General features: G+C 45.0%; 3 protein-coding genes across 9 annotated transcripts; 1 reads left to right on the top strand and 2 right to left on the bottom strand.

The window, feature by feature from the left end:
- Window positions 1–3681: 3681 nt before the first annotated feature.
- On the bottom strand, window positions 3682–8905 carry KBTBD7 (kelch repeat and BTB domain containing 7). Its single transcript, XM_044286457.1, has one exon. The coding sequence runs from the start codon at window positions 8849–8851 to the stop codon at window positions 6926–6928; it is 1926 nt and encodes a 641-aa protein (XP_044142392.1). The 5' UTR covers window positions 8852–8905; the 3' UTR covers window positions 3682–6925.
- Window positions 8906–30701: 21796 nt separating this feature from the next.
- On the bottom strand, window positions 30702–49292 carry MTRF1 (mitochondrial translation release factor 1). Of its 7 annotated transcripts, none has more exons than XM_044284868.1 (10): window positions 49197–49292; window positions 45466–45898; window positions 43392–43474; window positions 41047–41128; window positions 38806–38913; window positions 36394–36566; window positions 36188–36305; window positions 34281–34417; window positions 32618–32716; window positions 30702–31346 (listed from the first exon to the last, which is right to left on the bottom strand). In XM_044284868.1, the coding sequence occupies exons 2-10, from the start codon at window positions 45875–45877 to the stop codon at window positions 31236–31238; spliced, it is 1323 nt and encodes a 440-aa protein (XP_044140803.1). In that variant the 5' UTR covers window positions 45878–45898; window positions 49197–49292; the 3' UTR covers window positions 30702–31235. The 7 variants fall into 7 exon arrangements, with proteins under 7 accessions (XP_044140803.1, XP_044140804.1, XP_044140805.1 ...); XM_044284869.1 differs by having other exon boundaries at window positions 49201–49266; XM_044284870.1 differs by lacking the exon at window positions 49197–49292 and adding an exon at window positions 48991–49049.
- On the top strand, window positions 49286–107267 carry NAA16 (N-alpha-acetyltransferase 16, NatA auxiliary subunit). Its single transcript, XM_044284866.1, is given in 21 exon segments — window positions 49286–49470; window positions 53281–53365; window positions 54842–54946; window positions 57175–57317; window positions 57319–57333; window positions 69076–69210; window positions 84742–84895; window positions 86500–86619; window positions 86832–86927; window positions 91114–91220; window positions 91414–91486; window positions 92961–93130; window positions 95771–95923; window positions 96026–96154; window positions 98058–98271; window positions 99300–99493; window positions 99677–99785; window positions 100720–100818; window positions 100919–101062; window positions 103810–103907; window positions 105764–107267. Coding segments are annotated over 21 exon segments (2598 nt in total). The 5' UTR covers window positions 49286–49416; the 3' UTR covers window positions 105965–107267.
- The last annotated feature ends 36912 nt before the right edge of the window (window positions 107268–144179 follow it).

Below are 144179 nucleotides of genomic sequence, written 5' to 3'. Positions count from 1 at the left end.
AACTGTTTTGCTATATATGTACAGCTAAATTCGATTCAGCAAACATCTGACAGACCAGATTACTACTCTGGCATTTTAAATGGCCACCTTAAAACACTACAGATGTGGAACTGCTCGGGCCGATAATTCTGGAATAAAGAAATGTTACTCCTAACATTTAGCTCACCGTGACTGTTGTGGGGACGTTTTGTACTATGCCAATGGACGTTGTGACCAGTCTTCCTTCTCATCTGGCTGTGTTCACGTTACACTTTTTTTGCATGCATTAGCATACCTCTTGTTAAGGCCTCATGCACACGGCCGTGGCCATATCGCAGCCCACAATATGCGGGCATTGGCCGTGTGCTCCCCGCATCACAGATGCAGACCCATTCACTTGAACGGGTCCGCAATCTGGAGCTGCGGTGCGGACGGATCACAGATCCATTCAAGTTGAATGGGTCTCGTCCTGGCCACGCCAGTGCATTTGGGACCGCAAATTGCGGGCCCCCAATGCACGGAACGGCCGCGTGCATGAGGCCTAACTGTATAGAAAAGTGCAGCAGACGGCCCAGGCAGCACAGATTGGGGACTACCCAGTATGTATATGTCAGATGGAAGTCTCAGATGCAGTGGGAACAGTGTAAGGAGAAATGATCCAAGTGTGAGCTTTCCAACACAATGGTTACCCTCACCGCTGAGGACAACCGATTCCTGCTGCAAGCATAAGCCGCCTTTCATATGTCCTTGTCTGTGATGAGATCCGTGACAAGTTGGTCGGTTGTTCATCCGGGAAGATGTCCGTGTGTTTTTTCCCTCCATCTGTATTCCACGGACAACGCCAAGCTGAAAACTAGTTTTCAAGGGCATCAGAAAGAAGACATGTGAAAGATGCCTAACTGTGGTTGACCTAAACAATATACCGTGTGTTATTAGGGTGTAAATATCCCGTGCGGCTTACATATTGTATGTTTGTGACTGCAGGTATGAGAAGGCATGGAACGATTTAAACAAGACCAAGATTCTGCAGAATGCCCTGGAACGTGCAGGCCGGAAGGACCTGGCCGACAAGCTTCGCTGCCTGCACTGGGGCCACCAGAAGCTAAGCAGTAGAGTGGAGCTGCCGTCTGCCTTCCCCTTCCTCATCACTGTACATAAAACCATAAATAACAGAGAAGGTCTAAAGAAAATCAACCAGCTCAGCCGTAAATATTTCTGAGGTGCACCCCCATCCCTTAGGTCGGCCATATACATAAGATAGCTGTCACTCCCGATCCTCTCATACACATATGTGCTCAGCCACATGTTCTCAGTATGAAGAGGAGGAGGTCACCCCCTCCAGACTCCTCTGGCAGCACACTTCTTCACCCACCCCATCATCTACTGCGGACCGCACATTGCAGGCATTCTCATAGAAAATGCCTTTTCTTGGCCGCAATTGAGGACAAAAATAGGACATGTTCTACTTTTTGGGGGATCGGAATTGCGGATCCGCAATTCCGAATCCAGGCATCACATCGTGCTGCCCCATAGAAATGAATGGGTCTGCAATTCCGTTCCTCAAAATGCTGAACGAAATTGCGGACGTGTAAGTTGTACAGTTAATTTTAATTGTACTTGTCCCATTTTGCCACATTTCTATTTTAATATTTTCATATTTTGGAATTAAGCTCTGAATAAATGTTTTTATGATCAGGGTGTTCACGTTACGTGTACAGGGGGCATATCACATTCTCCTTATTAGCGCGGTAGGCATGGGCAGGGTGGGCTCTCTTCAATGATCAGATTTAGCAAGTTAAACATTTCCAAACTCCAGGTCTCAACCCATTTTGGCCAGATGCAATACAAATAGTAGTAGGGATTAAAGAAAACCTTCAGTCCTCGTATAAATGGACGGTGATGACACCATTTTTTATTTATTTTGGGCTTGCGGTGCATTGATAAAAACCACCTCTACATCCTTGTGTATAGCAGATCGCCACCAAATACAGCTCCTATAAAAATGTATGTGGAACTACAGTAATCAGTCATTTCTCCTCTAGGGACCTTAACACGGTAGTTTATTCCACCTGTGGCACAGACTCAGTCCCAAAATTCTGGCAGTGGCCGCTGTTCCCCTGGGAGGCAGCGCTGCAGATTGCATGGCTGGTGCTAATTCTTCCTGCACATGCTGCTTATTTGTATGCAGAAAGTCCACATGAAAACTGCACACAAATTTGCACCATTTATCGCATTTTTGGTGTTCCTGGTGACGTCACCAGGCTCACTGCTAATCAGAAGCCTCCAAACAGTTCCCGGTACGTCACTAGATTAAAAAAAAATAAAATAAAAAAATAAAAAAAGCCTTTGCCCTGTTAGATTCAGCACAGGAGAAAGGAGAGCGTCGGAGCATGAAATGCTCATATCAGGGGGGCTGCCAGGGTGAAGATGGGGACATGTCTGGGTTCAGCTCTCAGCCCAGACAACCACTACACAAAAGGTGCAGAATCCCACAAACAACTGACATGCGGCAGATTTTAAAATTCGCACAGCAGGTCAGTTTCCTCGCATACAATATACGCAATGTGTACGTGAGATTTGGCAAATCTCATTCACTTTGCTGATACTGTATTACACTGCATCGAAAACCTCACATAGGCTGTAACGCGTGCCTTTACCCTAAAGCTGCGCCAAGACTGTCTCTTCCTGGTGCAGTGCACGGCCAGGCGCTGACCGCATAGCCAAAGTGAACAACTGCAGAAAACTTTTGGCAGTTTCTGCCGTGGTTCACGTGACAGATTATGTCAGCGTCAGCCTATGTGACATTACATGACATTAGCAGCTAGACTTTAGTGCCTTGAGGACCTATTGTGTTCTTACAGCCCTGCTTGTGATAGTCGTCACCGTGCTGTGACGACTATCACACCCACTACTGCAAGAAATCTCTAACCACTTATCTAGTTAACGGGGTAATCCCACAAAAAGAATAGGCGATAGGCTGGTGCTTGCAGCGTTTTGGTGTCCGCCTGACGAGGCGGAGCCAAACGGATCCGTCCTGACTTACAATGTAAATCAATGGGGACGGATCAGTTTTCACTCACACAATACGGTGCAACTGAAAATAGATCCGTCCCCCATTGACTTTCAATGTAAGTCAGGACGGATCCGTTTTGACAGATTTTTTTTTAGGAATAATGCAAACGGATCTGGTGTGAACAGATACAAGCGTTTGCATTATCGTTGCGGATCCGTCTGTGCAGATACAAGATGGGTCCGCACCGGACGCAGGTGTGAAAGTAGCCTTATTCTGCCAAAAGCAGAATTACACCACAAAGCACCCATGTGGCCCGCAGCGATCGTCCATTTCTCTCTTATTCCTCGCATGTCAATTGTGGAACGACCCTTCTAAAGAAAACCTGCAGATGGGGGATTATTAAAATCCACTTTTTTTCCCCAACATACAGGGATCAGGACCTGCCAGCCACGCGCCCATGCTTCTGCCAGCAAAGGAGTAGTAAACTGGTATAAACTCCAGTGAAAATGGAATTATCACATTCTGACTACAAATGTCCTTTAATAAAAGGGATTGCAATGTAACATTAAAGGAAAAAATATACAAAAGAAAAAGATCACTTTGTATGGACATTGTACAAACTTCTAATGATCTATAAAACTGGAGAATCCGGTCAGGAGGATTCCTAAAACAAGGAGTAACTTCTCACATCTAGTAAAATTCCTTTAATCAATAACTTTCAAAAGTGGAATCCATCATGGAAGACATACACCCAATGACAATAAGCTGACAGCCTGAGAAATGGTACTCTACAAATGATGAGGGTTATATGAGGCGACTGCTCTGAAGTGGCTTCTAATCTCCATCCATTCTCTCTCCAGGTTATCAGGGCGTTCAGTGCCACAACCGATAGTCAGGATTAAAGGGAATTTACATGTGCTAGATAGCAAAACAAGGTAACTACTTAAAGGGCGTGTGCCAAGCATGCCGCTCCATTCATTCTCCATGGGACTGCCAGAGATGGCGAGGTACATTGCAATGCTCAGCATATCTGGCAATCTCGTGGAGATGAATGGATCACTGGTACACATGCTCGCAGGATCCCCGTTCTCATGATCAGTTGTCAATGGTCCCACCCTATCAGGCGCTTAAAGGGGTTGCCTCATCTCGCCTTTACTAAGCAGAGATGGGACTACGCCCTGACCAGCAGGTGGCCGGGAAACAGCAGAGTGGGCCGGCGTTTCGCCATTTCGGTAGCTCCCATCGAAAAATGCTTGGGAACAGCCCACTTTGCTATTTCCCAGACACCTGGTGGTCGGGGCTTAGTCCCAGCTCACCCGAGGGTAGGTTCACACCTTCGTTAGACTGGCAGAGAACAGCCTGCCGGAGTTTATCAGATCTGACCTAGCCAGATACTGCCATTCACTGCCGGACTCCATTGACGGGACCTGGTGGGGATCCAGTCGCTTTCTGGCGAAATGCCGGCTTTCAGCCAGACAAACTGTTGTATGCAGCGATTTTTGTCCAGCCACAAATCGGCACTTATGCTGGAAAGTGCCCAGCGTGGTCTGGTGGCGAGTGGCAGTATCAGGCTAGGCCGGATCTGGTGAGCTTAAGCAACCAAATGGAGGTGTGAACCTACCCTTAGTAAAGGCAAGAGGACACAACCCCTTTCATTTTAACCTTGGGGCTAACCCATTAACCAGAGCCGACACTTAGTCATTTCTACTAGTAACATGACTTGGTGGAACGTGTCACCCCACCTGATGTGCCCGCCTTACCAAAATTCTCCTGAATATTTATGGATGATTGACAACTGGGTGTTCTCATTCCACCTGGCAAAGGAGTGTGTCCCCATAGACTCTGAAATGGTCAGATAATTTCAGAGTATAGGTGTGGTGTAGAGGAATACTAGAGGAATGGCACAATGAACAGTTCTAAAAAAAATGCTCCAGAATTGTTATTCCATCAGGTATACAAGCACATACATCAGGAGAGGCGACAGATGCTCCTTGATAGTGTTGAGCGATGCTTAATCCGAAGACGCTTAGTTTAAAATTTCTGAATACTGTCCGGAGATCTGTCTCCATACTGGATTAAAATGTATGGGCTCCGATGAGCCGAAGTAAGTTATTCACAAAGTCACGAGTGACTTTGTTGAATAAATTCATTAGTTGATTTTTAAAGTGGAAAACCACCTTAAAACTGAACTCTGTTTCGGGTCCGAGGTACTAGTCAGAACCAAAGCAGAGTTCGGTTTCAAGTTTTAAATTGGGTTTCCACTTTAAAAATCAATTACCGAAGTTATTCAACAAAGTCAGGCGCGAGTTTGTGAATAACTTACTTTGGCTCATTGGCGCCCATACATTCCAACACTGTACGGAGAAGGATCTCCGGACAGTACTATTCTGAAGTTATGAACGAAGCGACTTAGGATGAAGCATCTGAAGCTCGCTTCGCTCAACAATACTCCTCAACGCTGGAGTAACACAGGCTTTGTAACACCACAGATACAGGAATAAACTGTGGACACTTAACACTTTCATGACCAATCAAAAAAATAAAATAAAGTTGCATGCAAAGTGCACAACACATGCTATTTGCCTGTAGCACTTCCTTGGCAGTTACAAAGGTTTTGGTGTTAGATGGTCTGTGTGTAGCCCAGTCTAAAGAGAACATACCTGTCAGCTTAAAGGGACTCTCCACACAGCTGCCTGGGTGCACCATGGGGCCACACAACAGCTGTACGGAGAGGTACACAGCAAGTCCATACAGTCTGTCAGAGACCAACTTTTCACAGAATGTAAATTATAACTTTTCAAAACTTTTAATATTGAATCAGACCCCTTTAAATACATTGTAAAAAAAATGCTTTCCAGTGAGGTCTACAAAGTATCCCTAAGAAAAGAAACTGAAGTTACTCCTCCTTATAAGTCAAGAGAAATACTTCTCTCTCAAAATACTAAATTTTGGGTCAGATTTACTAATACCGTTTTTTGTACCACCATGTACACTGAAGACTAAAGTGGCTGTGGCATCTGCAGAATGTAGTCTACACCATTAGCTGGCTTATTTTATGGCAAAATCATGGGCCAAAATTTTGGCACACTTTCTAACTAAGCCATACCCCCTGCTGACTGACCCCCAAAAAAGTGCTTTTAAATAAAATGTGGTACAAAGCAAGTACGCCTGTTTTTTTGGCACAAATTACACCAGAATTCTAGGGCATTTCAATTAGTAAATCTCCTCCAATGTTTTCAAGTGCAGGGGGAAAAAAATGGTCCCTTGCCTGACCGTGCCAATGGTCGCAATACTCCATCCTACCCTAAAAAGAAACACTATGGCAGTACACTTTTACAGAACAAAAGTGAAAACTTTACATAAGGAAACAACAGGTCTCTGCTCTGTGAACATTGTGAATAAACTTAAAGGGGCATTTCAGTTGTTTAAAGCTGCCCGCAGGATACAGGATAACTATTATACTAGTCCTACCGCTGGGACCCCCCTCAGCTCACGAGTGTGGGGGCCCTGTACCTCCTGCAGCCCACCTGAAATGAACGGAGTGGCTGGTCGGGCATGCGATCTCCGGAATTCCTATAGGAATGGAGCGACGTAATGTACAGCATTCAGCTATCTCCAGAACGCCCATAGAAATGAGCAGAGCAGCCACGCACATGTGCGCCATTCATTTCAAGGGGGGGCTGCAGGAGGCCCCCATTCTTGTGATCGGTGGGATTCCCATCGGTAGGACCCCCACTAATCTTGAAGTTAACCTCTATCCTGTGGAAAGGGGATAACTTCAAATAACCAGAATACCCCTTGGCTGAAGAGGCGATCCTCGCTGACGGGACAAGGTTTCAAGTAGTGCAGCAGATCACTTTCAGAGGCAGATGGTTTGGCTCAAGAACCTTGAGGGACATCTCAAAAGGTAATACAAATAAGGTTTTCCATGGGTTAAAAAGAGCCTTCTAGATATATCCGTGGCCTTGCCAGAGATACTCTTGGCCATTCATCCTCGGAAAAAGAGCTTAGACTGTCTGATTCGGAGTCCAGCTCACTAAAGCCATCCATCCAGTCCGTACTGGACTCACTACGGACATCATCCTCCTCTGTGATATAGCTCTGCCCCGACTCCAAGCAAGATGGATACACGCGAGCCGACAGGCACATGAAGCCGCAGTCATAATGCAGAAGGCCCAACATGGTGCCGATATTAAGCCAGCGGTCATCAGTCACGTCGTACTCGTGGACAGTCACGCGGTTCTTCTTCCACTGTACAATAGTGCAGGAGATGAGGAGCAGTTTGGACCCATACTGCACAATCTGGTAGTTGTTCGTATTGACCTCGGTGGGTATTGGACTAATCCGCCTCCATTCTCCCCTGGCGGGATTGTAGACCTTCACTACGGGGATGTCACATATACAGTAAATTTCGTCATTGTACACACAGGCTTCATGGAAGTCACAGCGTTTCATGGAGGCACAGTTCAGCCACTGGTTGCAGGCCGGGTCATAGCAGAGCATCCTCTTATTACTGATGGCGTACAGGCGATCGTTCACCGTAACCAACTCAAACGAGTAAAAGGAGTGCGGCAACGGAGCCACCAGCGTCCACTGATTCCTCTGCACGCTATAGCACTCCACATCCTTGATCTTAGCACCAGAAGACGGGTCATGGCCGCCCACTATGTACACGTAACCGTTCAGGTATGCCACATCCATGCCCTCTCTGCACAGCAAGCGTTCTGCCAGGAGCTGCCACGTGTTGTGAACCGGGCTATACACCCACAGCTGTTTCATGGGCTGAGTGGCCAAGTACAAGTCATTGTCCGGGGAGACGCACACGGCCGAGGAGGTCACCGCCTTGCCGTGGGTTAGGTTACTAAGAGGAGAAGGCATGGTGTAGATGTCCCCAGAGTAAGGGTCATAGCACAAGAAAGGCTCCTTGCGGTGGCCGAAGAAGATGACCATTTCCTTGGCGAGCATGCCGATCCTGCGCACGGGGCTGCTCTCTTGCACGGCGACGCTGGGTTTACCGTCCTTGTCCTGCAGCACGGCGTCAAGGTACGGCAGGCAATACTTGCGCACCCAAGGCCTGGACCTAAGGCCCTCCAGGTAGGCCTGGTCCTTGTCTGTGAAGTGCTGCCAGCGCACACAGCTCAGCACCTCCTGGCACACCTCTGCCCGCTCCTTGGGGTAGGCCTCCAGCCAGCGCAGCGCGGCACCGCACACCATCCGCTCGCTGCCCACGTCCAGGTTGTCCATGCTCAGCACCATCTTCAGCTGGGCCAGGCTCATCTCACAGAACTCTTCACTGGTTACAAACTGGTCAAAATGGCGGGCCATGAAGGCCAGAGCGCGGCTCCGCAGCTCACAGTGGTCGAAGGTGTCGGCGAAGCGCAGGATGGCGGCGCAGTTGTGCAGGTCCAGCCGCCGGGCCAGGTAGCCGGCACACGCCTGCCGCACGTACTCCAGCTGCAGCATGTCGGCGGCCGCATACAGGCGCTGCACGTTGGCCTCGGTCACCATCACCCTGCCCGTGTAGCAGTACTCTATGATGAGCGCCATGGACTCCGGGCTCATGTCGTGCAGCGTCACCTGCTGCTGCTTGCTCTCGTACAGGCCGCCGGTGAACATGCTCCGGAAGTAGGGGCAGGCGGCGGACAGCACGTTGCGGTTGCAGTGGAAGCTCCTGCTGTTCTCCGGGTCCTCCGAGCCGCCGGGCTCCTCAGGGCTCCCGCCCAGGACGCGGATGGTGACATCGCACAGGAGACTGGAGTCGTAGAAGGACTTGAGCTGCGCCAGCAGGGACGAGGCGTGAGCCGGATCCTCCAGCAGCTCCGGCCCTGAGAAAAAGCTGGACACCCCGTAACCAGACATGACGGGAGGCGGGACTACAGTTATGGGGCTCGCCGAGAAGACAGGTTCCGCTTCCCGGAAGTCAAAGCCGGCCTGAGAGCGCCACTTCCGACCTTCTGGGGCGGCGCCGGGTGACGTCACACAGTCTGCCGCCCGCTGGTTTGTCCTCAGTCAGGTGACGGCCGGGTCACGTGACCTTGAGTGAGTGACAGCTGCTGCGGGTTTTCCGCATGAGCAGTGTCAGCCGTACATACGGGCAGATCGCCCACGCGTTTTCCCCACCACTTGTCATTCAGTGTGTACTGCCCCATAGCTGACTGATGCTTGAGCCGATTAGTGACTTCTTGAGGAAATGCACAGCTGTCGGGGGCAGATCTGATAGGAGCCCACATAAAGCGCCTCTGCCCTGCTCCATACCCAGCGCAGTGTGGCAAAGGTGCTTGGTCCCCAGATGTGGGACATATTTCCGTTTTATTAAGTAGAAGACATTTTCAAACCAGTTGTCCAGGTTTTGATGATGGCCTATCTTCTGGAACCTGTCACCATGAAAAGGCAGCACAGTCTGCAGGCAGCCTGTTATAGAGCAGGAGGAGCTGAGCAGAGTGATGTATAGTTTTATGGGAAAAGATTCAGTAAACTTGTATTTCATTCATTTCTATTGCTGCTCATTCTGGGCCCTTACAGGGTATCTGTCACCCCCAATTTTCGCTATTAAACAGGCTGACATTATAGATGTGAAAATGTCACCTGAATTTAACCCTGCATTTCTTTTATTTAAGTATGCCCCCGTTTTCGTGTAATTGTAACTTTTATTATATGCAAATGAGCCTCCAGTAGCAGGGAGGGCATTGCACCTGCTCCTAGAGCAGGCATCCTCAAACTGCGGCCCTCCAGCTGTTGCAAAACTACAACTCCCAGCATGCCCGAACAGCCTACAGGTATCAGCCTACAGCAGGGCATTGTGGGAGTTGTAGTTTTACAACAGCTGGAGGGCCGCAGTTTGAGGATGCCTGTCCTAGAGGCTCCATTCGCCCACCTCATTTCCACACCCTTCTGTCTTGATTGACAGGGCCAGGCAAGCGTTGGTTTTCCTGCCGGTGTTCCATGAAATTTCCCTACCCTCATCACTTCCTGTTGTGACGCGGCCTCACCGGACATGACATTCCCCGGTTTGGAAGGAGGTGTGCCACGCTAGTTACGATCCAGTGCGCAAGCGCGGCTAACTACTCCCGTCGGGATACACCGCGCGTGCGCACCAGCTGACAGGGAGATCTCTTATACCGAACATCCATCCGATCACAGCGCCTGCACAGTGTTGGGGTAGGGAGATCTGATGGCCATTTGTTCTGGTAAATCTCCCTACCACTCTGCGCACGCGCGGTGTCTGATCATCTGGAGCCAGCTGAGAGGTAAGGCGTAAGCGCATTAGGTGGCCCCTTCTCCCCAACTCTGGTGTGAAATTTCCCTACCCCATCGTTGTGAGTCGGCGCTGCGCGGCAAACCTCCTTCCAAAGCTGGGAACGTCATGTCTGGTGCGGCAGCGTCACAACAGGAAGTGACGAGGGTAGGGAAATTTCATGGAACACTGGCTTTCTCACTGCGCCGAATACTGCGCGAGATTTACACTGCAGACGGGGCCAGCAGGAGAACCAACGCTGGCCTGGCTCTGTCAATCAAGACAGAAGGGCGTGAAAATGGGGTGGGCGAACGGAGCCTCTAGGAGCAGGTGCCATGCCCTCCCTGCTACCGGGGGCTCATTTGCATATAATAAAAGTTAAAATTACACGAAAACGGGGGCATACTTAAATAAAAGAAATGCAGGGTTCAATTCAGGTGACATTTTCACATCTATAATGTCAGCCTGTTTAATTGCAAAAATTGGGGGTGACAGAAACCCTTTAAGTGAAGGATTTGGACCAATCAGTGATTGACAACCTTTCCTCTATGACTCTGTAATACAGAGAGTTGTCAATCACTGATGGGACCGCCTCCCAGAATTCTTCTTTTTCCTGGACAACCTATCCCCAAATCATGGACAGCCAACATTTTTTACGGACAAATTGGAAAACCACAATGAATGATAATGATAAAAAGTAATCCATGTCTATAGCTCAATATACTACCAGCCTTTACTGTGAGCTGTAAAGTGATGATAATTACCACCAAAATAACCTAGCCAAGTACCGCCAGCCTCAACAAAATCACGGATACAGCCGTATATTTTTTTTTTCTGGATGGTTGGCAACCCTGCTGCCTCCATTCAAAGCTAAGAATAAGCAGAAATGTAAATGTAGAAATTACAAGTTATACTGAATCTTTTCTAATAAAACTATACATCAATCTGCTCAGCTCCTCCGGCTCTATAACAGGCTGCCTGCTGCTAAAACACCATGTCCAATGTTAATATCTGACTTGGTCTAACTCCCAATACCCCAGCCAAGCAGCTGTTTGAAGAGACTGCAGTGCCCTGGCCAGTGCTGCAGTTTCCTCACTGCTCACCAAGCACAGCGCCACACATTTTATAGTGGCTGTGCTTGGTATTGCAGCTTAGGCCGATTCACTTGAATGGAACTTAACTCCTTAGCCATGTGATGAATGAACGTGATATTGCTATCCTAAGAGACCGTTGTGCAGCAGCCTCTTCTATCAGGTGATCGGTGGGGTTGCCAGTAGTGTTGAGCGAAGCGAGCTTCGAATGCTTTATCCTAAGTCGCTTTGTTTAAAACTTTGGACTAATACTGTACGGAGATCCGTCTCCGTACAGTATTAGAATATATGGGCTCCGATGAGCCGAAGTGAGTTATTCGTTTCAAGTTTTAAAGTGGTTTTCTCACTGTGATTTCGTAGTAAAGAGGTCACAGAGAGGCACGGAGCATCATCAGTCATGTTAATGCTCCGTGCCTCTGCTGTCCGCATCAGGTCTTGGCTGTCATTCACGGAGCGGATGTCACGCACGGCATCCGCTCGTGTGGAACAGCCCTTACAGAGTTCTCTGAACAGTCAAATAAATTAGATTATCTGTTAGACTGGCCATTACCAACCACAACCCAAGGAACCTTAAAAACTGAACAATAGTTAAAAAAAAATATAGACATTTTCGGCATATTTCCAGGCATGGACCATGCTTCTTAAGTTATGATTTGTGAGGAATGTAGGGAATAAATAAATTTGTTCTTTTGTGATAAAGGAGTAGTAGTCTACATTGCTATTCCACCTGGAAAGAAGTAATGCTTCTCATTGATGGATATCAAACTAGATGTATGTAATACGTGTGAAGGTATAAATACAAATTAGAGGGAACAAAACAATTTAAATGCATTACCAATGATTTTCCAATCCCGAAAAGTACAGTTTTAAAGTTTAATGTTTTACAAAAACAGTCGGATGGTTTTCTGGGCATCATTTTTGAAGTCACTCCATGTATTCTATTCCTGTCCTGGCTCTTTAACTTCCTCCTTTTTTGGACTTTTAGCACTGCAAACAGCCTCGCTTGATGTTCTCAAATCATTTACTGCCACCAGAGAGGGAAGGGGGATAAGAGACTCAATTAGGGCATCACACATTACACCCTGGACATCTTTATCTAGACCTATCAAGAAAGCAATAAAGCTCCCATACTGTTATCCAGATTCTACACCTACTATTATAATGATTACCCTTTAGATAACATCTTCCCTCTCAGCAACAGTAAACTGACAATGGATCACCTATGTATTTTTTTTTATACTGTAGATTTTTATTAGCACATGGCGTGCAGATTTTCAATAATACAGAAAGGGAAAAGGGCAAAAACATGAAATGGTACGACATAGCTCATACAGAGTCATTTGGCAAACCATTAAAATGGGAACATGCACAAAAAACATTGCGTACAGTAGTACAGGTCCCATAATTATATCCAAAGATGTAGCACATAAAACTCAGGACTAGGGATAAAACAATTGACAAGACACAAAAGGAAAGGAACAGGTAAGGGCAGGCATGGTAGGGTAGGAGGGGAGACCATTAGGGGAATTTTAGGTATGTATCCCAGGGTAGCCATATTGTTTGGAATTGTTCCACAGTGTTATTAAGGGACGCCGTGAGACATTGCATGGACCTGAAGTCACAGACCCTGGCTATAAGCATGGACTTAGTGGGAGGGGTAGTATGCTTCCAGGATTTAGCAATCAAGGATTTGGCTGCATTACATAGTGAGAGGAACAGCCTGGATGAGCGCTTGTTCGACCCTGGAGGTGGTAGGTCAAGTAAGTAGACCTTTGGGTCTAGCAGTACAGGGGATCCAAAAAGGGAATGAGCCACATCCCTCACCTCCCGCCAAAATGGGGTGATACTGGGACACGTCCAGAAAATATGGTACAAAGAACCCACATCGTTCAAGCACCACCAGCAGACAGACAGAACAATGGGGTTTATGGAATGTAGGAGTGCAGGGGTATAGTACCAGTGCATTAGCAGTTTATACTGCGTCTCCTTATACGTGGTGCAGATAGATGACTGGGCTGCCCTATTCCATACAGTCTGCCAGGCACTGCGAGAAAGAGGCGATCCGAGGGCAGTAGCCCATTTATCCATATATGCATGATGTGGGATCTCGCCCTCCGAGGATGTGGCCAAAAGGCGGTAGATGAGAGAGGTGAGACCTCTCGTCCCTGTGCCCAGTCGGCACAAACGCTCAAATGGCGTAGGGAGTGACACCTTAAGCGAACCAAAAGTGGTGCTCACATAGTGAAGAACCTGGAGGTAGTGGAGTCCTTCCATCGCCGGTAATTTCGATTGGTCCTGAAGCTGCGCAAAGGATCTCACATTTTTAGAGTAGAGGCGTCCACAATGTCCGCCAGGTGGAAGAGACCCAACGATGACCAGACCATAGGGGCGGTTAAGCTAGAGGGAATAGCTGGGTTGTAAAGAAAGGAGATCATAGAGGAGTGCTGAGAAGCGAAGGAAAATCGTCTGTGGCAGGTGTCCCATATGTGTTTGGTAAAGGCCATAGGCCCCAGGAGGGGAGTGTGGAGGGCTATGGGAGGCCGCTGCCATAGCAGGATGTTCGGATGAAACGGGGCAATCCAGAGTTCTTCGATTTCTACCCATTTGGTGTATGCCTGTTGGGACGCCCAAAAAGAAAGACACACAGATGAGAAGCCCAGTAATAGTGTATGATATTAGGGACCGATAGGCCACCTCTATCTGTGGCCGCGAACATGACCTTGCGGGGATGCGGTGACATTTACCATGCCATATGAAGTCGAGAATGGCCTGTTGTTGTAATAAAGCAATTTTGGAAGGAGGGACATCTTCACCGCTGCCATGCAGTCTAGCAATGATATGTATAGGGGTTTCCATTTTTTGAGGAGGGACTTAAGTTCACGAAAGAGGGGAGGAAAGTTACTGGAGTACAGTGAGGCATACGTAGGGGTAATATAAAACCCTAGGTACTTCAGCGTGGTATCCGACCATCGATAAGGGAAATTGCTCTGGAGCAATGTTAGATCACGAGCGGGTATAAGGACAGGTAGGGCCTCTGTCCTAGAAGCATTGACCTTGTATCCCGAAAGGTCACTGTAGTAAGATAAGGCATTTTGTAGGTTTGGTAGTATAATGTGGGAATTGGTCAGGGTGAGGAGGACATCGTCCACGTAAAGGGAGATCTTAAATTCCTTGTCCATTACTTTGAGTCCCTAAATGTCAGGGTTCAGTCGTATGTGTGCTGCAAGGGGTTCTATACACCACGCAAAAATAAGCGGCGAGAGCAGGGAGCCTTGACACGTACCATTAGAGCTATTGAACGGAGTTGAGGAGCTGAAGGGCAACTTGATAAGAGCCGAAGGGGCAGAGTAGAGGCTGAGGATGGCTTGTAGAAAGGGTCCTGTGATACCGAAGGTTCGGAGGGTTTCGAATAAGAAAGACCAGACGAGCTGGTCAAAGGCCTTTTCTGCTTCAAGGCTCAAAATAACTGTGGGGGTCGAGGTACGTGTTGCCACATCAATCAGGTTAACAACCCAGCGAGTGTTATCTCCGCCTTGTCGATAGGGGATAAACCCCACCTAGTCCTTATGGACCAGGCTGGGGAGCCACACATTCAGGCGAGCGGCGAGAATACGGGTGGAAATTTTAAGGTCTGCGTTAAGAAGGGCGATCAGTCTATAGTTAGCACAGTCCTGAGGGTCTTTACCCGTCTTGTGGATGACTACAATATGGGATGACAGCGTAGACGGCGGGATTGGAGAACCCAGTAGAAAAAGTTGAGTAAGGCCCGGAGGTGGGGGGGGGGAAGAGTTCTGATTGAAACGTTTTGTAGTACATGTCTGTGAACCCTAGGGGGAGAGCTTTAATCACGTCCCTTAGGCTACTTTCACACTTGCGGCAGAGTGATCCGGCAAGCAGTTCCGTCGCCGGAACTGCCTGCTGGATCCGGCAAAACGTATGCCAACTGATCACATTTGTAAGACTGATGAGGATCCTGATCAGTCTTAAAAATGCCTGATCAGTCAGAAAAAATGCATTGAAATGCCGGATCCGTCTTTCTGGTGTCATCCAGAAAAATGGATCCGGCATTTATTTTTTTCACCTGTTTTTCGGTCTGCGCATGCGCAGGACTCCTCTCAGGTTAATTTGCATATGTATAAAAATAATAATTATTTTTTTTACACAATAAAAGCACACAGAGCTATGGGGACTGGGTATTGCGGATGTGCTAGCGGCCACCTAGCAACCCATGTCCTCAGCTCGATACCCAAAATCCAGGTGACAGGTTCCCTTTAGGCGCCAATGACAAGTGCGTTGTGGTACAGGTTGAGAAGAAAGGGTGAGGGTGACGGGGGCCTGATCTGACCAGGAGATAAGTCCAATGGAAACATCACACATCATCTTCAGAGTCAGAGCATTGCCAAAAAGGTAATCTATCCGGGTGTGCAGTTTATGGGGGGGGAATAGAAGGTAAACATTCTACCCGAGGGGTTGTCCACCCTCCACAGGTCGTAAAGGGCAAAACGCCTGATCACGCTACGAAAGTTCCTAGCCAGGCAGCACTGGGACAAGGGTGGGTGGAGAGAAGGGACAACCGATCCGCATTCTCGGAGAAAAGCATATTAAAATCCCCACCCAGGATCCACCCAGCGGAGGCAGACCTTGGAGTTTGCTTAGGACCCGACGCACAAATGGGAGATGGGAGGTGTTGGGGGTATACACATTACAGAGTACGATGTGGCGACCCTGGTAAAATGTGGGGGACACAGCACCATGGGTATAGCTTGCTGCTGCCACTAGGATGCGACACTAGGCTGAAAACGGTTAGCTCCTCCCCTGCAAGCTATACCCCCTCCAGCCTGGAGAGAGCATATCAGTTTGTGCTCCAGCAGTAGGAGAAGCAGAAATTAAACTGAAAACCAAACAAGAACTGCACACTGCCATGAGACCCAAATCAAAAACAAGGTCCCAACTGGCAACCCATGGACCCCACATGCCGCACTAAGAACATTGGGTGGGTGCTGTGTCCCGCAGTGAATAAAGCGAAAAAGAGATTTTACAGGTTAGTTCACAAAAATCTTGTTTTCTCGCTCATATCATTGGGGGACACTGGACCGTGGGACGTCCTAAAGCAGTCCCCAGGGAGGGCAGACAAAACCCCCAAGAAAGCAACTCCCTCATGGAAGTCACTACACTGCGGCCTGCAAGACCCTGCGGCCGAGAGCAGCATCCACCGAGGCCAAAGAATGCACCCGGTAAAATTTTGTGAAGGTGTGTAAGGAGGACCAGGTCACCGCCTTACACAATTGGGACACAGAAACGTGTTGTAGGTGAGCCCAAGAAGCCCCGACCGCTCTGGTAGAGTGAGCCGTGATCCCAGGAGGCGCCTTGTCCCTGGAGCGATAAGCCTCAGCAATTGCCGATCGAATCCACGGGCAATTGGAGGCTGCCAAACTCTTACAAGGACCCTCTGGGATGACAAACAAAGCGTCTGTGCGGCGAAAGGGGGCCACGACTGACCGGTAAGTCTTCAAAGCCCGCACCACATCCAGACAATGGAGCAAGACCTCCCTCGGTTGAGAAGGCTGCGGACAAAATGAGGGCAGAACAATACCCTCGTTAACGTGAAAAGCTGATACTACCTTAGGTAGAAAAGACAGCACTGGGCGAAGCACCACTTTATCCTGATGAAACACCAAGAAGGGACAATAAGGGGGCACTGTGTGAGCCCCCCCCCACTGCATAAACATCTTGATCGGGCCTAACCTGGCCAGGGGTCTCTAGAAAAAAATGGACAGGGCAGAGACCTGTCCTTTCAATGAACTAAGCGCCAGACCCAGCTCCAATCCGGACTGCAGAAATGCCAGTATATTAGGAAGGAAAAACCGTCTGGGAGGAAGATCACACTCCTCACAGAAGCGCAGGAAGGACATCTTGGATGAGGAGGGTTTCCTGGCTCTAATCATAGTCCGAATGACCGCTTTAGAGAAACCCTTATGTCTCAAAATGAAGGGTTAAACGTAGTGTATCCAAATTCTGGTGGAAGACTAGACCTTGTGAAAGAAGGTCGGCCCTGAGAGGAAGGGGCCACAGCGCGTCCCCTAGAAAAAGAATGAGCTCTGAATACCAGGCTCGGCGAGGCCAGTCTGTGGCAATCAGGATCGCCTGGATGTTCTCCATCCTGATTCTGCGCAGAATCCGGGGCAGGAGAGGTAAGGGTGGGAAGACGTCCCATGGCGCCACGAGAGCATCCATGCCGTGTGCCTCGGGATCCCTTGCGCGAGAGAAGAAGCACAGGAGCTTGCGATTGAGGCTGGACGCCATCAAGTCCACGTCCAGATGTCTCCACCGGAGACAGAGAGCCTCAAACACCTACTGATGGAGAGACCACTCCCCCGGGTCCACCGTCGTCCGGCTGAGAAAATCCGCCGTCCAATTGTCCATTCCTGGAATGTAGTCCACAGATATCACCAGAACGTGGTCTTCCGCCCACTGCAGAATCTTTGCGGATTCCTTCATCACTGCCAGGCTACGGGTCCCCCCTTGGTGGTTGATATAAGCCACCGCTGTGGCATTATCCGATTACACTCTGATCGGATGGCGGGGAGTGGGAGTACAATGGCAAAGGGATAGATAAATGGCCCGGAGCTCCAAGATATTGATGGGCAGTTTGGACTCCGATTGAGACCAAACGCCCTGGACCGTCCGGGTGGCGAAGACTCCGCCCCAACCATGAAGACTGGCATGGGTTGTAATAACCGTCCATGTGACTGGGAGGAAGGATTTCCCCATATCCAGATGCGATCCATTAACTGAGTGCCGACCGTACCTGCCGAAACAGGTGAATCTCCCAATCCAGCGAATCCGGAAATCTGTCCCAAGAGGACAAAAAGGCACGCTGAAAGGACCTGGTGTGGAACTGAGCGAATGGGACTGCCTCAAAGCAGGCCACCATCACCCCCAGTATTCACATACAATTGCGGATTGACATACTGCGGCGCCGGAGTAGCAGACGCACCGACCGCTGGATGTCCAGTCTTGTCCTGTGGTAGGCATATCAATGCCGCGCCCGAATCCAGCGTCATGCCGAGGAATCTGATCTGGGTGGAAGGATTGAGGGAGGATTTCCGCAGATTCACTAACCAGCCAAAGTGGGAGAGAGTGTCCAGGGTTATCCGAAGACTTTCCTCGCACTGAGTGACTGTAAGAGCCTTGATCAGAATGTCGACCAGATAAGGGAGAAGAGTAATGCCCCTGGACCGCAGAAGGCCTAGGAGGGGAGCGAGTACCTTCGTGAATACCTGCGGAGTATTGCCGAATGGCAAATTGGTATTTGCACGACTGAACAGCGAAACAAAGAAAACGTTGGTGAATGGCTGCGATGGGGACATGCAAGTAGGCGTCCTGAATGTCTATGGACGCCATGAATTCCCCTTGGACCAATCAAGCAACCACGGAGCGAAGGGACTCCATCCTGAACCGTTGAATCCGGAGGAAGCGGTTTACCACCTTGAGGTCCAGCACCGGACGGACCTCGCCCTCTTTTTTGGGAACTATAAACAGGTTTCAATAAAAACCTGTAAACCTTTCCTCTAGGGGCTACGGAGTTATCACCCCCGTGTGAGAAGGGATTGGACTGCATGAAAGAATGCCGCAGGCCGAACTGGATCCCTGGGGCGTTGTGAGAGGAAAAAAAACTGTTGGGAGGGATAGACTTTAGTTCTATTTTGTAACCCGAGGTGACGACCTTGAGTGTCCATGCGTCCGAGATGTGAGCTCTCCAGATCTCCTGAAAGAGGAGGAGACGACCGCCGACCCGCGAGGGGGGGGGGGGGGTGCACAGCTTCACAGAAGACTGTTTTCCGGAAGAGGAACGTGGTGGCTGAGCCCACGGACGCTAGGCCAGCTGGGGCTTAAAGGATAGCTTTTTACGCTAGTCCTGTGTGGGCGGCCTGGCTGCCGAGGTAGCTGCCGGACGGGTGCCAGAGAACCGCCGAAAGGACTGAATAACGGGAGGACGAAGCTCTAGGACGAACCGAACATTTCGCCTTCGGTTGTGGAAGACGTGTGCTCTTCCCACCCGTCGCTTCCGATATAATCTCGTCGAGTTGGGAACCAAAGAGTCGAGACCCGGTAAAAGGGAGGCTCGAAAGCAAGCGCTTAGAGGAGGAATCTGCTGCCCAAACTTTAATCTAGAGCTCCCGGCGAATAGAGACTGAGAGCCGAAGAGCGCACAACCATAGTACCAGCGTCCAAAGCCGCCTCACAGAGGTACTTCCCTGCCTGAGAGATTTGGACCGCCAAGGATTAGAGCTTTGCCGTTGTGAGATCTGCTGCCAGGTCTTGGTGTAAATGTTTGAAATCTCTTTTTATTGATCAGCAAGCAAAGATCGTCGCATAGTGCAAGCATATTTTAACGTGTATCACATCACGTTCACATTTTGAAAGCATCAAAGGCAATGCCTAACAATACAAGCTAGGATGTGACCCCCGCTAGTCTAGGGCTAAATGGCCCTTAAAGCGATCGGTCTTACAGTGCAAATATACACAATATAACAGCAGTTACATGTCAATAATGGGAGGGGGAAAAACAAGGCCCAAACATTGTGTCACTCCTAAGTATCAAGTGTATACCGCTCATTTCAGTAATGGATGCCAGACTGTTCTTATTATCTAAAACAATGATATTATGGTATAAACATATATATTGGGTATGTGTCAACACCAATCTCATTCTGATTCCCATTGCTGGGTATTGAGGAGGTCTGATCTATATTTCAACCAAGGTTGCCATAGCTGCAAGAATCTATCTCTGCTGTGATATGTCCAACCTATCAATTCCTCCATTTGGCACATCTGGTGGACCCTTCCACGCCACATCCCCAGTGATGGTGGGTCGGTTGATCTCCATTTCACTGGAATCAAAAGTTTTGCGGCCATGAGCAACTGTGTGGCTAAGTTGTTTTTCCCCGGGCGAAAGCCTGTAGTAGGTAACCACAGCAATATCAGCTGGGCTGAGAGTTTCAGGGTTATTGTGCAGATTTCATTAATAGCAGCCTCAATACCTTCCCAGTAGGGTCTGATGGCCGGGCAGGACCACCAGATGTGCGATAGGGAACCGGTCGCAGCAGAACATCTCCAGCAAAGATCCGAGGAAAGTATCCTGATTTTAAAGAGGTATTCAGGCGTCCTATACCACCGCAGTGCAGTTTTAACTGAGTTCTCCTGAATTTTTATGCACTTGGAGAATCCATGCGAGGATCTTTGGATCCACTTAATGTCATCTTCATCAAACTTAAGTTGGAGCTCTCTTTCCCATTCCGCTACCCAAGGTGGGACATTGGAGTCTCTTGAGCTTAGAATCTGTCTGTATATAAGCGTGACACACTTATGGGGTAGGCTAGGTAACAAAACATAGTTCTCCAGCCACGTTGGTTCAGGGGTTGGGATGAACTTAGAGGTCAGAAACTGTCTACTAATACTCTCAAAATCATTTCTCTGAATGAAGTCCCTGTCTGGGGCTGGGTCACCTGAGAGGGCAGTGTACAAGTTAGGTGAGGTTTGGAGCTTTTTCATGTCTCCTATTCTATGGTGTGAAAGCGCTAGCCAAATCTCTGATGGGGACTTAATTTGTGGGAATATAAGTGTAGGGATAACTGAGATGGGAGCTAGTGGGGATATCTTACCCTGAGCCGAAGCTAAAGCCATATTCTTATGACATATACTGAGCATACCCTTGGTTAGTTCACTCTCCACCTTGGGTTCCTCTCCTGTCCTCCCAGGTGTCCATAGTCTATGAAAAGATTCCTTACCCAGTAGGGCCAGCTCTAAATCAATATACAGGTCCTTCTCAAAAAATTAGCATATTGTGATAAAGTTCATTATTTTCTGTAATGTACTGATAAACATTAGACTTTCATATATTTTAGATTCATTACACACCAACTGAAGTAGTTCTAGCCTTTTATTGTTTTAATATTGATGATTTTGCCATACAGCTCATGAAAACCCAAATTTCCTATCTCAAAAAATTAGCATATTTCATTCGACCAATAAAAGAAAAGTGTTTTTAATACAAAAAAAGTCAACCTTCAAATAATTATGTTCAGTTATGCACTCAATACTTGGTCGGGAATCCTTTTGCAGAAATGACTGCTTCAATGCGGCGTGGCATGGAGGCAATCAGCCTGTGGCACTGCTGAGGTGTTATGGAGGCCCAGGATGCTTCGATAGCGGCCTTAAGCTCATCCAGAGTGTTGGGTCTTGCGTCTCTCAACTTTCTCTTCCCAATATCCCACAGATTCTCTATGGGGTTCAGGTCAGGAGAGTTGGCAGGCCAATTGAGCCCAGTAATACCATGGTCAGTAAACCATTTACCAGTGGGTTTGGCACTGTGAGCAGGTGCCAGGTCGTGCTGAAAAATGAAATCTTCATCTCCATAAAGCTTTTCAGCAGATGGAAGCATGAAGTGCTCCAAAATCTCCTGATAGCTAGCTGCATTGACCCTGCCCTTGATAAAACACAGTGGACCAACACCAGCAGCTGACATGGCACCCAAGACCATCACTGACTGTGGGTACTTGACACTGGACTTCAGGCATTTTGGCATTTACCTCTCCCCAGTCTTCCTCCAGACTCTGGCACCTTGATTTCCGAATGACATGCAAAATTTGCTTTCATCCCGAAAAAGTACTTTGGACCACTGAGCAACAGTCCAGTGCTGCTTCTCTGTAGCCCAGGTCAGGCGCTTCTGCCACAGTTTCTGGTTCAAAAGTGGCTTGACCCGGGGAATGCGGCACCTGTAGCCCATTTCCTGCACACGCCTGTACACGGTGGCTCTGGATGTTTGTACTCCAGACTCAGTCCACTGCTTCCGCAGGTCCCCCAAGGTCTGGAATCGGTCCTTCTCCACAATCTTCCTCAGGGTCCGGTCACCTCTTCTTGTTGTGCAGCGTTTTCTGCCACACTTTTTCCTTCCCACAGACTTCCCACTGAGGGGCCTTGATACAGCACTCTGGGAACAGCCTATTCGTTCAGAAATGTCTTTCTGTGTCTTACCCTCTTGCTTGAGGGTGTCAATGATGGCCTTCTGGACAGCAGTCAGGTCGGCAGTCTTACCCATGATTGCCGTTTGGAGTAATGAACCAGGCTGGGAGTTTTTAAAAGCCTCAGGAATCTTTTGCAGGTGTTTAGAGTTGATTAGTTGATTCAGATGATTAGGTTAATAGCTCGTTTAGAGAACCTTTTCATGATATGCTAATTTTTTGAGATAGGAATTTGGGGTTTTCATGAGCTGTATGCCAAAATCATCAATATTAAAACAATAAAAGGCTTGAACTACTTCAGTTGGTGTGTAATGAATCTAAAATATTTGAAAGTCTAATGTTTATCAGTACATTACAGAAAATAATGAACTTTATCACAATATGCTAATTTTTTGAGAAGGACCTGTACATGCAGTTCGTCTCTTTTCTGGTCAGTTTAAGCCACCTCTCTAGACTGATAGCCTGTATATAAGTCGGTAGATCAGGCAACGAGATTCCCCCATTTTTCTTTCTACGAGAAAGAAGGCGAAAGGACATTCTGGGGTGGGCCTTGTCCCATAAGTATTTGCTCATGGTAGATTGCAATTTATTAATGAAGCTAGCTGGTATTGAGATAGGAAGGGCTCTTAAGGTGTACATAATCAAAGGCAAAATATAAGTGGTGAGGACATTTTTCCTTCCTAGCCAGGTCAGGAACGGAGAGCTGCTTTTAGCGAGGCCAGCGGTGACCTTGGCAAGCAGTGGGGGAAAATTAAGTCTGAACAACAGCTTGGGATCCATTGGGATCAGTACACCTAAATATTTTATTGCTTGAGTAGGCCATTTGAATGGTGTGAGAGCTTTAACTTTATTACGCAAAGTGGTCGAGAGGGAAATACCCAGGGCCTCCGACTTATCAAAGTTAATCTTGAAATTTGATATAACCCCGAAGGAATCAAAAATCTGCATAACCTCCGGGAGAGCCTCTTCAGGATTAGTCATCAGGAGAAGCAAATCATCCGCGAAGGCGGCCATCTTATGGGTGTAATTGCTTATTTTCACTCCTTTAATCAGGGGGGACTGTCGGAACTTAAGAAGAAGTGTCTCAAGGGTGAGAACAAATAGAGTTGGGGACAGAGGGCATCCCTGGCGCGTGCCATTTCTAATTTGGAAGGCGTTCGATAGGGTGCCATTAACCAGTACTCTCGCAGAGGGTGCAGAGTATAACGTATAGATAGCTCCAATGAAGCTGTCCGGAAAGCCAAAAGCATTTAATACCTTATTCATATAGGCCCAGCTGACCCTATCGAACGCCTTCTCTGCATCCGTGCCCAATAGAACAAGAGGGGATTTAAACTTGATGGAGTGAGTGATCGCATGTATGACTCTACTGACATTATGTCTACCCTCTCTACCTGCCACGAATCCCACCTGTTCTTCTCCCACAAGCCCAGAGAGCAGTTCAGCCATCCTACTATTAAGCAATTTGGCCCACCACTTCAAATCTGTATTTAATAATGAAATCGGCCTATAACTGCCGCATATTTCCTTATCCTTGCCTTCTTTATGGATGATTGTTATGTGTGCTTCCTGGGCTTGCGGGGTCAAGGAACCACCCGTGAGAAGGAGATTACACATATCAACAAAGTGCGGGATTAAAATATCCTTATACTTTTTATAGTAAGAGATTGGGAACCCATCAGGTCCGGGGCTCTTGCCTGTAGGAATAGTCATTAAAACCTTATCTACTTCTTCTTTTGTAAATGGCTGCAGCAGCCGATGCTTATCTTCTATGGAAAGTCTCGGTATGTCGATGGATTTGAGAAAATCTGACATGCGTTCCTCAATTTGCTGAGCGTTAAGAGGTCCCGGGAGGTTATACAAATTCGAATAAAAGGAGCAAAACTCCTGGGCAATTGCTGGGGTATTGATAAGTCGGAGGCCCGAGGTTGATTTAATAGCCTGAATAAAAGATCTGTTCCTCTGACCCTTAATTAGGCTGGATACCAACTTGGAGCCTCTATTACCATGGAGATATTGTTTAAAGCGCAACGTCTTCAAGGCTCCTGCCGCTCTAATGTTCAAAAGATCAGTGACCTTATGTCTTAAGCACTTAAGTGATAGTAAAACTTCATCTGTCCTGGTATTTTTGTGGAGGGTTTCAAGTACAGAGATTTGCTGTAATAGGGAATCTAGTTGTTTTTGCCTGCGCTTTTTGGCACTGGATCCCAAGCTGATAAGCTCCCCTCTGACCACAACTTTATGGGCTTCCCAAAGTGACGTCCCTTTAGCGAGGTTCCCAGTGTTTTCTTGAAAATAATTTTTGAGGCATATCTCAATTGCCTTTCTACTTGACTCTTCTTCCAAGAGCGTCTCATTTAGTCTCCAAACCCAGGATCTCGGAGGCAAGGCGCTGATTCTCACCCCCACACTCACAGGCGCATGGTCAGATATGACCATGTTCCCTATCTTTGCCTCAAAAACCGAGGACAGCAAATGATTAGCAATAAAAATATAATCCAGGCGTTGGTATGAATCATGCGCCTGTGAGTGGAAGGTGTAATCTTTCTCCTCAGGATGGATTAGACGCCAAACGTCCGAGACCCCCAGGTCCCTGAGAGCAATAAGCAGTCTCCTCAGTTGCCTTCTTGAGGTAGGACGACCTGTGGAGGTCGAGTCCATCAGGGGATCTAGCGTGAGGTTAAGGTCTCCCCCTAAAATAATGTGTCCTTCTCTAAACGCTTTAAGACTCTCTAGGGTGCGTAGCAGCCAGGCGACTTGTCCACTATTTGGAGCGTACAGATTCACCAGAGTGTATTTAGTGTTAGCTATTTTACCTTTTAAAAATAAAAAGCGTCCATCAGGGTCAGCTAGCTTGGCTTCTAACGAGAAAGGGACCTTCTGACCTAAGGCAATAGAGACACCTCTAGCAGCTGAGGAGTAGGATGCATGGTGCCACACTGCAAAATGTTTATTAACTGTTTTGGGGATATGTAAGTGCCTAAAATGGGTTTCTTGCAGAAAGACTAAGTCTGCACCTTCCCTCCGGAGCATATGGTAGATCTGACTCCTTTTCTGTGGGGTGTTCATACCATTTACATTGAGGGACAATATCTTTAAATCAGCCATTAAGAACAAATGTTAATCTGAGCAAAAGATCTAAGTGACCAGGAGAGGGCGACACAGGGCAACTCATAAAACAAATAATACATAAACCAAACATCTGATGAAGTGGGTAACTGGGCAGTTACTAGGCAAGTAATAACTACCTAAGGGGTTAAGAACCCCAACTAGGGGGAGATTAGTGTGTAGACACCCTGGAGCCAGGCCTCACACACTAAGCCCAATAGAGAGAACAGAACAGTATGCATATACAGACATTGTACCATATAAGGACACAGTGTTTATGCCTGTCTCACTAAGCTGCTGTATAATTACAGCGTCATAGGAACAAATACAGACAGGGCAGCAAAGCTCTCCGGTCATTCAGCCAAGAACAGCCAGACATTAAACCCTACACAACCTATGACAGCTTGTTACTGGGGTACAAAATGAGACAGGAGAAGAGGTATAGAGGGGAAAGGGTAAGAAAGGGTAAGATTGAGTAATCACAATATAAGGTAAGTGGGCTGGAAAGGCAAATCGTAGGGACACTGAAGGATCAACTAGGCATTGAGTATATAACCTGAATCCTTTATGCTGAAACATAATGATCGCTTGAGTCCCTTTTATGGCAAGTACTGGAACCACAGTTCAGGTACTTCTCTAGGAGTTAAGGGATTCTTTTCTTTGGAGATTTCTTTTTTTGCGCCAGGCGCCAATCTTCTACCTGCGGTAGGTTCGGAAGATCCAATGTCGGGTTGCACGGGAGCCATGATGGAATGTCCAGTGCCTCTGAACCCAGTGCCTCCCATATAGGCAGTAAATCCTCCGGAAGTCTTACTGTGAATTGCTTCCCTCCTATGGCGGTGCTGAGGCCAAAAGGGAACAGCCATCTTACTGGCAGTTTCTTTTCTCTTAAGAGCGCGGTCAGAGGGCGCAAGTTCCTGCGCTTGGCTAGTGTGCTCGCCGCCAGATCTTGGTATAATTGCACTTTATGGCCGTCCAAAGAGGGGTCTCCTTTCTCCCTTGCCGCTTTCAAGAGGGCTGTAGTATCTAAAAAGTTCAGTAGAGCACATACAACGTCTCTGGGCGGTTCACCCACCGCTGGCTTGGGCCTAAGAGCCCTGTGCGCTCTTTCTATAACGATGGCGGCCGCCTGTTCTTCACCCACGAGGGCGGCAAACAGGGAGCGGACTGCGTTAATCAGTTCCTCAGCCTGAACCGCTTCAGGTATTCCTCTCAAACGCACATTTTTCCTCCGCCCTCTGTTCTCCTGGTCCTCCAGGTTTAGGAAAGCAGTGTTGATCATCTTAGACATAGTCGTCAAATGATTGTGGATTCCCGCTTCTCGCTGGACCAACAGGTCCTGGTTTTCTTCCAGGCTTTCTACCCTGTGCCCGAGCTGTTGGAATTCGGCCTTAATGTCCGATAGCTCTTTCATGACCGGGCTAAGGGCCTGCGTCAGCGACTGCTGAAGGAAGCTTCTGGTTAGGGGCAGGGAGTCCGGCTCACCTCTGCTGTAAACTTCAGCGTCTGAGCTGTCAGCCTCCGAGTCGGCTCCCTCCCTCTCGGAGAAGTTTCGCGCCTCTCGCGCCATCTTGCCTCCATCAGGGTGCGATGTGGATCGCCTGTTGAGGAACTTGTTCAGGTCTCCCTGAGTCTTCTTTGCCTTTGTAGTGGCCCCTGAGGCTCCCTCTTTGTCTCTGAGGGTTTTCCCCATCTTTAGTATCCGTGTCCGCTGATTAAAGCAAATAAAGCTGGGCTAGCTGTGTGGAGCTCTGGTGAAGTCGACCTACACCATGGCTTGCCGGCTCCGCCCCCCACCGTCTTGGTGTAAATGGAGGGCCCACTCAGAGACCGCCTTCGCCACCCACGCAGAGGCGAAAATGGGTCGCAGGGCCGATCCACTGGCCGCAAACACAGACTTGGAGAGTGATTCAATGCGACGGTCCAGCAGGTCTTGGAGAGAGGAGCCATCTGCCACTGGAATAGCCGTGTTCTTCGCTAGCCGAGCGACCGGTGGGTTCACTTTCGGAGGAGAGGTACATTTTGCCACGCATTCAGCTGGAAAAGGATAGAGAAGGTCCAGCCGCTTCAGAACCAGGAAGCGCAGACCTGGCTGGTCCCAAGCTTTTGTCACAACCACAGAAAAGTCGTTGTGCAATCAGAAAGATTTAGGGGCCTGCTTCGCACGCAAAAATTACACCCCCTGGTGGCTGGTGGAGGCAAGGTCCTCCTGTACCTGGAAAGGGTCACGGATAGCAGATACTAGACTATCCACCATGGATGCAATCTAGGAAGATTGCTCCGGATTCATCTCCGCATCCGAATCTACAATCTCCCCCTCCGACAGCGCGTCACCCAAGAGGTAGGACGCCTGTGATTTGGAATCAGGAGGAGGGGGGATGTTGAGGCGTCAGGAGGAATGGTGACCTGCTCTGGGACACTTGCTAGGAAGTCTGCTCCTGGATTGTACGCCCTGAGACGATGTAGAGTTAGACTGTATCGGTGGCGATTTCTCAACCAAACGACCCATTAGAGAAAGGGTGGGGTGGGAGATTTTAGAAAAGTCTTCCACAGCCAGAATGGTCCTGTACTTCTGTGGGCTGTAGAGGGGGGGTGGCTCTGTGCGGGCGCATCGCATGCAGAACAGAGATTTTGCCTATCCACGAGGGAATTTTACCCTGCATGAAGTGCAGGAATAGTAGGTGGTCCTGCAGGGGGCCTGACGGGAGGTATTGGCCAGTTCAGACATGTGTGCCACAGTTACTCTACGCTGGAGGGGGTAGCGATTGTCCTACCAGAAATGGCGGTAACCCAGGTCCTGTATCTCACCACGCTGAGGAGAGCCGAAGAGGGGAGGAACACTGTCGCAGCGGGAAAGATGGCTCCTCCCCCTCCGGAGGCTGAAGAGCATGACTGGAGTGAGTTACCTCAAGCCACGCCCCCTGAATGTCCGCTCTGTTGCGCATGGAAGCTCCCATGCGCCTGTAGAAAATAAAAAGGAGTGCTGCCATGCCTGCAGGAGGAACGCAGAAGGGGACGCCTGTGTCCGAGAGTACCCCAGTGGGGCGCTGCAAACGTGCGGCGGCATTAACCCCCGCATGCCGAGGCCGAAAATTGACGATGTGAGAGCGCCGCCTGCGCGCAGCGGCAGTTAACCCCCGCATGTCCAGCAAAATGTGGCAAGGAACGCTACCCCTTTCCAGGTCTGTTCTGGGACTTGCGAGGAGTAGAAAGGGATAAAGGGCTGCCGGTGGTAACATACTCTCCTGCCTTCATCTGTGATCTTCACCCTTCCTTGTCAGACCAGCAGTGCCACCTCTATGGCCGCTGGCACCGAAGTGGCAGGGGACCGGGCAGTAAAGCGTTTGCAGCAGGTAGCCCTCTTGCTGGCGGGAAGCAGGGGAGCTAGGCTGCCCTGGTCCACTTGTCTTCTTGGGGGAGGCAAGGCGGTGGGACAACCGACACTGGCCAGCCTCCCAGGGAGATAGAAGCCCTGAGACTCTGTGTCCCCTCCAGAAACCTGTGAGAAAACAGATAAAAATAAAATAAATCACAAGAGCCACTCTGCTAGACACTAAGCTAAAAACTGATAGGCTCTCTCCAGGCTGGAGGGGGTATAGCTGGCAGGGGAGGAGCTAACAGTTTTCAGCCTAGTGTCGCCTCCTAGTGGCAGCAGCAAGCTATACCCACGGTCCTGTGTCCCCCAATGAATAAAGCGAGAAATCCCTTCCAGAATGACATAGCGACCAGTGGGGTCTATGTGGGAAGAGGATACTGAAATGGGACAGGAGGCTGACAACAATATGGCAACACCTGCCTTTCGACGACTATGATTAGCTAAGAAGGCGTGCGGATAGTAGTGCTTGGAAAAGCTAAAGGATCCTGTCTGGTCGAAGTGGGTCTCCTGAAGAAAGGCCACATATGCCCGTAGGTTGCGGAGCTCCTGGAGCACCAAAAGCCTCTTGGCATTAGAGCCCAGTCCCTTGAACCTATGTATTTATGATGTCTTATTAGCGTTGACTGCGACAAAAGGACAATATTTTATATTTAAATAGGTTCTCCGGGACTTCGGTATAATGGCCACCAGCAACCTGTCCTGGGATTCAAATAGGACAGGTTGCATCCAGCAGTCAAGGTGTGTGGAGGTGGGGCTTTACAACCACTACACCTAGAACCTCCCTGCATGTATGGGTCTCTCTAGGCCCATCAGACTGCTCAGCCTGATGGCATATCATATAAATTCTATCTAATTGTAGAGCAGGGACTTTCATTCCCAACACACCTCTACAGCAGGTGGCCTTCATGATGAATTCCTGGAGAACCCCTTTATTTTCAATGGCATTGTACTACTGAAAAGAAAAAAGGAATAAAAAAAACACAAAGTTTTCTATAAATATTGAGGTTAAAAATGAAAAAGTGTTCCTTTTAAGAGTAAATGATCCCTCTGAAAGAGTCGCTTTATGAACCTGGAGATTTTGGCTGGATCGGCTAATGTTCAGATGTGTATGGGGCTTCCCAACAACACCTCCAGTAATAGATCTCAGGGAGGACCAATCATCATGGTGGGGTCTGGTTGGGTCTTTTTGCACTCTCACCATTGAAACTAATCAGGCATTCATCATCAACCAGCGTCCGTCTGACGGCCTTCTTGTGTATGCCAAACATATAGGCTTCCAAATACCTTACTAGACACTCATCACCTCATTCAAAGCCATCCATTTTTACATGAGTTTACGCACCATGCTTTATAGTCCTACCACCACAATTTTACATGCATTCCACTCAAAACTGTAAATGTTCCTCTTCTACTTTTCAGTATTTTACGTCAGAGGACAGTAGTGGTTTGTGGGTTAGAGCCACTGGGGAAAGCTCTTCGGCAGGCTGTGGAGAATGCTTACTGGCATCTTGCCTATCTTCCAATAGCAGTAAATATCCATCTACTGCAGATGGAGGTAGGCATGCTTCTGAGGGACTCAGAAGAGATAACAAGACAACCATGTTAGGATTGTAAGCTCTTGCGGGCAGGGTCCTCTGTACCAGTCTGTTTATAGTATTTTTTATATTTTTGTAACTCTGGCTGGATGTACAGGCGCTTTCAAATAAATAATAATAATAATCCATGTTAGGTAAAGGCACCGATACTTCCACAGTCACACCCTGTGCCCCTTCTGCTCATGTGGATTAGTGTTCTCTGAACTCTTTCAATTGAAGGTATAGCGTACAGAAGACCGCTATGGAAATACCACACAACAGGTCATATTTAAATAAAAAATTCTGTATTTATTTAATAATACACCACACAAGATACATTCATTAAAGGGGTTCTCCGGACTACACATAATAATGGACAATCCTTGGGACAGGTCATCAGATCGGTGGGGCTCCAACACCCAGCATTCCCACTGATCAGCTGTTTCGGGTTGCCGTAGCACTGGAGAATGTACGATGTACAGACCTGGAAGCAGAAGACTCCATACACTTTGTAGTTTCTGGCACCGGCCCACTGAAGCTCAGCTACCAATCACTTGATTAGAGCTGCAGTACCCTGGAATGGCCACTACACGGTGTATGGAGCTGTCTGCTTCCAGCTCTGTACAACTGCCGACTCTGTGACAGCCTGAAACAGCTGATCGGTGGGGGTGTCGGATCCCCACCGATCTGATACTGATGACCTGTCCAGAGGATAAGCTCATCGATATCCGTAGCCCAGAGAACCCCCTTTAGTTAGCTGGAAATCTGAGCAACAAAGATCATCTAAAAGGTGACTAGATTTTGGCTTTAGTTGTCCTGTCAAGGAAACATGTGAATCACACATTTGAAGAATGTCTTTTTATGACCTCAAGTAAAGCCTCAGTGTCAGCCGCATCGTGTATTTTATCAATGAGATCCTCCAGTAGCTCCTCTCCATTCAAGAATTCCTGTAACGATAGACAGAACGCGTTACTCCCCGGCTCACATGCTCCGAAGGTCACCCCCTGCTGGACTTTGGCTGATGTCAGTGGCGTACAACTGGCATCATGGCTCCTATCGCCAGTAGTATGACACAACCACTGAGACCACTAGGGTGTTTATATCCAACTTCGGTAACACCTTTTACCTGTCGAGTATGCATGTTGACATTCACATTCAAGTACATGCACACTGGGTTCTGTACTGCTATAAGAACTCGCACAACATTTATCAAACTGGTGTAAAGTAGAACTGGCTTAGTTGCCCATAGTAAGTTAGAAGCTTATTGGTTGCTATTGGCAACTAAGCCTATTTTCCTTCACACCCGTCTGGATAAATCTTCCCCTATGTGTCTGTGTCAAGTTTTTTTACATATGCATTTTAAGACTTTTTTTGGGGCCAATTTCAATAGCATAGAAAATGCTTCAGAAAAATCTCTTGGCGCAGACAGTTTGGTGGGGACTTTCATACACTTATACGTCTCGGACATGCAAGCGGTGTACGGGCGTATGGATTCCACTGTGGGGCCGCAGTGAGCGCTGTACTATGTGCTACGTCAGGCTTTAGCGGAGCGGGCACACGCAGGAGCAGCGATGTGCTATGCACAGGTCCCGTCTGCGCTCGCTCTGCTCTTTAAGGGGTTGATCATGCCAGCACATTTCGGAGCAAAATAACCGTGTGCATATAGGACATCCATTTGGTGGTGTAAAGAAGTGCAATTGTGCCAAACATATTATACCACGTGTCATTTTGATATATTTGGCACGTTTGGCACTGCCATCTTGCAAGACACATTTGAGATGCCCCCAAATCTGCTCTGCTGCGTCATGTTACTTCTCGTACAGCGGTCATCATCTGAGGGCTTCTGGTATCTGCCCAATACTAACCCCGGCTCTCCCATTAGGTTGCACTGATCGGCTGTTTATATCAAAACATAGGCCTAAGCCCCAGTCCAGAATGTTCTAGATGGATGCAGGTACAGTGAGGCCTAGGTGAGACATCTATTACATCACTACTTACAATAAACAATGGCGCAGATTTATGAACGGGTCTAAAAGAAAAAGTTGCCCACAGCCACCAATCACAGTGCAGCTTTCATTTCTTAGAGTGCTCTTAAAAACTCAAAGCTGCATTGTGATTGGTTTGCCATGTTTTTAGACCGTTTTATCTGCCCCCATACTATATAATACACATTGCAATTAGGTAAATCCTTGAGCACCAGAAAAGATATAGTTCATACCCTTAAGTTACGGATCTCATACGATATCCTGTGGTCTGTCAGTCTGTCCTGAGTAAAGTTGTAAGTGCGAATCCGGTCAGACTGATCTCGCGTTCCAACCTACATAGAACATAAGATGACATTATACATGGTCAGGACTTGGGCTACTTTCACACTTGTGGCAGAGTGATCCGGCAAGTAGTAACGTCGCCGGAACTGCCTGTCGGATCAGGCAATCTGCATGCAAACGGACAGCATTCGTAGACGGATCCGGATCCATCTCACAAATGCATTACAAGAACAGATCCGTCTCTCCGTTTGTCATAAGGACAAACTGATCAGTTTCTATTTTTATTTATTTTTTTAAATCGGTCTGCGGTCTGCGCATGCAGGACAGATCCGGCATTCCGGTATTTTTAATGCCGGATCCGGCACTAATACATTTCAATGTAAATTAATGTCGGATCCGGCATTCCGGCAACTGATCCGGAATTTTGGACGGTGATAGTACCGCAGCATGCTGCAGTATTTCCTACCTCCAAAACACCGTTCAGTGACTGAACCGAAGACATCCTGAACGGATTGCTCTCCATTCAGAATGCATTAGGATAAAACTGACCAGTTTCCGGTATTGAGCCCCTAGGACTGAACTCAGTGCGAGAAAAAGAGAAAAAAACAAAAAGGACACATTTCCCGCAGCAGTGTTTTGTGGGTCTTTTTTAACGGATCAGTTTTTCCGTTTATTTCAAGCCATGTGGTCGTGTGAAAGAGTCCTTAGTGTTTTATCTTAAAACAGTAATAATATATATATTTCTATTTATATATATATTATAATTTTGTAACTGCTTTGGAAAACAGAAAGCTGCACTGTGATCGGACAGTTTGGTAAATGAGCTTCATTTAAAACAAGTACAAAGCTTGTACAAGTACAAATGTCCTTCGAGCAACCCGTATGTACCAAAATCATTCATATCTACTCATTAGAGAGGGCCGTCACCTCTCCTGACATGTAACTACTTGCATGTCCTATTAAATAACCACTCTGAATCATCTAGTCCTGACTCGATGTTATGCCATTCCTCAATTATCCCCACATGAATTGCCAACTGGGCGTTACCAGTTTGGGGGTATATTCCTGTACAGTATGACGTTGTGTGTACGGCACTGATTGGACATTCATTAGGCCATTAATAAACTGCTAGTAGGAATAATAGAGAAATGGCACAACAGAGTTATATGAAAATATCATCCAGAATGGTGATCACATGGGGAATGTGCAAGTACGCTCGTAGTTACAAAGACAGACATGTCAGGAGAGGTGACAGCTCCCGTGTCTTTACACACTTGTATTTCCCAGGAAATAGCAGCTGTGGAGTATGTTTTCTTAGAACTCTACATTGTGGAATCCCTCAGTTGTTCCTCTTGGAAAATTATGAATAAATTTAAATTCTGGTTTTATTATTTCCCATGTGAAAGGGATGTGTATCTGTAAGGGTAACAGCCCCAACTGGTAATGCCCAGTTCTCAATTTACAGGAGAGCTAAGAGAGGAACAGCACAGCAGATCACAAACATCTAAGAAAGATGCTCCACAACGGTTATGTCATGGGGACTACAAGTATCTACTAAGAGACCATGTCAGACAGGACGTCTCCACTCGGTGTGATCGGTAGGTGTCTCTTCACCTGCAGTCTCCTGGAGCTCTGCCTCTGGGACAACTCCGATTTTACACTCTGTTGGTGCAGTTTCGCCCGCAGCATCTTCATGGCTTTATCGCGGTTCTGAATCTGAGAGCGCTCCTGTTGGCACTCCACTGATATTCCTAGAAAACGCAGATTACAACAGGAGTGGTGATGAAGGGTCTGCACACGCATGCCATAAGAACATAGCCGGACACGAGACTGATATGGAAGGCATATGCTAGAATTAATGCTCTGACTTTTTGATTCTTTTCAGCAGGTTCTGCACCGAATTTCACAGCCAAAAAAAGGGAACCATTCGATGAACAACTCACCACTGCGCTGTGTAAGAGTGCTTAGCTATTGAAATTGGAGTCAGACTTAAAGGGGTTGTCCCACTTCAGTAAATGGCATTCATTATGTAGAGAAAGTAAATACAAGGCACTTACTAATGTATTGTGATTGTCCATATTGCCTCCTTTGCTTGTCTCCAGGGGTTACGACCACCCTGTAATCCAGTAGCGGTGGCCATGAATGCACACTACGGGAGAAAGCGCTGCCTTCTCTAGTGGCCAAGCCCGCGGGAGTGCACATAGGGATGCATGCACAGCAGTTCTTGTCCCCACCACCTTGTCTCTACGCTGAGGTGGCCATAACCCCTGGAAACGAGCCGTGTATAATGTGATGAAAAAATGAATCAAGCCAGCAAAGGAAGCAGTATGGACAATCACAATACATTAGTAAGTGCCTTGTATTAACTTTCTCTACATGATAAATGCCATTTGCTGAAGGGAGACAACCCCTTTAAGGCCGTGTACACAGGCCAATGATTGGGAGGCAGTAATTGGGAAGGAACACTCCTTCACAATAATTGCCTGTGTAAAGCCCTATTCACACATCTGTGTTTTGGTCAGTGATTTCCATCAGTGATTGTGAGCCAAAACCAGGACTGGAGCCTCCACAGACATAAGGTACAAGGGAATGATCTGCACCTGGTTTTGGCTCCCAATCACTGATGGAAATCACTGCCCGAACACTGATGTGTGAATGAGGCATAAAGGTGCCACTGAGTAAATGCCCCTTCATCGGGTGGATGCATCGATAGTGGTCAGTCACTCACAGGACCATCTCCTTGACTTCAAGGCTCAGAACGAGCAAAGACTTAAGCCTCATGCACACGGCCGTTGTTTGGGTCCGCATCCGAGCTGCATATTTTGCGGCTCGGGTGCGGACCCATTCACTTCAATGGGGCCGCAAAAGATACGGACAGCACTCCGTGTGCTGTCCGCATCCGTTGCCCTGCAAAAAATAATAATAGCAAGTCCTATTCTTGTCCCTTTCACGGACAAGAATAGGCATTTCTACAATGGGCTTCTGGTTTTTGCGGATACGCGGTTTGCGGACCGCAAAAAAACGAATGGTTGTGTGCATGAGGCCTTAAATGTATCAAATACAAGTTATACAGAATCTTTCCCCATAAAACTATATATTAATCTGCTCAGCTCCTCCTGCTCTATAGTATGCTGCCTGCAGACTGCACTGCATTTTCATGGTGACAGGTTCCCTTTAAATATTGATGACCTGTCCTCAGTTTAGGTCACCAATCTGACCACTGGCAGTCCGACTCCCACCACCCCAGCTAATCAGCTGATGGAGGGGGCTGCGACGCTAGGGAGAATGTTGCAGCTTCTTCTTTGGCCTTGCATTCAAGTGAATGGAACGGAGCTGCAATGCCTACAATACTACTGTGCTCGGTATACTATGAAGAGGCTGCCGAGCTCGTCCGAGTGCCGTGGCCCCCATCAGACAGCTGATTAGTGGGGATGCTGGGAGTCAGACCCCCTCTGGTCAGATACTGATGACATATCCGGATTGTTTAACTCCGAGAAGAGCCCTTTACCATAGCCCCATACCTGTAGGAATGTGAACGATCCTCACTGCGCTGTCTGTCGTGTTGACATGTTGTCCTCCAGCCCCTTTAGCTCTGAATGTGTCAATTCTCAATTCTTTTGGGTCAATTTTAACATCTATCTGCAAAGGAAATACACTTTATATTACATTTTTTCAAATGCAGAACTAAAATATGAAAATGAAAGAACGGTTCAGCCACTTACATTACCTCATCAGGCTGGGGAAGGACGATGACCGTCATGGTCCCTGTGTGAATCCTCTGCATCCTAGAGGACAAGCCCACCTCGGGAATCCTCTGAACCCTATGAATCCCACCTTCATATTTCAAGCGCTTGTACACACCTTCCCCTATAACGCGTGCGGCTGCATGGTGTAAACCGCCTGCAACGTGGACATCATGCTTTATTAAAAATCATTTACAATCATTAGCAGCTACACAATGAAACATCAGCAGTAAGAGCATTCGGATTAGCGCTAATACCGGAGGACATGCGGGTGTGAGGGTTGTCAGATAGCCAAGCACAGTGTCATAATAGTCATAAAATATTATAGCGTAATAGTGTAGTATAGTGTAACTGTAGTAGTGACGTGTCCCAACCTGCCCCTGCACACAAGCACCAGGTGCAAGGGGATAAGCGTCTGCGAGAGGGGTCCGACAGTAATCTATTACTCTTTCTTATAAATATGCATATTCATTCGACATCTTATGTGTATGGTCCGATTACAAATCCCCGCATCAACATCTAGTTCGATATAGGTCATTGTCTGCAGCGGCCACATGTTCAACTTCAAATTGGATGTTGACTCAGGGAGACTGGAGATCCACCGGAGATTCACTGGAGGAGCCAGAACCCAGCAGTGGGGATCAAGCAAGTATGGTTCCCACTGCAGGTCCTACTATGCCGGTCTGCCCAAAAGGCCCTCGGGGGTGAACAACCCCTTTAAAGGGTTTCTGTCATGAGAAATAACGTTATGTACTAATGATGTACTAATGTCCGCAGTACATAACAGTATGCTTTATATTTTAGAGGGGTGGGCGATATGGCCTAAAATCGATATTGCAATATAATTTTAAGCATGTGCGATATGCGATATAGATCCCAATATATTCAATTTTTTACTTTTTTGACTCCTTAGGGGCTAGAACCCTAGTCCTATTCACCCTGATAGATCTCTATCAGGGTGAACAGGATCTCTCACTCTCTCTGCTGCCCTGTGCATAGTTCACACAAGGGAGTTGACTATGGCAGCCAGGGCTTCAGTAGCGTCCTGGCTGCCACGGTAACCGATCAGAGCCCCAGGATTACACTGCTGGGGCTCAGATCAAAAGCTGCCACCCTGGGGCCACTGCCACCAATGATTTAATCGTCTGGAGAGGGGAAAGGCCCGCAATTAATATAATACTTAGAGGAGGGGGAGTAGAAGGCAGGGGCTGTGGCCACTCCGCCACCAATAAATATAGTTAATATGCCTGAATACAAACGTAGCCTGCATGTTTCCGGCCATATCCCATACCTGGCCTCTATTACTGCGTCCTTCACTCACTGCGCTGAATACTAAAATGGGACAGCGCAGGCACGGGATTTACGGAACACTGAGGAAAACTCGAAAGTCAATTAACTGGACCTGGGCGTGTCAAAGGGTGCGTAGACCAAGCCTCTAGGGGCTGAAGCAACACCCTAACAGCACCTAGAGGCTCATTAGCATATTATAAGAGTATTTATTATAAGAGAACGGAGGCAGACAGGGAGTTATAAAGCATACGGTTATGTACTGCGGACATTAGCACATCGCTAATGTCAGTCAGCTACATAGCGTTATTTCTCATGACAGAACCCCTTTAAGCTGTTCTCATAGCACCGACATACTCCATGGTGCAGTACATGCTGTAGATTGTGCTCACCGTCATCAGTCCCTGCTCCCAGAGAGCCTCACAATCTAATAAAGCACACACACACTAAGGCCAAGTTTGCAGACCGCCAATGAACCTTTCAGCATATACTACACGTAGAAACAAGTCTGACCCAAACAGCTCACATATTTAGGTCGAATCTGAAGTAGCATTGTGTGGACAGCAGACGAGGAGACTACCGGGCAGAAGTAAAACCATGCAATTCCCATCTGTTAAAATGTATTTTTTAAAATACAGATCCAGGTGGAGAACTCTGTATAATTGCTCGCTTCTGATTAATAAAGACGTTGGCCACTTTCTAAAACCTCTAACACCCTAATCTTGTTGACACTAGCCATGACACCCCAAGCCCCTTCAAATCTTACCTGAGCACCCTGGTTCAATGTCCCGACTGCCTATGGATCTGTGAATGACGGTGCTGCACCCATGGCAATCAACTGCAGTATGTGTCTGAACATGCACAGAAGAGGGCAGCCGTCATGTGGGTAAACTGAAGACCACCATCATGATTACCAATGATTCAGCAGTCGCCAGTGTCTGCTGTTTGAAGATCGGATTGCAGCGGGGGATACTCAGCCAGGGTAAAATATGAGAGGGGTTAGGGTTTCCTAGATTAGTGTTTATATGGTTAGGGCATTAGAGAGAGAGATATTTTTTAGAAAGTGGCCAAACCCTTCAACATACAAAATGGTGCAGCAAATACATTACCATAATCGTTTGGCGTGTAATTCAGAATTTCAAATGACCAAGACTTGTACTGTGCGTAATTTCTGTACATGTCAAAAACCTCACCAGTAAACTGTTGGCAAATGTCACCTGAAAAGAGAAGTACATTGAAAATTGCCAAAACTGGCAGCTAATGATTCCTTATTCCTTTATATACAGGCACAAGCTTTGCACAATCTTGCTAATGAAATCAACCATGATCAGACATTTTGGAACAAATTACTGGGACTGCAGAAAATGATAATAACAGTTATTAGTAATTTGATTTGCCAGAACCAATGACAGCACCAGAAAGAGAGAGGGATCTGCCTCTACAGCTGGACAGGAAGCCTTACAGCAGTTAAAATGAGAACACCCACGTCCTCCTTCAGTGGATTCCAAAGTAGATCAAGAGGAGTCATACAAATTAAAGAGGACCTTTCATGGGTCCACACATTATGAAATAACTAGCAGGGTTTGTAAGGCAAAGTCCATGGATGTAATATTGTTTACTATTTTTTCGCCTGCTGTGCCCCTGTTCACTTCTACCGGCTGGTATGCTAATGAATAGAATTGGTACAGGGAGGAGGAGGCTGCCCTGTTTCTTAATGGGCGTCCCCTTCTCCCTGGCTGTGCCGCGGTCCAATCACAGCAGAGAGCGGCACAGCCAGGGAGAAAAAAAGCTCACCTTGTCTCTGGCTGTGACGCTCTGCGATATGATTGGATCGCAGCACAGCCAGGGAGAAGGGGACGCCCATTGAGAAACAGGGCAGCCTCCTCCTCCCTGTACCGATGCTATTCATTAGGCCCCTTTCACACAGGCGTAACGGATTGGCTCCAGATGCGTTCAGTGAAACTCGCACCATTTTGCAAGCAAGTCCAGTCAGTTTTGTCTGCGATTGCGTTCAGTTATTTCCTGCGCGGGTGCCATGCGTTTTGATGTGTTTTTCACGCACGTGATAAAAAAACTGAAGGTTTACAAACACCTTCTCTTAGCAACCATCAGTGAAAAATGCATTGCATCCGCACTTGCTAACAGATGCAATGCGTTTTTCACTGAAGCCCCGTTCACTTCTATGGGGCCAGGGCTGCGTGAAAAACACATAATATAGAACATGCTGCGATTTTCACGCAACGCAGAACTGATGCGTGAAAAAAAAAAAAACACTCATGTACACAGACCCCTTGAAATTAATGGGTCAGGATTCAGTGCGGGTGCTATGTGTTCACGGCACGCATTGCACCCGCGCGGAAAACTCGCTCGTGTGAAAGGAGCCTTAGCATACCAGGCGAGAGAAATGAACAGGAGCACAGCGGGCGAACGGAGCGCCGCCAAGAAAAGAATAGTAAGCGATCTTACATCCATGGACTATGCCCTACATAACCAGCTACTTATTTAATATGTCTGGACCTATAAAAGATCCTCTTTGAAATCATTTTACTTTTTTTTTTAACCACCTTAACCAACAACAAGCGAGAGGGAGGAAATAAGAGGGATGCTGTCATGGGTTCTGGAAAATCAAATTTCCATTAAGTGTAATTATTAATTTTCCCCTCACCCATAATACCACCAGAGAGAGGATAGCAGAAGAGTTGGAGAAGAACCACTGCTTGTAAGATCTTCCTCCTGAGGAAAGTACCAAGATGACCACAAATCACACCACAATGAAAAGCAGGGGACAAAGGCCCAGAGTCATTCCTACAACTGTCAAGGCATTAGCTCAAGTAAGTGGTTTGGTCCCACCATGGAGGACTAAGATCTAGAGGCCTACTAGATTGAAACATTCACATCATTAAGGTGTTCCATGCTTCACAGCCCTAGAAGCCACAGGATACAGGATTCTCAGTCCGAAGGACAGGAAGCCACTTAAGGAGGAAGTTCCCTTTTTTTATTGCTGTAATGCTTCCTGTCCAGCTGTAGGAGGGGGTTCCTCTCTTTCTAAGGCCGTTAGGCTACAACTACTGCTGCAGTCGTACGGGCCGCAGCTGCCTCTAATTAAACTAACGAGACTACACTATTCAGTGGGTCTGTATTCTTAGTGGCCGCGTGGCCATTAACAATACAGACCCACTGAACAGTGCAGACTCGTTAGTTTAATTAGCGGCAGCTGCGGCCCGTACGACTGCAGCAGTACTCGACCGCAGCACTTGCTTGCGGGATTGTAAACTTGTTGTCTACAACAGACATCCAACTTACTACACTATATAGATCATGTTGGTTCTCTCAAACATTAGAGGGCTGACCTCCAGTAGTTCTCCCGGACACAACTTCCAGTATAGCGTCATTCATGTCGTATTTTTCGTGAGGCACAAGAAAACGTAACAACTGAAGAAAAAGAGAGAACAAATATTTAAAAGGTGTCTGTCACCTCCAAGTCTGTATCAGGGTACGCACACCGGCCAGTAGGGTAGGTGCGCGGAAACATAACCATACCTTTCTTGTGAAACTCTGGTCCTCTAATCCTGAGAAATGCTTCTTTTTATTTTTATGCAAAAAGGCTAGGGAGGCTCGTTCCAGTCGCGGCCTGCTATTGGCGGACAACCCCCCCACCACCCCGTCGCTGGATGTTTTGATGAGATGCAGCAGCGGCCGTGCGGGGAGCAGGAACTACGCAGGTGCCAGGGAGGGAGCAAGGCAATGTAGAATCTGTGTGAGGGGCGCAGGCATTTGGGGGGAGGGGGAAATTTTTGGGGTTGGATAACCCATTCAATATTGCAATTAGGAACCAAATGAATAAACAAACCAGTGCACAGGACTCTTAATGCACAGCCAACTAGAATACTCTGTGCTACCCTTGCCAGTCACCATGCACAACCTGTTTGTCTCATTTATTATATTATAGGGGTATTATGGTTTCAGGAAATAAAAATGGTCAATGCATACACCTTGCTGCTCCTTTCAAAGTCCTATAGCACTGACAGAGATAGCGGATTGCCATGCCTGACACTGAAGGGAGCAGCACGGCACATGCATGACCACTGCTCAATGCAAACTACTCTGGAATGGCTGACTGCAATACCCTATTCCAGTAACTGGTGGGAGTTCTAGTGACTAGGGATGAGCGAACTTCTGTTTTCAAGTTCGGTGTACAAAGTTCGGGTTATTTAAGAATTCAGTTACGGATTCCGCTACCACGCTATGGTCTGTGGTATAGGAATTCATAACTGAATTCTTAGATAACCCGAATCTTGTACGCCGAACTTGAAAACAGAAGTTCGCTCAACCCTAATGACCATACATTCATCACTTATCCTGTGGATACCTGAAAAGCGGTTTTCATGGAATAGCCCCTTCCAATGTTTTTTTTGCTAGCCCCTTCATTCTATAAGGCTACTTTCACACTAGCGTTAATATTTTCTGGTATTGAGATCCGTCATAGGGTCTCAATACCGGGGGAAAAACGCTTCCATTTTGTCCCCATTCGTTGTCAATGGGGACAAAACGCAACTGAACAGAACGGAATGCTCCAAAATGCATTCTGTTCTCATGCTGAAGAGCAAACCGCAGCATGCGTCCTGGGACGCGGAGCAATACGGATCCATTATGAGCCACAATGCAAATCAATGGGGACAGATTAATTTTCTCTGACACAATATTCTCTGACAAAATTGTTTTGTCAGTAACGGAAGCGTTTTTGCTGAATCCTGCCGGATCCAGCAAAAACGCTAGTGTGAAAGTAGCCTAACCAGTCACATAAATCAAATATTTATGGCCTATCGTGAGGATAGGCCATCAATTTTTGGAGTGTACCTCCAGTTATAAACAAGTTTTCAGAAACTAATTGTATAGTTGAGTATAAGAAACTTTATAATATACTTTATTCAAAAATGATGCTTTCTTCTAGGCTTCTCAGAGTTCTTTCCTCCTCTTTCCCTTCACTCAGCCTCTTATCTCTAGTAGCTCCAGTCTCACATAGAAAAGTCTATGGAGAGAAGATGAGGAGTCTGCTGCCAGCCAATAAGTGATTTCATTACCTCACTCTGAACAGTGATCACACCTGTATTTACAGACAATTATTAGCAAAGAAGCGTTCCTTCCCAACAACTGCCTACTCTTCATTTACATGCAGCAATCACCTCCACTGTATGCGGACAAGCTATGGTTATCACTTGTACGTTATACAAAATCATTGTTCCTGGGCAGCAGAGTGGTGGTCACACACACAGCACGATCTTCTGCCCAGAAATGATGATTTAGGTGTCTTCATGACTGCTGATTTAACCCAATAACCAAGCGTTTTGCTTGTTCATCAGGTGATCTGCAGCATCTTCCCACAGGCAGATTATCGGAAATGAACGCTTGTTCCGGATAATCTGCTAAACTATTCAGCAGTGTAAATGAGCGATTATCCCACTAGATATAGTACAGCGTTTGTGTGTCTCTCCTCCAGCAGCTTCCCCTCTCCACAATGTGAAAAACATTAAACAGCAAAGCAGCCTGATTAAAGCAGATAAAAGCATTTTTCTTTAACAAAATATATTACAAAGTTTCTTATAGTCACATGTACTATTCATTTATGGAAAGTTGACCTATAACTGAAGGTATGCTTTCACTCCCAGAAAACTCCTTTATAAAGATATTACCTTACCTCTTCCTTCAAACGAATAATGTTTTGGCTCACAGAGCCCTGTTCTTCTTGCCGTAATTCTTCCTCCTCCCTGGAGTTTAGGTCTATAAGAAAAATAGATACTGTTAGGCCTCTTTCACACAGGCGTTGCGGGAAAAGGTGTGGGTGCGTTGCGGGAACATGCGTGATTTTTCCGCGTGAGTGCAAAACATTGTAATGCGTTTTGCACGCACGTGAGAAAAATCGGCGCTTGGGATCGGGGTTGTGTAGTAGATTGTATCATTTTCCCTTATAACATGGTTATAAGGGAAAATAATAGCATTCTGAATACAGAATGCATAGTACAATAGCGCTAGAGGGGTTAAAAAAAATAAAAAATAATTTAACTCACCTTAATCCACTTGCTCGCGCAGCCCGGCATCTCTTCTGTCTGTCTTCTGTGCAGGAAAAGGACCGGTGGTGACATCACTCCGGTCATCACATTATGTTTTACCATGGTGATGGATCATGTGATGACCGGAGTGATGTCACCACAGGTCCTTTTCCTGCACACAGCACAGAAGACAGACAGAAGAAATGCCGGCTGCGCGAGCAAGTGGATTAAGGTGAGTTAAATGTTTTTATTTTATTTTATTTTTTTAACCCCTCCAGCGCTATTGTACTATGCATTCTATATTCATAATTCTATTATTTTCCCTTATAACCACGTTCACCTCACGCATCGCATCCGCGCGGAATACTCGCCCGTGTGAAAGGGGCCTTATTATAGAATAGAAAGAAAAGCTACAGCTACAAAATATCTTATGTAACACCTAGGTATCCTACCCTTGAAAAAGGCTTAAGCCCCTTTCAGATGAGCGAGTTCCACACTCCGGACTTGCAGCGCGAGTATGCGGCAGCATATGTCAGCGTTATCCAATACATTCCAGAAATTTAAGGGTTACATAGCATCATAAATCAATATAATGCTATGTGACTGCATCAGTGCTGGGAGGTCAGGACGGGTGCTCTCCCTGACATGGAACTTTCTTGTGTGAAACCAGCCTTATATGCGGACATTTACTAAAACTGGCACCAGTTTTAACCTATCCCTCGTTGGCATCAGATGCCCTAAAATTATTACAGGAGCACACCTCTTAATAATTGTGGTGCATCTCTGCAGACCTTTGTACCAGAACTGAAGTCTACACCAGAAGGTGGTGCAGATTTCAAGTATAATCTACCCCATTTTCCTGGAGTAGATTATAATAAAAGTGTCAGGCCAGCTAAGGCTACTTTCACACTCGCGTTTGGTGCGGATCCGTTATGGATCTGCACAGACAGATCCGTTCAGATAATACTTCTGTCTACATCTGTTCACAACGGATCCGTTTGCATTATCTTTAACATAGCCAAGACGGAACCGTCTTGAACAGCACTGAAAGTCAACGGAGGACGGATCCGTTTTCTATTGTGCCATATTGTGCCAGAGAAAACTAATCCATTCCCATTGACTTACATTGTGTGTCAGGACGGATCCGTTTGGCTCAGTTTCATCAGACGGACACTAGAACGCTGCAAGCAGCTTTTTGGTGTACGCCTCCAAAGCGGAATGGAGACGGAACGGAGACGAACTGATGCATTCTGAGCGGATCCTTTTCCATTCAGAATGCATTAGGGCAAAACTGATCCGTTTTGGACCGCTTGTGAGAGCCCTGAACGTATCTCACAAACAGAAAGCCAAAACGCCAGTGTGAAAGTAGCCTAAGCCCATCCCCATACTGCCCAGCTCACTGATTCTAAAACTGATGAGGCGCAAAACCCTAAAAAGCTGCAAATTTTTGCATAAGTGAGCTGTGAACCAAACTTTGTGATGTCAGTTTTCTGGCATACAGGGGTTAAAAAGTGTCCTGCATGCAAACCTGTAACAGCGACAAGCAGGAAACGTGCTGACAATATCCGTTATCAACCACAATCATCTGAACGTTCTAAGAGAAAGAAGTGGAGATCCAGACATTGGCCTACCCCACTTCTGGATGACTGGCCAGTGATACAAGACGCCATGTATTATACACTATACATCATACTGATGAAGACACCGTCTGTGTGAACCTACCAGCAAACATGGCTTCTAGTTCTCTGGCTTCACTTTCTGCTTCGTGTATTTTGTGCAGGAGCACGCTGAGTGATGACAGTTCGGTATGCCGCTGGGTCAAAGCCTTGCGCTCCTCTTCTTTTAAAGTGAGATTTAATGTCTGGCTTAGCTTCCTGTGTTCTGCCATCAATGACTGCAAGTAGTTTTGTAACGTCTTGTTTTGCCATAATGGTCCAAAGCCTTGAGAACAGGATCTTCTCGGGGGAAGTCCATAAAGGTTTAAACATGGAAATCGATTCTTACTGGACTGGGTTCCTACAGAAAGCTTTCTTGTATAAAGCTTAGTACACAGTCCACGCAGTACAGAAATAGGGGTACAAGTACGGAGACCAGACACACGGCACCTCCAGAAGACAACTGACAGACGCTTCATTGCGGCATTTCCTGCTGACACCTGAAGTAAAAAAATAAAAAAAAGTCATGGATTTTAATGGTACCCAACATGTCGGCTAACTTGCACACTGTGTTGACAATTCCTTAGTAAAATGCTGCAGCAGCTCAGGAATATGAGGACAAACACACACAGATATCTCATGCCCTCTCTTATTCTCACCTACTAACACTTTCTCTGCTTCTCCTTATTGCTGGTGATATCTCTCCAAATCCAGGCCCCCCTCAGCAAATCCCCACTATCACCTCTACGTTCCACTACAAATCTCCTTCTACAAATTTTTGCAACCCCTAATAACCATTCCTCTGACCCCTGCTCCTTTGGTTCCTCTTGCAGGAACATTATGGAATGCACGTTCTGTCTGTAACAAACTGTCCTACATTCATGATCTTTTTATCTCTCGAAAACTATCCTTTCTGGGTCTCACAGAAACATGGCTGACACCCTCTGACACCTCCTCCCCTGCTGCACTCTCATATAGTGGATTTCATTTCACTCCCCCCCCCTGCAAACATGGTGGAGTAGTTGGTCTTCTCCTACACCCAAACTCTACTGCCACCCTCCATTAAGCTCACCTCATTTGAAGTACACTCTGTTTGCATCTACTCTCCCTCCAACCGCCAAGTAGCTGTCATTTACCGTCGCCCAGGCCGAGCCACCATCTTTCTTGACCACTTTAACACCTGGCTACTACACTTAATTTCTGCCAGCATCCCCACTATATCATCATGGGTGATTTCAACATCCCTACTGACAGCTGCCACTCAGCCGCCTCTAAACTCCTATCACGCTCTTCCTCCTTCGGCCTCTCACAGTGGTCTTCCGCTCCCACCCACAGAGATGGTCACACTCTGGATCTTATCTTTACCCGCCTCTGCTTCCTACCTAACTTTTCTAATTCGCCTCCCCCCTATCCGACCACAACCTACCCACCTTCTCTTCACTGGTCTCTTCTGCTGCTCCCCCAGTCCACACACTAACACTCCCCCACAAGAACCTTAAACATCTTGACTTTCGCTTGCTTTCTGACTCTCTTCTGCCACTCTCTACTATTTGTTCCCTCCAAGACCCAGATGCTGCCACCACCCTATATAATACCACAATAAGTACAGCTCTGGACTCAGTTGCCCCCCTCACACATAACAAAACCCGAAAAATCAACAGACAACCCTGGCACACCAATCTGATCTAAAAACTCAGACAAGCTGAGCGGCGATGGAAGAAATCCCATTCTAAAGATCATTTCACCGCATACAAGCAATCCCTTCTCATTTTCAAATCCTCACTTGCTAATGCAAAACAGGCCTACATCTCATCTCTCATATCTTCCCTGGCCCACACCTGAAAACAACTTTTTAACACTTAACTCCCTGCTCCGTCCCCCAGCGCTCCCACCCTCTCCTCTCAGTTGAGGACTTTGCCACACACTTCAAACAAAAGATAGTCAACATCAGAGAAAGCTTCAGGACACAGTTCCCACAGACCGTCTACACAACTTCTCAGTCCTCGTCTCCCAAAACCCGCTGCTCCACCATTACAGAAGAAAAACTCTCCACTCTACATCACATTTCACCACCTGTGCACTTGACCCTATCCCATCCCACCTCATCCCTAACCTCACCACAGTGTTTATCCCAGCCCAAACTCATCTCTTCAACCTATGACTAATCTCTGGTGTCTTCCCCTCTGGTTTTAAACATGCTACCATTACACCCATCCTCAAAAAGCCTTCACTTGACCCATCTTTGTCCAGTTATCGCCCCATATCCCTTCTTCCATATGCCTCAAAGCTACTTGAACAACATCTCTATTCTGAACTGTCCTCTCACCCTGCTCCCTCTTTGACCGCCTACAATCTGGCTTCCGACCCTACCACTCAACTGAGACTGCCCTCACCAAAGTCACCAATGACCTACTAACAGCCAAAAACAAAAAACATTACTCTGTCCTCCTTCTCCTTGACCTGTCCTCTGCCTTCAAAACTGTTGACCACTCCCTTCTGTTGCAAACTCTCTCATCTCTTGGCATCACTGACCTGGCCCTCTCCTGGATCACATCATACCTCACAGAGCGGACATTTAGCGTCTCCCACTCCCGCACCACCTCCTCGTCTCATTCCTTCTCTGTTGGTGTCCCGCAAAGCTCTGTCCTAGGACCCCTGCTCTTCTCTATCTACACTTTCGGCCTGGGACAGCTCATAGAGTCCCATGACTTTCAGTATCACTTTTATGCTGACGACACACAAATCTACCTCTCTGGTCCAGACATCACCACCTTACTATCCAGAATCCCACAGTGCCTATCTTCGGACGTGGATAAGATAAAAACAGATGAACCTCTTCTGCGGGCACTGCCAAGGATACCATTCAAATGAAGCATATAGTTTAAATGGCTTTTATTTGTCTAAGCCTTTCAGGGGTGAATAACCCCCTTCACCAGGACATTAATGCCCTTTCTGACACAGCAGAAAGACTCCAACTCCCAGAATACATTGCAAAGGAAGACACTAAGGAAGCCAAAAAGCATCCAACTCAAAAACATCTCCCGCATCCGCGCTTTCCTCAACTCTGAATCTACGAAAATGCTTGTACATGCCCTCATCATCAACCTAAAAACCCACCTTTTCAGACAAGCCTACAACCCGTGACCCTGCTGCCTCTATACCGCCATGACCAACTTCACCCGCACCTACTGTGTCCTTCTCCCATACCATGTAGATTGTAAGCCCTCACGGGCAGGGCCCTCTCTCCTTCTGTACCTGTTTCTAAGTCGTCTTGTTCATGCTTAGTGCAATTGTCTGCATTATGTATGTGCACTCCTCATATGTACAGCGCTATGGAATGAATGCCGCTTTAATAATAATAATAATAATATGTGCCCACATTGCTGAGAAAATGTTGGTTTAATATATGCAAATAAGCCTCTAGGAGCAACAGGTGAAAAATTATTAAACTAGTTCCTTCCACCTGTAATAAAAGTAACTGCATCAGAAACTCAAACTGAAAACCGCATGCAGTGTAAATGCAGTGTATGAACACAAGACATTCCAGACTGGATCTGATTGCTACGACTCCTGTCACACGTGCAGTCAGTACCAGACCCCAGGAGAGCTGTCAGCCCCCGTGTGCTGCTAGCTCGGATCTCCCACTGTCCACCGGCAAATTCTGAGGACACAGCAGAAAGACTCCAACTCCCAGAATACATTGCAAAGGAAGACACTAAGGAAGCCGAAAAGCATCAAATTTCATTGCACACAGTAGAGGCCTGAGACCGGACCATAACAGCTATTGTATAGACATACATACGGTCCATTGGCAGCACGTTACAGACAGAATGGAAGGTCACAGCCCGACTACAGCAGAGTGTGACAGAGCGGGCGAATGACGCCACTGGTGTGCGCTCCGAATCATCAGTGGGCGCAGCAGGCGCATGCGCATTTAGTTGTCTAGTAGTGCGGCCTCCGACAGAGGGGGATTCTTCCTGGAGACCCCCGAAAGGGGCGGGCGGAGCACGGAGTCATCATGCCGGTTGTCACCCTCCCCCCCAAGGAGAACAACCTCTTTAAGAGGATCCTGGTGAGAGCCCAAACCCTAGCCCACAGAGCTTACACTCTAATCCCCTGCAGTCCTTTGTACAGTAGGCTGGCATTGTCACTCCCAGGGACTACATGTGTGTTACCTGAGTACAGGCACCAGTGAAGAGGAGGGTATGAGCCCCCCATGTCACTGACATCTGACAACCCCTAGTAGAAGTAGAAACACATAACAGGTGGTGTCACCTTATTCCACAGAATGTTAACCCCTCTTAAGCCTTACTCACACATCAGTGTTTGGTCAGTGATTTTCATCAGTCATTGTGAGCCAAAACCAGAAGTGGAGCCCCCACAGAGATAAGGTATAAGGGAAAGATCTGCACCTGTTCTGTGTTTAGAGCTGCACCTGGTTTTGGCTCCCAATCACTGATGGAAATCACTGACCGAACACTGACGTGTGACTGAGGCGATGTAAGTGAAAATAATAATGCTATCTGAGATGTCATAGCTGTGAATGGGTGACATTGCTAGCTGCAGCTTCCACCAGTAAGAATAGCCGATCTCCCCTAATGTGTAGTAGAAGACATCACATAATACATGCCCCTTATCTCCTCTGCTCCCTGGCTCCCCCTCCCAATATCAGGAGAGATCATGTTTCTCATGCTGGGCAGCTAAAAATGCAGAGAGACTATGGAAACAGACTGGCAGGACAGACAGGAAGTCATTGCATTAGTACTTTGTATTAGAGGGGCATGCGGCAGCTTTAAATAGTGTCTGTGAGAGGGAGAGGAACAGGGGTGGTGTTTTAGGGGTTACAGTTGCACCTGGGTCTTGGAACACAAAAAGGCCCACAAGGTTCCTCTGCCTGTACGACAAAATCAATGCGATAAATGATGGATAATAGTTCAGGAGCACTTTTGAGATTGTGTCTGGGGGCCCAGTAGCATCAAGCTACACCTCTGGCGAGGAATCGTGGGAAGTGTAGTTCTTCACATTAGTAGTCCCACCCTCAGCAAGCTCTAGCAGCATCAATACAAATGTGCATCACAGAGCTGGCAAGACAAAGAAAAAGTACAGCTCTCCTGACATGTCTGTAGTAAATAACAGTATTCTCCATAATGCAACTATTCTGGATCATCCTTTCTTAAAGGCTATGAACACCTTCAGAGGCAGTTTTTTATGATTGCATATAAAGTGCTGCCCATAATTATTCCTACCCCTGGCAAGTTTTGACTTTAAGTTACATTTATTCAACCAGCAAGTAATTTTTTGACGGGAAATCAAATGACATAGGTGTCTCCTAAAAGATAATAAGACGATGTACAAGAGGCATTATTGTGGGGAAAAAACATTTCTCAGCTTTTAATTACATTTGAGCAAAAAGTGTCCAGTTGGCGTAAAAAAGAAGAAGCCTTGAACCCAAAGAACACCATCCCCACTGTCAAACATGGTGGTGGGAACCTAATGCTTTGGGGCGGGTTGAACCAATGGAATAGGGAACCTAATCACAGTAAACGGCACCATGAAAAAAGAGCAATACATGAGGATTCTCAACGACAACATCAGGCAGTCTGCAGAGAAGCTTGGCCTTGGGCACCAGTGGACATTTCAGCATGACAATGACCCAAAACACACAGCAAAAGTGGTGAAGAAATGGTTAGCAGACAACAACATTAACGTTTTGGAATGGCCCAGCCAGAGTCCAGACAATTGAGAATCTGTGGAGGGAGCTAAAGATCAGGGTGATGGCAAGAAGACCCTCTAACCTGAAAGATTTGGATCTCATTGCTAAAGATGAATGGGCAAAAATACCTGTGGAGACATGCAAAAGGCTGGTCTGCAATTATAGAAAGCGTTTGATTGCTCTAATAGCCAATAAAGGCTTTTCTATTGATTATTGAGAAGGGTATGAATAATTTTGGACTGGACACTTTTTGCTCAAATGTAAATAAAAGCTGAGAAATGTATATTTTCCACAATAGTGCCTTTTGTACATCGGCTTATTATCTTTTGGGAGACACCTATGTCATTTCCCGTAAGAAAAAATTACTTGCTGGTTGAATAAAAGTAACTTTAAGCTAAAATTTGCCTGGGGTATGAATAATTATGGGCAGCACTGTAACTCATTTTTGGCTAAAAATAATTTTTTCAATTGGCCTTTATTAAAAATATTGAGCTGTTCTGTCACAAAGGGTTAACAGTTTTTCTAGCTGTGTCACTAGTACTTTCACTTTTTGCCCGGTCATCTAATAAACCTCTCTCTAAACTGCTGAGAGGTCATAAACACTTATTTAAGCCACATTCTTATCAGTAAGATACGAACTGAGATATAATGAGTGTTTAGAAGGTGAGAGAGCAGAGATAAGGAGTCCGTCTGCTCCTAGTCTGACGGAAAAGACAGAAAATCCATATTTTTCAATAAAAACCAATTTGACATTTATTTATTTTCAGCTCAAAATGAGTACAATGCAATAATAAAGAGAAAAAAAATGCCCCTAAAGGTGTACATAGCCTTTAGGACTTTTAGTTGTGTTTTTCCTCATATTTACATAAAAGGAAAATTAGTAAACCAAATAAATGGCATCTAGAGGAGTATATTTAAAGGTTATGTACACTTTCGGGGACATTTCATTTGTGAATGCATTCTACTCATTTTGGGCTAAAATCCTTTTTTTAATTTGTGTTTATTAAAAATATTCAGCCTGTTTCTGAGTTATGTCTCATTCACACGTCAGTGTTCGGTCAGTGATTTCCATCAGAGATTTTGAGCCAAAACCAGGTGCAGATCTTTCCCTTATACCGTATGTCTGAGGAGGCTTCAGTCCTGGTTTCGGCTCACAATGACTGATGGAAATCACTGACCAAAACACTGACATGTGAATGAGGCTTTAGGCTACTTTCACACTAGCGTTATTCTTTTCCGGCATAGAGTTCCGTCAAAAAGGCTCTGTGCCGGAAAAGAACTGATAAGGCATATCCCAATGCATTCTGAATGGATAGAAATCCCTTCAGTTTGCATCAGTATGCCTTCCGTTCAGTCACTGTCCGCATTAATTCCCATTGACTTGCATTAGTGCCGGATCCGGCATTGCAAAACAACTGAAGGGCGGATGTGTCCTTCCGGTCTGCGCATGCGCAGACTGTGAAAACTGTGAAAAAGACTGCAAGACGGATCCGTCCATCCGCATGACAAGCGGAGACACGGATCAGTTCTTGCAATGCATTTGTAGACGGATCTGCACCCGGATCCGTCTACAAATGCTGTCATTTGTCACACTGATCGGCGGATCCGGCAGGCAGCTCCGACGACGGAACTGCCTGCCACATCACACTAACGCTAGTGTGAAAATAGCCTTACAAGGGTTAAAAAAAATTGGACTGTTTGCAAGCTGTCACTTTCACTGTCTCTCGTGTAGCTCTTATCTCTGATCTCCTGACCTCATAAACACTTATTTAGTCATATTCTTATTAGTAAGCTATAATGAGTGTTTGAGGTCCTGACCAAACAAAGTCACAGCTTGCACACAGACTGATTGTTTAACCCTAGTTTCTCAGAAACTGTTGAACAGTTTTTAATAAAGACCAACTGAAAAAAATATTTTTAGCTCAAAATGAGTAAAACACAATAATAATAATAATAATAAAAGCCCCTGAAGGTCTTGTACTACCCCACTGAGAAATTATCCCATGCTTCCATCGTCAGCCTTTCCCCTGCACAGATAATGTAGAAGTCATTAAGTTGGTGCTTCTCCAATACTGATCCAGTTACAAGAGATGTCACTTTGATGTGCAATGTATGAAACACAGACTGTTCATCTTCGCTTTATGAATGTTACTTATGTTTATTTATTAGAAATGCTATGAACAAAAGCAGTATAAGAATGGGCTGAAGTTTTGTAAGATGATCCTATCGAACCCCCGCTTTGCTGAACATGGAGGTAAGATTCTGCTAGATTCTCTCACACATGTAATATTTTCTCAGTGCACCTATCAGTTATATTATGTCCTAGAAGGGAAGTCATGTGCTGGCCGAGGCGCTGAGCTTCCCAACGTAAACTTTGCATGTATACCTCTGTTTGATGCTATTGAGTGGCATCCACCGCACATAGGCACATAAAAACAAAACCACAATGGGGGGATATATCAGGACTGGCGGATTCATACACCAGTCTTGATCTCCCTGCGCTGGCGTGAGATAGGCCTGATTTGTTAAGAGGCAGAAGCCCTGCTGTGCACCAGAAACTGGCGTAGACTTCAGCTGTAACTCCCACCGCTTTCTGGCGAAAGTTAGTGTGCTAAGTCGCGCCCCTTCTGCTAAGCCACGCCCCTTGTCCATGGCACATTTTAGAAAAGTGCCAAGAAGCTCAAAAAGTTGCAAATTATGGTGCACAGATGCCAGCACAATTGTGGCGTAAAAGCATTGATAAATGTTTCCCATTGTATGCCACATGGTATCCTTTTTTTTTCCTGCACACTGTGCCGCTGTATGGAAAAGCAGAAAAAAGGGGGAGGGCCCGGGTGTCCAAGGAAAAGGGAAGGACAGTGCCCACCCGGTATAGTCACAAGAGGCACCCGTAGGAGATAACTCAGTACAAGCTCCCGAGTACAATGTATGGAAAAGCAGTTTGCGGAGCTATTCCATACAGAAAAAGGACACTCCAGAGTACGCCTCCGAGGACTCTTTTGGCCTAGGTCTGTTTAAAGCTTCATGCACACGACCAAACGTGTTTTGCGTTCCTCAAACCGCAGATCTGCAAAACACGGATGCTGGCCATGTGCATGCCGCCATGTTCTGTCTCCCTTCTGCAGAAATATCCTATCCATGTCCGCAAAACGGAAAAGAATAGAACATGCTCTATTTTGCTTGCGGGCCAGTTTAACAGACAAACGGATGCGGACGGCCTTGAAATGAATATGTCTGCATCCAATCCGCAAAAAAGCGCAGATCGGATGCAGAAAAATATACAGTCGTGTGCACAGGGCCTAACTCGGAGCTTAAATGAAGACTAAAACTAGTTTGGTTCCTCTATGGGAATATGGGCAGGGCCACCTAGAGGAGCTGGCACGTCTCATGTCATCAGGAGTCTGTCCGTCAAGAGCGTCTCAGAATGATCCGAAAGAACCTTCCTGTGCAGAGCGCTGATGACAGATCAGAAGATGTCAGCTCTGCAGCTTCCTCACATAACACTTCCTGGCAGTGCTAGAGAGGAACACAGGGGTTAACTGAACAAAAATTCCATTAAGTTCAGTGGAACCATTAACGGAAGCATTTCATTTTCCTGTAGCTGAAACATTGAGAAAATTCTAGTGTGAACAGAGCCTAAACGATGGGAAGCACGCAGTGTGACTTATTTCTTCCTTTTTTTTCTCCTTTCACTTAGCGCTTGATCTATAACCGCTATTGTTTTCTGCAGAAACGCTGGCAATGAAGGGACTGACGCTGAATTGTCTGGGAAAGAAAGAAGACGCTTATGAGTTTGTACGGAAGGGTCTACGCAGTGATGTCAAGAGTCATGTCTGTATCCTTTTCAGCATTTTCTTACTCATTTAGGGGCACATTTAATAAGACCGACGTTATAGATGCTGGTCTTAATAACGCCCTAAGCGGAGGTATGAACAGGCGCCGGCCTCTACATAACTACGGTGGATCCTCCGCCAGTTCTAAATGTAAGACAGCTTCTGAGCTGTCTTAGGATACTTTCACACTAGCGTTATTCTTTTCCGGCATAGAGTTCCGTCACAGGGGCTCAATACCGGAAAAGAACTGATCAGGCATATCCCCATGCATTCTGAATGGAGAGTAATCCGTTCAGGATGCATTCAGGATGTCTTAATTTCAGTCTTTTTGCCTTTACAGGACGGAGATCATACCGCAGCATGCTAAGGTTTTATCTCCATCCAAAATTCCGGAACACTTGCCAGAATGCCGAATCCGGCATTTTTCCCATTGAAATGCATTAATACCGAAATGAGTGTACCGGGAAAACGGATCCGGCATGCTCAGACCGCAAAAAATGTGACAAAAAAAAATGCCGTATCCGTTTTTCCGGATGACACCGGAGAGACGGAGCTGGCATTGGAATGCATTTGTCATACGGATCACGATCGTGATCCGTCCGACAAAAAACATTAGTTTGCATACGTTTTGATGGATCCGGCAGGCAGTTACGGCGATGGTGCGAAGTGTGAAAGTAGAACATGGTAAATAAGACAGGCCTGCCGGCCCATCCACTTCCTCGCCCACTTTTTTTTAGACCTGGCAGACTCCGGCGCAACTATAAATGACTCTCTTGGTTTGTAGGACGGGGGCTGCATCTTTTCACAATTTTCTCAGTACACTTCTACCACATCCCCAATGGGAAATGATGAGGTTGCATGCTCCTATGGCTGCTGCATGTACATATGCCTCTGTCTGCTTCCATCCAGACACAGCGCTCCATCTGTTGTTGGGTTGTGTCTGGTATTGCAGCACAGCTCCTTTAACTTCAATGAGGCTGAACTGCACTACCACACACACCAGCCAGCCATGGCTTCCTAACCCTAGACGGCCCCTTTAAAGTCTGTTGCTGTATACCATCAGCTCTGACATGAGTTGCTGCTGATATGGGTCAGTGTCTATGTCAGCAGCAACTCAATATTTTTTTTTTTACAGTTGGAGTTAGACGGCAAGATATGCAGCTGTGTGGTATACATATGGATGCTGGTAAAAATAAGGGGAGCGACTCAGAATTCACACAGATTTGGGAGATTTAAATGAGAATCTGTGGCGTTTTGGTGCACACCGATATCTGAATTCCACATTGCCGAAATAAGAATAGATAATCAATTCCTAAAGCTAGAGGATCATTTTATCACACATTCCCATACATCAGAGCTGTGCTTTTAGCATACAGATGGTATGAACACTGGCCTAAAAATGGCACACATTATTTGAAACAATACCGAGAGTCATAATGAACAACTCCATTCATTATTAATAATAGCATATAACAGGAAATGTTCCTTAGAAGTGTGCAAAACAATTGAAAATTATAGTTTTTTTCTGAATTTTACATGGACCATAAATTCCACTTAAAGGGGTTATCCCATAAATAATGTAAAAAATGAAAATCATACATGATCTAGTACATAGCATCTGCTTTCTAACAAAGCTATACCCCACATGAATCTCCCCATACATTACTCCGATTGATCGGCTATATTTATTTCAAGCTGGAAGCTCAGGGGCGGGTCCTTTCTCAGGGGCGTGTCCTTTCTCATGGGGTGTGTCCTTTCTTCTGCAGCTGGTGGCAGTTGAAGGATGGAACTGAGCATGTGCTTCTATCTCAGGTAGCAGGACCGGGAAATTAGAAAAAGAGCAAACAGCAGGCGGCGCTATACAGATTTCATTGAATAACTCTATAATACATTTTTAATTACGTGCAGTTACAAAAGTATTCATATCCAGGTGCTGTTTTGCAGACTGTAGAATATTTTTTTGTGGGACCGCACCTTTAATCTGTTTCAAACATGCTGCCTTAATGATTGCCTGATATATCCAACGCTTTGACAACCCGCATACCCATGCCCCGATGCTTCAGACTATTAATTTGGCCGAACATAAGGTTGGGATGATATGAGATGATTCAAAGGAACTGAGCGCTGTGAACTGCCTTGTAGGAGACAGATCCATTACACAAGCCTTGCTTGTCTATTGAGAACTGATAGATGCTTATGGATTCAGTTGGTTTTCCTGAATAGAAGACAGGTTGGCATGTCTATGGTCTTCTTCAGAGGTCCGACAAGAAGTATGATGAGGCGATCAAGTGTTATAGGAATGCTCTTAAACTGGACAAGGACAACTTGCAGATACTGCGGGACCTTTCATTATTGCAGATACAGATGAGGGACCTTAGAGGGATATCGGGTAAGTGTGGGAGGGCGTCACTTGGGACACTAGTTAAAGGGGTTATCCAGTCCTATAAAATACCCCCCCCCCCCCCTTCATATGCCGGGCCCCTCACATTGAATATACTTACCTTGCTCCCCGCGTCGCTCCTGGTCCCCACACCGCTGCTGCAGCTTCTCCCCATGCGCGGATGAAAACATCTGGTGTCGGAGGGAGCAGCAAATGGCAGGTGGGGATGGGGACGATAGGGAGGCTTGTCCCTACCTGCCATTGGCTACTCCCCCCTGACACTGGATGTTTACATCCGCGCACGGGGAGAAGCTGCAGCGGCGGTGTGGGGACCAGGAGTCGTGCGGGGAGCAAGGTAAGTATATTCAATGTGATGGGCCCGGCATATGGGGGGGGGGGGGCATTTTATTCTCTTGGATAACCCCTTTAATTATCCATAAAATCTATATATGCTGATTAATATACATTATCACGCTATGACGTTCAGCTTCACATAATGTTATCTTGTATCTTTGCTGATGATCATGCCCTAGTTTTGTGGGTTTCCAAACCACCCTCTATATACAGACATAATAATGTAGTGCCTGTGTTCAGCACAACCACAGACTGTCCAGAACAGGAATCTGTATGCTGACAAGTCTCCTGTGTAGGTGTTGAATACTCTGAAGTATGTTTATGCGTATATGTACGTAGCTGTAGATTTCTGTATAAAGATGGTTCTTTTATTGTGACTGAAGAATGGACGCCTTGAAAAAAGGTAATGCCATGTTCTCTCTGATCAGTATGTGATGGTTTTACTGTTTTCTCTTGTACTTTTCCCATCCATAAACCCATACATCAGATCAGGTCTGTATTTTAAAACCTGGAAAATGTCCTTGTGCTGTTATGCTATGAAGAGCGTGTTGTCCCCATTACATAAGACATTAACAGTCCGATTCAGAATCTGGTCAACTCTAAATGGGTTTTCCAGGACGTCTCCCATGACAGCACATGGGTGGTGTAGAGACAGGAAGCCCCTCCCCACCCCCCTCTCCAGTGTTCTTCCTGTCCTTACAGAGAGTTGGCAAGAGAGGCCCTCTTTAGGGTTGAAGATAGAATACGATTAGAAGTAGCCACATGGTTACTAGGGATGGAGCTCGGTCGGGTGGTGTCCGGCCATTCCTCCCAGTTCCTCAAGGCCCTGCTAGTACCTCTGTGCGAGGTTCCCTAGCATTGCCCAGTATACCGCTTTCATCCATGGCCAAGGTATCTGGGGGCCTATGCCGCTTCCCCTCCGGGGGCTCTGGGCTCGCCAGTGCACACTTCTCATCGGCATTGCGAGTGAGAGCGGTGACATCACTTCCGGGGGTGGCTTAGTGTACAGGAAGTGATGTTGTGTTACCAGGATCCAAGATGGCGGTGCCCAGCGTTTCCATGCTGGAGGACTGGTGTTGGGCCTCGCATGGGGGGGGGTCAACTCTCCCCTAGGGGATTGAGTCCCCCTGAGGAAGGAGAAACGCAGCAGAAGCAGGAGGGGCGGACCCTTAAGGTAAGACCTATATAAAGGAACCAGCAAGCAGTAAAGCTTGTCTGCTGTTCCAGATGGAGGTACAATTATCTACCAAGCCTGAGGTGGCTGGCGATCCCTGTGCTCAGGGTTTTGTAAGTTAATTACACATACCCTGGTCTGTTTGGTTTACTTGCGTGCCTAGTACTAAGGGAGAGTTCCCTCTTGTTTGCTCCTAGGGAGAAAAGGATCCGGGACATAGATCCAAGGCGGAGCCTAAAAGTAAAACAAGGAAATGTTTTTCCTGTACTAAAAAGCTACAGGAATCATACAAAAAACTATTATACCCTGATTGTATTGCCAAACTTCTGAAGGAGGAACAGCCGTCCTTCCTCTCTAATCTGAGGTCTATGATAACAGAAGTACATGCTTCAGTCTCAAGTTTGATTCCTTCTCGACCTGTTTCACTGCCAGTATTAAAAATAAAAACTAGAATTCAGCTGGAATCTGATTCAGATGAACAAAGTGGGAATACTTACTATTCTGATGGGAAATTAGAAGAGGAAGAGTAAGTCATTCCTTAAGTTTCTTCTGAAGACCAGAAAAAATATATTTTTTCTTTGGATGATTTAGACTATTAGGGAAACCATGGAGGTGGAGGAGGTTCAGCAACCTAAGACAACTCAGAACGAGATGTTTGGCGGATTAAGGGCAAAGAAAAAGAAGCTGTTTCCGGTTAATTCCAACTTGAGAGAGATGATACTAGAGGAATGGGAAGATGCAGAAAAGAAACTTTATATTCCTCGGGAATTCAGTAGTCGTCTCCTCTTTAATCCTGATGACGCTAAATTATGGGAAGAGGTTTCAAAAATAGATGTCCAGGTAGCTGAAGTTGCAAAAAAGACGACCATCCCATTTGAAGACTCGTCCCAATTCAAAAGATCCCATGGACCGAAAATCTGATGGGCTCCTAACAAGAGTTTGGGAATCTTCATCAGCAACAATTAATACTAATATTGCCCCCACGTCTGTAGCCAGAGCAATGGGATTATGGCTCAATCAATTGAAGAACCATTCAAAGCTCAAGACATCTAGAGAAGAAATTCTCGAATCTCCTCCTCTGCTAAAAATGTCTACAGCTTTCATGGCGGAGAAGTGGAACACTATCAAATATTGCTAAAAGGGCATTATGGCTAAAGAGCTGGACGGGCGACATAGCTTCTAAAAACAAGTTAGGCTACTTTCACACTCGCGTTTTGTGCGGATCCGTCATGTTCGGATCCATTTGGATAATACAACAGTCTGCATTTGTTCAGAACGGATCCGTTTGTATCTTTAACATACCCAAGACGGATCCGTCTTGAACACCATTGACGGTCAATGGAGGACGGATCAGTTTTCTATTGTGCCAAATTGTGTCAGTGAAAACGGATCCGTCCCTATTGACCTACATTGTGTGCCAGGACAGATCTGTTTTGGCTCAGTTTCATCCGACGGACAACAAAACGCTGCAAGCATTGTTTTGGTGTCTGTCTCCAAAGCGGAATGGAGACTGAACGCGAGTGTGAAAGTAGACTTATGTGCAATACCATTCTCCGGTTCCTATGTATTTGGACCAGTACTGGACACCATTTTAGAAAGAGCTGCTGACAAGAAAAAGAGATTTCCGGAAGAGAAGCCCAGGAAAAGTCAGCCCTTTCAGAAGACAAACAGACAATCCTAATACTGGATGAGTAGAGGGAAGGGAAAGTCTGGTAAATAGAGCACCCAGAAAGGGGGCAGAGGGAGAGGGTTCCTTCTCAACCCCAATAACCCAAATAATCCCTGTGGGGGGAAGACTTAGTTTTTTCAGTCAGGAATGGATTTTCATTACAGGAAATCCCTGGGTAATCCGAACCATTCAGGATGGTTACAAACTAGAGTTCAAGTCTCCTCTCCCACATAGATTTCAGATAACCGATCCTCACTCAGAGTCATTACAGATTCAACTTCTACAGGATATTCAGTCTCTTTGCAGGATGAAGGCCATTGTTCCAGTACCCTCTCATCAACAGTTCAAGGGTCACTATTCCAAACTATTCCTAGTAAAAAAGCCAAACTGATCTTTCAGGAGCATTATAAATCTAAAATTCTTGAACAGGTGGATCTCCTATCGCAAATTCAAAATGGAATCTATTCGGTCGGCCACTCCACTCATTGCCCCAACAGCATTCATGTGCACAATAGACCTGAAGGATGCATGTCAATTTCAATGTCTGCCATTCGGAATTTCATCAGCTCCGAGGGTTTTTACCAAACTGATGGTAGAAGTGATGGCTCACCTAAGACACTACAAAATAATTATCATATATCTGAACAATGTTTTAGTAACCGCCCAATCTCAGGAGACTTTGAAGGATCATCTTCAGATAACCCTGCAGGTGCTAACAAAATTGGGGTGGATTATCAACTACAACAAATCAGATATATGGTTTTAAACCAGGAAGATCTTCTTGGGTACCCTTTTTGATTCAGTGGAAGAAATGTCTTTTCTGTCTATACCCAAACAAAAGGCCTTGGTGATTAAAGTTCCAACAGTTCAAGAAGAAGAGAAATTGCTCAGAGAGGCAATGAGAATTCTGGGCATTATGACATCCTGCATACCCATGATTCCCTGGGCCCATTTTCATTCAAAACCATTACAGAAATTATTCCTATCTCATTGGAACAAGAGTCAGGAATCCCTAGACAGTAGGATATCCCCTACCACGGGGGTAAAAAAAAACCAACTAAACTGGTGGCTAGTTCCAAACAACCTACAGAAAGTAATCCCCTGGAAACTGGATCCAATTGTGACAGTGACCACAGATGCCAGCAAGTTAGTCTGGGGAGCCCAGGTGGCAGATCAATACTTTCAGGGAGAATAGTCACCTCTAGAGGATTTGGGATCTTCAAATTTAAAAGAACTAATGACAGTTCTAAAGACTCTGAAACAGGCCGAAAATATTGTAAAAGGGAAATGCCTAAGGATATTCAGACAACATCACTACGGTGTGTTAACTCAAACACCAGGGGGGAACCAGAAACCCCTTGCTGCAGAGGGTGTCAAATCAGATTTTTTACTGGGCCCATTCCAAAATATTATTAATTTTCAGCCCTACATCTAAAGAGCAAGGAAAACACTACGGCAGATTTCCTGAGCGTGTCACAAATGGGGTCATCCTCAGATATACCTATTTGCGACCAGAGTAAACACACAGACAAGCTGTTTCTACTCTCTAAATCCAAGGGACAATCCTCTAGCAGTGGATGCGATGTCACAAATCTGGGACATTGACTTCGCCTATGCCTTCCCACCAATTCCTCTTATTCCTGCAGTATTGAGGAAGATTGGCGAGAGCACCACAAAGGTGCTATTAAATACTCCAGCCTGGCCCAAAAGAAGATCCATGAATCCTTCCCAGGAGACAGGATCTTCTTGTTCAGGGCCCTGTGAAGCACCCAGATCTGAAATCCTTGAGTTTGACGGCCTGGATACTGAAAGGGAAATGCTAAAAAGACAAGGTCTTTCTGAAAAAGTAATCTCAACATTACAAAATAGTCCAAAGCCGATTACTTTGGCCATTTACGGGAACATCTGGAAAAAATGTGGTTCCTGGTTGTCTACGGAACACCCAGACTGTTCCTCACCTACCATTTCATACATCCTAGATTTCTTTCAAAAAAGGTTTGATTTAGGGTTAAGGCCTAGTACCTTAAACTTCCAAGTTTCGGCTATTTCTGCTTACCTAGATTTCCCGTTAGCAGAACATAGATGGGTTAAAAAAAAAAAAAAAATGTAAAAGCCGTTTCCAGATTAAGGTCCGAATGCACACGGCCGTGAGCAGTCCGTGGAACCGCGGCCTGGATTCCTGCTGAGAGCAGGAGCGCTCGGCGTCATTGGTTGCTATGACGCCGTGCACTCCCTGCTGCCGCTTCAATACAGTAATACACTATACCAGTGTATTACTGTACTGTGGCGGCAGCAGGGAGCGCACAGGCGTCATAGCAACCAATGACGCCGGAGTCCAACATGACAGCACCTACATTATCCCCCCCCCCCAATTTTTTTATTTTTATTTATATACATTTATATATACTAATATAATAACAATGTGCTGTTAACATTGGGAATTTAAATATATTAAATATATAACGTTGGGAAAACTCTGGTGTAGTGATTTATAAGACATTGGAGAGGCGGGTGGGGAGGGGCCTTTTAAACTCTCTTGCTTCCTGTCCCTACAGAGACCTATAAGGACAACCTTCCATGTCCTCGCCAATCAGCTGGTTGAAGAGAAGGCCACGCTCCGTGCGAGCACAGCCTTCCCTTTATTGTTTACCTGCTTGCCGTAGACATCGCAGTGGTGAGCCGCTGTAATTACAAGCTGTCCCATTCACTTCAGTGAAGTGAATGTGACAGCTTCTTGTTGCAATGTTAATGTTAGGTCATCAATATTAAAATTCCAGAAAACCCCATTTAAACGGGTTTTCAGAGATTTAAAAAAAATTAACACAGAGCGGGGTGCAGAATAAAATAAAGAAAAAAAGTAGAAAACAAACAAACCCCTTACTCACCTTTCACCTTTGTCCCACCGCGTTGTGAGTTTGCAGCAGTCCTGTGTCCCTGCCTGATCCAGGCAATCATTAGCCTCAGTGATCACATGTCATTCATGTACACGACTGCTGAGGCCAGTGATTGGGAGTAGCAGTTTCTCACGTACAGTTCAGCCACCATTCATTGGTATTCTTCAGAAGTATCTTCAATATATTTGTAGCTTTATTCTTCTTGATAAAAGACATATATGGCTCTCAGGCCCTTCTTGTTCAGAGGACGCCGAGCTGTACCACACTAGTTCATGCGCGACGCTTCGTCGGTCACGCCCCCTTACTCCTGCGTGAACATCAGGTGTAACTAGCTCAATACCATGGGTGGGGTCTATCTTTATATTATACCCCCTATTTTGAGAGAAAATAAAATAGTTACAAAATAAATGTCAAAAAAACACCTTGAAATTACAGATGTCATTTAACCCTTTTGGTTTTAATGTCTCCATTTTTGTTCTCCATCTAGTTTCATGTTGAAATAATTTGCGTTTATTCTCATCTGGAGTTGTTCCTGGTTTAACATATTCTAACACAACCCATTTTATTTCATTCCATCTAGGTTTCTTTTCCTGACAGTGTTGCAACAATGGGGTTTCCTGGTATTTCTCTTTTTCTATTCTGCTGTCTGTTGCATCCATGCATCTCCTTATGTTAGATTTATGTTCATTTAGTCTCACTCGTATTTCCCTTTTAGTTTGTCCTTTGTACCACATGCTGTAAGGACACCTCAATCCATACATGACATTTTTAGTCATACATGTGGCATAATGGTACATAGGAATTTCATATCCTTCTCTTCTGTTGGTTACAGTTCATACAGGATAAACAGGGAAACGTGCCCTTTTCTTTGAGTGGCTAGCAAAGTTTGTCGATCTTTTTTATGTATTTTTATGTCCCCCTTAATTAGTCTGTTAACTATTGGTCTTCCTTTTAGATATGCAAACCCAGGTTTGTTCTTGAACAGTCTACCATACTTTATCATATTGCAATATGTCCCAATATTTATTGATGTTTTTTTTTATTAATATTGCATGACTATCGTATGTCCCTATATACAATAGATGGTCTTTAGTATGCTTTGTAATCTTACTTTTTAATAAAGACTCTCTGGGAATTTGTTCAACTTCCTTTTTTATATTATCCATCATATTTTTTGGATGGCCTCGCTTAATAAATTTATGTTGTATCAGTTTTTCCTGTTTTATATAATCAGTATTCTTTTTAGGCTACTTTCACACTCGCGTTTGGTGCAGATCTGTCGTGGATCTGCACAGACGGATCCATTCAGATAATACAACCGCCTGCATCCGTTCAGGACGGATCCGTTTGTATTATCTTTAACATATTCAAGACGGATCATTCTTGAACACTATTGAAAGTCAATGGAGGACGGATCCGTTTTCTAATGTGCCAGATTGTGTCATAGAAAACTGATCTGTCCCCATTGACTTACATTGTGTGTCAGAACGGATCAGTTTGGCTCAGTTTCGTCAGACGGACACCAAAGCAGAATGGAGACGGAACGGAGGCAAACTGATGTATTCTGAGCGGATCCTTTTCCATTCAGAATGCATTAGTACCAAACTGATCCTTGTTGGACCACTTGTGAGATCCCTGAACGGATCTCGCAAACGGAAAGCCAAAACGCCAGTGTGAAAGTAGCCTTAGCTATCCGTTTTGCTCCTATCAACTGACCTTTAGGTATACCTTTAAAGGTATGTCGGGCGTGGTGACTAGTGTAGAGTGGAGTATTATTCTTATCTGTAGGCTTTGTATATAATGTAGCATCAAACCCTCCTTCACCGTCCTTAGTGATTTCTACACCCAAGAATTGTATAGTCCTAGTGCGATAGTGTAACTGGAATTTAATAGATTTATGGCAGGTGTTCAGATATTCAATAAACTCTAGAAGAGACTGTTCACTAACTTTCCATAGTAGGAAAACAGCATAGCAGACAACTGCGGGTTAAAATGTTTTGGAGTGAAAAAAACATGACTGCTAAAACTGAGGTGTCCCCTTTGAATGCGCTCCCCCTCAATTTGAAAAGAGGAGGCACATTTGACCCGGACATAGCATGTGATATGTTGAAATCATTTGAACAGGCTGTAACTAGTGAAGTTCTATTAAAATGGACTGAAGTTAATAAAAGTAAAAACAATTGCACTAGAAAAGAAAGAGTAATGCTAGAGGGATTAAAGAAAGACACCTCTATAATTATAAAAAGAGCAAATTGTAGTTCTGAATCGGGATGGATATATAGGAGAGGCACTAAAACAATTGGATGATGAAAATGTCTATAAAAAACTTAAAGGAGACCCTACCCCTATTTTTAGAAGAAAACTAAAAATATTGCTAACTGAATATACTGAAATTGGTATGATTAGTGAAAAAACTGCAGATACCTTACTCTGTGAACATCCTAAAGTGCCAATCCTATATTTGCTGCCCAAGATTCATAAAGATTGTGTTAACCCCCCCCCCCAGGGCGACCAATTGTGTCCTGTATGGACTCCCTGTTGCAGCTTTTATCAATTTACATTGATTCTTTTTTACAAAAAAAAGGTTAAAAAAACTTGATAGGTGTCTTGTAGATAGATACAACCGATTTTCTTATTAGGCTACTTTCACACTGGCGTTTTGGTTTTGGTTTGTGAGATCCGTTCGGGGCTCTCACAAGCGGTCCAAAACACATCAGTTTTGCCCTAATGCATTCTGAATGGAAAAGGAGCCGCTCAGTTTGCCTCCGTTCCGTCTCCATTTCGCTCTGGGGGCAGACATCAAAACGCTGCTTGCAGAGTTTTGGTGTCCGCCTGACAATGCGGAGTCAAACGGACTTTATCTTTAACATTGCCAAAACGGATCTGTCTTGAACACCATTGAAAGTCAATGGGGACAGATCCGTTTTCACTGACACAATCTGGCACAATAGAAAACAGATCCGTCCTCCATTGACTTTCAATGGTGTTTAAGACGGATCTGTTTTGGCTATGTTAAAGATGAGGCAAACGGATCCGTTCTTAATGGATGCATGCGGTTGTATTATTGGTGCAGATCCATGACTGATCCGCACCAAACGCGAGTGTGAAAGTAGCCTAAAATTGGAAAAAGAAACCAGTCAGGATGTTACATTTTTCTGTACCCTTGACGTACAAAGTCTATATACCAATATTCCACAACAAGAAGGTATTCAATGCGTAAAAGAGATGTTGATGCAAGATGCAACAATGGATACCAGGACTATGATCTTTCTTGGAATTTGTCCTAACCGAAAATTATTTTAGATTCGACGATGCATATTACTTGCAGCTGCGGGGGACTTCGACGGGGTCCTCTGCAGCACAGAGTTTTGCTAATATTTTCATGGCTATGTTTGAAAATAATTTTATTTTTAATCCTGGAAAACTAAAAAGTATGTCCACATGGCTACGCTATGTAAATGATATTTTCCTACTATGGAAAGTTAGTGAACAGTCTCTTCTAGCGTTTATTGAATATCTGAACACCTGCCATGAATCTATTAAATTCCAGTTACACTATCGCACAAGGACTATAAAATTCTTGGGTGTAGAAATCACTAAGGACGGTGAAGGAGGGTTTGATGCTACATTGTATACAAAGCCTACAGATAAGAATAATACTCCACTCTACACTAGTCACCACGCCCGACATACCTTTAAAGGTATACCTAAAGGTCAGTTGATAAGAGCAAAACGGATAGCCGAAAAGAATACGGATTATATAAAACAGGAAAAACTGATACAACATAAATTTATAAGGCGAGGCCATCCAAAAAATATGATGGATAATATAAAAAGGGAAGTTGAACAAATTCCCAGAGAGTCTTTATTAAAAAGTAAGATTACAAAGCATACTAAAGACCATCTATTGTATATAGGGACATACGATAGTCATGCAATATTAATTAAAAACCATCAATAAATATTGGGACATATTGCAATATGATAAAGTATGGTAGACTGTTCAAAAACAAACCTGGGTTTGCATATCTAAAAGGAAGAACAATAGGAAACAGACTAATTAAGGGGGACGTAAAAATACATTAAAAAGATCGACAAACTTTATTAGCCACTCAAAGAAAGGGCACGTTTCCCTGTTTATCCTGTATGAACTGTAACCAAATTTTAAGAGGACAGAACATTAACCATCCAAGAAAAGGATATGAAATTCCTATGTACCATTATGCCACATGTATGACTAAAAATGTCATGTTTGGATTGAGGTGTCCTTGCAGCATGTGGTACGTAGGACAAACTAAAAGGGAAATACGAGTGAGACTAAATGAACATAAATCTAACATAAGGAGATGCATGGATGCAACAGACAGCAGAATAGAAAAAGAAAAATACCAGGAAACCCCATTGTTGCCACACTGTCAGGAAAAGAAACCTAGATGGAATGAAATAAAATGGGTTGTGTTAGAATATGTTAAACCAGGAACAACTCCAGATGAGAATAAACGTAAATGATTTCAACATGAAACTAGATGGAGAACAAAAATGGAGACATTAAAACCAAAAGGGTTAAATGACATCTGTAATTTCAAGGTGTTATCTCAAAATAGGGGGTATAATATAAAGATAGACCCCACCCATGGTATTGAGCTAGTTACACCTGATGTTCACGCAGGAGTAAGGGGGCGTGACCGACGAAGCTTCGCGCATGAACTAGTGTGGTACAGCTCGGCGTCCTCTGAACAAGAAGGGCCTGAGAGCCATATATGTCTTTTATCAAGAAGAATAAAGCTACAAATATATTGAAGATACTTCTGGAGCGTGAGGAACTTTTTCCTCATACGCTTGATCATAATACCAATGAATGGTGGCTGAACTGTACGTGAGAAACTGCAAGTATAGGGTCAAAGTGAGACTCGTTTGTCAGCCTATTATTTGCACACAGTGCTTTGATTGAATATAAACAGCACGTGATTGCTGCAGGCCTGGCCGGGACGTGAGCAGTGCCCCTGGGGCAGCAGGACTTTAAAGGTGAGTAAGGTTTTTTCCTTAAGGGTGGGTTCACACTAGCGTTAGGGATTCCGTTATGGCTTTCCGTTATAACATGGTTATAACGGAAAATAAAGGAATGCCCAGACAGAATGCAAAACGGAAGCCTTTAAAAGGCATTCCGTTTGCTTTCCGTCCTAATAGAAGTCTATGGGAAAGCATAATGGATCAGTCTGGGTCCCGTTATGCAAGACAGAAAACAAAGTCCTGTCGACAGGACTTAGTTTTCCGTCTTGCTTAACGGGACCCAGACGGATCCATTTTGATTCCCATAGACTTCTGTTAGAATGAAGAGCAAACGGAATGCCTTTTAAAGGCTTCCGTTTTGCATTCCGTCATAATACAAGTCTATAGGCAGAAGAACGGATTTATCCTTCCATCTTATGGATTCCATTATTTTCCGTTATAACGGAAAGCCATAACGGAATCCCTAACGCTAGTGTGAACCCACCCTTAAGGAAAAATCCTTACCTTTAAAGTGTCCTGCCGCCCCCTTGTTATTACACACCATTTTGTACCATTTTTGTGAAATCAGGGGAAACCCATCTCAGAAGTCTTTGTACTGTGTTTAATGAGTTCTTATTGTATGTGTTACATGTAGTCTTTTTTTATAATAGGAAACCAGATATCAGCTTCTTCAGCTGCGCCCAATGCAAAGAGCATCATGGATTGGTTATGCAATCGCATACCATTTATTGAAAGACTATGAAATGGCCTTAAAATTGCTTGAGGAATTCAGAAAGACTCAGCAGGTAAAAGATATTGTAATATTTCACTGCACTAGCGATGGCTGGTGGTAGGAAAACTATTAGATATTTCTTCTGAGCTTCCAAAGTAGGAGAGAAATCAGACTGTATCTCTAGTTTCATCTGACGAGGCTCCATTTCTAGGAGGATACCGCATCAGTATATCACCCTCTCAAATTACTGTATAAACATTAATTCATATGAATTATTGCTGTTCAGTTAAAGGAGTTATCCGATACCTTGGACACCCACTGATCCAATGCTGATGACCAATCCAAAGGAACTTAAAGGGGTTGTCTCCCATCAGTAAATGGCATTTATCGTGTAGAGAAAGTTAATACAAGGCACTTACTAATGTATTGTTATTGTCAATATTGCCTCTTTTTCTTACACTGCTCCTTTCTAGGGGTTACGACCATCCTGTAATCCAGCAGTAGTTGATAATGTCACGATTAGCGTAGGGGGGCAAACTCCACACTGAACACAGGAGGGAAGGGGAACAGTAACTGGGCCTGGAAACTAGGGAAGAAACAGGTAACCTCCTAGAGAACCCTAATCCGGGCCCTGACTACCTATCAATATGATGAGACCTTGAAGGTAGGAATATTCATAAGCAGGATACCTAGACCCTGATTTCCCAATAAGGCCCTGGAATAAGTATAGGACAAGAGACAACCCATTCATCCCCATATGGACGAATGGAAGTCTCTGTCTCAGGACCAGATACAACAACAGGGAATATAACAAATACAAACAAACGCAACACTTCTGTAGAGATGGAAGAACAGGAACACCAGAGAGGATTTCACACCAACTCAGCCGCATAGTCAGAAGGGTGGGTTAACAGCTGAGTAAAGGGAAGTGATCATTAACCCTATCAACACTGAATCAAGAGAAATCAAGGAGGCTGTTATATTCCTCCATGCTCAACCAATCTCTTTGCTTTCCTGACATCAGTCACCTAAGGGACAGTGACAGTACCCCCCCCCCCCCCCCCTTCTACGGGTGACCTCCAGGCACCCAAGACCGACCTTACCGGGATGGGCTCTGTGAAAGGCCTTCACCAGACGATTTGCATTAACATCTGGAACCCTCTCCTCTGGTCCGTAACCCTTCCAGTGGACGAGATACTGGAGGGATCTATGGAGAACTTGGGAGTCCACAATCCTGCTGATTTGAAATTCTAAATTACTGTCCACCATGACAGTAGCGGGAGGCAAGAAGGATGGCTCAACAGGTTTAACGCATTTCTTCAACGACACAGTATCACCCACTCTCAGGTCCGGACCATTCATACGTCTCCTGTCAGCCACACGTTTTATACCTGTTGCCTATCTTTTTCAGGTTAATTTGAATTTTCAGCCAAATTGAAGACAAAGAAGAGGAAAATCGTTCCTCCTCAGGAATACCGGAAGTTTGAGAACCATAAAATGTGCCAAACTGTAAATGGAATCCATATCCCCCCAAAAAGGCAACTTATCAGTGGACTTCTGTCTACGGTTATTAATGTACACAAACAGAAGATATACTGAGACTAAAACGGGTATAGTAGCAAAATATAAATATACTTTATTGAGTGATACATATACATAATGTAATACATCAGATAAAAAAGGTGGACTACACCTGAGGGGACATAACATAGTCACACAAAAATAAGGAAAAAAGGGGGCAGTGAAGCAACCAAAAAATTAGGGCATGTATCGAACACCTTGACACATAAGGATATCACATCTATTCGTCATAAATGTCAAAAAGGACAATACATACAGGGAGTGCAGAATTATTAGGCAAGTTGTATTTTTGAGGATTAATTTTATTATTGAACAACAACCATGTTCTCAATGAACCCAAAAAACTCATTAATATCAAAGCTGAATATTTTTGGAAGTAGTTTTTAGTTTGTTTTTAGTTTTAGCTATTTTAGGGGGATATCTGTGTGTGCAGGTGACTATTACTGTGCATAATTAGTAGGCAACCTAACAAAAAACAAATATATACCCATTTCAATTATTTATTTTTACCAGTGAAACCAATATAATATCTCAACATTCACAAATATACATTTCTGACATTCAAAAACAAAACAAAAACAAATCAGTGACCGATATAGCCACCTTTCTTTGCAAGGACACTCAAAAGCCTGCCATCCATGGATTCTGTCAGTGTTTTGATCTGTTCACCATCAACATTGCGTGCAGCAGCAACCACAGCCTCCCAGACACTGTTCAGAGAGGTGTACTGTTTTCCCTCCTTGTAAATCTCACATTTGATGATGGACCACAGGTTCTCAATGGGGTTCAGATCAGGTGAACAAGGAGGCCATGTCATTAGATTTTCTTCTTTTATACCCTTTCTTGCCAGCCACGCTGTGGAGTACTTGGACGCGTGTGATGGAGCATTGTCCTGCATGAAAATCATGTTTTTCTTGAAGGATGCAGACTTCTTCCTGTACCACTGCTTGAAGAAGGTGTCTTCCAGAAACTGGCAGTAGGACTGGGAGTTGAGCTTGACTCCATCCTCAACCCGAAAAGGCCCCACAAGCTCATCTTTGATGATACCAGCCCAAACCAGTACTCCACCTCCACCTTGCTGGCGTCTGAGTCGGACTGGAGCTCTCTGCCCTTTACCAATCCAGCCATCTGGCCCATCAAGACTCACTCTCATTTCATCAGTCCATAAAACCTTAGAAAAATCAGTCTTGAGATATTTCTTGGCCCAGTCTTGACGTTTCAGCTTGTGTGTCTTGTTCAGTGGTGGTCGTCTTTCAGCCTTTCTTACCTTGGCCATGTCTCTGAGTATTGCACACCGTGTGCTTTTGGGCACTCCAGTGATGTTGCAGCTCTGAAATATGGCCAAACTGGTGGCAAGTGGCATCTTGGCAGCTGCACGTTTGACTTTTCTCAGTTCATGGGCAGTTATTTTGCGCCTTGGTTTTTCCACACGCTTCTTGCGACCCTGTTGACTATTTTGAATGAAACGCTTGATTGTTCGATGATCACGCTTCAGAAGCTTTGCAATTTTAAGAGTGCTGCATCCCTCTGCAAGATATCTCACTATTTTTGACTTTTCTGAGCCTGTCAAGTCCTTCTTTTGACCCATTTTGCCAAAGGAAAGGAAGTTGCCTAATAAGTATGCACACCTTATATAGGGTGTTGATGTCATTAGACCACACCCCTTCTCATTACAGAGATGCACATCACCTAATATGCTAAATTGGTAGTAGGCTTTCCAGCCTATACAGCTTGGAGTAAGACAACATGCAGAAAGAGGATGATGTGGTCAAAATACTCATTTGCCTAATAATTCTGCACTCCCTGTATATAGATCTCCAAGCATACATATAAAAGACCTATCCAATGTGTCTAGAGATGTCACTAATGTCTAGATCGTATTAGTATGCACCTGCATGTCTCCACATGGACAAAAAACTGCATGTGCACTATACTAAATCCCACATGAATGTGCCTAACAATCAATCACTTTAATGGTCCCATGCATGTAAATGACCGCTGTAAGTAGAACCATATATAAAGGTAGCGGGGATTAATCACCCAGACGCCCGCATCCACAAAGTGAAAAACGGGGATCACAGAGATCAACCCCCGCAACATGCACAGAGTAGCTAATTGTGCCAAGAAAAGTGATAGTTGCAACAAAGGGTAGCCTCACACTATAAGGTTACATACCCATAAGAATAAAGACCTGTCCTACTCAGGAGAGCCATGTATCCCGACGCGCGTTTCGGCAGCGATGCCTTCTTCTGGGGGATTTTTGTAATTGCTGTAATAGGATGAATTGCTCCTTCCAACCAATGGCGCCATTCTTCAAAAGCCAACTTAATGGCAAGCAATTCCCTATTACCCACGTCATAATTTCTTTCAGCAGTCAAAAGTTTTATAGAGAAAAAAATCACATGGGCGCCATTTACTAGGTAAAGGACCTTGCGACAAAACTGCTCCCACCCCTACCTCGGATGCGTCAACCTCTACAATGAATGGCTGAGACACGTCCGATTGCACCAGAATAGGGGCTGAAGCAAAACATTCCTTCACAGCAGAAAAGGCTTGTAATGCCGCCTCAGACCAAACAGAGAAATCGACCCCCTTCCTAGTCATGTCTGTTAATGGTTTAACCACAGTTGAATAGTTTACTGTAGTAGTTTGTGAATCCCAAAAACCGCATAAGCGCTTTCAGATTTTCAGGTCAATCCCAGTCCAACACCGCACGGACTTTCTCGGGGTCCATACGAAAACACAGCAAAAACACATTTTCCCCACTTTGCATACAGTTTTTCTCACCCATATTAATTGGGGGACACAGTAACCGTGGGTATAGCTATGTCCTCTAGGAGGCGTTGACACTAGTAAAAGCTGTTAGCTCCTCCCCTGCAGCTATACCCCCTCCAGCCTGGAGAAGGAGCTTCAGTTTTTTCTAGTGTCAATAGGAGGCAAGGGATCCCCTGAAGATTTTTTATTTTAGTTTATTTTTTTTCTTCTTTTTCAGATGGGAAAACAGTAGACGCCTCGCCTCCCTGTTCTCCCGGGGTCGAGTTGCGCCAGTGCCGGTCAACCGCACTGCTGCCTCCCCCACAGAAGACAAGGTGGACCAGGGCAGCCTCGCTCCCCTGCATCCTGCCAGCCAAGGGGTCACCCATCCAAGCCCCCCTTTTCCAGCGTCCTGCCACTACGGTGCCAGTAGCTGAAGGGGTGACCCTGCTGGACCAGAGGAGGGGGGAAGATGGCGGCAGGAAAGAGAAGAGAGGTGAGTACACGGGACTAGGTAAGTATGTCCCTCCTGGGTCGCCCCCTCCCTCCCTACCTGGTGGCAGTAATGCAGAGATTAACAAGGCAATCCAGCTCTTATAGCTGTGTGGTTAAGTGCCTTGCCTCTAATACAGAAGGTCGTGGGTTCGAGTCCCAGCAGAAACAGGGCTTCAGTATAGCCCAGCACCCTGCAGCCATTCCCTTCTCCCCCCTCTGGCAGGTTTTATTCATTGCTTAGCAGTGCGGCACATAGGGGGTTAATGTCAGTGGAACCCCTGGCAGGCTTTTTCCATGACAGCGGTGAGCAGGGAGTCCGAGTGCACGGCCAGACAGATAATCTCCGCCTGTCTTGGCCCGCCATGACCAGAGCTCGGGAGCGGACGCCGAGCGCCCCGCTCCGGAAAGGGTTAAACTTTGCAGGAAACATAGTCCGTTGCTGGGCGGGCTCATATCACGGTGCTTGGTCCCTCTGCGGTCCGGCCGATGCACTAATCAGCTTGCTGAAGGGCCGCACTTTGTCCCCGGGGGGGGGGGTTAATGTATGCTCCGCCGCGAAAACTTCACGCCCTTCGTGGCCGGCATATCTGGCGAGGAGTAGAGTTCTAAGGGGGCGTTGCACTCCCAGTACAATGTTCCTCATGATGGAGGAATTTAACCCTTTCCTGCCTTTTGTGCTTGAGGCCGTCATTTGAGTTAAATAAATAAAAAATAAAAATAAAGAGATGTGCGTCCATACGGCCCCCCTCCCCACCCTTATTACCGACTATCTGTGCGGTACCACACTGGGCCCGTGTTCTATCTCGGATAAGGAGCACCTCTCTTAGTTCCCAATCCGCCCTCCGAGCTGTTTGGTTGATAATTTTCCTCCTCCGCAAATCCCGCGGAGGACAGCTGATGTATTCCCAATCCGCCCTCCGGGTAGTTTGGTTGATAATTCTCCACCTACGAAATTCAATAGAGGACCTCTGACATTCCCAATCCACCCTCCGTGTCGTTTGGTTGATAATAGGGCTGCAGCTAACGATTATTTGAATAATCGATTAGTTGCCGATTAATTTCTACGATTAATCGGGAAAAACGACAAAATTACAAAACAAAGCGGTTTATATGATTTTACCTGAAAAATTATGTTCAAAGGCCATATTAAAACAAATTGTGGATGACACTGTTATGGGGGGATCTGTGGATGGCGCTGTTATGGAGAGGGGGATCTGTGGATGGCGCTGTTATGGAGAGGGGGATCTGTGGATGGCGCTGTTATGGAGAGGGGGATCTGTGGATGGCGCTGTTATGGAGAGGGGGATCTGTGGATGGCGCTGTTATGGAGAGGGGGATCTGTGGGTGGCGCTGTTATGGAGAGGGGGATCTGTGGATGGAGCTGTTATGGAGAGGGGGATCTGTGGATGGCGCTGTTATGGAGAGGGGGATCTGTGGATGGCGCTGTTATGGAGAGGGGGATCTGTGGATGGCGCTGTTATGGAGAGGGGGATCTGTGGGTGGCGCTGTTATGGAGAGGGGATCTATGGGTGGCGCTGTTATGGAGAGGGGGATCTGTGGGTGGCGCTGTTATGGAGAGGGGGATCTGTGGGTGGCGCTGCTATGGAGAGGGGGATCTGTGGGTGGCGCTGTTATGGAGAGGGGGATCTGTGGGTGGCGCTGTTAAGGAGAGGGGGATCTGTGGGTGGCGCTGTTATGGAGAGGGGGATCTGTGGGTGGCGCTGTTATGGAGAGGGGGATCTGTGGGTGGCGCTGTTATGGAGAGGGGGATCTGTGGGTGGCGCTGTTATGGAGAGGGGGATCTGTGGGTGGCGCTGTTATGGAGAGGGGGATCTGTGGGTGGCGCTGTTATGGAGAGGGGGATCTGTGGGTGGCGCTGTTATGGAGAGGGGGATCTGTAGGTGGCGCTGCTATGGAGAGGGGGATCTGTGGGTGGCGCTGCTATGGAGATGGGGATCTGTGGGTGGCGCTGCTATGGAGAGGGGGATCTGTGGGTGGCGCTGCTATGGAGAGGGGGATCTGTGGGTGGCGCTGCTATGGAGAGGGGGATCTGTGGGTGGCGCTGCTATGGAGAGGGGGATCTGTGGGTGGCGCTGCTATGGAGAGGGGGATCTGTGCACTGTTATGGGCATAACAGTGCACAGATTCCTTTCCACATAACAGTGCACATATCCCCCCCTCCCCATAGCAGTGCCATAGACAGATCCTCCCCCCTCCCCATAGCGGTGCCATAGACCGATCCCCCTCTCCATAGCAGCGCCGGCCCTGCTGCTCACAGCAGACTAATCACTTACTGCATCTTTATTTTACCTTACAATCGTGACGCTCCAGTAACAACTAACAGGCAGAGCGGAGGACGACGTAACGTCACTTACTCACGTGACGCACCTGCTCCGCCCACTTTATGAATGAAGGAGGCGGAGCAGGTGCGTCACGTGAGTAAGTGACGTTACGCCGCCCTCCTCTCTGCCTGTAGTTGTTACTGGAGCGTCACGATTGTAAGGTAAAATAAAGATGCAGCGACTTAAAGTAAACCGCCCGCCCGAATCCAGTTATCGATTATTATCGATTACATCGATTAATCGTTGCAGCCCTAGTTGATAATTCTCCACCTACGAAATTCAATAGATGACCTCTGACATTCCCAATCCACCCTCCCGGGTCGTTTGGTTGATAATTTCCCACCTGCGCAATCCAGTAGGGGTCCAGTGGAACTCCCAGTCCACCCTCTGGGGTCGTTTAGTTGATAATTCTTCGCCGGCGCCATTCAATTAGGGACCTCTGACCTTCCCAATCCGCCCTCCCGGGTCGTTTGGGGGATAATTCTCCACCTATGCAATCCACCTCCAAAGTCGCTTGATTGATACTGCACCGCCTGCGCAATCCGGTAGATGGACTGTCTCGGCTGATGATGGGGAAAACCCTCAGCCGTGCGATGCCAGAAGATGGTAGGTCGCTACTTGGCCAGGACCACAGCATTAGGGAGCAGGTCACCTCCTAACGCATCCCTAATCTGACCCTGACTCCTAGCTACATGAGTCGACCTTGAAGGTAGGAGGGCTCATGCTCAGGAACCTCGGATCCCTACTCACCATCCGCAGATCCCTGAGCTAGGAGCTGGGTAGACAGCCCGTTCCTCCTGGCCGCGGAGAAACAGGAGTCTAAAGTGGCCAAGCTGCAAGGGGATAGGAACATGAACAGCCTATGGATATGGCAGGAGGATATGACACCTACCTGCCACAGACACACAGACTGGATCCCGTGCAATACAAGCTAGTGTCCACACCCAAACATAAATGGACACAGCACACACACAAACACATAGGAACCCAGATCCATAGGTGCATAAAATATGAAAGAGAAAAGAACATCAACTGAACATCACATATAAAATTTTCTGACCACAAAGGTGGCCCTCACTGGCAGATTGAATTAGAGACCAGGAGGGTGCCTCCAGCTTACTGCAAGGCTGGAGTACCCCTCAGACATCAGGTCTCAACTGAGGTTAAATAGCCCATGTAGCCACACCCACGCAGACACACCCAGTGCTCACAGACTAGAAAGGGAATTAACCCCTCTCACACCAGGGAAGGGAAGACAGCCACTTAAAGGGGAAAGTGCACACATAACTAAAACCCTGTGCACACCAGACATACAAAAGAAACACCTAACAAAGACAGGTTGCCAGGCTGGACTAAGTACAATGACATGGGTTTCGGGACCTGCTATATGCATATCCATTCATGGCGCAATGACATTGTCACTGGTACATTGTGTGCTGTATGCTTTACTCCCTTACTTAGGTGCAACAATTCTATTCCCACGGGGTACAGGACTCGCCATATGCACTAGTTCTCGCCGTGGGCATTCCCCCCCCCCCCCTCCTTCATAAGTGGGGTATTCTCCCTACCACTGACTTGTACTTGCCGTATGCATCCACCTTCCTTGGGTAGCTAATTACGCTACCATTGAATACGGTTCCGACTATCGCACTAGCCTTTCATAGGCGGAGTGTTGCACATCACCGTGCTTCTGTTGAATTACCCCCTTCCACAAGTGATCAATAGCGGGGAATACCTAAACCTCTTCGGATGCTGCAATTCTGCGGCACCACGGCTCCAGGTGCCTTCTCTTAGTTCCAAGGGGGCGTGACAACAGTCGGTTCTCGCAGGTGCCCGGCACTCTTACCCTAGTGCTATATGGGTGCCACCAGTAGACACAGTGGCTATTCCTTCCTTTTGTGCTGGTTTTGCGCATGATTATAACATCCTTTGTCTTCTCAGGGGGTTCCTAGCATCACTTATGTGTCCCAGAGACCCCCCCCCATCTCCATGGGCCTTCGTTGTTCCAGTTGGTCATGATATTGTTCGCATCAATGCGTAGTGCGTACTCCATTGCACATATATAGGAGTATGTTCCAGCGAGTCGAGTGTTTCACTGACTCTGTATTCTCTATCCACCACTCCCCTTTCTCTGGAAAAGTGGTTATGCTGGCACTCTGGTTTAGCTCCTACAGCTTGTTCTACTCCACAGGCGCAGCTGTCCAGTGGGACATCCCCCTCAGGTAGGGGTCCTACCCTGCAGCTAGCTTGGCAGTTGCGCCAGTTCGGCGCTCTTCCAGGTAGAGTTTTCAGGTTAGCTCTACTTAACTGGGGCAGTATGGTACGTGGCTTCTACGGATAGTCTCAGGCCTCCCCCTCAGTTTTGCGCTGGCTTTTACTGTGGGAGCGGTGTTGCTTACTACTACATGCTTGGGTTCTTACTGCACAGCTCTTTCGTCAGGCGGTGGACTCTGTTAGCACTGAATTTGGTGGCCTTTACGGGTGGCCCCTCCTCTGCTGGGGTATGGGCCTAGCAATACAGTGTGGCTCCCCTTGTCTGGCTTCCTCCTCAGGAGGTGTTTTTGCACAGCCATTTATTCCTTGGCTACTTTTGTATAGTGCCGGTCTCAGACGGGGAATGGGCTTAAACCTAGCCTATTCTTCTCCTGTCTCTTTCCTCCTCTGGCTCAGGGTTCATTGCCATCCCGCATGCCTTGGTAGTTTCTATGTTCCTACCTTCCCTCATCTGCATTTGCAAAGGGTATTAGTTTGGTGGCCTTCCATTCTAGGCACGATCCGGTCCCGACTGGTGGGTTGTGGCGCCCTCCACATTCCTCCTTCTACAGGGACTCTTCCATTCTTCTAGGTGTGCTAACGGTATCTACACGAAGCTTCCCACCTTTCTCTCCAGAGCCAGAGTTCCAGAAGCACGTGACGTGGACACCCTGATTCTTCGTGGCGGGAGTTCTCCCTTACGCGTTTCTTCCCCCTCCTGTCCAAGGTTTCTACGGAGGATCCAGATGGAGGACATTCCGACAAATACTAATCACTCCAAGTTGACCCCGTCGCGCGTGGTATTCTGACCTCGTTCTCCTTCCTGGAGATGTCCCTTGGTCACTGCCACTCAGAGACGATCTTCTTTCCCGGGGTCCGGTCTTACATCAGCATTTCAGTGACGGCGTGGCTATTAAGACCACCATTCTGACGTGGAAAGGGTTTCAGCGGATGTCTTCCACACTATGATTAAGGCCAGGAAGCCTGCATCGCCCAGGATCTGTTGTGGGACCTGGAGGTCCTTCCTGGGCTTCTGTGAATGCCGGGACATCCCCTCACTTCCAGTTTTTTCTCTCCCCACGGTCCTATCCTTCTACATTCAGGGTTGGACCTTGGTTTAGCCCTTAGTTCCTTGATGGGTCAGGTGTTGGCGCTTCTGTCCTGGGGCAGCTTCCAGCGTACTCTGGTTTCCCTGGTGCCCATGGAAACCTTCCTTCTGGGAAGGGCACATACTATTCCTCTGTACCGTCCTTACAGCCTTGGGATCTGTATATAGTTCTCTCAGCCTTCCAGTCTTCTCCACTTGAGCCCTTGCGGGAGTTCTTACTCCGGCTCCTGTCCTTGAAGGTAGTTTTTTCTTGTGGCTATCACATCCATCAGACGGGTGTCTAAATTGGGGGTGCTCTCTTGCAAGATCCCCTTCCTGGTTCTTCACAAGGATACGGCAGTTCTCCGGCCCATTCCTTCTTCTCCCGAAGGTGGTCTCTGACTTCCATATCAATGAAGGAATTGTCCTTCCTTCACTGTCCCTTTCCTTCGCACCCTACGGAAGGGAGCTACATTATTGGACGTTGTCAGAGCTCTTCTTATTGTTAGCAGCCACCAGTCCCCCTCGGCGTATGGATCCCCTTTTCTCTCCGGTGGGTCCTCGCTAGGGATTGGCGGCCTCCAAAGGGCGATTGCACGTTGGATTCGGTTGGCATGTGCTGACGCATGCCGTGCCCGGAGCAGGGTTCCACCCTTAGGTGTCACGGCTCACTTTCCCAAAGCGGTGAGCGCTTCTTGGGCTAAGAGGAATCGCGCTTTGGCTGCACAGTTGTGTAAGGTGGCTCCCGGTCCTCCTTACACATGTTCACAAGAAATTACCAGGTGCATACTTATGCATCGACGGTCGCGGCGTGGGCCGCGGGTCTTGCAGGCGACAGTTCTTAGATGCCTGCAGGGACACTTGCTTCCATGGGTCTGTGGCTTTTTCTCTCCCTGTGGACTGCCCTCGGACGTCCCACGGTTCCTGTGTCCCCCAATGAATATGGGCGAGAAAAGGAGATTTTTGTATAACTTGCCAGTAAAATCTCTTTCTCGCTCTTCATTGGGGGACACAGCACCCACCCAGTATTGTTGTCCGGCCACTGTTGGGCAGTTGCTGGTTTGGACCCCGTTGGGTCCTTTGACATGGTTGGTTTTCCACTTGTTTTCTCTTTGGTTGGCTGCTTCTCCTACTACTTGTACACAAAACTGAAGCACCTTCTCCAGGCTGGAGGGGATATAGCTGCCAGGGGAGGAGCTAACAGCTTTTACTAGTGTCAACGCCTCCTAGAGGACATAGCTATACCCACGGTTCCTGTTTCCCCCAATGAAGAGCGAGAAAGAGATTTTACTGGTAAGTTATACAAAAATCTCCTTATTCTCTCTTAGGATCTGTAACACCTGTCTCACATGATCCTTATGAGTCTCCATGTCTGGAGAATAATTAAATATGTTATCCAGATATACAACAACAAATCTCCCCACCAGATGATGAAAGATAGAAACGCAAAAACACAAATGCAATCGCACTCTGCAACCAGCACTCTGCCCTGCCTCTATGCTGGATGTTGAATGAGGCATTAGTGTACATTTTGGCCAAAGCGTAATAAGCCACTCCCCACGTCAAGGTCGCCTCCATGACACTAGTTCCTACCTGTTATGGGCCATGACAGCCACACAAAGTCCAGGGAGTGCAGGTACAGTATGCACGCCAGGCACACTCTGCTTTTAACCCCGTCCGGTGCCATTACAGCTTTCATCGGATCCAGGGATGCAAGTACCAACATGCATGCTGAGCCCACTATATACTTCTCCTGGAGCCAAATGGCTACTGGTAGGCGCTATGAAAGCAGACTCAGTTTTATACTGACTTTAAAGCCAGCCTCCAGGGCAGACTAACTGGTCAGGTGTGCATGACTGCTTGGAGATCGCCACACCTCCAATATATACTACAAAGAAAAACGTGGGGGGTTCAGCCAGCACAACCCTGTATGCAGGTGCACATTGCTATGGCGAAATACAGATACAAACGCAAAAACACAAATGCAATCGCACTCTGCAACCAGCACTCTGCCCTGCCTCTATGCTGGATGTTGAATGAGGCATTAGTGTACATTTTGGCCAAAGCGTAATAAGCCACTCACCACGTCAAGGTCGCCTTGACGTGGTGAGTGGCTTATTACGCTTTGACCAAAATGTACACTAATGCCTCATTCAACATCCAGCATAGAGGCAGGGCAGAGTGCTGGTTGCAGAGTGCGATTGCATTTGTGTTTTTGCGTTTGTATCTGTATTTCGCCATAGCGATGATGAAAGATGTCATTGATAAAGTGTTGAAAAACTGCTGAAGAGTTGTTTAACCCAAAGGGCATGACCAGGTTTTCAAAATGACCCTCAGGGGTATTAAATGCGGTCTTCCACTCATCGCCCTCCCTGATCCTTACCAGATTATATGCCCCCCTCAGATCCAATTTAGAGAACACCTTGGCACCGACAATCTGACTAAACAAATCCAGAATCAAAGGAAGGGGCTAAGAATCACGGACAGAAATACTGTTGAGCTCATGGAAGTCTAAACATGGTCTAAGGCAGGGGTGCACAACCTGCCACATGCGGCCCTTGATACCATTCTGTGCGGCCCCCAACCATCTAGTAACAAACATGTATGTCTATGTCTTGTGGCTGCTCACATGTATTTTTCATGTTTACTCCCATTAGATGGGAGTCCTGGAAGTTTAACTACACATTAATGGCATATACTGTATGTTTGATATGCCATAAATACAGTATTTCAGGTTTTTTACCCCTTTAAATTTTATTTTCGGCCCTTGACGTTGGTTAAGTCTGACGATGTGGCCCCCAACCAGAAAACGTTGTGCACCCCTGGTCTAAGGGTACCATCTTTTTTTTTTTACAAAGAACAACCCAGCAGCCACTGGAGATTTGGATGGTCTGATATGACCTTTCGCCAAGCTCTCGGTGATATACTCTTGCATAGCCTTTCTTTCGGGCTCCGAAAGATTATACAACCGAGATTTGGTCAGTTTAGCTCCAGGAATAAGATTGACGGGACAAACAGGAGTTACCCCTGCATCGGGAGTATGATTACCACTCGGAAAACACATCATAAAATTTGGAAATTAACGAGGGTACAGTTTTAGTGGTGACCACAGAGAAAGACTCATTAAGACAGTTATCCATGCAAAAATCACTCTAATCGAGAATCTGTCTCGCTTGCCAGTCAATGGTAGGGTTATGTTTGCTTAACCATGGTAAGCCCAAAACCATCGGAGCAGGCAGACTCTCCAACACATAACACGAGACAGATTCCTGAAGGAAATCACCCACTCTTAAATGGATGTTATTTACCACCTGCGACAGGCATTTTGGGGTAAGAGGTGCAGAATCAATTGCAAAGACAGAAATGCTTCGCGCTAGTGCACTAGTAGTCAACCCATGAATACGAACAAACTGTCCATCAATCAGGTTAACCCCAGCCCCACTGTCGATAAATAGCTCGATTTCCACAGTTTTGGACTCTAGCGCCACCTCTGCAGACAGGAGAAATCGGGTACTACCAGTAAATGACAAAAGTACGTTTTCTTGATCCCCCACCACCAATAGTAATTTGGGGATTAAGCGTTTAAGCAAAGAAATGATCATATCCACACGTTGACACTCATCCCCAGAAGAGTATGGATGCAGCTTAAAGTACAATTTACACGATTCCCTGAACCAAATGAAATTGTCACTACTCCCAGAAAATCTGTCCGAGAGGGTAAACTTAGGTTCAGGGCAGGCCTGGTACCCACCATCGGAACCAGCCGCCTGTGGTCTCTGAATCCGTAAGACTGTTGAACGGTCCCTGACAGTCCCTGCAGATGTTCGACCAGTGCAGACATAGGATCCATAGCTGCACTGATCTGAACGAAATGGCAGTTTTTGTGGAGGTTGATAATGTCACAATCAGTGTTGGGGGGAAACTCCACACTGAACACAGGAGGGAAGGGGAACAGTAACTGGGCCTGGAAACTAGGGAAGAAACAGCTCACCTCCTAGACAACTCTAATCTGGGCCCTGACTGCCTATCGCCTATCAACCGCATAGTCAGAAGGGTGGAGTGAGACTAAAGGGTAGCAGTAATGACCACTGAGCAACAGCTGAGAAAACCTATCAACACTGAATCAAGAGAAATCAAGGAGGCTGTTAGATTCCTCCACGCTCAACCAATCTCCTTGATTTCCTGACATCAGTCACCTGAGGGACCCTGACAACGTACTTGCACACCATAGGAAAAAGTGCTGGCCACTCTGGTGGCTGGGACCGTGGGAGCGCACATAGGCACGCTTGTGCAGCAACTTGTGTCCCGGCGACCTCGTATTCACGCTGCAGCAGTGGTCGTAACCCCTGGAAACGAGCAGTGTATAATGTGATGGAAAATGTTTTATCAAGCCAGCAAAGGAGGCAATATGGACAATCACAATACATTAGTAAGTGCCTTGTATTCAGCCTCCATGATAAATGCCATCTGCTGACGTGAGACAACCCCTTTGAAGTAATGGTATGCTGATAAAAAGCAAACTATAATTATTGTGGGTGTCCACATATGGACTGATTGTCCCAAATCAATAACTGTTATGTAATTCAGTCACCACCCAGCCAACCTAAAAGAGCCACCTATATTAAGCTTTTCAATATAAGAATTATTAAAGTATACAGGTAAAACTCAAAAAATTTGAATATCGTGCAAAAGTTCATTTATTTCAGTAATGCAACTTAGAATTAAAATATTGTGAAAAGGTTCAATATTCTAGGCTCAAAGTGTCACGCTCTAGTCAGCTAATTAGTCCATAACCCCTGACTTTGGGGTTTCATAAGCTGTAAGCCATAATCATCCAAGTTATAACAAATAAAGGCTGGAAATATCTCGCTTTGCATGTAATGAGTCTCTCATATGTTAGTTTCACCTTTTAAGTTGAATTACTGAAATAAATGAACTTTGCACAATATTCTAATTTTTTGAGTTTCATCTGTATATTATTTATCATTCATGTTGTCTCAAATACTTGTTCAAGATGGTTGGGCAATCTCCAAAAATTAGGTCTCAAGTTACCAAGCCTATTGAAATATATTTCTTCTTTTTTTTTTATTAGGTGCCTCCAAATAAAATAGACTATGAATATAGTGAATTAATCTTGTATCAGAACCAGGTAATGAGAGAGGCAAACCATTTCCAAGAGTCCTTGGATCACATTGAGGTTTATGAGAAACAAATCTGTGACAAACTTCAGGTGGAAGAAATCAAAGGTAAGTGTGTTCATGACTATTCAGTGTCTGGGTGAATGCTATAGGGGTTTCTCCACAGACTTTCACAAAAATTCAAAATTGTTCAAAATGGTAAAAAAAAATTAAGCAGCTATTCTCAACCTACAACATGATCATGGCCTCCAATGAACCCTTGATGTAATGTTTAGCCAAGGATGGGACGAGGGGCAGGCATTCATACACACATGCTGTATAAATGGATACATATACAGTACATAAAATCATTGCAACAGCTACAAAGCATGTGTCTTTCTGTCTCACGTTTGTAGAAATACATTTTCTTATGTAAATATGCTGGCATCACCCAATGAACAAGCAAAAGCTTGTTCTTCAAGTAATCGTATCTTTCGACTTTCACCCTAAATCATGGTGTAATTTACTTACCTGCCTGCGATCCTAGCCTCGCTATGGGTCTGGTCAGCTTATCAGGGAGCAGGAACACCAGGCCAGTCAAGCTCTCTGTGCCAGTGTCATGTGTTTCCTGTTGGCGGGGCATTTAAGCAGGCAACTGCTAGCCACAGTTGCCTGTGATTGGTCTTCCTTTCCACATAAGGGTGCTTTGCTCTGCTATTTGTGCCTCTGGATTTCTGACCGCTGACCCACTCCTGACTTCGATGTTGACTGCCGATTTGAATCCTGATGTGATCTCCTGGTATTGACAAGGACTGGTTTTCAAATTCTGGTTCTGACATTTATTCTCTGGTTCTGACGTGGCCTGTCTGACTTCTCTTTTCCCTCTAGTTTAGGTCCCATGCACTTATCCCGGTTAGGGACCGTCGACCAGTTGGAGGACGCGGCTTAGGGCGGATTGTCCAAGTAATTAGAGACAGTGGTGCGGGTGGAGTTTAGGGCTGCACTGTTCCCCACCTTACGTGACACATGGTTTCTGGACAGCACATCGCCCCCTGGAAACAGTGATCTGCTGCTCACAAACAGTGAATCTGTGTGGGGATGAATGATTACAGAAGCGATCACTTATCCCCTTACAGAGGTGATGAATAATGCATACAAATGCAGTGCTCCCCTATGATCATCGATCAGGCAATGATCAGGAATGAACGGTTTGTTGCTGTTAATTGCCTGTGAAGTATAAAAGGACCATTATTACTAGGGACCCTTCTAGTAAGTAGAATCACAGCTGCATCCTAAAGTAGTGTTGAGCAAACTTGTGTTTTAAGTTCAGCGTCTAAAGTTCGGGTTATCGAAAAATCACGTTATGGATTCCGCTATCACGGACCATAACGGAATTTAGAATCCATAACGAGATTCTTCGATAACCCGAACTTTAGACACCGAACTTAAAACACAAGTTCGCTCAACACTAGTCCTAAGCTGTGTTTAGGTGTGCAGGCCACGTGGCAGACAAATTGTTATATATGTACATATTCACTTCTTTCCCTTCTTATTTTTTTTACCTTTATTTATTAGTACAGTTCTTGCACTTCAGCATTTACACTGCAGTTCAGTATCTACTACGTCCGCATCTGACCTTACCTGAAGAAGCATGAATAGAACTGTAATAGTTGTGCACAATTTGGATTACATTTTAATTGTCTAAGTGTTTTAACCCCTCTCTATGTTTGAAGGTGAAGTTTACTTAGAGCTTGGAAGATGGAAAGAAGCTACTGAAGTATTGAGAGAACTTATTAATCGTAATCCTGAAAACTGGAAATACTATGAAAATGTCGAGAAAGCTTTGCATCCTGGTAAATATAATAATGTGCATCGATCATGTGTGGTCCAAGCCAATCATTTGTGTTCAGTCCATTTTGATGGTAGGTTATAAGAAATCAACAGCTCTCCTGTTCTTAGAATACCTGGATATGTTTTACGATAGAGAAGCTGTCATCAGTGGCTTAGAATTAGGACTAGAACTGATCCTTATAGTCTGATGTAACTTTAATTCTTCTCATCCTAGCTACCACTGAAGAACGACTTGAGATCTATGAAGAATTCTGTGAGCGACATCCAAGAGCAGTTTCCCCAAGAAGATTAATCTTAAACTTCATTACAGGTAATAGCTGTATAAAAGGGTAGAAAGTACCGGTACATGAAGTACATTGGCCATAGTAAAATTACAATGCTCTTGGTCTTTCACCGAGAAACTGCTGGATTCAATAATACAAATATTAGCAGCACTTTGCCAATCAGAGGGTGATGCACAGGCAAAATCAGACTTTACAGTCTAACCAGTTAATCAAGATAATTCTTATTTTAATTACGGTTATGTGTTCATTTTTACAAACATTACAATAAGAAATGCAGCCGTATTGATTGCCACTTTTGTATAAGCTCATTAGAAACTGACCAACAACTTTCATTTTGACGGCATCAGTTGCTAAGAAGCTAATGAGGTGAAAAGAAAACCTTTTGATTTATGATATGGGTATTTCTATGCTTCTATGGTGAACCTAATTTCATACTACTTAGGCTACTTTCACACTTGCGTTCAGAGCGGATCCGTCTGGTGTCTGCACAGACGGATCCGCTCCTATAATGCAGACAATGGGATCCGTTCAGAACGGATCTGTCTGCATTATAGTTTAGAAAAAATTCTAAGTGTGAAAGTTGCTCAGATGGATCCGTCCAGACTTTACATTGAAAGTCAATGGGGGACGGATCCGTTTGAAATTGAGCCATATTGTGTCAACTTCAAACGGATCCGTCCCCGTTGACTTACATTGTAAGTCTGGACGGATCCGTTTGCCTCCGCACGGCCAGGCAGACACCCGAACGCTGCAAGCAGCGTTCGGGTGTCCGCCTGCTGAGCGGAGGACAAACAGTGCCAGACTGAGGCATTCTGAGCGGATCCGCATCCACTCAGAATGCATTAGGGCAGTACGGATGCGTTCGGGGCCGCTTGTGACAGCCTTCAAACGGAACTCACAAGCGGAGCCCCGAACGCAAGTGTGAAAGTAGCCTTAACCGTATTTTTCGCTTCTTAAGGCGCATATAGGGTTTTAGAGGAGGAAATAAGAAAAAAATATGTATCAGAACCCCAATCTTCATCAGACCTCAGATCAGTACCCCAATCTTCATCAGACCTCAGATCAGACCCCCACTCTACAGGGAAACTTCCCGGTGGGTTGATACCCAGGGGGTCACCTGAGTCCTCCTCACGACCCCCATCCAGGTAAGTAATGAGCTGATGCTCTCAGAGTTAATTAATACTGGGAGAGCATAAACTATTTAAGTTATGAATGAATTGCTATTAGCCTTCAGTAGGGGTACAAAGGGGTGGTAACAAGTTGGGGGGGTGTACCTGCTCAGTCTCCCGCTATCCAATCAGTGCTACCATTTTCACACTGCGCAGGTACACCCACCCAACTTGTTAACACCCCTCGGTACCCTTACTGCACACATCTAGCAATTATTCATAACTTCTAGTAGAAATAATAAAGGAATGGCACAACACACAGACATAAGAATAGATGCCCCAGAATTGTTAGGTTCAGAATTGTTAACATGTGGGGAATGCATGAAGCTAATAAAGCAGACATGTCAGGAGTGGTGAAAGTTCCTCTTTAAATGGCATTTTAAAAATCCCTGATAGACCAAAATGAAAAATTAAAGAACAACATTTATAGGCTTATATATGAGCCACAAAATCATCACAAAAAAAATAAAATAAAAATGTAATTACCCCCCTTTCCGTATAATTAAAAAAGAAATACCTAACTAACAATAAATATAAAGATCATGGGTATCGCCGCAACCGAAAACCCCATAAAGAAAAATCCAATACGGCGAATGGCGTAACGGAAAAAAGTGTAAAAATGGCCGATTTGCCATTTTTTCATTGCTTCTTACCCTAAAATTTTTAATAAAATGTGATCAAAAAGTCACGCACACTCCAAAATGGTATCAATAAAAACTACAAATTGTTCTGCAAAAAATGCCCCTAAACAGCTCAGGAACATAAGTACAGCCAGGTCCATAAATATTGGGACATCGACACAATTCTAACATTTTTGTCTCTATACAACACCACAATGGATTTGAAATAAAACAAACAAGATGTGCTTTACCTGCAGACTGTCAGCTTTAATTTGAGGGTATTTACATCTTATTCAGGTGAACGGTGTAGGAATTACAACAGTTTGCATATGTGCCTCCCACTTGTTAAAGAACCAAAGGTAATGGGACAATTGGCTTCTCAGCTGTTCCATGGCCAGGTGTGTGTTATTCCCGTATTATCCCAATTGCAATGACCAGATAAAAGGTCCAGAGTTCATTTCAAGTGTTCTATTTGCATTTGGAATCTGTTGCTGTCAACTCTCAAGATGAGATCCAAAGAGCTGTCACTATCAGTGAAGCAAGACATCATTAGGCTGAACAAACAAAACAAACCCATCAGAGAGATAGCAAAAACATTAGGCGTGGCCAAAGCAACTGTTTGGAACATTCTTAAAAAGAAGGAACGCACCGGTGAGCTCGGCAACACCAAAAGACCCGGAAGACCACGGAAAACAACTGTGGTGGATGACCGAATAATTATTTCCCTGGTGAAGAAAAAACCCTTCACAACAGTTGGCCAGATCAAGAACACTCTCCAGGAGGTATGTGTATGTGTGTCAAAGTCAACAATCAAGAGAAGACTTCACCAGAGTGAATACAGAGGGTTCACCACAAGATGTAAACCATTGGCGAGCCTCAAAAACAGGAAGGCCAGACTAGAGTTTGCCAAATGACATCTAAAAAAGCCTTCACAGTTCTGAAACAACATCCTATGGACAGTTGAGACCAAGATCAACTTGTACCAGAATGATGGAAAGAGAAGAGTATGGAGAAGGAAAGGAACTGCTCATGATCCTAAGCATGCCACCTCATCAGTGAAGCATGGTGGTGGTAGTGTCATGGCGTGGGCATGTATGGTTGCCAATGGAACTGGTTCTCTTGTATTTATTGATTATGTGACTGCTGACAAAAGCAGCAGCATGAATTCTGAAGTCTTTTGGGCAATATTATCTGCTCATATTCAGCCAAATGCTTCAGAACTCATTGGACGGCGCTTCACAGTGCAGATGGACAATAACCCAAAGCATACTGCAAAAGCAACCAAAGAGTTTTTTAAGGGAAAGAAGTGGAATGTTATGCAATGGCCAAGTCAATCACCTGACCTGAATCCGATTGAGCAGGCATTCACTTGCTGAAGACAAAACTGAAGGGAAAATGTCCCAAGAACAAGCAGGAACTGAAGACATTTGCAGTAGAGGCCTGGCAGAGCATCACCAGGGATGAAACCCAGCGTCTGGTGATGTCTATGCGTTCCAGACTTCAGGCTGTAATTGACTGCAAAGGATTTGCAACCAAGTATTAAAAAGTTTGATTTATGATTATTATTCTGTCCCATTACTTTTGGTTCTTTAACAAGTGGGAGGCATATATGCAAACTGTTGTAATTCCTACACCGTTCACCTGATTTGGATGTAAATATCCTCAAATTAAAGCTGACAGTCTGCAGTTAAAGCACATCTTGTTTGTTTCATTTCAAATCTAGTGTGGCGGTGTATAGAGCCAAAAATGTTAGAATTGTGTCGATGTCCCAATATTTATGGACCTGACTGTATAAAAAAAGTTATGGGGGTCAGAATATTGTGATGTAATTATTTTATTTTTTAATCAAAGTTTACATTTACTTTTTACACTATTTAGACATAAAGAACCTATACATATGGGGTATCATTGTAATCGTACTGACCCAAAGAATGAAGGACATAGGTCAGTTCTGCCGTATACGAAACGCCGTGGGAACAAAACCTGTGAAACGGTGGAGGAATTGCAATTTGTTTCCAATTCCACCCCATTTGGAATTTGTTTTACCGCTTCCCACTACATTTTATGCCATAATTAATGGTGGCATTAGGAAGTACAACCGGTTCCGCAAAAAATAAGCCATCATACAGCTATGTGACCGGAAATATAAAAAAGTTATGGCTCAAGGAAAATAGGGAAGAAAAATGAAAACGCAAAAATGAAAAAACCTCCGGTATCCTAAGGGTTACAATTTTGTGCAGGTGTGTGGGCTCAGTACATGATGTTCACCTTCTATGGGGCCAGCCTCACTGCATCCAGAAGATTGTGTGATTTCCATGATGTGTCTATTGTCAGAGAAGTCCTTGTGTCCTGTGTATTGATCTGACACATGTACACATTACTCTCAGGGCACATGGACTATAATTGTTCTTTCCTTCTTCTAGGCAGCAAGTTTAGGGAACGAATGGATAAGTTCTTACGAATTAACTTTAGCAAAGGCTGCCCGCCATTGTTTACAACCATAAAATCACTATACGGCTGTGCCGAGAAGGTAAATGTATGATTCTGTGTGCGATAGTGAGAGTATGGTTCTAGTTAGTATGTCAAAATACTGTGTTGTAAATGGCTAATCCATTCCGCAGGTAATATGGCTTCCATCAACTCAAATAATGCATGGATGGAAAAGCTGTAACATGCATTGCAGCACCTATATACATATATGTATTATGCATTTTGTTTTCCAGGTATTAATTACACAGGAGCTTGTTATTGGTTATGAAACCTCATTGAAAACATGCGGCTTATTTAACGCCAAAGGTAAGTTCCCTCAATACCTGGGTGGCAGCTATTGAATTCTGTGCATGCACTGGATAAGTCATTGACCAATGTATGGTGATATCTAGAAGAAATACATAGAATCCTGGTAGTAAGTCAACAGCGCACAGGCTTCAGGTTACAAACATCTTTCAGGTTTATTCCCCACTTGTCCACTCATCGTTTTTTGGCTCAAGTGCTGAAACTTTGCATGGACACATGCTGTAAAAAAGATGAGGACTTGCTATGTCCCCAAGTGGCATGTCAATTTTGGGTCACGTCACCGCTGAGGCCAGTCACTGGCTGCAGTGAAGCATGTGGCCCTGTCCGTACCCTAACTTAAAGTAAACAGGGCAGGTACTGGAAGATCCCAGTATGGTGCCAGAAAGACGTAGCACTGAGCAGGTGGGTATGTTTTTTTCATTAGGTACCACATGCTCTGGGGGGTTAGGTAAGAAGGGGGAAAACCCAGGAAAACCCTTCAAATATAGGGATTTAGCACTTTTCTGGATTTGGATGTGGTTGTGCAACCTATACAGAGGATCACTTCTGTTTCCTTCATTACATTGTCATAGTTCACCATTGAATGCTCATTGAGCTCAATAAACCCGGGGTGTTCCATTACACAAGGTCAGAGTCCGAATGGACTGATTTTTTTGATCACTGAAGAACTTGTACAAACATGACGAATTCCTTAGAATGTTGTAGCCATGTATAGATTATGCACATCCGCATTTGTTTTTTGGGCAGTTTTTTTAGGCAGCATTGCAGTGGGCATCCAGCTGCTTTCAGCCTTTGTAATGTAAAGCTTAGGTACTGTCTCTCCATAAAGAGACTTGCCCTGTGTGGACAGTTACTGGAAGTGTCCATGGTATGGAGACTAATTGGCAGTGCTCAATGAGAAGATAATATGCAAAGAGGTATCTCCTGTGAAAAGAAAACCATCTGGCTAGTGCTACCTTGTGGAAGCGGCTCCCTATGAGTCAGAACAAGCCTTGGGACATGACAAGTTCAAATAGGCAGGCCATATATCCATCTGTAGACAGCTTTTTCGGGCATCAATATGGAGTAGGACTGTGGCTGGCTCAGTGCGATACCTTGGATGCAGCTTAAGCGGGGTACTAGCTTTCCTCCAACAGACCAGCCATACCATGGAGCACTTCCAGTAAGTCTCCATACAGGGCCGGTCTCTAAGGAGAGCAGTACCTTGTCTAAGCTGCGTCCAAGGCATCACACCATTCTGCTGCAGAGAATCCACCGTTTGTCTTCTCACTCTCCCTTTACTGAAAAAGTCAATAACTTCTTTGAAATAGAAAAGAATAATGGCATTGTAGTAGATGTAGATGAAATACGGTATTACTGTGTTTTTGTATCCTAATCCACAGTGCTTTTGTTATCTATGATTTGTATTACGGAGAATGTGATTGACTTCTCGGATTAGCTGTGTGTAAAATACTATTTGTTTTTCCTCTTGCAGACGATGAGGAGCGAGAACCCCCCACAACCCTTTTGTGGGTTCGTTATTTCTTAGCACAGCACTTTGATAAACTTGGTCAGTGGTCGGTGGCATTAGACTATATTAATGCTGCCATTGCCAGCACTCCGACATTAATAGAACTCTTCTATATGAAAGCTAAGATCTATAAGGTAAAGTTAAAAAGCGTATACGTAAAGGCGTATTCCCATCTCTGTCACTCATGTCTGAGATCAGAAATACCTGTGGCATGTGAATGCCATAGGTGGCCAGGATTATGGCTGTGCTCTGTTCCTATCCCCATTCATTGCTGTGGGTGTTATGGACATAGCACAGCCGGCTCGCCTCCACATACGATGGGTATTCCGATTGCAGCCATGAATACCCCTTTGATGTTTACCTACTTTGTAATCGTTCATCATCTTTAGGCTGGGGCTGCACACATTTTGTGGTATAACAAAAGCAGTTCATAGAAAAGTGAGTCACACACTTAGTCCACTCTGACTGCAACTTGTGCGGAGGGGATGGAACTAGAAAACCTTTTATTTATTATGTACGGTATGTATGATGAAAAGGTCTGCAGCTTTTGGTTCTCCACCACTTTCATGATATCTGCTGTCAGTATAGAAAGGAGTCCTGTTGACATCTGAAGGCTCCAACCCCAGAGGCCTAGTCCTGCGCACAGCTGACAATTTGCTACTACCTGCACTCTTGGCAAATCTCTGTGTCCTGTAGTGCAGAACGAATGTTTGCTAAGGTTTTCTGCAGCTCGAAATACCCAGTGTTGCATACCCATCAATGAGGATTATAAAATGCTCCTTCAAATTGTATGTGTTTTAACCCGTTCCCGCATTCTCAGGTACATGTACGCAATGGTGTGGGGCAAAGAAGCTGTGCCCAAACAATCACTTGCTGGAGGGCTGCTGTAGTTGACAGCCGTCCTGCAACACTAAAGCCAGGGATTGGAGAAACTTCAACATTTGTCCATTTATCCCTTTCTGCACTGTGATCAATGCAGATCAGGGTGCTCATAAAGGTAAGGGACTCCCTTTGTCACCTCATCACCAGCTCCAGCATTGCAATCACCAGGGCTACCGGTTTCATACGTCAGCCTAGGTCCTAACAAAAGAGCTCTAGCACATTGTCATATTGACATCTGACCTTTTAAATACAGTTAAAAATCTACAAGCAAAAGTCCCTTAAATAGGAAAATGTTAAAGATACTTAAAGGGGTTGTCTCATCTGAGACATTGGCGTATTGCTAGGAGATGCCATCAATGTCAGATAGGTGCGGGTCCACCTCTGGGACCCGTGAAGTGAGCAGAGAGCAGGTAAGCGTGCACAGCTTCCCTCCATTTATTTCTATGGGACTGCTGAAAATAATTATCATAATTCTGAATGGAGAGCATGCCGTGCATGCGCAGTGTGCTCTCATTCACTGCTTGGGGTCCCATTTTAGAGGGAGGTGCAGGTCTTAGAGGTGGGACACATGCCTAACTGACTTTGATGGTGTAACCTAGCGATATGCCATCAAAGTCCTAGATGAAACAACCCCTTTAATAACCATTCTGATTAAAGAATGTAGCCATGTAAAAAAAAAAAAAAAAATACAACACTAACAAATTTTTAAAAAGTTATTAAATAAGAATTGTTAGTAAAAAACTAAAAAGGATAAAAAGTGATGGGCAATACAGTGCTAGGAGGTAAAAAAAAACAAAAAACTTGGGGTCTATAAGCGGGCGTTCAGCTTTTTGGGCACATTGATTTGTTTCCAAGCAACACATGATGTGCCACTTGGGGACACGTCACTGCTGAGGCCACACTGTCTCCGTGCCATTCAACAGGTACAGCATGCTGCTAGTAGCAGTTTATAAGGCTGAAAAAAGACATCTGTCCATCCAGCGCAGCCTGTTATCCTGCAAGTTGATCCAGAGGAAGGGAAAAAAAAATCCTCACTTTAGGGGAAAAATATTCCTTCCCGACTCCAATCAGGCAATCAGAATAACTCCCTGGATCAACGACCCCTCTCTAGTAACTATTAGGCTACTTTCACATCTGCGTTTTCAATTCCGCTATTGAGATCCGACATGGGATATCAATAGCGGAAGAAAACGCTTCAGTTTTGTACCCATTTATTGTCAATGGTGAAAAAACTGAACAAAACGGAGAGCACCAAAATGCATTCCGTTCCAGTCCAAAAACTTGAACAACCTCTAGAAAGCTAAAATCTGCTTAATGGGTTCAAATTGCAGTGTGCCCTATTAGTTATATTTTTGGTGAGAAAAAACAGCATTGGAAACCAAATGTCAAAATAATAGTGTTCCACAGAAGCAGTTCTAGGAAGAGTCTTTAACAAAAAGAGCAACTAGTTAAAAGCCACAGTTTAACCCAATCTTTTACCATGAAGTTTGTCGTGATAGTTTGCTACAGTAGTTTCTATGAATCTGAGTGTGGAGCCTATGGTGTTTAGCTCACAGAGGATTGTATAGACTTCATGCAACTGAATCCATCACTCAGCTGTGAGTAGTATTTTATCTGGACATGTAATAAGAATGTTCTCATCCACTGACAGCAAACAGAGATCTTAAAATGGTGAGAAATTGAAACATAAACATTTCTCTGTACCATTAATACACGTTCTTTACATGGAACCCTATTTAGATTAGAATAAAATGCTGTCTGACCCTTGAATGTTTGAAATCTAGATTTACTCTAATTATGATTTTTTGGTGGCGTTCTGTACATTGCAGTGCAGAGTTGGAGAAGATTGGGGAAGTACCGTACTTACTTTCATCTGTCTTTAATCTCCCCAGCATATAGGAAACTTTAAAGAAGCTGCCAAGTGGATGGATGAAGCTCAGTCTCTGGACACTGCAGACCGATTTATTAACTCCAAATGTGCGAAATACATGCTGCGAGCCAATCTGACTCAGGAGGCGGAAGAGATGTGCTCCAAGTTCACAAGGGTACATGCTGCGCTAGCACAGATTATATACCTCAGTCCTCTATGTGTGAGACAAGGAGCTGTCCGTTCTTAGAAAACCTCTTCTCTGACATGCTTCTTTCAGGAAGGGACACCAGCCGTGGACAATATGAATGAGATGCAGTGTATGTGGTTCCAGACTGAATGTGCCGCTGCTTACCAGCGACTGGGAAAGTATGGGGAAGCCCTAAAGAAATGCTATGAAATTGAAAGGGTAAGTTTTCTGTGCGTCAAGATTAAAAAGTTTGTCCACTACGTTATAAGTCAGGGATCAGAAACCTCCAGCACTTAGCTGTTCTGAAGCTACAACTCCCAGAATCTTTCTTTCACTTCTCTGGGAGTTTCAAGAACACCCAAGTAAGTTGGCATGCTGGGAGTTGTAGTTTCACAGCAGCTGGAGTGCCGAAGGTTGTTATAAGTGAGGGTGTATCCTCAGGATAGGCCATCACAATCTGATCGCTGAGAGTCTGACATCCCGCTGATCAGCTGTTATGTAGTAACTCTGGCTCTGGAGCTTCACCGCTTTGTCTGTTGTGAAGTGGACACAACCATTTCCGGAGCTACGACCGAACAGGTGAGTGGTGGGGTGTCAGGACCTTCGCCTATCTGATGACCCGTCCTAATTCTTGGAGAATGTCTTTCATAGGGAAAAAAAACACATATTAGGTATTGACGCATACAGTGGGGCTCACTTACTAATAATTGGCGTTCACGCTCCATTCTTAGTAAAGAAAAAAAAAAAAAAGCCCACTAGAGGCAGATCCTAGCAGTTTATTAAGAGCCTCGTAATAAATCTGTCACATCTTCTGCTGGCCGTGTGCCAGAAACTAAAATAGACCTGAGCTTTCTACTCTAGTTTTCTGGCGTATATTATTGTAAATGCGGCGGGCCGTGGTGTCCCCGTCCTTTCAGCTAAGCCCCACCCACTTTACAAAAAGTGAGTGGGGTAAAGCATAGAAAGTAGCCAAAAGTTACTGTGTTGCAAGCTTCAAGCGGTATTCCCAGAATGACAACTGCTCATATGCACAGTATAGGTGCTACGTGTCCTCTGTTTGAATGGAACATCAATGGAGCATGTACCACTTCATTCACAGTCTATTGGACTGCTTACATAGTTCAGCTTTCAACGGCAGTCCTATCCATGGGACACACGTCAGTCTGACACTTGTCACCTTTCTTGTGTATAGGTGATAAGTTGTCACTCTGGAAATACACTTTTTAGTTTTCACAGTGTTTGAAAATATAGTCAGATTCCTATAATCTGGCACTTACTGAACCTGACCGTTACCATATCATTAAATATTCTCAATTTACGGACAGTCAAAGGGAAATACATAAAACGTATTAGTTAAGTTCCTTCCTGACGATCGCTTTCTCGTCAGTGGAGTAGAAAGCCAGTAATGCCATTGATTGTCCCCATACAGAATCATCTCTTGCCGGCAACAGAGTTCTGTTTAGACACCATGATCTGCTGCTGGCATACAATGTCCATACCAAATATCCTATTACCTGGTGAACAAGGATTTCTCTCGTTCATCGGGTAAGCAGCGCCACCTTTACACCGGCAGAATACCACTAATGAGTGTTCATAGATACGAACGCATCTTACTGATAATCTCCCCGAACACCAGGCAGTGTATAGGGGCCTCCTGCACACGGCCATATCCAATTATCAGTCGGCACAAAAAGGATCAGTGAAAAACAATTGCTCCCAAGTGCGTTCCTTTTTTCTTTTTTTTTGTCCCTCACTCCCATCAAAAGAAAGGGCCATTCTCATCCACAAACATGGACAGAAATAGGATCTGGGCTGAGATTTGTGGACTGATCACACGGATCTGTGAAAATAACAGACGTGTGCTTGGCTCCATAGAAATGAATGGGTCAGCATGCTATACGTGTAAAAAACGGGTAGCTTACTGAAGAAAAACGCAGTCCTGTGCTTGAGCCCTAGGGGTGTGGAATCTCACTCATCCGATTGCTCATCTCCTGCTTCTAGTCTAGTAGTGGCTGGAGACCAACGTCAGAATTTCTGAATCAGATATTGAATGAATGGAATTCTACTTTATATTTACCGTTACATTCACCGTATAATTTCATTGTATCTACATCTCTTTCAGCATTTCTTTGAAATCACTGATGACCAGTTTGATTTCCACACATATTGCATGAGGAAAATGACACTGCGCGCCTACGTGGATCTGCTGCGGCTGGAAGATGTTTTGCGTCAGCACGCCTTCTATTTCAAAGCGGCCCAGACTGCCATCGAAATTTACCTTAAGTTGCATGAAAGCCCCTTAATGAACGAGAGCAAAGAGCAGGAAGTGAATTCAGGTGTGTGCGGTGCCTTTTACTCCGATTTTTTTCCTCTTGAAATAAAAATGCCTGCAAAATACATCTCTTGTGCAGCAGATACTGGCTGACCACTACTTATGGTGGGCATTATATTGCCGGTAAGGGTCCTCACCTAGCTTACTACTGACCCTGAATGGTAACTTTGCTATGTTATGGAATTTAAAGGGAGTTTTTGCCGATGTTTGTATTGATGATCAACACCTATTCAGTAGGGGTCTAACACCCAGCTCCCCAACCCATCAGCCTCCTTGCAGCTTACCTAGCACTACACTGTCTATTGGATAGCAGTACGGCTTGGTATTGTAGCTTATCCTCATTCACTTGAATGGGACTGCACTGATGCCGCGGCACTCACAGGGGGAGTGCTGAGAGTTGGACCCTCACCAATCAGATATTGATGACCTAAAATAATCAATTTGGACATAAAATGAACATAACATCACTTTATTTTAAATGAAATCTCTATTATTTGCTGCAGCATCATTTTAGGTTCAAAATTCTGCTCTGATTTATCTCCTTATGAATTTTTTTTGTGATTGCAGTTCTGTCCTTCAGATAAAGCTCCAAATTCTCTAAACTCATAGAGTCACCACTGGAGGGCGCTTGGGATTGCGTTCAATCTCTATGTTCGCTGTAATGCTAAGTTCACATCAGCGTTCTGTTTCACGTATTTCTGTTCTGTCAGAGGAACCGAAATTTTTTAAAAGCTGACCAGGTTTTGGTTATTTTCATGGGAGAAAAAGTACCATAGACAGGACTTTTACTCTCATCAAAAGTAACTTAAAACTTAAGGAACTGGCACAATCAATACTCAAAATAACCCATGCAACAAATGGGGATTGGTTTGAAAAATGTTGAATATTTTTTGTGGGAAATTAATGAGCACAGAATGTTTCGTCTGTTTAGGTTAGACCCTTTTAGACTGTTTACAGCTGTGTCTGCCCGACCTGTGTTGGTTATAAGTTCTTTGGGTCAAACAAGAACTTCAATATTGTTTTATGTTTTAGAAAACCTTTCTGCGAAAGAGCTTAAAAAAGTGCTAAGTAAGCAAAGGAGAGCCCAGAAGAAAGCCAAACTACAAGAAGAGAGGAAACACGCTGAGAGAGAACGCCAGCAGAAAAATCAGAAGAAGAAGAGGGATGAAGAGGAAGAAGAGACCAGTGGACCCAAAGAGGAGCTAGTCCCTGAGAAACTGGAAAGGGTAGGGGTGGTGTCTGATACTGCAGATATGTTTAGATGGTTCCTCCGAAATGATTTGGGTCTATATACTGTATAGTTCCAATAGTTTGGAGTCTGTAGGGCCAGACATTCTTGACCATCAAATGAAGTCTCATGTTTCTGACATACGAAGACCCTCACTGTTGTTTCTCGTCTATGAAAACAGGCTGAAAACCCGCTAGAAGAAGCAATCAAGTTCCTTACACCGTTGAAAACCCTTGCATCTAACAATATACAGACGCACTTGTTGGCATTTGAGATCTATTTCAGAAAAGGTAAAGAAAAGGATCATCAATATTGTGTATAGTTACAGAAGGTTGGATGTTTGACCAAGTGATCAAAGTGATTAAAGCTATATTATTCTTCATTTTCTTATTGTATTAGGCTCTGTTCACATTAATATCATGGCTCACTTTTATAGTGGACCCTATAAAGCGCAAACCAATCTGTTTCCTGACAGATCTCCAAGACACTGACAGAGCTACACAAGTTGTTGTGTGCATTTGTAACTGAAAGTTCATCTGTCAGTATAATCAACCATATTAAACCAAGCATATTGCCTGGTAGGGTTGATCATGCTGAGCAAAATGATATATATCTTTCATCTCTAGGGTTCATAAGTGCAGACATAAATTACTTTTATATTTATTTAAATTTGGTCTTTAGAGCACCAGGGGGCTGGCCATAGCACTAGGAGCACCACTAGCGTAACACCCTGCGTTCCCCATTTGAGTGACAGGGTTAGACATGTTGTCCAACCCTGTGTTCTCGCAGCAGTGAATCAGATGCTGATTCCTGAGCTTGGGAAGCGGCCGAAGAACCACTGAGCAAGCGCCGAGTCAGCTCAGTGACTTGGCGCCTGTGCAGTGAATCTGAGGAGTATTGCTTTCCAAGCTCATCAGATTCACTGTGCCAGCAGTGAGTCACTGAATGTCGATGCTACCACGAGAACACAGGGTTGGAAAAGATGTCCAGCCAGAGGACAGGAAGGGTTGCACTAGCAGTGCTTCTAGTGCTGTGGCCAGCCCCCTGGTGCTCCAAATACCTAACTTACATAAATATAAAAATGAATACATGTCTGCACTTATTAACCCTAGAGAGGATAAAAACATACACTTTTACTCAGCATGATTAACCGTACCAGGCTTGATGCCTGGTTTAATAGGGTTGATCATGCTGACATGATTTTTAATATTTTTTTTGTCATAGGAAAATTTCTCTTGATGTTGCAGTCTGTGAAAAGAGCTTTTTCGATCGATAGAAATAACCCATGGCTGCATGAATGTTTAATACGGTTCTCAAAATCAGGTAACCTGCACACACTGGGCTCCAGTATGTGTTTAATTTCTGTAGTTTTCATCATTATGAGCTGTTACTTCACCTTACTGACTGTTTCTCATGCGTCTAGTTTCAGATCACAGTAATGTGCCTGATATAGTGTTTAAAGTGCTTTTACATGAAATGAAGAATATCTTTACCAACAAGAATCTGGAAAGCTTCAATGAAGAGTTTCTCAAAAACAATTCTACCTCCATTCAGCATTTGCTTTCAGGTACAAGCTACCAGGAAATACATCACATTTATTTGGCAAACCAGTTCCCCGCTATGGTGTATATGAACGAATAGGGATAATGATCAGGGGCATCTTGATGGGACAACCACTTTAACTTGCTTTTAGGCTCTGGTAATGCTCCCATGTGTGTGGTGGTCAGGTCTGCACGGACTGGACTTGAACAACATGCAGTCCCCCATTGTAATCAATTGGGTCATTCACTCTTCAGCTCTTTTATGTGGACCCCGGGTCCTGTTCTAATCTGAGTCTCGGAGATTTTCTCAGACTGCACCCATTGCGCTCCCAGTGTGCTATACGGCCATCTGAATAAAGCCTTAGGTTGAGTGTGCTACTTGTACTTCGGGAGAGGTGTCGACTTACCATGCTCTCTTTTTTTGCTGCTAGTTTTGTCCCTGCATTCATTTTGTTGGCAGCATATCTTATACCTTATTAATTTCATTATGAGGGTCCCTATTGGGCCCTTCCACAGCTGGCATTTTGGGAGTCCAACACTGTAAAGAATGGACAAAACCAAAACAGACCTCAATACAACAACAGTAAATCAGGGCATATACATTAACCAGAACATTAACCTATAATGTTGCTCACAAACAACGAGAACATACCCAATATAGTCAAAAAATACATATTCATATATACAGCCTATAACAGTATAATGGTCATAAACAGAAAACGGCAGATGTATAAGGGTGCCAGAATCACCTGACCTATGCTGCTACCACCCTCAAAAAGATGTTACACATGTCATGTGTCACCATATCAAAAAATAAATGCACTATAAAGCATACGTATCACATAGCGGCCAACCTGTTACTCCCCATGGGTATGTCCCACAATACAAGTGGATACCCATATCTAGTTCATTATGATGACACTCCCTAGTGATGATAGCCCAAAACAATGGTACAGCACGGGCAAAAAGTAAATAAGCAATGAGGCAGGGAGAATGGGGAGAGAACAGAAATGAGATAGAAAAAGACAAAAGGAAAAGAAAGGAAAAAAAAAACACAAAAAAAAAAAAAGATAAAAAGGTCCCCCAAAACAAACTACCCCACCCACAGCCTAATTAGTATTGCCACTAACAGTGTGGTCAAGATATTCCACAAATACATACCACAGGACATGATTGGGGGTGTAAAAAGCAGCGCAGGTCAGTAAGAAAACCTGAACTGTAAAGAATGGATGCCACAATGCAAGTGTTGTGGGGTGAGACCTGACCACTAAGGACTTGAATACAAGGACAGATTGCGGAAAATGAGAGCGGTGAAAAAGAACCTGTATGAAAATCAGCATCAAACCAGGCACAAACCTCGTGAGGGCTGCCTCAGGAAATGACATGCAGAGTTCTCATCACAATCTATTGCCACGGTTCTGAAAAAAAGGTTTTAAGTCATATGCTAATTAGGTCTTACGTTCACTGACGGTGGGCCCGAGCCAGTGCACCCTAGTTTCTCTGCTCTCCTTTGCTGGCCACTTCAGTGATAGATGGGATGACAGTGCAGATGAATGGCTCATCAATGTACTAGACGGGGGAGAAGCCAGCAAAGGAGAGTGAAGGAGCTAAGGTGCACCCAGCGGCTCAGGCCCGCTCTCAGTGCACTTAAGACCTAATTAGCTTATGAATTTATACCTGTTTTCCTTAGGATCAGGGGATGAAAGGTATGCATGTAATTCTGGGAGGCAGCCCCAACAGGCTTTGTGTCTGGTTTGCTGCTGATTTTCATGCGGACAGATGCCCTTTAAAAATTGCATCTGTTGGATGATTAAGAGCTTACGCACATAGCAAAGCTGCTGTGTATTGTGCAGCAGTACGGTGCCTTCCCCTTTAACGTACCAGGTACAATATTCCAACACATTTTCTTTAATGAAAAAAAATGTCTATTTATCTAAAAACTTTGTGCATGTAGGACAATGAGTCTTTTGTTGTGAAAATTCTGTAAAAACTAAAAAAAAAAAAAAAAATCTTGGTGTGTAACTTCTAAAGGGGTTGCCTGGCCTAGGAGCCAATTTAACCCCTGCGAGTATTATGTGATAAATAAATGTAAAAAATTCAGCGACATCATTATTGACCGCAGAAGTCATGGGACACGAGAGTGCAATTTTTTTTACTTGGCAAACACTATGTGCGTGGGTCACATCAGCTCCTAGGCCAGACATGTAATGTATTGTCACAAGGTTAAAGGGTAACTAACTTATCACAAAAAATTTGATTGGTGATGGTCTGAGTACAAGGTGAGAGAAGTGTGCGACTATTTAGCTCTTTCTCCACACTGCTGAGGACAGAATCGAGACGGGCCCATATAATTCTATGGAGCCTGTCTCGTGCCGTGAGGAGAGACAGTGCCGTATGCACGCGCTTCTCTGTCCTTGTTCTAGGGGTCGGTAGGGGTCTCAGCACGCAGAACCACACCGATCACAACTTTTGATGTGTCTATGACATACCAAATGTTTTTTGAAAAGTTAGTGACCTTTTAAGAAGTAAATCTCTTCTCTCTAACAAGGTAAACTGCCTCACTTGGGATGACTTACACTTGTTACAGGGCGCCATTACATATGTGTTAGTGGCCGAAGGTACTGCTTACTGTTTACTACTAGTTCCTGGGCTGTGACTTGCCATTGATACAAGTTGTAAGTCCAGTTGCCACTGTAAAGCATGAGCATTCCCGCCATCGCTAATGGAATTGTCTTTGCACCCAAGTATTATTTTCTGTTGTTTTTTTACACAGGAGCAAAAATGATGTATTATTTAGACAAGTCAAGACAAGAGAAGGCAATAGCCATCGCTACAAGACTAGATGAGAAGCTGATGGATAGGAACGTGCAGGTAAGCCGTGTAATACAGCCACTAGATTTATTATCCAGGACTTCTCCTTTATATTCCTTCATTCCTCTATATTCCTTCATTTCTTTATATTCCTTCATCTAGAATTTAAATATTCTTAGCATAGGCCATCTGTGTTTCATCTCTGGGGATCAAACTCCTGGGACACTTGCCGACAACCACAATAAAGAAGAGGTGGCATATGCTTTGTGTTGATCGGTAGGGGTCCCAGAATTCACATCCCCACCCATAAAATATTGGTGGCCTATACTAAAACAAACCATTATTATTTAAAGGAAGTCTTTCACCTAAAATGACCATTATAGAACACTAACCCCATGATCTGCATTATAGTCTCCATATTGGAATGCTACTTACCGTATCGTATAGCTTTTATTCAATATGTAAATTAGGTTCTGAAGGTGCCTAGGGGCGGCGTACAAGCGGCCGGTGCCCAGGCCCCTGGTTGCTTTTCATATGAACCGCCCCCCTCCCCCCCTCCCTTTCATCTATCTGGCCCGCCCTAGGTTCTTCAGAAATCTGGCGCCGTTCACAAGATTCTCTATTATGGGCATAGGCACAAGAGCGTTTAATGCGCATGTGCCGGCCCGTACTCTGCCCATAATGGGGAATGAAGTGCGCAGGTGCGGCGAATCTTGTGAACGGCGCTCGCGCTGGATTTCTGAAGAACCAGAGGGGGTAAAAGGGGAGGGGTTTAATATGAAAAGTGACGAGGGGCCTGGGCACCGGCCGCTTGTACGCCGCCCCTAGGCACCTTCAGAACCTAATTTACATATTGAATAAAAGCTATACGATACGGTAAGTAGCATTCCAATATGGAGACTATAATGCAGATCATGGGGTTAGTGTTCTATAATGGTCATTTTAGGTGAAAGACTTCCTTTAAATAATAATGGTTTGTTTTAGTATAGGCCACCAATATTTTATGGGTGGCCTTGCACGCCGCCCCTGGGCACTGTCAGAACCTAATTTACATATTGAATAGAAGTGTTTTTTAGCGAAAATAAGTGACGGACAGCTATACTGTAAGTAGCATCCAAATATAGGGACTATAATGCAGATCATGGGGTTAGTGTTCTATAATGCTCATTTTAGGTGAAAGACTTCCTTTAAAGGGGTGTTCCAGTAAGAACAATTTATTCCCTAACCCCTGGATTGGAGATAACAAATAAATTAGATTGTGGGGGTCAGAACGCTGATATCCCACCGATTAGAAGAACGGGGATCCCATGTACCCTTTTTGAATGGAGCAGTGGTCAAGTATGTGCTCCACAGCTCTATTCAAGGCCTATGGGACTCCCAGAGATAGCAGAGCACAATAGTCTGCCATGTCCTGCAGACCATAGAGAGGAATTAAGTGGCAGTGCAAATGCTTATCCTATCTCTCTATTCATATGGGGGCACGGACCCCTCTCAAAGAGGCTCAGACCCCACCAATCTAGCAGTGCTCCCATATCCAGTGGGTAAAGGATAACTTGTCATAACTGGAATACCCCTTTAAGCTCCTAAAGGCAACTTTTAAGTGTTAAATACCTGAGCATCGCATAGGAGGTGTTTGCTTAGTCTGTCAGTACGGTTCTATTAAACCAGTGCTTTCTACTGGGGCCTCCCCAGCCCGGAGAAGATGATGCTCAGGCCCTACTCATGGTCATAGTCCATGTGTTGCTGAACGTTGCTGAGATTGGTGCAGCCTGGCCTGTGCACATATAATCACTTTTGTCAAAACTGTCTCCCCAATGCCTCACCAGTGACAGCAAAACAGCTTTCCGAATGTACCGGCAATTAAAATGTCCAACTATAAAATGTCATCTTGATCTGTGATTCTCTCTCTTGCACAGAGTCTGACAAAGGCCTTGGAAGCACTTCTTGATGGAAGCTTTGGAAGCTGCAATACTCAGTATGAGGAGTATCGGGCAGCCTGCCATAAACTTTTCCCATTTACCCCTGCCTTTATGCTGTCTGCAAATGAAGACGACTGTAACACCGTACAGATGAAGCACACAGCTCTTAACCATGATGTACTCTGCAATGAGATGTAGCACAACGACCAGACTTCAGGAAACAAATGTTCAGGGTTCACATGCATTGGGATGCATGACGCATAAGAATGTGGTTTCGCTTTTTGACCATGGCCTTTTTTCCCTTTCTTTCTGAGCCTCCCAAAGAAAGGCCGATATAAGACGTAGATCAAGATGTCTCATATGTACAGTTTTCAGCCTTCTATTTGAAATATGGAAGGAGTTGTTATTTTGCTGCTTCTTCTGCAATACGGACATTAAAACCGGGCAAAATGCTTTCCTAGAATATTACAACCTCAGACTAATACTGACTATTTTGTGTCATATGTAGCGCTTCTAGTTGAGTAAAATACTCTTAGCTTGAAGGTTTTTACATTTTGGAGGTCGATTTTAAAAACAGTTGTAATTTCTATGACTTTTTTTGAGTGAATTGTTATGTGTCATTGACAGGCAGCACCGCTATACTGCGTTGCTTGTCGGTGCAGTTCAGAAATTAGAGAAACCTCATGGAAGCAATATCAATTGGAGGCGGCTCCAACTCTTGTGTGCTGTGAAGAGATTTTTAAGGTTGAATTTCTATCCGTCATCGCTGCCATTGACTCACAAGCTTTCCCGTGTGAAGACTGGATTTAAAGTATAAGAGCTGCGCCCATTTATAAGACAGATGAAAAAATATCAGGAATTAATCAAACATTCTCATCAATCATATTTGTTAAATTGCTCTGAAGTCACTCTTCAACATCCATGGACAATCCTTCAAGCTTAAACACCATATTTTTAAATCGAAATAGGTTACATTCTGTACTGATTTATTTGCCAATATATTCAATGCGGAGTCTGTCAGCAGTTTTGACTATGCAAAACTGCTGACAGTGCTAGGTAGAGCCCCAGCAACAGCAGTACCAACATACCTTTTGTGGAACTTTTCTTATCAACTTTTATTCTGCCAGATTCTGCAAGTGAAGTACTCGCTACATTTGGCTGCTTCATACACCCTCCCCTCTGCTCTGAGTGACAGGTTGGACGATGCAGCAGTCACAGCAGAGAGCACTTTACAGTGAATCCCTGCTCCCTGGGCACTTGCAGGAGCAGAATAAAAGTTTATATTCAAAGTGCTCCTGATAATAAAAGCTCTACAAATGGTACATATTTACTGGTCCCCTGGCTATCGCTGTCAGCAGTTTTGCATGGTCAAACTCCTTAGGGTACTCTCACACTTGTGGCAGAGTGATCCGGCAATCTGCATGCAAACGGACACCATTTGTAGACGGATCCGTCTCACAAATGCATTGCAAGAACAGATCCGTCTGTCCGTTTGTCAAATGGACAAACGGTTACGTTTCTATTTTTTTTCACATTTTTAAAGGTCTGCGCATGCGCAGACCGGATGGACGGATCAGGCATTGCGGTATTTTGCACTAATACTTTCCTATGGAAAAAAATGTAAATGGCATTCAGGCAAGTGTTCAGTTTTTTTGGACGGAGAGAAAACTGTAGCATGCTGCGGTATTTTCTCCGTCCGAAAACGTCAAAAAGACTGAACTGAAGACATCCTGATGCATCCTGAATGGATTACTCTCCATTCAGAATGCATGGGGATAAAACTGATCAGTTATTTTCCGGTAGGATGGAACTCTATGCCGGAAAAGAAAAACGCTAGTGTGAAAGTACCCTTGAAAAGCAGTAGAAATCCCGATTTCTGATACAAAGTTACAAATATCCTCCATAGTCACTTAACATGCTTCTAGATGGAGCTTAGGAGCGCCTGAGTAATAAAGCCGCATGCAGTATGCTCCTAAGCAGAATATTTGCAACTCTGTGAATGAGTAAAACAGAGCCCCAACCTATACAAACATATGAGATTAAAGGGGTGATCCAGGAGTTAAATATCACATCGGAGGGAGTCTTAGTCCTGGCACCCCCACCTATCAGCTGTTGCAAGGGGCTACAGTTGCTTAGGCAAGTGCTGTGGTCTCGTCCGTGGCCTGTGACACCACATCCATCAGTCATATGGCATCCTGCAGCTAAGTGCCATTCACGTGAATGGGATTGAAGTGCAAAACCAAGGAGAGCAACTATACAATGTTAGATGTTATACAATGTACGGCGGTGTGCTTGGTATACTATGAAGAGGCCACGGCACAGCTGATAGTTGGCTGTCGGACCGCCAATGATCTGATATTGATGACCTATCCTGAGGATAGGTTGTCAATATTTAATTTCTAGAAAAACTTTTCTGCTCGGCCCTCAAAACCAAATGGAATTAAAAAGCAGACATTCAAGTTAAAGGGGTTGTTCTGCTGATTAATTTTAAAAAGGGGCTCAGATTGGAGTACAAATAATAAAATAAGTAATACCTTATCAAACCAGCGCCACTTTCGTTCCACTGCTTCCCAGGTCCCCCAGCAGTCTCTGCCTTCAGGTCCCTCTCGACATAGGACACAGTGGGGGAGATTTATCAAACTGGTGTAAAGTAGAACTAGCTTAGTTGCCCATAGCAACCAATCAGAATCCAGCGTTCAAAGAAGCTGTGAAAAATAAAAGGTGGAATCTGATTGGTTGCTATAGGCAACTAAGCTAGTTCTACTTTACACCAGTTTGAGAAATCTCCCCCAGTGATTTCCTGACCAGTCACATTTATCGTCGAGAGGGAGCTGTGTTAGATAATTGCTAACCAGAGCTCCTCTTTAACCAGTGATTTGACCAGTAAGACCTCATTCAATTGGGTGCATTGAAATATGGAGTACAGATGTTTTGTCTTTATTTACCTCCATATTGTGTCCATGTTTGTGTTGAAGCTCATTTTTTTTATTTTATTTTTTTAACATATATCAGACATGTATTCTGCCATTGCCCAAACACAGATAAAAAAGAGAGATTATTGACATTGCCATCCATAGGAATAGTATGCTACAATATGAGAATTCTGAATGTGAATAGTTGCATTGATGAACATTAGCTCTGTATTCAGAACCTTCCAAGTGTAGAACTATTGTGCACATACGGTAGGCTCAGACCAATGAAGCATGATAAATAATCGCATTGCATGGGATATGTAAGAAATATTTGATTTCAGGTCATGCCGAGTATCAGAGATCTATAAGCACCCTATGAGTCCAGCTCCAGATCCCGCTGGTTTTATGCTGGTCATGTCAGAGAGTGTAAAACTGTCCGTAGCTCAGTATACATAGTACTTTGTTGTCCGTTGATATCACACATTAAGGAAGGTAACTGGATATAATGCATGTGATATGGTGGCTAACAAAACTGAGAAAATGGTAATCTCGGATATAAGATGGTATATAGAATAATTGTGAGCGACTCTATTGGGTGGCAGAGGTATTCTCCCATTGAAACCTTGCTGCTAGAATAGCACCATACATTGGGCTCCTTTTAGAGCAGGGATGCTCAACCTGCGGCCCTCCAGCTGTTGCAAAACTACAACTCCCAGCATGCCCAGACAGCCTTCAGCTATCAGCCTACAGCAGGGCATGGCGGGAGCTGTAGTTTTGCAACAACTGGAGGGCCGCAGGTTGAGCATCCCTGTTTTAGAGTATTGTGCAGCGACACATGGGGCCATAAGGTGGCCATGCACATTAGATGGACAGTTGAATCTTCTGATCTTGGCACTCATGGTCCCAGCTCTTATGGTTATGTCCCAGCTCTTCTCTCATGTCAGATGTTAAGTGAAAGAAACATCAAGCAATTTGGATTTAAAAATGCCTGGTCCTTTGTTCTCAAGTGGGATAAGCTACCACCAGAGTTGTGTGGCAGTGCCGTATCTTTCTCTCTTTATTGAAAACACATGCACGCTTAGCCAAGTGTTGGAGCGGCAGGGGGAATAGCTGTCAGCCGAATGTACATGAGGCAAACGGCTATCTAAGGGGCATGGCCACCTTTGGTTTATCAGAGCTTTTAACATTCATTGCACTTGTGCCATTTGGACTGAAAGTGTTTGACAGCCAGCCATGTATTGGTTGCGGTATTTTGATCAATTACCAACCAGCAATCTGATGGAAATTTTATCTGATGTTTAGGGTAAATATGGTTGATTGCCAACCCTTCAACCAGAGCAGTAAAAATAAGATTAGCTGATGTTTGCCTAGATCAGACACAGCCGAGCGAGGTCAATGCAAAGAACTCACAGCGTAAGGTCCCGTTCTGACCTCTGCTCCTCTGACAGGATCGAACAGCGTTATAATGCTGTGTGACCCGAGGATCCTGGAATCTATTTAATTACACTGACATAATGCTGTCTGTATAATTCAATAGATCCCTGGTCTGGCAGGGACACACAGCATTATAAATCATTATAATGCCCTGCGATCCTGTTAGAGGACCAGAGGTCAGAACGGGAATTCCCACTGCCACACGCAGCGAGTTTCTCGCATTAAACTCGCTCGTCTGTGTCTGGCCTAATGGTTTCCACATTTTTGAGATTAGATTTTCTTTACATTTTGTCCATGAGCATATCAACATTAATCATTGCAAAGATGGTGAGAGTTATCATAGTAAAGGTCCATTTACAGGAGCAGATATTCATATTAGCATTCATTGGTACAATTAACGCAAAGATCGGCCACTGACATTCAATAGCTGTCGGCCTGCTCTATCCCTCCCTACTCCCCCATACACGTATACGCTCGCCCAAAGGTGTATGTGTATTTAATGAGGAGAGGGGAGAAAGCAGCTGTGAAAAAACATCTGGTGGCGGCTTACCTCCTGGGGAAACAAAAGGATCAGACGAAAATATTCATTTCACCAGATCCTTTTCTCTCCCAACATCAGCTGTCGAGGCAGAGTCGGGAGCTTCCCATGTACATGAAACTGTCGGCCGACAATACACTAATGTGTATGGGGCCCTAAGAGATTGAATGGTGGCTCCAGACAAGGAACCCCAGTTTTATGTGGGAGTCTCAGCGGTTGGGCACCAACTGATCAGATGCTTATCCTGTATCCTATCTTGTATTGTGGGAACAACCAAGTTATTCAACCCACGATCTGCTCATGTAGATGGGCCTCGGCACTTTGTTACATGCCTTTTATAGCTGTATCTTTGTGTTGATGCCTTTTACATTGCTACAGAAAGGTTTTATTTATTTCACGTGATGATGGTTTATGAATAAATTCTTTGTAAGAGCAATGCCTCCACTCTTTGGATTGCTTCAAGTTCACAAGCAAAGCCCCGAATAAATGCAGAGGTTTTCCTTGATCTGACAAATAGTTTTATTAGGCTTCTTTCACATTAGTGTTAGCATTGTCCGGCAGGCTGTTCCGCAGTTGCGTTTTTTGTCCGCCCGCCTCTCAGCATGTTTGCCGTGCTGCAGCCGCATCTCTGACCCGTCCCCATTATAGTGAATGGGGCCAGAGCAGACTTCCGGCAGGAAACGTGTGCAAGCATTAGTACAGATCCGGCATGCTGTTCCCCTGCCGGACAATGCTAACGCTAATGTGAAAGAAGCCTTAGCGGTGTGTGCTCGTGTTCTCACTCACTTTGTATGCTTATATAGTTTTTCAATATTTGGCACAATTTGGAAGGGTTATTCCTATGCAAGAAAAAAGCTGTCCCGGGAGAAGTGATTCCCCGCCACTTTAGTTGTGATGTACCCCACTTCCTACTGCTGCCTTGACACGGCAGGAAACGGCTGGGGATGGGGATCAGCCAATCACTGGCTGCAGCCTTGACCCACTTCACAACCAGTGATTGGATCTTACACACAAAGTCCCGATTTTTCCATCCAAAAATTTGGGTGGAATGGTGTGTGGCCTTTTGGATTTTTTATTATTATTATTATTTATTTTAGAATTTACACTTAGTGCCCGGAAGTCATTGCATAGGATCTTGCTAGGTGGAGCAGTACATCTGATGTAAGCCATAGATAGTGCTGTCTCTTTGGGTAAATATTGTAGCTGTAGATAGCAATACCCCCATGTAAGATGATGTAGACACAAAAAGTATTGCTTCCTTGTCTCACTAAATCAGGGATGCACAAACCAATCAGTTACAAGGACCATACTGGCTTTGCGGTGCACATGGCCGCTTCAGCACGTTACTGCTGCAAGGGCAAGGAGGATCGGAGCAGGAGGGGTTAGAACTGACGCGTATACATTCTTTTGTTGTTGTTTTTTATTTATTTTTTGTAATTGTCTTTTTATTAAAGTATTTTATATAATACAGTAATATACCAATGGAAGCAAACATTTGTCCATTAAATGCATAGGTAATCAAAGAAGGGACATAAATCCAATAACAATAAAGATAGCAGTTGAATATTTGCAAGATACATGAACAAAAATCTATTTAGAAAAATACAATAAAATATTCAATAGGTTGTGATGTTTGTCACTAAAGAGTCATATAAACAGTAAACTCGTACAAAGGGGGAAGACACCACAAGACAAGACAAAGGAGGGGAAGGAAGGATGGATAGAAGACTGGTACCATTGATGTTTAGGAGTGTGAGTCAAAAAACTCATCCCATAATTGCCATATTTTCACAAATCGATCAGTGTGATTAGCTAGTATGGCTGCTAGATGTTCCATTTTTCTAACCTTAGCAATACTAGTAATAAGATCAAGCTGTACAGGTGGGTCAGATCTCTTCCAAAAGCTCGCAATCAGACGTCTGGCGGCTGTCAAAATGTGCAAAGTTACGGTAGTCTTAGGAAGTGCCGTTTCATTGGAATATGAGGCATGTTCAACAGAAAAAAAAAGGGTCTAATGGAAATCTAATATTGAGAAGTTGGAAGAGAATGTCTTGCACTATAGACCATAAGGGACGTATCAGGGAGCATTCCCCAAAAATGTGGATATGAGATCCAAATCCTGATCCACATCGCCAACATCTGTCTGAAACATTGGAGTTAAGATGTCTCAGCAGCTGCGGGGTTTTAATACCATCCCTCTCCAAAAAATTTTCAGCTCAGACAGCTTTAAGGTGTAGTTCAGGTAAAACGGGTACACTGGGTTATCCCCATAGCAATATCATATCAGTGTTGGTCCAATACCTGGCACCTCGTACTGATTTTGGGCTGCCATGGTGCCGGAAAATATATAGGAGGCATTTATTATATGCACTCACCTAAAGAATTATTAGGAACACCTGTTCTATTTCTCATTAATGCGATTATCTAGTCAACCAATCACATGGCAGTTGCTTCAATGCATGTAGGGTTGTGGTCCTGGTCAAGACAATCTCCTGAACTTCAAACTGAATGTCAGAATGGGAAAGAAAGGTGAGCTACAACAGCAGAAGACCCCACCGGGTACCACTCATCTCCACTACAAATAGGAAAAAGAGGCTACAATTTGCACAAGCTCACCAAAATTAGACTGTTAAAGACTGGAAAAATGTTGCCTGGTCTGATGAGTCTTGATTTCTGTTGAGACATTCAAATGGTAGAGTCCGAATTTGGCGTAAACAGAATGAGAACATGTATCCATCATGCCTTGTTACCACTGTGCAGGCTGGTGGTTTAATGGTGTGGGGGATGTTTTCTGGGCACACTTTGGCCCCTTAGTGCCAATTGGCCATCGTTTAAATGCCACGGGCTACCTGAGCATTGTTTCTGACCATGTCCATCCCTTCATGACCACCATGTACCCATCCTCTGATGGCTACTTCCAGCAGGATAATGCACCATGTCACAAAGCTCGAATCATTTCAAATTGGTTTCTTGAACATGACAATGAGTTCACTGTACTAAAATGGCCCACACAGTCACCAGATCGCAACCCAATAGAGCATCTTTGGGATGTGGTGGAACGGGAGCTTCGTGCCCTGGATGTGCATCCCTCAAATCTCCATCAACTGCAAGATGCTGTCCTATCAATATGGGCCAACATTTCTAAAGAATGCTATCAGCACCTTGTTGAACCAATGCCACGTAGAATTAAGGCAGTTCTGAAGGCAAAATGGGGTCCACACCGTATTAGTATGGTGTTCCTAATAATTCTTTAGGTGAGTGTGTGTGTGTATATATATATATATATATATATATATATCACAATAGTGGTGTATTTAAGTCAAAGATTTTGTCGCACGCCATTTTGCAGTAACATATGCAACTTTTCCCTGCTCACGCCACTTTTCCAAAGTGGCAAGATAAGGGGGCATGATGGGTAAGCAGGACGGCAGGCCCGCCTCATTTATCATTTTCATTTGCTCGCTTTCATACGAGCGAGACTCGGAGCGTGAGTATATGGCAACTCCTGTCCTGTCCTCCCATCCTGCTGGAATCACATAGCATTATATTGATTTATGATGCTATGTAACCCATGTTATCCAATACATTACAGACCTCTAAGGGTTACATAGCATCATAAATAGGGATGAGCGAATCGACTTCGGATGAAACATCCAAAGTTGATTTGCATAAAACTTTGTTCTAATACTGTACGGAGCAGGAGCTCCGTACAGTATTCGAATGTATTGGCTCCGATGAGCAGAAGTTATTGCTTCTCGAAGTCTTTCTAGACTTTGCATAATAACTTCATACATTAATTTCTACAGTTTTTTTTACTGTACAAATTAATTTATCAAGTTATTACGTTAAGTCTCGTGAGACTTCGCGAAGCAATAACTTTGGCTCATCTGAGCCAATACATTCTAAGGCCTCATGCACACGACCGTTGTGTGCATCCGTGGCCGTTGTGCCGTTTTCCGTTTTTTTTCGCAGACCCATTGACTTTCAATGGGTCCGTGGAAAAATCGGAAAATGCACCGTTTTGCAGCCGAGACCGTGATCCGTGTATCCTGTCCGTCAAAAAAATAGGACCTGTCCTATTTTTTTGACGGACAACGGTTCACGGACCCATTCAAGTCGATGGGTCCGTGAAAGAACACGGATTCACACAAGATTGGCATCCGTGTCCGTGATCCGTAGCCGTAGGTTACTTTCATACAGACGGATCCGAAGATCAGTCTGCATAAAAGCTTTTTCAGATCTAAGTTTTCATTTCGTGAAAACTCATATCCGACAGTATATTCTAACACAGAGGCGTTCCCATGGTGATGGGGACGCTTCTAGTTAGAATACACTACAAACTGTATACAAGACTGCCCCCTTCTGCCTGGCAGCACCCGATCTCTTACAGGGCACAGTGTGCGCCCCCCCCCCGCCCCCCCTTCCTCCCTCTATTGTAATAATTCGTTGGTGGCACAGTGTGCGCCCCCCATCAGCCCCCCCTCCCTCTATAGCATTAACAACATTGGTGGCCAGTGTGCGGCCTCCCATCTCCCCCCCCCCCCGATCATTGGTGGCAGCAGAGTCCCAGTTTAATCGCTGGGGCTCCGATCGGTAACCATGGCAACCAGGACGCTACTGCAGTCCTGGTTGCCATGGTTACTTAGCAATAGTACAATAGTAGAAGATTCATACTTACCTGCTAGCTGCTGCGATGTTCGTGACCGGCCAGGAGCTCCACCTACTGGTAAGTGACAGGTCTGTGCGGCGCATTGCTAAATGAACTGTCACTTACCAGTAGGAGGAGCTCCCGGCCGGACACAGACATCGCAGCTCGCAGGTAAGTATGAATCTTTTACTATTGTACTGTTGCTAAGTAACCATGGCAACCAGGGCTGCAGTAGCGTCCTGGTTGCAATGGTTACCGATCGGAGCCCCAGCGATTAAACTGGGACTCCGATCGGAACTCCGCTGCCACCAATGATCGGGGGGGGGGAGAGGGGAGGCCGCACACTGGGCACCAATGTTGTTAATGCTATAGAGGGAGGGGGGCCGATGGGGGGCGCACACTGTGCCACCAACGAATTATTACAATAGAGGGAGGAAGGGGGGGGTCTGATGGGGGGCGCATACTGTGCCACCAACAAATTATTACAATAGAGGGAGGAAGGGGGGGCCTATGGGGGGCGCATACTGTGCCACCAACCTATTATTACAATAGAGGGAGGGAGATGGGGGGCGCATACTGTGCCACCAACCTATTATTACAATAGAGGGAGGGGGGGCCGCACTGGCCACCAATGATATTCAAACTGGGGAGGGGGGGGTCTGCCCCCTGCTGCCTGGCAGCCCTGATCTCTTACAGGGGGATATGATAGTACAATTAACCCCTTCAGGTGCGGCATCTGAGGGGTTAATTGTGCTGATCACGGCCCCCTGTAAGAGATCGGGTGCTGCCAGGCAGCAGGGGGCAGTCATGTACACAGTTTGTAGTATATTCTAACTAGAAGCGTCCCCATCACCATGGGAACGCCTCTGTGTTAGAATATACTGTCGGAAATTAGTTTTCACGATCTAACTCATATCCGACAGTATATTCTAACATAGAGGCGTTCCCATGGTGATGGGGATGCTTCAAGTTAAAATATACCATCGGATTGGAGAAAACTCTGATCCGATGGTATAAAAGGGACTCCAGACTTTACATTGAAAGTCAATGGGGACGGATTCGTTTGAAATGGCACCATATTGTGTCAACGTCAAACGGATCCGTCACCATTGACTTGCATTGTAATTCAGGACGGATCCGTTTGGCTCCGCACGGCCAGGCGGACACCAAAACGACTTTTTTTTCATGTCCGTGTATCCTCCAAAAATCAAGGAAGACCCACGGACGAAAAAACGGTCACGGATCACGGGCCTACGGACCCCGTTTTTGCGGACCGTGAAAAAATACTGTCGTGTGCATGAGGCCTAATACTGTATGGAGCTCCTGCTCCGTACAGTATTAGAACAAAGTTTTATGCGAATCAACTTCGGATGTTTCATCCAAAGTCGATTCGCTCATCCCTAATCATGAATCAGTATAATGCTAGGCGACCCTGGCAGTGCTAGGAGTTCAGGACGGGAGCTGACGCATACAAGTCTGGAGTATACAACTCACTCATGTGAAAGCGGCCTTTATCAAAATTGCTTAAAGGGGTATTCTCATTTTAATGATCACTGTTAAGTCTGTTAATGATTTGACGCTTGTAACGGACCGTTTCAGCAGACAAGGGGTTAAGATCCGTTTAGGCGATATGCCCCTTTCCGAGAGACAGGCACAGCTAGTGCAGAACACCAACCTCCCGAACTGGATACAAAATAGCACTCCAAACTGGAACCTCGCAAGTAGCTGTCAGCAGGCGAACAGGAAAAGCATTCAATCGGCTTACACTCCTGGCAATCAGTCTCCACAGCATACAGGGAATCCCCCAAATAACGAGACAAGGCTCCGTCTTGAGGGTCAGCAGTGATCTGACTGTACTTCAAGTACAGCCTCTTTTATTGATAAAAACCAAACATAGCACTGCCCACAGGGTTTTGAAATCCAACCAATCAGTAATTCACAACACACACAATGTAAATACAGCAACCAATCGTTCCCGCCCCCCAGAGGACCAGAAGGGAGACTGCGACACAGAACAGATACAACATATCCCCACAATGCATCATGGTTTCCTCCTCTCTGCCTGGGAGACGACCGAAGACAATCCAATTATCTCTCAGGACAAAGGGGAGATCACCAATACACATGTGGAGACAACAGGACAGACATCACCATTTAAACACACAATGGGACAATAGAACCACACCCAGCATATTCCTCCCAAGCTGACAAGTTACACTTATTATAAGTTGTTATAACTTTGTGAGGTTACATTGTCCATACATATAACTTACATCAATTTAAACAGTATAACTTGGGGGACAAACCTATCCAAAATTCCCTGGAATAGGTTCAGGGGTTTAAAAGTTACTATGGGCCATAATCCTGAGGCAAGAGGCTTTTAAACAGCCCCCTCCAAAACCCAGTGGCGAGGTTGGTTTCGCCACAACGCTGTCATCTAATAACCCATATCTCTAAATTGTTAAAAGGTCATAAACATAATCAGTAAGATAAGAATTGAACTTTAATGAGTGTTTAGGAGGTCAAAGATAAGGAGCTGTCAGGTGAGCTGCCTGACAGAACAAAGTAAAAATTCAGAGCATGCTACTAGAGAATCTCAAGGCTGCACAGAGAAAGGGGCTCAATATTTTTAATAAAGACCAATTGAAAAAGAAAAATATAGCTCAAAATGTGTACAATGCAATAATAATTTGAAAAAAATAGTCCCCAAAGGTGTCCATAGCCTTTAAAGGGGTAGTCCAATATTTTAATACTGATGACCTATTATCAGTATGTGATCGGAGGGGATCTGACCCCTGGGACCCCGCTGATCAGCTGTTCGAGAAGGCAGTAGCTCCACGGCCTTCTCTCAGCTTTTCCTTGAAGTGAATTGGGCTGAGAGCCATACCAAGTACAGCCACTATACAATGTACGGCGCTGTGCTTGGTAAACTGCAAGAAGGTTGCGGCACTCATAGGAGAGCTGGTGCCTTTTCAAACAGCTGATGGGAGTGGGTCCCAGGTGTTGGAATCCCCCACACCCATTCAGAGGATAAAAATTCAATATTTACTTTTGTAAGTCTTATTTATGACCTTTACTTATATGAATGCGCAGATTTTTTTCTGCATGACACTCTTATGAGTCACCCTAGAATAATTTTATATGTGAAAAATCTTTTTTTGTATCTATTTGTGTTGTTTTTTTCACTTTGTATATTTCACTATGTTTATAGCAGGTTGCTGCCTGGGCTTGGTTTCCGTTTGCGGCCCCGCCTGCGATCACCTGCACACTGTTTCCCATCCCCCCCTTTCCCCCTTTCCCATGCACCTGATTGGAGGTAGGGTCCCATATGTGTGTCCAGACCCATACAGCTTACAGATCATGACTAAGAGCCGGCTGGCTCGAAACATGTCGGTCTGACCAGGGACACGGAGGGACCTCCTTCACTGCACCGTGTGTACGTTTTGAATATCCAATAAAGAACATGCAAGATTTTATCTCCTTTGTGCTAAAAATCTGTTTATCTGAATGAAGCTTGCGCTGAGCTGACCTGGCTTTTCCGTTGCACGACTGAACTGGTGAGCTGGATATTTTATTTATACAATCAATATCTGTAGCCCGGCCACCCCTGTAATGAACAAATGCTTTAGGACCGGCTCTAGGCATAATTGAGTGGGTCAGTTTTGTTCAGAGTTTTTCTAGGGCTTTAATATTGATCGCCTATCTTTGGTGATCAATAGCATCCCTGCTGGTGAACTGGTTACAGGAGCTCCTGTGTCCCTAAACCAAATACCGAAACGGCACACTGCACTGCCGAACTGATATTACTATCCTAAGTCCCAGAATTCTCCTTTTAGTTGCTTAGAACAAAACACTAAGGGTACTTTCACACTTGCGGCAGAGGATTCCGACAGGCACTTCCGTCGCCGCAACTGGCGGATCCGGCAAAATGTATGCAAACTGATGGCATTTGACAAATGCATTGAAATGCTGGATAAGTCTCTCCGGTGTCATCTGCGCCGGCAGTGACAGCTCTCTACATCAGAAAGACGCAGCATTTTTTTTATTTTTATTTTTTATTTTTTTTTACAAAAAAAATTCAGCCATGGGAACAAACTTGTATCCTGTGGGTAGGGGGCTACACAGGACTGCACTGTCTATTGAAGTCCTGCTTCTATAAAACCTGGCCACCACTAATGTATTGAACATGGCAGCACCCACTGCATATTTGCGATGGGAACTAAAATATCACTGTAATTAAAGATATATTAAGTATTCGGATGCTGTTAGTAATTTATTAGGATGTAGAAAGGAAGGATATTGGATGGTCCCAGAATAGTTATATTTAGTGGATCATTAGTGCAGTACAACAGAAATAGCCATCTTTGTAGAGCAGAAATTGAGACTTTTGTCATGCATTTTAGACCCTTTAATTGCTTATTAATTTATTATGTTTAATTTTAATCAATTCTGCATTTCCTCCTTAGGTTACCATTTTAGAGGCTTCAAATGAACACCTTTTTATAGTTATGGCCTCACTCTACTCATTGGTAACCCTGGAACAAATAATATTATAAAACAAAGGGGTCAATGTGCATGATTTACATACCAGCTACTGTGACTGTAGTGCAACATTTCAACAATCATTGCACTCACAATACATTGTGCTTCGCATGATTTTTTTTCCAGACATCTTGTTTTAAGTGTCATGCGGCTCATGCCATCATATCAATTTTCATACATGACCCCCAAAAGTATTGGTCTCTTCAGTGGCCCTTCTGCGCCATCTTGTGGTTATGGTAAAAACAGCAAAGGAATATAATATGCATAGACAGTAAAGTGGAAAGGAATAAATAAGTATTTTTGCAACCTGACTGGCTGTCCTTGAGATGAACTAGAAAGTCGGGGGAGTGAATGCTTCATATGTGGTTTGTGCTGCCTCTGCATTATCAGTAAGTAGGTCTTATGAGTCATTCTGCACTCCGTCACCCCGAGTACATTAGTTACACCACTCAGAATATAAATGAGTCCAATGTATAAAATAAACATAAATCAGTTTTTACTGTTTGAAGATTTCTGTTTTAATTGTATGGTTTGTGTTTCATGTTACTATAAAGATGTCCGCACGTATATACAGTAATTTATTAGTAATGAATATTATTAATATAGCAGATTGTTAATGGAATGGATTCACATGATTTATTTTGATATTTCCCTTTTGTTAAATATTACTATTTGCATTATATGTTAGGCTAATAGTTTCCATTATTACAGGCGACTTGACAGTCATGGTGGATCTGTTGTGTAACAGATCCTGGAGGATCCTATTGACTTGTCTGGCTTGTCCTGTCAATCAAATGGGAGGGGGGAATGTACTAAGCACCAGTGCATAGCTGTAACAGTGCTTCTATCTCTACAGCCAGCCCCTCGGTGCTCCAAGTAACTCATTTGCCTAAATAGAAAAGTAATGGTATCTCCGTAAAAACAAGTGAAAGATATGGTTTTAATTCGCATGATCATAGGGTTAATCATGTTGTCAGCTGCTCTTTAAAGGGATTCTGTCACCTCCCCTAAGGCAAAAAACGATTTAAAACCAGCCATGCAGCACAGCTTACCTGGATTAGGCTGTGCTGTTCAATCTTGAAATCCGTCCAGCAGTTAGTTCAAAAAACGAGTTTGATCAATGAGGAAATGCGTCCTGAAGGTGCCCAGAGGGGCGTTTTTTTCTTCTGAGAGAGCCCAGTCCCGCCCCTTTTTCAGTGCCCAGCCCGCCTTCCTTTTACTTCCTAACCGCCGCCCCCAGCCTGCCACAGCCTCTCCTGCCTCTCCTCCCCCTCCCTCTTGCCGAACGAAGTCTCGCACAGGCGCAGTACCCACTGAGGGCTGCGCCTGTGCGATCATCAGGAGACTGAGGGCGGCAGCTTCATCTTCGTCACTGGGCATGCGCCGAGCCCAGTGACGTCCGATGCTCGCTCTTCCCTGCTGACTGAGGGAAGAGCGAGCATCGGACGTCACTGGGCTCGGCGCATGCCCAGTGACGAAGATGAAGCTGCCGCCCTCAGTCTCCTGATGATCGCACAGGCGCAGCCCTCAGTGGGTACTGCGCCTGTGCGAGACTTCGTTCGGCAAGAGGGAGGGGGAGGAGAGGCAGGAGAGGCTGTGGCAGGCTGGGGGCGGCGGTTAGGAAGTAAAAGGAAGGCGGGCTGGGCACTGAAAAAGGGGCGGGACTGGGCTCTCTCAGAAGAAAAAAACGCCCCTCTGGGCACCTTCAGGACGCATTTCCTCATTGATCAAACTCGTTTTTTGAACTAACTGCTGGACGGATTTCAAGATTGAACAGCACAGCCTAATCCAGGTAAGCTGTGCTGCATGGCTGGTTTTAAATCGTTTTTTGCCTTAGGGGAGGTGACAGAATCCCTTTAACGAGAACGTGTCATCAGAATAGCTGTAGCTATTGCTAAAATCAGTTTAAACATATTGACCCACACTAATTAATATGTCTGTTCCAAAAACTGTCTAAAATGTATCTCAAGTTTCTACACTTGGGGCCTAACATGTGCCAAAATTCTGGTGTAAAAATCTGACTCAAAGTAAGACTGGTGCAGGTCTATACAGTCTGTCTAAGCTTATGCCATCTGTAGGATTAGCAAATCTGTGCCATTATTTACAAAATTTGGATTATTTTTTACTGTCATTGTCTATATACAGTTGCAAGAAAAAGTATGTGAACCCTTTGGAATGATATGGATTTCTGCACAAATTGGTCATAAAATGTGATCTGATCTTCATCTAAGTCACAACAATAGAAAATCACAGTCTGCTTAAACTAATAACACACAAAGAATTAAATGTTACCATGTTTTTATTGGACACACCATGTAAACATTCACAGTGCAGGTGGGAAAAGTATGTGAACCCTTGGATTTAATAACTGGTTGAACCTCCTTTGGCAGCAATAACTTCAACCAAACGTTTCCTGTAGTTGCAGATCAGACGTGCACAACGGTCAGGAGTAATTCTTGACCATTCCTCTTTACAGAACGGTTTCAGTTCAGCAATATTCTTGGGATGTCTGGTGTGAATCGCTTTCTTGAGGTCATGTCACAGCATCTCAATCGGGTTAAGGGCAGGACTCTGACTGGGCCACTCCAGAAGGCGTATTTTCTTCTGTTTAAGCCATTCTGTTGTTGATTTACTTCTATGCTTTGGGTCGTTGTCCTGTTGCAACACCCATCTTCTGTTGAGCTTCAGCTGGTGGACAGATGGCCTTAAGTTCTCCTGCAAAATGTCTTGATAAAATTGGGAATTCATTTTTCCTTCGATGATAGCAATCCGTGTAGGCCCTGACGCAGCAAATCAGCCCCAAACCATGATGCCCCCACCACCATACTTCACAGTTAGGCCCCATGCACACGGCCGTGTTTCACAGCCGTGTGCGGGCCGTGGAACCGCGGCCTGGATCCCTCCTGAGAGCAGGAGCGCACGGCGTCACTGGTTGCTATGACGCCGTGCGCTCCCTGCTGCCGGCACAGTACAGTAATACACTGGTATGATCTATACCAGTGTATTACTGTACTGTGCCGGCAGCAGGGAGCGCACGGCGTCATAGCAACCAGTGACGCCGTGCGCTCCTGCTCTCAGGAGGGATCCAGGCCGCGGTTCCACGGCCCGCACACGGCCGTGAACAACGGCCGTGTGCATGGGGCCTTAGGATGAGGTTTTGATGTTGGTGTGCTGTGCCTCTTTTTGTCCCCATATAGTGTTGTGTGTTTCTTCCAAACAACTCAACTTTGGTTTCATCTGTCCACTGAATATTTTGCCAGTACTGCTGTGGAACATCCAGGTGCTCTTGTGCAAACTGTAAACGTGCAGCAATGGTTTTTTTGGATAGCAGTGGCTTCCTCTGCAGTATCCTCCCATGAAATCCATTCTTGTTTAGTGTTTTACATATCATAGATTCGCTAACAGGGATGTTAGCATATGCCAGAGACTTTTGTAAGTCTTTATCTGACACTCTAGGATTCTTCTTCACCTTATTGAGCAGTCTGTGCTGTGCTCTTGCAGTCATGTTTACAGGACGGCCACTCCTAGGGAGAGTACCAGCAGTGCTGAACTTTCTCCATTTATAGACAATTTGTCTTACCGTGGACTGATGAACAGCAAGGCTTTTGGAGATACTTTTATAACCCTTTCCAACTTTATGCAAGTCAACAATTATTAATCATAGGTCTTCTGAGAGCTCTTTTGTGCAAGGCATCATTCATATCTGGCAATGCTTCTTGTGAAAAGCAAACCCAGAACTGGTGTGTGTTTTTTATAGGGCAGGGCAGCTGTAACCAACACTTCCAATCTCATCTCATTGATTGGACTCCAGTTGTCCAGTGTCATTAGTTAGGGGTTCACATACTTTTCCCACCTGCACTGTGAATGTTTACATGGTGTGTTCAATAAAAACATGGTAAAATTTAATTATTTGTGTGTTATTAGTTTAAGCAGACTGTGACTGTCTATTGTTATGACTTAGATGAAGATCAGATCACATTTTATGACCAATTTGTGCAGAAATCCATATCATTCCAAAGGGTTCACATACTTTTTCTTGCAACATATATATATATAAAACGATAATTCAGGGCAGCACTCCAAGTATAAAAAGCTGGGTGCCAGCGGAACAAGCACCTTACCAAGGTGTATAATGCAAAAATAGAAAACACCGCAGCACATCCGTTGGTGAAAATAGTGGATCTTTATTCACCCAAGCGACGTTTCAGTCATCTTACTGGGACCTTTCTCAAGCAGAGAAAGGTCCCAGTAAGAGGACTGAAACATCGCTTGGGTGAATAAAGATCCACTATTTTCACCAACGGATGTGCTGCGGTGTTTTCTATTTATATATATATATATATATATATACAGTACAGACCAAAAGTTTGGACACACCTCCTCATTCAAAGAGTTTTCTTTATTTTCATGACTATGAAAATTGTAGATTCACACTGAAGGCATAAAAAACTATGAATTAACACATGTGGAATTATATACATAACAAAAAAGTGTGAAACAACTGAAAATATGTCATATTCTAGGTTCTTCAAAGTAGCCACCTTTTGCTTTGATTACTGCTTTGCACACTCTTGGCATTCTCTTGATGAGCTTCAAGAGGTAGTCACCTGAAATGGTCTTCCAAAAGTCTTGAAGGAGTTGGCCCTTTTGCCTTCACTCTGCAGTCCAGCTCACCCCAAACCATCTCGATTGGGTTCAGGTCCGGTGACTGTGGAGGCCAGGTCATCTGGCGCAGCACCCCATCACTCTCCTTCATGGTCAAATAGCCCTTACACAGCCTGGAGGTGTGTTTGGGGTCATTGTCCTGTTGAAAAATAAATGATGGTCCAACTAAACGCAAATCGGATGGAATAGCATGCCGCTGCAAGATGCTGTGGTAGCCATGCTGGTTCAGTATGCCTTCAATTTTGAATAAATCCCCAACAGTGTCACCAGCAAAGCACCCCCACACCATCACACCTCCTCCTCCATGCTTCACGGTGGGAACCAGGCATGTAGAGTCCATCCGTTCACCTTTTCTGCGTCGCACAAAGACACGGTGGTTGGAACCAAAGATCTCAAATTTGGACTCCTCAGACCAAAGCACAGATTTCCACTGCTCTAATGTCCATTCCTTGTGTTCTTTAGCCCAAACAAGTCTCTTCTGCGTGTTGCCTGTCCTTAGCAGTGGTTTCCTAGCAGATATTCTACCATGAAGGCCTGATTCACACATTCTCCTCTTAACAGTTGTTCTAGAGATGTGTCTGCTGCTAGAACTCTGTGTGGCATTGACCTGGTCTCTAATCTGAGCTGCTGTTAACCTGCGATTTCTGAGGCTGGTGACACGGATGAACTTATCCTCCGCAGCAGAGGTGACTCTTGGTCTTCCTTTCCTGGGGCGGTCCGCATGTGAGTCAGTTTCTTTGTAGCGTTTGATGGTTTTTGTGACTGCACTTGGGGACACTTTCAAGTTTTCCCAATTTTTCAGACTGACTGACCTTCATTTCTTAAAGTAATGATGGCCACTCGTTTTTCTTTACTTAGCTGCTTTTTTCTTGCCATAATACAAATTCTAACAGTCTATTCAGTAGGACTATCAGCTGTGTATCCACCTGACTTCTCCTCAACGCAACTAATGGTCCCAACCCCATTTATAAGTCAAGAAATCCCACTTATTAAACCTGACAGGGCACACCTGTGAAGTGAAAACCATTTCAGGTGACTACCTCTTGAAGCTCATCAAGAGAATGCCAAGAGAGTGTGCAAAGCAGTAATCAAAGCAAAAGGTGGCTACTTTGAAGAACCTAGAATATGACATATTTTCAGTTGTTTCACACTTTTTTGTTATGTATATAATTCCACATGTGTTAATTCATAGTTTTGATGCCTTCAGTGTGAATCTACAATTTTCATAGTCATGAAAATAAAGAAAACTCTTTGAATGAGAAGGTGTGTCCAAACTTTTGGTCTATACTGTATATACAGGTCCTTCTCAAAAAATTAGCATATTGTGATAAAGTTTATTATTTTCTGTAATGTACTGATAAACATTAGACTTTCATATATTTTAGATTCATTACACACCAACTGAAGTAGTTCAAGCCTTTTATTGTTTTAATATTGATGATTTTGGCATACAGCTCATGAAAACCCAAATTTCCTATCTCAAAAAATTAGCATATTTCATCCGACCAATAAAAGAAAAGTGTTTTTAATACAAAAAAAGTCAACCTTCAAATAATTATGTTCAGTTATGCACTCAATACTTGGTCGGGAATCCTTTTGCAGAAAGGACTGCTTCAATGCGGCGTGGCATGGAGGCAATCAGCCTGTGGCACTGCTGAGGTGTTATGGAGGCCCAGGATGCTTCGATAGCGGCCTTAAGCTCATCCAGAGTGTTGGGTCTTGCGTCTCTCAACTTTCTCTTCCCAATATCCCACAGATTCTCTATGGGGTTCAGGTCAGGAGAGTTGGCAGGCCAATTGAGCACAGTAATACCATGGTCAGTAAACCATTTACCAGTGGTTTTGGCACTGTGAGCAGGTGCCAGGTCGTGCTGAAAAATGAAATCTTCATCTCCATAAAGCTTTTCAGCAGATGGAAGCATGAAGTGCTCCAAAATCTCCTGATAGCTAGCTGCATTGATCCTGCCCTTGATAAAAACACAGTGGACCAACACCAGCAGCTGACATGGCACCCCAGTCCATCACTGACTGTGGGTACTTGACACTGGACTTCAGGCATTTTGGCATTTCCCTCTCCCCAGTCTTCCTCCAGACTCTGGCACCTTGATTTCCGAATGACATGCAACAGTCCAGTGCTGCTTCTCTGTAGCCCAGGTCAGACGCTTCTGCCGCTGTTTCTGGTTCAAAAGTGGCTTGACCTGGGGAATGCGGCACTGGTAGACCATTTCCTGCACACGCCTGTACACGGTGGCTCTGGATGTTTCTACTCCAGACTCAGTCCACTCCTTCCGCAGGTCCCCTAAGGTCTGGAATCGGTCCTTCTCCACAATCTTCCTCAGGGTCCGGTCACCTCTTCTCATTGTGCAGCGTTTTCTGCCACACTTTTTACTTCCCACAGACTTCCCACTGAGGTGCCTTGATACAGCACTCTGGGAACAGCCTATTCGTTCAGAAATTTCTTTCTGTGTCTTACCCTCTTGCTTGAGGGTGTCAATGATGGCCTTCTGAACAGCAGTCAGGTCGGCAGTCTTACCCATGATTGCGGTTTTGAGTAATGAACCAGGCTGGGAGTTTTTAAAAGCCTCAGGAATCTTTTGCAGGTGTTTAGAGTTAATTAGTTGATTCAGATGATTAGGTTAATAGCTCGTTTAGAGAACCTTTTCATGATATGCTAATTTTTTGAGATAGGAATTTTGGGTTTTCATGAGCTGTATGCCAAAATCATCAATATTAAAACAATAAAAGGCTTGAACTACTTCAGTTGGTGTGTAATGAATCTAAAATATATGAAAGTCTAATGTTTATCAGTACATTACAGAAAATAATGAACTTTATCACAATATGCTAATTTTTTGAGAAGGACCTGTATATATATATATATATATATATATATATATATATACACACACAGTATATATATTTTTTATTTTTTACAAATCATAAAATCCTGTAGTTTTTGCACTAGCCACTAGATCTAATGATATCTGAAGACTTACTGTTCACTGCAGATTACTTTTCAGGAGTCATCTTTTTTAATCACAGACAGGATTACAATAACATGTATCACATAGATATAATCGTGTGCCATGTCAAATACCATAAGTTGGTATAGCTTTGGCACCAGCAGCTGCTCCACAATTTCACTTAATTTTGTTAATTCTGTAAGAGATCACCATTGATAGCAAAATGTTGAAATTGTTGGTCAGCTTTTGGTTCCTGTGGTACACCATTTATTACTGTAACACTTTACGAATATTTACCAGAGTAGGTTTTCTCAATTGTGGTTTGCCAAAATTATCTCTAGACATCTCTAGATTGGGCACATTTTGACCAGCCGGAGGAGTGTGTTCATCCCCAGCTAAGACCTGCGTCTTACAAAAAGTGTAATCATCATCATTGTCCGCCTTTTTTTATATTGATGACCTATCCTCATGTGCGACAATCATGACCCCCCACGATCAACTATTTGATAAGAAGGCTGTGCTTGTCCGAGCGCTGCTTTCCTTCATTCTTTACCTGCTGTCTGTTGAGCTGTGTAGTTACACCTAAGCCAACCCATTCAATCATATGGAGTTATATTCTATTTAAGTGTATAACAAAATTGGCCACAGCACTCTATTCATAGAATGGCGGGGGTGGGTGCACGTCCGGGTAGCGTTCTAAGGCTCCACCTCCAGAACTTGTAAGTGTCACAAATATTTAGACAGCACTCCTTTGTTAGTGATAATTAAATGATTTTATTTCATGTTATTTCAGCCGGAATAGGTGGTTTTTGTCAGTTGCAACGTTTCAGGCGTAATAATCGCCCTTCATCAGGCACTCTGAGGACCACACTAGGTATACAGCCGGCGCTATTTAAGTGTATAGGAAGGAGCCATCCCACTCAAGCGAATGGGACAGCGGAGTTGTAATTACACCTGCTCATGAGGATAGCTCCTCAATATTAAGTGCACAACCCCTTTAAGGCCACGTTTTCATCATTTAAAGTGGAAGTCATGGGTTCTGCAGGAGTCTCTTGACTTAGAGAATAAGAATTTTTTCCTTCTAGACAGCTACCAGAACAAAGGGAAATCATGACCCAATATGACATCAGGCATGAGCCTTTTTGCCACTACAACTTCATAGGTCACAGTTTCAGCTGGAGTATCAAATTTAGCAAGGGCCACAGAGTAAATCTTGTATCGTCATGGATGCACATCACACTCATGTTGTTCTGGCGCATACTGTGGTCCCCAGTTACAAAACTGGAATATACCAAGGTTATCAGGCTACTCGATGTAAAACAACACCTAGCCGTTCAATACATGAGGCATATTTGTGGCTCAGTCTCTAGTCCTCATGAAAGGGTAGAAAACAGTGCAGCTCTGTGCTTCCCGCACCCCTATCCCTGCCTACTTGCATGATATGTCCTAAGTGACAACCCACAACTGAGTGGCAGTCCCTTCTTAGGTAAGTGCAAGGGCCTAAACAAAAAAATGCATGGCACAGCAAATGAAGCTGACTAGAGTCACATTTCATTGGCTCAGAGGTAAGGAGGCAATGGACAGCTACATGTCCCCACTCATGGCACCTCCAGCACTGGAATAACCCTGGTCTTCTTGGCAGGGACTAATATATAGGATTAGCTTGTGACTTTGGACCACCATCATTCTTTTGCTCATACCCAACCTCAAGAACCTTGTCCTTTCTACAAGCCCTCTTCCACACCTCTCCAACAGTTGGAACTCTCTCACCAGATGCAGTCGTCGGTCTGGGGCTACTAGCAGATGATGGAAAATCATGGAAGTAGTCCTCTGTCAACAGGAGACATTCCACCAGGTTGACAAGCTGGTCAGCAGTCTTAGAGTCTCCACGCCCGACCCAACATTGCAAATCTGCAGGAAGGGCCCAAAAGTAACAGTCAACCACCAACTTTTTTACAATCTTATAGATTGTAAATTCTTGCAAGCAGGGTCCTCTACCCCTCTGTACCACTCCTTTACTCCTCTGTTAATAGTTTCTTGTTTATTGTATTGTTATATTTATGTAACTCGGGCTGGATGTAAAGAACCATGGAATTGATGGTGCTTTTAAATAAATAATAATAATAATCTGGTCTGGTGTAGAGGAGTCTGGTTCCAGACATTTTCTCACCAGGTGGACTAGGTGATACATCTGGGTCCTGGCAGATGCATCTGGGTCCAAATAAGATGGGCAGGAGCATAATATAGGCCAGAAAAAAAAGTGGTACATGCCATTCCATTAAAATCCAGCACATGAAATTACTTAAAATTTCTTAGCAAACTATGCTTTGCTGAAACAACACAGCTTTCTGGATTCTTTTTGCCTCACCCATGTGAGATTTTAACAGATTAGGAAAAAATCCAACATCAGCCACTGAGGGAGAGTCGGGAATACCCCCATACACATTAGATAGTCACTTGATCGCACTAATATCAGCAGGTTTGGCTGTGACTTGCCCAATGTGTATGGCCACCTTTACAGGTAATAGAACACAAATAATTACCAGTACTGTTAACCTAAGTGAAGTAGTATCAAGAAACGACCTTCGATAGGAACAATGCTCTGGCAGATGTATCTCAGAAAACAGAGTACATATGACATGGCTGAATGAGGGAAATTCTTGAAAACATAACAAAACCGTTGCTTAGTTTCCTACATAGAAGTTGATTTCAAAGAGGAACCTTAGCACCGAGATTGCAATAGAATTGATTTCCTAATACAAAGTTAGGAAACTTTCCAGAGTACTCATATGATGTGAACTTTTAAATGCAACCAATTTCTGATTTTATACTTAAAAATGATATCACTGCAGTATATGTGGTGACTCTCATTATGAGCTGTCTTACAGTGGCATGCAAAAGTTTAGGCACCCCTGGTCAAAATTACTGTTACTGTGAACAATTAAGCAAGTTGAAGATGAAATGATCTCCAAAAGGCATAATAATAAATATGACACATTCCCTTTGTATTTTAAGCAAAGACAATTTTTTTATATTCATATTTTATATTTCTTAAAATAACTAAAAAGGAAAAGTACCTAAAGCAAAACATTGGGCACCCTGCGTGGTTAGTACCTAGTAGAACCCCTTTTGGCAAGTATCACAGCTTGTAAACGTCTTTCAATTGTTGTTTGAAGGCTTTACATCCATTCTTCCTGTTCTTCTTGTATGCCCTGCTCTTTTGAGATCTATCCACAGATTTTCTATGGGGTTCAAATCAGGGGACCATGGGGGCCATGGTAAAACCTTCAGCTTGCTCCTTTTGAGGTAATCTATTGTGGATTTGGAGGTGTGTTTAGGATAATTATCCATTTGTAGAAGCCATCCTCAGTTGGAATTTCATTGAATCCATTCTTCCCTCTACCAGTGAAATCATCCATTGGCTGCAACACAACCCCAAACATACCTTGCTCATTGTGGCCAAAGAGTTCTATTTTAACCTTATCAGTGCACAGACTTGTTTCCAAAATGCTTAAGACTTGTTTAGGCTACTTTCACACTTGCGGCAGACTGATCCGGCAAGCAGTTGCGTCGCCGGAACTGCCTGCCGGTTCCGGAAAAACGTATGCCAACTGATGGCATTAGTAAGAATGATCAGGATCCTGATCAGTCTTAAAAATGCCTGATCAGTCAGAAAAATGCATTGAAATGCCGTATCCGTCTTTCCGGTGTCATCCGGCAAAACTGATCCGGCATTTATTTTTTTCGCCTTTTTTTCAGTCTGCGCATGGAATGCCAAATCCGGCACTAATACTTTCCTATGGCAAGTCTTCAGTTTTTTTCGCCGGAGATAAAACCGTAGCATGCTGCGGTTTATTCTTTTGCCTGATCAGTCAAAATGACTGAACTGAAGACATCCTGATGCATCCTGAACAAATTACTCTCCATTCAGAATGCATGGGGATATACCTGATCAGTTCTTTTCTGGCATTGAGCCCTTTTGACAGAACTCAGTGGCAGAAAAGAAAAACGCTAGTGTGAAAGTACCCTTAGTTGTTCTATTGCAAACTTCTGACTTGCTGAACAGTAGAACAATGTACCACAACTCCGAGTCTGCTAAATCTTCCTGAAGGTCTCTTGCAGTCAAGCGGGGCTCTGCTGTCTCTGAAATTTTTCTTGGTCTTCCAGACCTTCTCTTGAACTCCACTGTTCCTGTTAACTACCATTTTTTTTAATTACATTATGAACTGAGGAAATAGCAACCTGAAAACACTTTGCTATCTTCTTAGTCTTATTTTGCTTTGTGAGCCTCAACAATTTTTATTTTCAAAGTGTTAGACAGCTACTTAGAAGAACCCATGGCTGCTGCTTTTTGGGACAAGGTTAGAGGAGTCTGGGTATTTATAAAGCTTTGAAATTTGCATCACCTCGTTTTCCTAACGATTATTGTGAACAAGCCTTAACCCTAACAGGCTATTTAAGGGCTAAGACAGTCAAAGTTATTTGTCTGCTGAAATCTCCTTTTGCAAGGTACCCCCGCCCCCTAAAATTGTACAAAACCAAAATAATACACTGATATTGCTTAAAATGTTGAAAAGTGTGTTTCATCTTTAACTCTTTAACTTTATGCTTTTTGGAGATAATTTCTTCTTCAACTTGCTTAATTGTTCACAGTAACAGTAACTTTGACCAGGGGTGCCCAAACTTTTGCATTCCACTGTATGTTCACCACAAAGATAGTGAATGCTGTTTGTGTTCTAAGCATCCTTTATTAAACTGACAACCACAGGTCTGCCGGAACAGACTGCTGGAGTTACCTGCCACAGATGTTAACCTAGCCTTAGGGAATTGCATTATCAGCCATTTCCCCAATAGATATGGTTACCAAGTGAGCACTGAGGGTCATTTATGAAAAACTTGTTGCCCAAGCATTTTTAGTGCTGCGTTTGATTCTTGGGAGTGGCAGGGGCTGGATGAGGGCCGGGACTTTGGTCCTGAAAAAATTTACCAATGTTTATGCCTGGAAACAGGCGTACATGTTGGTGAAAAACTACTCCAGCCAGGAGCACTGACTCCTGAAGTTGCACCTAATTAATGATGAGGCAAACACCCCCATCATAAATTATGTGCATCTTCTGACAGCAAAGCCGATGCAAAAGGGAAGTAAAAGACTGGGTAAATGACGGTCTGTGCTACAGATGCTGTCAGCACAAATGGTTTGATCGCCTGTCAAAGGGTTCCAACATTGCTCAGTGCTCCTCATTAAGAATACAGCAGTCATAATCAGCAGTTCTGTTACTGCTGACTGCAGCAATTTTCTGGTTCAGTTTGAATGGGTCAGAGGCCATTTTTTCCTCTAATGTTTGTGGCTGCAACTGTTTGAGGTTTGATTTTAAAAAAAATATATAAGATACCTTTGTGGTTATACAGATATAGTATGATTAATTAATTGTAAGTTTTAGTGGATATATGAAATATATTCTGCCACAGTTTGCATTTAAAGGGAACCTGTCACCAGTATTATGGTGTCCTAACTAAGGGCAACATAAATAAGTGACTGATTCGCTTAGCAAAATGCTGGGTCACTTTCTTTAATTGACCCAGTCAATCTGCCAACATCTTGTATTGAAAAGCTCAGCTGATAATGATGAGTCATGAATATTCATGAGCTCCTGACTCTCCCCGCCCACCTGCTGCTGAATGACAGTTTGTTTCCATATGAATCAGCAGCAGGTGGGCAGGGGAGTGGCTATAGCTCTGAATTAAATATACGCTGGACTCAATGACATCACGCTGGATTCAAATCAGCTCATTAGCATGCGGCATCTTTGCGTGTATATTATGAGGTAACCATCTGTCACACCAGTAATTGAATACATCTAAGGTACTTTTTAGTAGTTAATGATTGTATATAATTAGTTAGATTATAATCAAATATCCACATGACAGGTTCCCTTTAAACGGTTACCCTATGATTAATGTAAAAAAAGTAAAATCAGACATCATATAGGACACGACAACCTCTTTTTATAACAAAGCTAGAACCAGTCCTGTACCTTGCATGGATCCAGAGATCTCCCCATTCATTGCTCCAATTGTTCCACTAGATTTATTTCAAGCTGTCAGCTTAGGGGGCATGTCCCTCCTCAGGGGTGTGTCCTTTCAGCTGCAGCTGGTTGCAGTTGAAGGATGGAACTGAGCATGTGCTTCTGTCTCAGTGAACCCTATTTTCCTCCCTACCCATAGTGCTACTTGCAGTATATTACATAGTGCTATTAGTGTGGGTACATACCAGCACATGAGATATTAGTTTATATTGTTATTTGGTTGGGGATTGGGATACAGTTTACTTGCATACATACATGGACCACCCAGTCCACTCTTTCCTTCTCTGTGTGTGCTTACTATTGTCATTTTAGTATATGTATTTTAATATATTGCTAATGAAATTCTAAAGCATTGGTCATTGTATGATTTGGTTCCTGTGTATGTTCTGTTCATATTTTCTGGGTAGTCTGATTTGTATAGACACAGGCCTTAGTAATATATCTGGAGAATCTCTTTTGCTTTATGTGATTTAAAAAAAAATGGACAAATGCGTGTCTAACGAATAAGGTACATGATACATTTTCTGCTACTAGCCAGCTAACACCAGGTCAGGACCACCATAAAGGGAACCTGTCACCATGAAAGTGCAATGTAAGCTACAGGCAGCATGTTATAGAACCAGAGGAGCTGAGCAGATAGATATATAGTCTTCCATATAAGGGTCCATTCACACTTCCGCAAATGGGTCCGCATCAGTTCCGCAATATTGGTAACGGGTGCGGACCCATTCATTCTCAATGAGGCAGAACGGGATGCGGAGAGCACACTATGCGCGGCCCTGAACTTCGGGGCTTCGGCTCCGAACTTCCGGGACACAGCTCCGCCAAAAAATAGAACATGTCCTATTCTTGTCCACAATTGCGGACAAGAATAGGCAGTTCTATGGGGGGTGCCGGCCGGGTGTGCGGATCCGCAATACACCACAGATGTGTGAATGGACCCTAACTTGTATTTCATTCCTGCTCATTCTGGGCTTTGAAGTGAAGCACAGGACCCTATCAGTGGCTGACAACCTTCCCTATATGATTGTGTAGACAGAGAGTTGTCAGTCCAAAGCCCCGATGGAGCACCAATATCAATGAATGAAATAGAAGATATAAGCACAGTGCAGTTTTTAAAACCACTTGCGAAAAAGAAAAGCGATGCTTGAATTAACATGCGGATTCAACGGGGAAGATCTGCATGTGTTTTTTGCTCGGAATCCGAGGCGTGGAAATAGGAGGTGACATGTTCAGTTTTGGTGCGGATACCACGACGAGTCACATCCAAATTTCCTACTAAAATGGGTTTATAGGTAGACTAAAAAAAAACGTACCAAAAACAGCATGAAATTTTTAAGCGGATTCTGCTTCTTTTTTTTTTTACCAGCACAGAAAATACTGTATTGAAGCAATCTAGCAGTAGTGTCCTAAGAGGAGCTCGAGGAGGACAGAAACCTCTCGTGGAGCACAAGGGCTGCTCCCTTCACATCTCCATTTCCTCATTGGTTCGGTATGACTTCTGTTTAGGCTTCTGTGTATTTATTAATATTGATTTTAATACACCATATTGGATATGGGATTTCCTGTAGTATATATTTTTTACATAGACACCTGTGTAGAAGAGGAGAGGAGACCGACTACAGAAACGAACAGTGCCCTGGATTAGGTCTGAACCAGGGGTGTAACTACCATAGCGGCAGACCATGCGACTGCTATGGGGCCCAGGGCAAGAGGGGGGCCAGTCTTAGTTGGGATCATCCCCTCTTCTACTGAAGGTGAAAACTTGGTCAGGACTCTACCCTCTAAAGGAACAACTTTTAGCAAATGAAGCAGTGGAAAAATGGCCAAAGGGTCATTGAAAAGGGTTTAGGCAGAAACCCTTTCGTCCTGTGTGGGGACCTGGTTTGATCCTTGCTATGGGGCCCTTACTAATCTATGTATGCCACTGGTCTGAACTGAGGTTAAGATTACAATTTAAAGGGGTTGTGCAGTGCTAAAATATCGATCACCTGTCCTCAGGATAGGTCATCGATGTCAGATCAGCAGACATCTGACGCCCTGCACCGTGATCGATCAGCTGTTTAAAGGGGTAGCAGTGCCTGTGCGAGCGCTGCTTCTGCTTCAAAATTACCTGTGCGCCGTCTCACTTGCAGTGGCGGAACAGTGTGATTACAACTGCTCCATCCCATTCACTTCAATTAGACAAGCAGTTTTAATTACACTGCCGCTCCTCTACAAGTCAGGCGGTATGCAGGCGATTTTGAAGCAGAAGCAGCGCTTGCACGAGCACTGCCGCCCCTTTAAACAGCTGAATGTCGAGATTGCATAGAGTCAGCCCCCGCCAATCTGATATCAATGACCTATCCTGAGAATAGGTCATCAATATCTTACCACTGCACAACCCCTCATATATCATGACTATCGTACTGAGATCCGACAGACTGATTTATACTTTAGTAAAATTGCACAATTAGAGATTCGGGCTTAGGATGGAAGTTAGGGCATTTTTAGTCATCATTTCCACTTAAAGAGAGGTTATGTATGTGTGACCCATGGGTCCGTTGCCGTCTTCCTGTGTGACAGAGTGGAGAAACGGGACGTGACAGCACAAAGAAAAGGCTGTGGCATCACAATTAGTGTTAGGCGCGAACATTCGAATCGCGAATATTAATCGCAAATAGCGGCACTTCGAGAATTCGCAAATATTTAGAATATAGTAATATATATTCGTAATTTCTAATATTCTAGATTATTTTTTTTCATCAGTAACCTCCCTCCTTTCTTGTGGGCCAATGAAAAGGCTGCAATGTCTTTGTCTGAGCTTAGCAACATCCCTAGCAACCAATAGGATAGTTGCCTACCCCTTACTATATAAGAAACTCCCCAGCAGCCATTTTCTACAGTTTTTTAAAGTTCTGAGAGAGAGAGCAGTGTCATTGCTGTGCTCTGTGCTTTCCACACTACATTAGATAGATAGTTAGATAGACAGCTAGCTTATATATAGAATACAGGTTATATCCTGATATAGTGTAGCTGTTGCAGTGCAGGGTGATAGGCAGTGTGATAGGTTCTGCTGTCCATACATACATGCAGGGGCATAACTATAGGGGAAGCAGGGGAAGCCGCTGCTTTGGGGCCCTGACCCAGAAGGGACCCATCCAGGAGGAGAGGACTAAAAGATTTTGTCAGAGCCCCCTGAACAGTGTTACACAATGAAATTATATACAGTGACAGTATAGACAGTGTAGAAAACAGATGGAACAGCTGCCGGGCCTGGTCTGAGAGAGCGATCTTTGCTAGCCACAGGAATGGGGGCGGCATGAAAGCAAGGGGCTGCGAAAAAATTACTGGGGAAGGGGGGCGCCATTTAAAAATTTGCTGTGGGACCCAGTCATTTCTAGCTACGCCACTGCATACATGCAGACCTGCTTAAATGTGAATTTTCACGTATTGCGACAAAATATTCGCATCATTAGTTCCGATTAGCGCAATCGCAAATATATTGGAGCACTCTATCTGCATATAAAGCCATTTTTAATGTTCTGCCGTGCCAACCATTTTCTCCAGTCTCGGGAAACTTCTAGCAGCTTGGAAAATGTAGCAAAAGTGACCCATGCCTGTATTTCACGCTCGTTACGCAAATATTACATTGCCAATTTTTTCGCAATCAAGAAAATAATCTCAAATTCGCGAATATATAATGAATATTCGCCTAAATATTAGTGAAATATTGCAAATTCAAATATAGCCCCTGCCGCTCATCACTAATCACAATGTGTTACCATCAGGTATGTTTCTATGACAACATATGTGGATTTTAGTAAAGTAGTCAGCAATGACATCACAAGGCTATTTCTGTTTATAGGTAAGTTACTGTGACATCACAACCTGGTTTTAGTCAGCTAAGCTACTGTGCACTTCACAAGGCTATCTCGAATAAGCTCCTTTGACATCAAAACTGGGTTTTAATCAAGCAAGCTGCTATGACATCACAACTGTATATCTGTCAGGTAAGTTGCTGTGACATCACAACTGTATATCTGTCAGGTAAGTTGCTGTGACATCACAACTGTATGTCTGTCAGGTAAGCTGCTATGACCTCACAACTGTATATCTGTCATGTAAGCTGCTATGACATCACAACTGTGTATCTGTCAGGTAAGCCTCTGTGACATCACAACTTTATATCTGTCAGGTAAGTTGCTGTGACATCACAACTGTATATCTGTCAGGTAAGCCTCTGTGACATCACAACTTTATATCTGTCAGGTAAGCTGCTGTGACATCACTACAGTATAGCTGTCAGGTAAGCTGCTATGACGTCACAACTGTATGTCTGTCAGGTAAGCTGCTATGACATCACAACTGTATGTCTGTCAGGTAAGCTGCTGTGACATCACATCTGCATATATGTCAGGTAAGCTGCTGTGACATCACAACTGTATATCTGTCATGTAAGCTGCTATGACATCACAACTGTGTATCTGTCAGGTAAGCCTCTGTGACATCACAACTTTATATCTGTCAGGTAAGTTGCTGTGACATCACAACTGTATATCTGTCAGGTAAGCTGCTATGACCTCACAACTGTATATCTGTCATGTAAGCTGCTATGACATCACAACTGTATATCTGTCAGGTAAGCCTCTGTGACATCACAACTTTATATCTGTCAGGTAAGCTGCTGTGACATCACTACAGTATAGCTGTCAGGTAAGCTGCTATGATGTCACAACTGTATGTCAGGTAAGCTGCTATGACATCACAACTGTATGTCTGTCAGGTAAGCTGCTGTGACATCACATCTGCATATATGTCAGGTAAGCTGCTGTGACATCACAACTGTATATCTGTCATGTAAGCTGCTATGACATCACAACTGTATATCTGTCAGGTAAGTTGCTGTGACATCACAACTGTATATCTGTCAGGTAAGTTGCTATGACGTCACAACTGTATATCTGTCATGTAAGCTGCTATGACATCACAACTGTATATCTGTCAGGTAAGTTGCTCTGACATCACATCTGTATATATGTCAGGTAAGCTGCTATGACATCACAACTGTATGTCTGTCAGGTAAGCTGCTGTGACATCACATCTGCATATATGTCAGGTAAGCTGCTGTGACATCACAACTGTATATCTGTCAGGTAAGTTGCTATGACATCACAACTGTATATCTGTCATGTAAGCTGCTGTGACATCACTACAGTATAGCTGTCAGGTAAGCTGCTATGACGTCACAACTGTATGTCTGTCAGGTAAGCTGCTATGACATCACAACTGTATGTCTGTCAGGTAAGCTGCTGTGACATCACATCTGCATATATGTCAGGTAAGCTGCTGTGACATCACAACTGTATATCTGTCATGTAAGCTGCTATGACATCACAACTGTGTATCTGTCAGGTAAGCCTCTGTGACATCACAACTTTATATCTGTCAGGTAAGCTGCTATGACCTCACAACTGTATATCTGTCATGTAAGCTGCTATGACATCACAACTGTATATCTGTCAGGTAAGTTGCTGTGACTTCACAACTGTATATCTGTCAGGTAAGTTGCTATGACATCACAACTGTATATCTGTCAGGTAAGTTGCTGTGACATCACATCTGTATACATGTCAGGTAAGCTGCTATGACATCACAACTGTATATATGTCATGTAAGCTGCTGACATCACAACTGTATATCTGTCAGGTAAGCCTCTGTGACATCACAACTGTATATCTGTCAGGTAAGCTGCTGTGACATCACATCTGTATATATGTCAGGTAAGCTGCTATGACATCACAACTGTATATCTGTCATGTAAGCTGCTGTGACATCACAACTGTATATCTGTCAGGTAAGCCTTTGTGACATCACAACTGTATATCTGTCAGGTAAGCTGCTGTGACATCATAACTGTACTGTATATCTGTCAGGTTAGTTGCTGTGACATCACAACTGTATTACTGTAAGGTAAGTTGCTGTGACATCACAACTAGAGATGAGCAAATTTCAAAAAAATTCGATTCGGCCGGTTCGTCGAATTTTCAGAAAAAATTTGGTGGGATCCGAATTTATTTGTGGCGAATCGCGTTAAAAACCGGCTATTTCCTGGCTGCAGAGAGCCTTTATGGTGGTGTAGAACACTGTGCCTTGCAGTAACACGAGTCTGCTGTGGTCAGTATGTGAGTCAGTATGACTACTATGAGTCAGTATGACACGCAGATGACAGGCGTCGCTCTTAGAATTACTGCACACTTCACTTATTTGGGCAGTTACGGGGCCAAAACTGACAAAATTACTCAAGTGTGAACTCAACCTTACAGGTCGATGTTAGCGTCAAGAAGAAGCGCACTCCTTTTACACCTTCATCAGCTGATTCCTCATATATTTCTACAGAACCTGTTCTATTAAACGCTTATACAAGTAGAGCCCCTCTGACAAAGTGTAGAGGGTGTCAGCAGTAAGTTTGTGTTGAAGTCACTGATTATTTTGCAATTCCTCTGATCCATCAGAACAATAACCCCCCAAAAAACGGATCCGGTCTGTGGAGCATCCGCATTCACTCGGTCAGCATTTGGTCAGTAATCCATCAGTATTGCTGAAGCCAAAAAAAACACAAGTGGATACAAAACAGAGATGACACGTGAATGGAATATTTCCATGTCTTCTGTGTTTTCTACCCACTCCTGCTTTTGGCTACCAAATCATAAGCCAATTCTGATACAAAATAGGGACCATGTCTTGCAGGCCTTACAGCTGTTACATAGACAGGATCCGTTGTGCGTCTCATTTTTCCTTACTTCTGACAGGTCAGAAAAAGGGTCAAATAAATGATGATTTCAGCCAGGCCGAAAGGCAAAATAGTGGCCCAGTCATGAAGTGGGGAGGGTGGCAGCAGCATGAAAAGTCCACAGAGTGGTCCTATGACATAATGGTGAGGTGGAAGAAGCATGGGGAGACCACAGAGTGGCCCAATGACAGAGTCTGGAGGTGGTAGCAGCATCAGGAGGCCACAGAGTGGCACAATGACAGTGTGGAGATGGCAGTAGCAGCATCAGGAGGCCACAGGGTGGCACAATGACAGAGTGTGGAGGTGGCAGCAGCATCAGGAGGAGGCCACAGGGTGGCACAATGACAGTGTGGAGGTGGCAGCAGCAGCATGAGGAGACCACAGAGTGGCACAATGACAGTGTGGAGGGGGCAGCAGCATCAGGAGGCCACAGAGTGGCAAGGTGACATAGTGTTGAGGTGGCAGCAGCATCAGGAGTCCACAGAGTGACCCGGTGACAGAGTGGGGAGGTGGGTGGCAATACCAGTACCAGCTGAAGATGGTGGGTGAAAGAAGGAGCACTTGGCATCAGACGTGTGGCATCAGGCGGGTGGCAGCATCAGAATAGTAGCTGAGGCAGGTAGCCAGAAGAATCCCGCCAAGTGTTGGTGTGGCACCATGGATGATCTACTCTGATGCATCAGGCATTGGTGGGTGGAAATCCTCACTGATCCACGCCTGATTCACCTTGACAAAGGTCAGTCTCTCCACATTTTAGGTGGAGAGACGAGTTCTTCTTGGGGTAACTATGGCCCCTGCCGCACTAAACACCCTCTCTGATGCCACACTACTGGCCGGACTGGACAATTTTCCAGAGCAAACTCTGCCAGTTGTGGCCACAAATCCAGTTTGGCTGCCCAGTAGTCCAGCGGATCTTCAATGTGGGGTGGAAGGGTGCTGTCCAAGTATGCCACCACCTACTGGTTCAGGTCCTGCTCCAGGTCTAGCTGCTGCTGCTAGTGAGTAGTTTCTTCACTGGGGGGGGATAAAGCTGCTCATCAGCGACTCTAGACTTAAGTTGCTGTTGACAGCCACCATTGCGGAGGAATGTGAGCGCAGAGGGCCCCCCCGGTCAGACCTGCGAGAGGATGGACAATGACGCAGATAGGCAGCGGGCAACTGACTATGTAGAATGTCTCTATAGTAGTTCAGTTTGTCCTCCCTCTCAGTAGGTGTAAAAAAAGGCCCCCATTTTGGACTGGTAGCGAGGGTCCAACAAGGTGGAGAGCCAAAGATCATTCCTCTGCCGAATGGTGACAATTCGGTTGTTACTACGCAAGAAAGTGAGCATGCATCGGGCCATTTGTGCAAGTGACTCGGAGGGACTCTTTGCCTCCATCTCCACTGCATACTGCCATGGTGTGTCTGGGTCCTCTGCCTCGTCTTCCTCATCGATCTGTAGCTACTCTGGCTGCTCCTGCTCCTCCTCTCCTTTCACCTGTGTATAAAAACCACGCATTTCACAACACATTGCTTGTGCTCCAATGTCCTCCTCCTCCAGTTCAGTCCCACAGGGCTCATGTGGCCATGAAATCTAGGCGCCGTGGCTCTAGTCCCCTGACCAGCCAGATTTACCAGCATCTGTTCCAGGACATGAAGCAGTGGAATGACGTTGTTCATCCCATAGTCCTGGCGACTGACAAATAACGCTGCCTTCTCAAAGGGTCTGAGCAAAAGGCAGGTGTCATGCATGAGCTGCCACTGGCTGACATCGAAGTTACACAGGGGAGTACTCCTGTCTGCTAGGATCATCAAGAAATCGTTTATGGCCTATCTCTGTTCGTATAGTCGGTCCAACATATGGAGGGTGGAATTCCAATGGGTGGAAATGTGGCATTTCAACCTATGTTGGGGGATGCCGTTCTGCTGCTGCAGCTCAAGGAGGGTGTGCTTTGCGATGTACGAGTGGCTGAAGTGCATGCAAAGTTTCCTGGCCATTTTTAGGATGTCTTGCAGATAGGTGGAAGACTTCAGGAACCACTTGACAACCACGTGTGTCATGCAGGGCGCATGGCTCAGCCCTCCTTGACGCATCGCCGACACCATGATCTTCCCGTTGTCTGTCACAATGGTTCCAATTTTGAGTTGTCTCGGAGAAAGCAAGGATTCGATTTCTTGATGAAAAACACGGAGCAGTTCCTCCCCTGTATGACTCAGTCCGCCCAGGCAAACGAGGTGCAGAACAGCGTGACACCGCCGTGCCCTGCATATGTGGTATGCTGGAGGGGCACTGTGAATTGTCCCTGCAGTGGAGGCTGTAGACACAGTGGAGGATGAGTAGGCAGAGGTGGACATTGTCGCAGGACCAATGGCGTGAGAACGTGGAGGCAGAAGCCGTGTCACCTGGCCAAGTTGCTGGTGTGGCTGTGCAGGAACCACATTCACCTAGTGGGCTGTAAAGGTCATGTATTGTCTCTGATCGTAGTTACAGCTCCACATGTCGCTGCTGCAGTGGACTTTGGCAGACAGGCTCAATGACTGGCCACTTTCTGTTCTACATACGTGTGTAGGGCTAGTACTGCCTTTTAGGCAAAGAAATGACGGCTTGGGACTTTCCACCTCGGCTTGGCACAAGCCATCAGTTCTCTGAAAGGTGCAGTCCACCACTTGGAAAGGGAGGGACTGCAGCACCAGAAACTTGGCCAGGAGCACATTTAGCTTCTACGCCATTGGATGAGTGCACGCATAATGTTGTCTCTTGGCAATTGCTTCGGTGATCGATTGCTGATGGAATGACTGATGAGAAGTAGGAGGAGGAGGAGCAGGAGCATCAGGACCAGCAGACGATGTGAAGGACAGCTCCCTTCGATTGAGGTGGTGGAGCCTTGATTGCTTGAAATCGGGTGCGTGCCACTGAGTGATGCAGCGGTTGCTGCGGCAGGCTAGACCACCACATTGGAGCCACGGTTCTCCCAGGCCGCTTTATGGTGACGCTGCATATGTTGATGGCCACTCTTCACCTTCTGCCCACAGATTCTACAAATGGCCATGTTCATCTCCTCCGGCGGCTTCACAGAAAACTGCCACACCACCAAGTAGGTAATTTTACCCCCAACACTGGGCACTGACTTACTGCTACCGCCACTGCTTCCATGAACCTCTGCACCACTACTTTCCGGGCAGGTAGGCTCCTGCCAAGTGGGTGATCTATCCCGAGCACGTTTGGCTACCGACCTCCCACTGCTGCCACCCTGCTGACTCCCGGCCATGCTAGCGACTTCATTATCCTCTCTTTTTTCCACTTATAGAAGCCACAAAGGGCTTTAGAACATATAACTGCATCGCAGAATGGCAAATAATATATATTTTTTTGCTACTAATACACGCCATAAAGGGCTTTAGAACATATAACTGCACAGCTGAACGGCAAATAGGCCCTTACTTTTTTCCAGTTATACACCCCAAAAAGGGCTTTAGAGCATATAACTGCACAGCTGAACGGCAAATAATATTGGTTTTTTTGCCACTAATACAAGCCAAAAAGGGCTTTAGAACATATAACTCCACACCTGAACAGCAAATAGGCCCTTACTTTTTTCCACTAATACATACCACAAAAGGCTTTAGAACAGAGAACTGCACTGCTGAACTGCAAATAGGCCCTTACTCTTTTCTACTTATTCACGCCACAAAAGGCTTTAGATCATATAACTGCACCGCAGAAAAGCAGATAATATATATATTTTTGCCACTAATACATTCCAAAAAGTGCTTTAGAACATATAACCTCACCACAAAATGGCAAATAGGCCCTTACTTTTTTCCACTTATACACGTCACAAAAAGCTTTAGAACATATAACTGCACCACTGAAC

The sequence above is a fragment of the Bufo gargarizans genome, chromosome 3, assembly GCF_014858855.1.
Source record: "Bufo gargarizans isolate SCDJY-AF-19 chromosome 3, ASM1485885v1, whole genome shotgun sequence".
In the NCBI taxonomy this organism is placed as follows: domain Eukaryota; kingdom Metazoa; phylum Chordata; class Amphibia; order Anura; family Bufonidae; genus Bufo; species Bufo gargarizans.
This window is presented reverse-complemented; position numbering and strand designations above follow the sequence as displayed.

What these genes read in the sequence shown, in the direction of transcription:
- KBTBD7 (XM_044286457.1), bottom strand. Translation starts at nt 8,851, where the DNA reads ATGTCTGGTTACGGGGTGTCCAGCTTTTTCTCAGGGCCGGAGCTGCTG.
- MTRF1 (XM_044284867.1), bottom strand. Translation starts at nt 48,882, where the DNA reads ATGCAGTTACTTTTATTACAG. An exon ending in GTCCGGGAGAACTACTGGAG is followed by an intron (nt 38,914 to 41,046) that starts GTCAGCCCTCTA and finishes TTCTCTTTTCAG; the next exon opens with GTGACATTTGCCAACAGTTT. An exon ending in TCCTTCCCCAGCCTGATGAG is followed by an intron (nt 36,306 to 36,393) that starts GTAATGTAAGTG and finishes TTTCCTTTGCAG; the next exon opens with ATAGATGTTAAAATTGACCC.